At 48.8% G+C, this 144,179-nt stretch overlaps 2 protein-coding genes across 3 annotated transcripts in view; one reads left to right on the forward strand and one right to left on the reverse strand.

Moving 5' to 3' along the window:
- The first annotated feature begins 31,744 nt into the window (after positions 1-31,744).
- Positions 31,745-102,772, forward strand: CPLX2 (complexin 2). 2 transcript variants are annotated; one of them, XM_081092658.1, is made up of 4 exons: positions 31,745-31,988; positions 97,341-97,459; positions 97,586-97,761; positions 98,519-102,772. In XM_081092658.1, the coding sequence occupies exons 2-4, from the start codon at positions 97,429-97,431 to the stop codon at positions 98,714-98,716; spliced, it is 405 nt and encodes a 134-aa protein (XP_080948784.1). In that variant the 5' UTR covers positions 31,745-31,988; positions 97,341-97,428; the 3' UTR covers positions 98,717-102,772. The 2 variants fall into 2 exon arrangements, with proteins under 2 accessions (XP_080948784.1, XP_080948785.1); XM_081092659.1 differs by lacking the exon at positions 31,745-31,988 and adding an exon at positions 89,679-89,950.
- A 38,238-nt stretch (positions 102,773-141,010) lies between these two features.
- THOC3 (THO complex subunit 3) overlaps positions 141,011-144,179 on the reverse strand; it is an 11,952-nt gene continuing 8,783 nt past the window's right edge. The window contains exon 6 of the mRNA XM_081092947.1: positions 141,011-141,299. Coding sequence (XP_080949073.1) covers positions 141,136-141,299 — 164 coding nt within the window. The 3' untranslated portion in view covers positions 141,011-141,135. The remainder of the gene's footprint in view (positions 141,300-144,179) is intronic.

The following is a 144,179-nucleotide window of genomic DNA, read 5'->3' on the forward strand; positions in this document are numbered from 1 at the left end:
TAACTCTTAGAAGAACCCTGTGAGGCAAGAATTGTTGTCACCTGCCCCCCAACCCAGCCATAACTCAAGGAACTGGACCCATGCCTGGGCCCATGAGACTGTGTAGCTCACACGCTGGTCTCCACACAGGCGCAGCCATGTTCTGGGCCTCCACTGCGGGTCCAGCCCTGAGGCTCAGCCAGGACAGATGGCCCACTTAGCCTGCCTCGGGATAATCTCCCGTGCTCGCCTGCCAGCCCTTCAAGCCTCCCAGCCTGGCCAACAAGGTCAGAAAGCTCTTCAGGGGGCAGGGGCCGGGGAGGGGACGCCATGAGGCAGCCCCTGGGCCACCTCCTCCATTCTAGTTTTCACTGACGTGGAGGAGCAGGGTGCCATGCCCGGGAGAGCGGAGGGACACTGGCCCTAGTGGCCCCCAGGGCAGAACTAGGAGCCCACATGGAGGCGAGCTGGAACTCTGCAGAAGACCGACTCCTAGCAGAGCTGTCCCCAAGCTTCCTGTCACTAGAGCTGTGCAAGCAGCGGCCAACTGCCGCCTTCCAGGAATGCAGGGTGAGGCATCATCCCAGGCTTGGGTGACCTGGGCACTCAATGGCTCCGAAACAACCCTTGTTCCAGGAGAACTTCTCACGACCGGCAGCCCATCAGCATGTCCGAGACCTGCTCTGTCAGCCCTGCTCCAGGGGCCCGCCCAGGCCCAACAGCTCTGCGGGTGGCATCATTAGCCCGGTTTCCAGGTGTCCCAAGAAGATAAGTGGCTTGGCCACGGTCATGGAGCTAGACCCACGCCCAGCTCTCCCACACCTGTGCTTTTGCCACTCTGCATCCTTCGTGAGGTAAATCCCATTTGTGGAAAGCAATCTTTGCAGAACAAAGAGGGAATCTCATCTTCATCAGATCAAAAATCACTATTTGTTGAAAGTTTGCTGCACACCAGGCACTTCCCCAAGCACTTTGCATATATCACCTAAGTTAATCCATCGGATTCATCTTTTCCCCTTTGATGTCTGAAGGAACTGACCTCCACAGCTGTCACCTGGCCAAGGCCACAGCGAGTCAGTGGCAGAGAGCCTGGCTGTCATCCCTACTGTTCAGGCAGGAGACAAACCCAGCCTCGAGGTCTGTGGGACCAGAGGAGGACAGTGAGGAAGAGGGGAGTGCGGGATGGTCGGGGGCAGCCGTGTGAACGAGAGAGACCTCACAGAGCTAACGGGAGGCTGAGGAGGACCCTTGTAAAAGGGTCTGGTTGCCTCATGCTCAGGTGGTTTGTATGGCTGGCTGTGTAGTCAAGTCACTGCCCCTCTCTGAGCTTGAGATAAGCCTAGCCAGGAAGACAGGACAATTGGGGAAACTGAGGCAAGCAGGCAGAGCTAGTCCAGATGTTCCCAGGCCCACTTACCAGATTCCCAGTGGAGAGTGCTAATTACCCTCCCTGCCATGGGCAGACAGAGGTGGGGGTACTGGAGAACGGCGGTCCCACCACCTGCAAAGCATTAGATCTCAACTCTTCACAGAAGGAGCTGGGTGATCCTTGAAAGCTGCAGTCTCTGCCCGCATCTCAGACCCCATCTGCACACATTGCCATCTCCCAATCAGGACCTGCAAGGAGCCCCGTTTCCAAGCAGCTTTCAGGTAGGCGAGACTCTGTGTCCCTCTCAGCCATTTGTTTTTTCATTCAACAAATGTTTATTGGCATCAGCAACATGCCCCTCCTGGAGCCAAGCACTCTTAGATCCACACTCCTGCTACTCTGGGGTGGGGATTGGGCTAACCATATTCTTTCTCTCTCTCTCTCTCTCTCTCTCTCTCTCTCTCTCTCTCTCTCTCACACACACACACACACACACACACACACACACACACACATACCTCTCCACGGACTGGAAGAGAAGCAATTGAGCCAAGGGCACATGGCTGAGAAGGGGCAGGGTCTGTTCTCAAGCCAGTGTTGGAGGTAAATCCACTACCAGAGCCTGCTGCCTGAGCCATGTGCGTACATGTCTGAAGGCCCTGGATTTCCCACCGTCCTGGCACCTGTCACAGTTTAACGTGTTACCATGGTATCGCTCCCCAGCACCCCGGGCAGCGGGGACCACCATCTGTTTACACGGCTGTCAGAGGAATTGATGTCATGCGAAACTGTCGGCTCAGCGGGATGGGGGGAGGAAGAGTGGGCGGCCCTGAAAGCTTCCAAGCCATCAAAACTCATTTTGATCAAAGCCCTGAGCAAGTCGCTGCTGCTCTCCTGGGAAGAACCGGGGGGGGGGGGGACACATGGAGAGGGGCGGGGTGGCTGAGAGAAAAACACATCCTGAGAGGAAGAAACAGGTAGCAATAGTAATCGTTGGTATTATTCTTTCCGTTTATACCATCACTTCCAGGTCACAAGCTCACTTCAGCCTCTCGCAGACCTGGGAGGTGAGCAGCACCACTAGCTCCATTTTACAGACGTTCCAAAATATAAACCTGATGCTTGAAAACGTGAAGGGCCTGCTCAGGGTCATAGACAGACTGGGTGGCGGGTCCGATAGGAAAAGGATCCTCAGACTGAGAGAGACTTTGAGCCAAGATGAGAGGTCCAGGTGGCCCTGCCCAAGGGCACAGAGCAGTCGCCTGCTGTCCACACCTGCAGAGAGCTGAAGGAAAGGGACCTGGGGGCACTGGGCTGAGAGCCAGGAGTCCCGGTTCTAATGACAGCTCTGACACAAGCAAGCTGCCATGAGGGACAGAGCAGCTGGTGGCTGCCCAGGGCATAATCAAGAGACCTGCAATATCCCTGGAAATATAATCAGAGTGGAAATCTGGGACTTGCCTACTCAGCATCCATTCCCTCTTCTTCAGGAACAGCCTACGGATTCTCCTCAGGGAACCCAGCCTCCTCTAGTCTCACTCAATTGGGGTTGGGCAGAGGCTGACCCACCTCCAGATGACCTGGATATAAGCCAACAAGCACATCTCAACTCAGGCCATGGTGACTGGCTCAGGCACAGGCACATGACCCAAAATGAGCCAATGGCAGTCAGGAAAGAGTCTCCCCCTTCTGCTGGACTGATAAAGAGACAAAGTGGACCAGACTAGGCCACCATCTTGTACCACGAGGGCAGAACCTACCTGAAAAGAAAGCCAACATTGAGGACAACGAGGCCAGCAAGGGGAGAACAACAGATTGCCCCTGAATCCAACCAATCCTGAAGAAAAATCTATTGGACTTACATCAACCAATACACTTCCCTTTTGCTGAGGTCAGAGTTAGGTTTTTCTGACTCTTATACCTGAAATAGTCCTGGTTGGTTCACCCCCAAATCACCTCAGAGAGACAGCTCTGAAGAATTAGGAGGAATCACTGAAGACGCTGCTTGGGATAAGAGTGAGACACAGTGCAAACTGAGGAACAAGTGGTTGCCAAACCACCGTCCGAGGAAGGTGGGCAGGTTAACAGCAGGGCACTGGGACCATCAGCCCCTTCTCCAGCCTTCCCTGAGCAGCACCCAGCCTCATCGCTAAATGTCGCCAAGTATTTAGAAAATACTGATTTGAAGGCAACCAAAATATTAGTCTGCTTAAGTGGCTCACTTGCCTCCAGCTAGCCACACTGTGGACAAATCCTGTCCCCGCTCTGGGCCTGTTTCCTCTGCTGTAAAGTGGGGACTCTGTCTTGTGTTGGTGAGGAAAGGGCAGCAGTGAGGGGGACTTGACTGACCTGCACTGAGCAGAGCTGGACTCTCTCTTCCCTCATGGGGGGTCACAGTCTTCCATTTTCAAATAAGTAAAGGTTTTAGCTGAGAAATTGAGAAATTTTTCTTCCTTTAAAAATATATCTGTCACCCTAGCTGGTCTGGCTCAGTGGATAAAGCGTTTGCCTGAAGGGTCCCAGGTTCAATTCCAGACAAGGGCACATGCCTGGGTTGCAGGCTCAATCCTCAATAGGGGACGTGCAGGAGGCAGCAGATCAATGATTCTCTCATCACTGATGTTTCTATCTCTCTCTCCCTCTTCCCTTCCTCTCTAAAATCAATAAAAAAATATTTAAAAAAATATATGTATATCTGTCAATTAAATGTGTGTATATCTATCTATATCTATATCTATATATCTACCTATCTATATATATCTAATAGATAGATATATAAATATAGATAGATATAGATAGATAGATAGATAGATATCTGTCCTTACTTCCTAAAGACACAAGCTGAAATAGTGTTTATGGATGAAATGATACAATTTCTGGGGTTTGCCTTGAGATCACATGGAGGAGAGAGCAGGTTGAGATTTGAATTAACCAAGATTGGCCAGGAGCTCTTGAAACTTCAGTGATAGATCCATGAGGGTTTACTGTACTGTTTCTCTACTTCTGTGTAGAGGAGAGGTTTGCAATGTCCATAATACGATGTTAAGAAAAATCAGCCGCCTGGCCTGCTCCCAGTTGGGCTGCTCTGACAGGTGCCAGCACGCTCCACCCGGAGCCCAGGACAGGCCTGGGGGAGGCGGAAGGGAGTGTTCCCGGGTAGTCAATGGAGCGGAGGCGATCCTTGGAGCTTTGTGCTTCTGTGTTTTTTTCTCCTCCTGCATCTCAAACAGGTTGGCGGACTTTGTGCTCCCTGACTCGCAGGGAGGCTGGGGCAGGGCAGGAAGGCAGAAATACTGTGTCTTCAGTTGGGGAGAGAGACATCAGAGCGGCTTCCCCACGCCTGGGCGGGCCCCCCCTTGGCAAAGCCCCTTGAGTCCCAAGAGCAGCACGGAAACCACAGAACCACCAGTGCTGCTGGAGTTAGGACTGGGAACGTCTCCGTCGTGAGCAATGGGCACTGCCAAGGCCCAGGGACACGGGGACCTCCTGGAGGCTCTGGTAAAGCCTTAGCGGCCGTGGACTTTGCCTTGAACCCGGGGGAAGGCTGCTCACCTAATGGCCGACACTGACCGCTGGTCTGTCGGGTGGGATGGGGTTTGGATTTCAGCCGATTTAAAGAAAATGAGGACATGCATCATGGTGGGCGCAGGACAGGGAAGGCAAAACAAAGCAGGAAGCTCGGGAGTCCAAATAGCAGGATTTACTGATCCTGGTTCTGCTGCTCCAAGATGTGGGACCCCCACCAGTCACTTCAGATCCCGAGGTCCTTCTTCCAGTGCAAGATGAGGTGACAGAACCCACATGAGGGCTGGGAGGATGGAGAAGAAGGGCGGGAGCACCCTGCACACTGCCAGCTTCCTACCTCCTCCCTCTCCCCACCTCACCCCCCTCCCCTTCCATTTAGGAAGAAGCCAGTTAAATGGAACTGCAATTGATATGCAGTGAGCAGAGGCTAATTAAGAATTTATTTTTGCTGCTTGATTAAATGACAGTTTAAAGTTTGGTTTCTCATTTCCTTGGTTGGCTACACATTGTCCCCTGGAGTCTTGCACACATGGCGAGGCAGCCCCCGTTAAATCTACAAACAAGAATCAGTCATCTCTGGAGCTGACAGCCCAGTTCAGGCTCTTCTTGCCCTCCGGCCCCACCTTGCAGAAAGGATGAAACTCACACTGACAAGTCTCCATTTCCTCCAAACTCACCCTCTCCTGGGCTGCTCCTCCTCAGGAAACAGAACCCCATGCCCCTGGAATCATCCTGAACTGTCTCCATTCCTCACACCTCACACCCCGCCCATCACCTGGGCTGCAGGCTCCATCCTGCCCCCGCCTTCTGCCCACTTATCTCCCTGGCTACCTCCCAACTCAGGAGGCCGTCCTCCTGGGTAGACCTGCTTCCCTTTGCCCTCGCCTCCTCCCTTCACACGAAAGCCTGAGCTTTTCTAAATATAAACCAGAATGTTTAAAATATTCATCGGAAGCCTCGGATGGCTTTGTGCTGAGCTTAGAATAGAAGTCCACGCCCCTTCCTGGCACACCAGCCTCAAAGCCCCTCCCCCCTCATCTCATTGATCACAGTCCCACCTTCCCTCACTTAGCTCCCACCCCCCACCCCCACCCCCCATCCCCCCCGGCCTCTTTCTGTCTCTTGAACACACAGGCTGAGTTTTTTCCTGCTTCCAAGGCCTTTGTATCTGCCCACAGCTGCCTCCTCCTCACTCTTCAGGTGTTGGCTCAAATGTCACCTCTCCTGACCACCTCACCTAAAGCAGCCCTCACACCCCCATAACGGTTGTTATGTAAATGAGCCAAAGCCAGCTCCCTGCACACTGGCCCGGGGTTCTTTCTCCACAGCAGGCTGTGAAGGACCTGTTAGCACAAAGCCAGCCAGTACCAAACTCAAATGGCACACATCCACTCCCTTTAAAAACAGTCCAAGCAAGAAGGCTTTCACTTGCTCAGGGCATGCTGCTTTGCATACTCCACAAAACTACACCCAACATCTGCTGGCCATGGACAAGAGAGCGCCTGTGGTTGTAAGACCCAAGCTTCTGACCCAGAGGCTCCCGCTGTGCTGCTGGGTCACGCCCTGACCCTGGACATCTGGCCCCTCTTCCCACGCCCCTTCTGGATGTAGCCACCTCACCAAAAGCCTAAGGACAGACTCCTGCTCTGCGGGACTTCTCTCATGCAACCCTCTAAAGCTTGCTGTGTGTCATCTCTCCCCTTGATAGGCCCTAACGCCCTTGAGCCCCTGATTCTCTTACCCACCACCCTGTTTTACCTTCCTCACAATGCTGATCACTCTCTGAAATGCCTGGCTGCTCTGTTTGCTCGCTCTTGGACTCTCCACCTCATTAGAATATAAAATCCATGAATTCAGTCAATAAGTCTATGAAAAGAATGTTTGCCCTCACTAGTAATTAAAGAAATTGCAGAGTGAAACAAGGAGGTGTGATTTTTTTTTCACCCAAGTTGGTAAGATTCTAAAAGTTTGACAGTGGTATATATTGCAAGAGTTTGGGGGAAAAGGGGTATACTCATGCCCTACTAGTGGGAGTGTACACTCTCACAGCATCTTGGAAGGCAAGCCCAACGTAAAACACATATAGCCTATGACCAAGCAATTCTACTCAGATCTATCCTAAAAAAACGTCCTCATGTCTGTACAAGGAGGAATGTTAAAAAAAATCAACCAATCAAAGAGGACTTGAATTTCCAGGAAGATGGAGTCTGCTAAGTGCAACTAAACCCCCTAGATATTACATATAAAAGAAACATTAAAAGGCTCTGAAAAGTGAGAGAAGGCAGGCTGGAGAGGAAACTCAGAACCCAAGAAACAGCGTTGCCTGGGTGAGTTCCTGGGTTTCCTTTTTGCCTCCTTTATCCCAGACTTGGAGCTGAAGAAGCCAGCAACAAAGAAATGCCAAAAAGCATAGATTTAGAAAAAAGAAAAAAAAGCCCAACCAAAGCCTGCGTTCTCAGCCAAAGGTCCGGGAAATGGGTCTCTTAGAAAGACAGGAAACTTTTATTTTTTTTAAAATATATTTTTTATTGATTTCAGAGAAGAAGGAAGAGGGAGAGAGAGATAGAAACATCCATGATGAGAGAGAATCATAGATTGGCTGCCTCCTGCACATCCCCCACTGGGGATCGAGCCCACAACCTGGGCATGTGCCCTTGACCGGAATCGAACCTGAGACCTTTCAGTTTGCAGGCCGATGCTCTATCCACTGAGCCAAACCAGTTAGGGCTAGACAGGAAACTTTTAGATAATCACTACCCCCACCCTCAAAGGCCATGGAGAATCTAGGCTTCCATCCTCACCAGACTACAAGAAGGTACCCACGTCTCCACCCCATTTCCCAGTGGATGTTAAACCCCAAGCAGGGGGCAGGAATGAGCCCCACCTGTACCCATGGTGTTGGTGGACACCACATGAAGAGTCGGAACTCCCACACCCACACAGCAGTCACAAGGAGTTCCCCCAGTTCAGGTGTCAAAGGAGGCTGGATGAGGAGTCTGGACTTCACCTCCATCTGACAGTAAAAGGTGGCACCCACTTGCCTTGCCAGAGAAGCTTCAGAGAAAGCCATTTAAAATAGAAGGTCAAAATAAGATGCAGAGTCTCATGACATAATACCCAACATGTCCATGTTTTAATCACATTATTTGCCATACCAAGAACCACGAAGATCTCAGGAGAAAAGGCATCAACAGATGCCAACATTAACATGACATAGATGTTAGTACTACGTGACAAGGATTTTAAAGCAGCCATCCTAACAATGCTTTAACAAGCAATCATGAACATGCTGGAAGCAAATGCAGAAATAGAAAGCTAAGCTCAGAAACAGAAAGTCTCAGTAAAGAGACAGAAAAGTACACACACACACACACACACACACACACACACACACCAGAATCAAACGGAAAACTTAGAACTAAAAAATGCAACAACTGAAATTAAAAAATAAAACTTAATAAATGGCTCAACAGTAGAATGTAGAGGACAGAGGAAAGAATCAGAGAACTTGAAAATAGAATAGAAATATAGAAATTACCGTATCTGCACAGCAGCAAGAAAACAGAAAAAATAATTAATGGAACCTCAGGGACATATGGGATTGTAACAAAGATCCAACATTCATGTCATTGATGTCCCAGAGGAGAATAAAAAGAGGGCAGGATTGTAAAGGAACTGGAAGAAATAATGGCGAAAAGCTGCCCAAACTCGGCAAGAGACATAAACATACAGAAGCTGACCAAACCCTGCACAAGACACAAGAATGACATAAGGAAAATCACTTTACCTCTAGAGAAAAAAACTATTTCATTTTACTTTTTCATATGCTTTTTACTTTTCAATTACAGTTGACATTCAATATTATACTAGTTCCAGGTGTACAGCATAATAGTTAGACATAGCACTTAGTTATAGCACTTACTAGAGGCCCGGTGTATGAAATTAGACATAGCACTTGTTATAGCACTTACTAGAGGCCCAGTATATGAAATTAGACGTAGCACTTAGTTATAGCACTTACTAGAGGCCCGGTATATGAAGTTCATGCATGGGGGAGCGGGGGGGGGGGGGGAGCGGGGAAGGTCCCCTCAGCCCAGCCTGCACCCTCTCCAATCTGGGACCCCTCGGGGGATGTCCGACTGCTGGTTTAGGCCCAATCCCGGGGATCGGGCCTAAACTGGCAGTTGGACATCCCTCTCACAATCCAGGACTGCTGGCTCATAACGGCTCACCTGCCTGCCTGCCTGATCGCCCCTAACTGCCCCCCTGCCAGCCTGATCACCCCTAACCACCTCTGCCTGCTGGCCTGATTGCCCCCAACTGCTCCCCCCACCAGCCTGGTTGCCCCTAATTGCGCCCCCCCCCCCCCCGGCCGACCTGGTCACCCCACGCAGCCTGCTGTTCTGTCATTTGGTCATCCCTCACTAACCCCCCTGCTAGCTTTGTCACCCCATGCAGCCTGCTGTTTGGTCATTACTGTTACTGTGATGGTGTCCCGGACAATTTGCATATTTCTCTATTATTAGTATAGATGAAGTGATCCCCATGATAGGTCTAGTAACCCACCTGGCACCATATATTGTTATTACAATATGATTGGCTATATTCCCTATGCCGTACTTTACATTCCCGTGGTTGTTTTGTAACTACCAATGTGTACTTTTTAATCCCTTCCCTTTTTTCACCTGGCCACACAACCCCCCTCCTATCTGGCAACCATCAGTTTGACTAATTTAACGATGTGAGATTTGTGGTCAGAAACCATGAATGCCAGAAAGAGGTGACACAACAGTTTTCAAGTGCTGAAAGGAAAGAACTGTATACACTGAAAATATTCTTCTGGCATGAAAGGGAAATCGACATTCTCATAGAAAGGAAAACTAAGAGAAATTGCCACCAGCAAAAGCACTGGAAGAATGGCTAAAGATGGTTCTCTAAACAGATAAGAAATGATAAAAGGAATCTTGCAATGTCAGAAAGGGAGAACAAGGAAAGCAATATGGGGAAATACAATATAGTTTCCTTATCCTCTCGAGCTTTCTAAATTAAGCAAGAGTGGTGATAGCAATATCAGATAAAGTGGCTTCAGAACAATGAAAATTACCAGAGACAGAGAAAACATTATATCATGATAAGAGTCCACCAAGAAGAGAGCAGTTTTACTAGTAAATGTGTATGCACCAAAAAATATAAAGCAAACCCTGATGGAACTGAAGGGAGAAAAATACAAATCCACAATTACATTTAGAGACCTTAACACACCCTCTCAATAACTGATAAAACACTGGACAGAAAATCAGTAAGGATATTAAATCACACCAACAACAAACAAGATCTAATCAACATTTATAAAACAGTCTACCAATGTATTCAGCAGAATACACACTCAAGTGCCCACAGAACACATACTAAGGCAGACCACATCCTGGGCCATTAAAAAAATTTTAAAAAAAGACTCAATAGTTTTTAAACAATTGAACGCATACAGAGTATGCTCTCTAAACACAACAGAGTAAAACTAGAAATCAGTAACTGAAAAATCTCCAAACACTTGGAAGTCTCAAGAGATACCGAAAAATACATTGAGCCCATCAAAAATGAAAATAGAATATGTCAAAATTTGAGGCACAACTAAAGCAATGCTGAGAGAGAAATGTATAGTACTAAATACATACATTAGGAGAAAAGAAGACTCTCAGGTTAATAATTGAAGCTCCCACCTGGAGAACTTAGAAAATGAGAGCAAAATAAACCCAAAGCAAGGAAAGAGAAAAAAAATCAACACAAGAGCAGAAGTTAATAAAACTGAAAACAGTAAATCAAATAAAAACTACTGAAACAAAGAACAGGTTCCTTGAAAAGATAAATAACACTGACAAACCCCTGGTAAGACTAACCAAAAGAGAGAGAGAGAGAGAGAGAGAGAGAGAGAGAGAGAGAGAGAGAGAGAGAGAGAGAGAGAAAGACACAAATTATTAATACCAGGAATGAGAGTAGAGAAACACTACAGACCCTTACAGACAACAAAAGGATAACGAGAGAATACTACAATAACTGCACACATAAATTTGACAACTTAGATGCAACGAATCAAGTCTTGAAAAACACAAACTACCCTGAACTCACTGAATTGTGAAATAGATCATCTGAGTAGCCCTAAAACTATTAAGGACATTTAACCCATAATTTTGAAACTTCCAACAAATAAATCTCTAGGCACAAATGGCTCCACTAGAGAATTCTACCAAATGTTTAAAGAATTAATATCACCCCGCCCATGTGACTCTGTGGTTGAGCGTCGAACTATGAACCAGGAGGTCACAGTTCGATTCCCAGTCAGGGCACATGCCTGGGTTGCAGGCTTGATCTCCAGTAGGGGGCGTGCAGGAGGCAGGATTCTCTGTCATCATTGATCTTTCTATCTCTCCCTCTCCCTTCCTCTCTGAAATCAATAATATATATATGCACACACACATATATATACATATGTGTGTGTGTGTATATATATACATATATATATATTTAAGAATTAATACCAACCCTACACAATCTCTTCCAGAAAATAGAAAAGTAAAGGCTTCTCAATTCATTTTCTGAAGCTAGTATTACGGCAACACCAAAAAAAAACCAAAAAAAAAACAACTATAGACTAATATCCCTCATGAATATAGGTATAAAATCATTAACAAAATATCAGCAAGTAGAATTTGCAATATGTGAAAATTATTATTATATTATCCACCATGACAAATATCGGTTCAATATTTGAAAAGTCAATTAATGTAACCCACCATATTAATCAACTAAAGAAGAAAAATCACATAATATATCAATTGATACAAAAAGATATTTGACAAAATTCAACACCCATTCATGATCATAACTCCCAGAAAAATAAAAATGGGGAACTTCCTCAACTTCATAAAAGCATCTACACAAAACCTACAGCTAACAATATCCTTAATGGTGAAAGGCCACTGCATGTTCCCCCCCAAGATCCGGAGCAAGACAAGGATGTGTGACCCCACCCCTCTTATTCAATGCAGTGCTGGAAGTGCAGTCAGGCAAGAAAAAGAAATAACAGGTATATAGGTCAGAAAGAAAATAATATGGACAGTATTTACATATGACATGATTGGGTATGTAGAAAATGCCAAGAAATCTACAAAAAATATAAATAAACCTAATAAGTGAGTTCAACATGAGGGACTATGGTGATAGAATGTTCTGTATCTCCACTATATCACCCTGGTTTTGATATTGTACTATAATTTGGCAAAATTTTATTATTGGGTTAACTGAATAAAGGTTACATGAGATCTCTCTGTATTGTTTCTTATAAATGGATGTGAACCTATGATTGTGTCAAAATAAATAATTTTATTAAAAAAATAATATAACTTTTTGCAGCATTGCTTATATCCAGAGGGGAAAAAATCAGAACAGCTAAATGTTAAATAGGGAAATTGTTGATTATAATGTCAGCCCCATAAAATAGAATACTGTGCAGAACCAAAAGAAAAAAGAAGTATCTCTGGCCTGAAAAGCTGCATTGCAGAACTGTTTATACAGCATGACGCCTTTTTTCTTTTTATTAAAATGCACACATATTGTGTGGTTCCTGTATAAATGCCTTCACCCTGCCTCTCTAGGGTGGTGATATTGCCACAAACAGGTTGACAATAGATTCCTGGGGGCGGGGGGGGGGGCGGGGGAGTGGCTAAGAAATCTCACCCTTTTTGTATATAAAGCACAGATATAGAGTGCACAAACAGATAAATGATACCTCGAGAGTATTAAAATACTTCACTTGGGAGGGGGCTGTTTAGGGGGAAAATGTCTCAAAAGACTCTAGGAGAGTGATAGTGAAAAAAACTGTTAAGAACTCGTAGCTTAGACCAGAAGTTCTCAACCTCTGTGCTGCTGACATTTTGTTCTAGAGAATTCTTCATTGTGGGGGGCTGTCCTGTACCTTGTAAGATTTTTAGCGGCAACCCTGGCCTGAGACCCATTAGATGCCAGCAGCACCAATGCCCAGTGTGACAACCAAAAATGTCTCCAGAAATTGCAAGTGTCCCTGCAAGGCACAATCACTCCCAGCTGAGAACCACTAGACAAAGGATTGGAAGTCACACCCCAAACGCCAGGTGTGGGGCAGGCTGTGCAGCAGGAGTGATGGATCCAGAGTGCTTTCCTTTTGACAAGTAGGATATATTCAGGGCTTATTTGTGTCATTAAAAATTAATTTTTCAAAAATTTCTCTAGCTGGGAATGCAGTCCTGAAGGTGGGAAGGGACCGTGCAGGCCCCTGAGACTTGGATCTGACCCCAGCCCTTCCCCTGCTTGCTCTAGGACAGTGATGGCGAACCTTTTGAGCTTGGCGTGTCAGCATTTCGAAAAACCCTAACTTAACTCTGGTGCCGTGTCACATATAGAAATTTTTTGATATTTGCAACCATAGTAAAACAAAGATTCATATTTTTGATATTTATTTTATATACTTAAATGCCATTTAACAAAGAAAAATCAACCAAAAAAATGAGTTCACGTGTCACCTCTGACGCGTGTCATAGGTTCACCATCACTGCTCTAGGACCACCAGACAGCCCTCTCCCCGCAGCTCAGTGACCCCTATTTTTCCCATTCTCTTGTGCACACACCACAATGCTGACACTCTCCACCATCCCTCCATTCTCCATGTTTCACCCCAAATACTGTGCTCATGCAGCTCTCCTCTGCCTGGAAAAGTCTTCCTCATCTCTGGACTCGGATCCCCGTCCTCCAGGAAACCCTCGTTACCTCCCACCAGCATTTAAAGGCACCTCCGCTGTGATTCCACAGAAGCTGGGATGTCCCTCCACGGAACAGTGCACACCACACCTGTCTATTTACAGAGCATGGTGCGTGTTCCACAGGCCCCTCCCCATCCCTGCCTCTCCACCTAGCTCTCGGCTGGGCCCCTTGGCCCTCTGAATCAGGTTGGCTGAGCAATGTCAGACACCAGCAAGGATGGAGTGGGAAAGAGAGCAAGGTCAGTGTTGAGCCCCCACTGGCTTCCTCCTGGCAGGGCCCTCTTGGCAGACCTGACTTCCTCTTCCTAAGGCCATGGCTTCTGTGTGGCGGTGGCCTCTCTCCTCAGCCACCACTCTGGCAGGGCTCTGTAACTCCTCCTCCTCTTGTCCTTTGGCCCCCGAGGGTGGTAGACCATCTCCTATTAGCGCCTTCACGTGGTCCCCACCTTGGAAATGCCCCCTTCACTGAGCTCTCTCCACTTGCCCTTCTTGGATGGTCCTGACACAACCCTGATCTGAAACATACATCAATCCCCAACTCACATCTGCGCTCCTTGAGCATAAGAGCAGCGTGTCTTCATTTGGTTTGGTTTGGTTTTTAATCTCAGAACCCCAGTGGTCGGCACAGGGAAGACCTAGACATGGTCAGGGCTCCGTGACAGCTCACCAATAAAGGAATGAATGAATGAAGAATAGAAGAACAAATGGACTAACAGATGGACAGGTGGGCAGATGGACAAACGTGTGGATGGTAGATGGCTGGGTAGACATACAGATGCTGCTTCTGCAAACATTAATAACAGCTAAAATTCCTTGAGTGCTCACACCTGCCAGGTCTTCCTATTATTCACCCAACCGCTGAACACTGTCTGTAAGGCATCATGAAGAAAGGGAAGCTTGGAAGGGTTAGGTCACTTGCTTAAGATCACAGCTAGGAAGTGACAAGGCCGTACCCAATCCCAGGGCCTCCAGAGCCCGCACTCCTGATGACGTGGGGGTGGGGCTGGATGGCTCCAGGACCTCAAGGTCCAACGTGGCCCCATGGGGATGCTCTCCTGTCCCACACCCAGTCCTTGCTCTTTTCACAGTGGGCCCAGCTCCAGCACACTTCCCTCCAAGACCATCCCTCACCCCACTCACCCCAAGCATCTCTGAGGATGTCTGATCTGCAAGTATGGGGCCCAGGGAGGCACCAAGCCCTTCCTAGTCCACGTCAGCAAACCCTTGTGTATATCTTGGCAGGAGCTGGGCAGGTCTGCAGGTTTCTGCTCAAGGGAAAACCTCTTTCCTGGGAGAATGTCTGGGCTTGTGAAGAACAGCCTGGGGCACCTGCTCACCATAGGTTCCCCAGGTGGTGAAGAGCACAGCTCTGGGGACACGAGGTGCGGCCCTCGATCCCAGGCCGGGAGGCTGCATGGGACACTGCCCCTCAGAGCCTGCGAAACCAGGACTCCGGTGCTTCCTCGCTGGATGACGGCAAAGAGCAGATGGAATGCGAGAAACTAAGCTGCAGGGCAGTGAGCAGTGGTCGCCACCGTCCCTCCCTCGGCCCGCCATGTTCACCAGCTCACATTTTCCCAAACATTTCTGCACAACTATTTGATTTGACCATCTCTGGGAGGATTGCCAAAAAGCTTTTCTCCCCATTTGGCCAATTAGGAAATTGAAGCACAGAGAGCTTAAGAGGCCTGTCGGAGGCCATGCAGCAGGACAGAGGCAGAGCTGGGCTCAAGCCCCCAGCCCCCACCGCACAGCCCCGCTTGGCTTTGTTGTGGCAGCAGCAGGCATTGTTTATTTCCCTCGGTATTTATGCACAGCACGTTTTGAGCAGGGCCCTTGGTGATTAAAGCGCCTCGGGACAGAAAGCCCAGCTGAAACATTCATGGAAAAACAAAAAGGAAAACAAAACAACAGCATAGACAGGGACATCCCCAGGCGGGGGCATGGGAGTGCCGCTGAGGACATGACCTCATCCCAGGAGCTCAGGAGGTGACCTTGGGCCGGCCTTCTGGATTGCAGTCACCCCAGGCCCAGGCCCACGGTCACCATCATTGTCAACTGCAGTAGCATCATCCCTTTGTTTTGGGGTTAGGCACCCCAGGTTTATATCCCAGCTCTGCCAGTTCTAGCTGTGTGACCCTAGATAGCTAAACTAACCTCTCTGAGCCCAGAAAGGTTAAATGTTCCAACCAAGATCACACAAGTAGAAAAATAGCTTAAAATCAGATCAGTGACACCCAGCCAGCATGGCTCGGTGGTTGACTGAGCATCAATCTATGAACCAGGAGATCACAGTCAATTGTGGGCTCGATCCTCAGTGGGGGGTGTGCAGGAGGCAGCCAATTGATGATTCTCGCTCATCACTGATGTTTCTCTCTCTCTCTCTCCCTCTCCCTTCAAATAAAAATAAAAAAGCAGATCAGTAATGATGACTGCTGGCCTGGCTCCCAGGGCAGCTGGGGAGTATGTGGAATGATGCAGATGAAGCCACCACTGGGGGCAGGCACACCTGGCACTTTATAGCCCTAATAAGCCATAGAGTCTGTTCTAAAAAGCCTTTGTGTACATCTGAGAGTCAGGTGAGTATTCAGGCTCTGGAGCAGGCAGGCTGAGATGTATCTTGGCTCCAACTCTGACTGACGGGAGAAAGTTATATAACATTTCCATGTCTTTTATTTTCCTTTTTAATTTATCTTTATTGTTGACAGTATTACAGATGTCCCCCTTATTTCCCCATTGACTCCCTCCACCCCGCTCACACCCCCACCCAGGCCTTCACCATACTATTATTTGTGCCATGGGTCATGCATAGATGCATATGAGTTTCCATGTCTTTTAGTTGGGGTCAATAGTAAGCCCTACCCTAGGCTTGTGTAAAGTTTAAATAGGATAATATGTGCAGGGCATATCACAATATTAGACACAAGACAAGTGCTCCATAACTGTTAGTAATGTTTTCCATCTTCCCAAATGCCTACTTGGTAGTCAAGGATGCGTACCACTGCCCCATCTTACAGATGATGGAAGCGAGGCTAAGGGAGGGGAAATGGCTAGCTAGACGAAGGTCACAAGGCTGGGCCCTCTGTACTGGGCTCCTAACTCTAGGTCAGTGCCCTTTCCACCACCAGCATCCTGCAGAAGTTCACTCAACAGGACCCGATGCCTTGGTCAGGTCTGCCCGAAGAGAATGGACTAGAAGATACTTGTGAAAAGAGCCTAGTCCACAGTCTCAGGTTGATCTGGTTTCAAACCGCCTTCCTAGCTGTGCGATCTTGGTTGGGACATGTCACCACTCTGGGCCTCCGTTTCCCACATAGAACTTGGCAGTACAGTTACGGCCTCAGGACTCAGGACTCAGGGTTGATGGGAGCAGGAAATGAGCATGGTGTAAAAGTTCCCGGCACCATGCCAAACACACAGTGAGTCCTCAGAAAATGCCATCATTCCCTCCCCTGCCCCCCTCAGTGCATCTGTCATTGCCTCCCCTGGGGCTCCTGGCACCAGCTTCATTCCTGGCCAGAGGGACCCAAGTGACTGACGGGACCTGACATTCTGGCTGACAGAGCAGCTTCGTCTCCATCAGCCTGCCCAGCCTGCCCAGGCCCTGGCCACAGCAACTTCCTTCCGCCTGGATACCGAGAATTAATGAGGCCATGAGGGCTGGGACAGGTCCAGCCCAGATCCTCCAGGTCTGATATCTCTCTCTCTCTCTCTCTCTCTCTCTCTCCACCCCCCTACCCCCCACTGCCCTTCTCCAACTCAGATTCCTTCTCCCACTTCCCTCATACTCCCTCCCCTCGAAACTTTCACAGAAGCAGTGCCGAGGCCTCTGATGATGATCCAAAAACTACTAACACCAAAAAATACAAGATGATGTAATTCTACAAACCCTCAGTGCATTCTTACCCTGATCTAGGGGCATTGAGATACGAAGTGGAATATGACACAGTCCTGCCCTTGGAGATCTCCAGAGAAAAATGATACAGCATCAGAAATGTACAAAACAATAGAGTATCCCACAATAAATAAAAATTATAACAGCGGCCACTTCTTTATTTGGAGCCTTATATGTGCTCCTGTTGAAGCTCACACAACTGGCTCCAAACCCACGTCTACCTGATTTCATAACTCAGGCTCCTTTCACTTCACCAAGTTTATCTCTACTGGGAATGTCCCAAATGTAAAAGGCATAGTTATCATGCAGTGTGAAGAGCGAAATAAAAGGGCACAGGTGACAGAGTGAATGACTTACCTGGGGAAGGGGCAAGAAAAACTTCACAGAGAATTTTCATGAGTCAACTGTGGCAGGATGGCAACTACGTGTATAACTATAGCTATATTTCTACTTCTCTATCTCTGTAATATGGTCTCCCGTGGCCTAGACTCCCTGAACAAACCAGTCACCCCATTCTGCACTGCAATGGTGATCATAATTGAATTTACACAGTTGGGGCTGGGAGTTGACTAGTTAATCAAGAAAGTCAATTAAAGTGGGAAATAATTTGAATAATGAACTATATGCTGTCTTATTCTGTCTTATTCTGTTCTGGCTGCTATAACAAAATACCACAAACTGGGTGACCTATAAAATACGTAAATTTATTTCCCACAGCTCTGGAGGCTGGGAAGTCCAAGGTCAGGGTGCCAGCATGGTTGCATTCTGGTGAGATCTCTCTTCCTGGATCACAGCCAGCGCCTTCTTGCTATACCCTCCCATAGTGGGAGGGATAAGGGAGCTAGCTCTATGTGGTGTGTCTCCTCTCTCTCCCTCCCTCTCTCTCTCTCTCTCTCTCTCTCTCTCTCTCTCTCTTCCTCCCTCCCTCCCTCCCTCCCTCCCTCCCTCCCTCCCTCCCTTGCCCAAGGATATGCTTTTATTGTCTCTTAGAGAGACAGGAAAGAAACATCAATGTGAAAGAGAAACATCGATTGGTTGCCTCCCATACGTGCCCCAACCTGGAGTCGAACATTTGAGGTGTCCTCAACATGGAACAAGAAAAAGCAACCCAAATGCAGAATCTTTCCCGATTTTTATGCTTATTTTCCAAATGTGATGTGAACTGATGAAATATGAGCACACACAAAGCAGGTCATTGTTCTGATGAAAGCTAAGTTGAACGCTTTGGAAACACTCCATAAAAATGAGTTATTGTAAGGTAACAAATAGAACTGATTCATGCTAAACTGCGGCTCGGCTGGCAGGGCATTCAGACTGTGTCAACTTGGCTGGAGAGTGACCTCCTGGCCTTGGTTTCCAGCCTGCCACCGGCCTCCGGGAATAGGGAAAGAGGTGTTTATCAGTGCAGACAGCTACGCGGAGGCCAGAGACGACATTTTCTATTTCGGAGCCCCATCCCCAACAGCATCTACTTGGGGTGGGGACCTGACCGTGCTCCGGGTGCTCCTCCTCTCCCTTCGTGTTTTCCCAAGAGGAAGGCATGAACTAACTAGCAAGATCCTAGTACATGGAACAGACCATCTTTACTAGTGGGCAGGGTCACTGTGCGAGAAGGGGCAGCTTGTTGCCCCAGCCATGTCTCACACTTTCAGAGCTCTCAGCTCGTGGTTCCTGTCTCATACTGGTGACAGGAAGTTATAAAGGGCACATGTTGTGAGGGGATGGCAAGACAGGAGGACCTGGTAGAAGATGAGGCTGGGCGTGGGCAGGCATAGGTTTGCAAAGATCTTGGATAGCAGGCTGAGGCATCTGGACTTGATCCTATAGGCAATGAGGAATGACTGAGGTTGAATCTGTGCTAACAACAGGTCACCCAGGGAGTTGACATGCAGAATTAGTTGGAAGAGAATGGAATAGAGAAGGCATTGAGAAGGCTGCTGCAGTCACCTGGGCAAGAGATGATGAGGCTTAAGCTAAGACAGGGAGTAAGGTGGGGATGGGGAGATGATCCCAGGTTCAACAATGGATTAGACATGAGGAATGAAAAGGCAAGTCTCTGATGATGCCCAGAGACTTCTTGACCAACTGGTCCCATCCACCAAGGGAGATGGCGAAGATGAGAGTGAAAGCTTCTTTGGGGTCAAGAAGATGAAGGCTTCTGTGTTGGCCATTTAATAAGCTTGAGAGGCAGACACAAGGATAATTCCAGAAACATTCAGGCCTACTGAGGAGATGGCATTTTAGAAAAGGAGCTGTTCTAGCTGCTTGAATCAGGTGAAAACCACCCCCTGAGTTGACAGTATCTAATGGCCTGGCTCCATTCAATACCTCCCAGCAGGAGCTAGCGTGGAAAAAGCCACAGCTTTGAGATCATCCCGATCTGGGTAGAAATTCCTAGCTCTGCTGATGTGGCTTTGGACATATGATTCCATTCCTCTGAGCCTCTGCTTCTTTATCTGTGACATGGAAAGAAGTAAAAATACATTCATGGACTATACTGAGAATCAAATGAGAAAATAGATATAAAGCACCCAGCTTATGCCTGGAACATAGTAGATGTTCAATAAATGATGCTAACTAGTAACCAGCAATAGTATTTTATTTGTAATCTATAAAATGTCACCTATTATTTTAACCCTACAGCAGTCAAAGAGTTGTAATTCTGGGGGGGGGGGGGGGGCGTTGAGTGATTCCAAGGGATATGAGAAACAGATATTTATTCATCTCAGTTCAACAAGACTTTCCTGGCTCCCCTGGGGGCTCAGGCCTGTGATAGGTGCTAGGAATTTAGGAGGACCTTCCCGAGTTTGCCATGCTTCTCTCTCTCTCTCTCTCTCTCTCTCTCTCTCTCTCTCTCACACACACACACACACACACACACACACACAAGCGGACAGTCAAGATCACCAAGGGGGGCTCTTCCCAATTGCGTAGGAGCTCTCAAGAGCTGAGTTAACAGACATTCCATGCTGGGCTCTGGGCACATGGAGAAGTCATGCAGAACCTGTGCCCAGGGGGCTTAGAGCCCAGGGCTGAGCATCAGTGAGTCTTGAATGAGCTTTTTCTCCAGGAACCAGTGTCCACCCCCACCTCAGGCTCCCTGCCCGTGCACAAGGCTGCCAGCCCATCTGTGTCCTTGAGAGCATGCTGGGCTCCTGACCCAGGCAGCAGCTGGTCCCCTACCTGCTGCCCCCGACCCGGCACCCGTCCAACTCTGAGGACAGAGAGATAGAACCCAAGAGCTGGGAAGGAACGTGGACCTCATCCAGGGCGAGGAATGTGCAACTCAGTAAACCTGGAGCCCGAAAAAGGCTTGATTTTTACCGAGCTTTGGCCCTTTACCAGCTGTGTGGGCTGCAGCAGTCACTTTTCACTCCAGGCTTCGGTGTCCTTATCCATAAGAGAGGGACAGTAAATCTACCTCATAGGATTATTGTAAGTATTGTGTAGGAGAAGCTCTGTTAGGGCTCTCTGATTGGAAATGACAGACATTCGTTGAATGCCAACTTAAGAAAAACATGTATCAGCTCAAAGCGTAACGGAAAAGTTTAATAGTAGATCTGACTTCAGAAAGCAGATGCTCAAATAACATCATCAGAAATCACCTCCCTCAGTTCTTGTGTCCTTCAGAATTGCTTTATTTTTACATAGATCTTCCCTTGAAGGAGCCCCAGATTTACTAGTACATTCTACTGACGGAGAGAGGGAGTGCTTCTATCCCAACAGTCTTAAACTGGCTCTAGTTGGCTTTTGTAACTTATACAGATGAGTGTGGCTCTTCAAGTCACTGAGTTTTGGAGCGGTTTACTGTGCAGCAAGAGTAACTGGAACGCTATGAAATAGAGGAAAAGGCACTTTCAAGGATTTTGATATGAAAGTATTAAGAGACACCCTCGGGGAAATGTTTTTAGTTCATGATATTTGTGCAGAAATGAGCCTCTTGAGAAGTGTATTGCCAAAGTCAAACGAAAAATAAAGAATTCTGTAATGAGCTGTCAAGTTTTACTGAAAAAAAATATACATACCCTCAAAAAATCCAATACTTAAATTGATTCTTGTTTGTCCTTAAAATCAGCACATGCTTTCAATTATGACTGATGTGCTGTTAAACTTAAGGTATCATTAATTCTATTTCCTATTTTAACTCTTGACCAAACCAAATCAAGTCTATCAACCTGGCCTCTGTCATTGGCTGACACCCATGAAATCTTACTAAACTGCACACCTTTTCACTTTTTCCTTTCCATCCATTATCTCCTTGAAGCCTGACATTTTCTCAGACAGAAAAACACTGGTAACCCTGACGTCCAGATGAGCAAAAACTGAGATCCAGGCCAAGAGCCCATAACTGGCCAGTGGCCAAGATGGGACTAAACTCCTCAAGTCCATATTTGTTCATAACGAAGTCACTTGCTTCTTAGGAGATGAGTTGCTAGAAAAACAAATTCAAAGCTGCCCCAAATGGCAAAACATGGTCTGAGCACAAGGTCTTGGTCCCCCACTCGGCACAGAAATATGCCCAACAGCCTGTTTTATGACCTCCATGGTTCTAGACACGCTGAACTCCACCCCCTGTGAGTCCAAGAGATGACATGCCCACCCTCGGGCTCCTTGACATCTTACTGTTATCTCCCATTGGTCAGATCCCTGGTTGTCTCCAAACCAGCTCCACTCTGTTCTTGTCTTCTTCATCTCATGTTTATCAAATATTTACTAAAACTCAATGCCTCACCAGAGCAATCAAGCCCTCCCACCTCTACTCCTCTGACCGCCCCTGCAACAACTTCCCCTCGCTCACGCCACACCAGCCAGCTGGCTTCGCCTCAGATATGCTGGGCACAATCCCACCTCAGGGCTCTGCAGAACCTGTTCTCTACCCACATGGCTCATCCCCTCACTTCCTTCAAGTTTCTTCTTAAACATCACCTTGTCAGTGAGGTCTTCTTGACCGATCGGAACCAATGTACACATCCCCAGCCTCATTCCTGTTATAGTTTTTTTCCATGACAATTATCACGACAAATGTCTGCACACCTTTATGTGTTTATTGTGTGTCTCCCTGCCTATGAGAAGGTAGCACCTGAAGGCAGGGCCTTTGTCTGCCTTATTCATTGATTAATTCTAAGTACCTGTAACTGTTCCTAGCACACAGTAGGTGTTCAATAAATATTTGTGGAATTAGTGAATGCTATCAATACATACATACTCTCTTGCTTTTAGGGTTTCCTAGACATGGGTGACACCAGCCTAAGTGCCCCCCATGTCAGGAGACCCTCATTAGAGCCCCTTTCTCTCTTGAGGTACTCCTCCCATCCCCATGACAGTGGGGGGGGGGGGTCAAATGGTACCCAGAATGCCACTGACTCCAAAGAAACCCTCTCTCCATCTCTCTTTAACTTCACCCTTTTATGCCCGCAAGGCTGCACAAACTTGCTTGAAATTCAACTAGTGTATCCTTCCTGGGGGGACTGGCACCTCTCTTTGCCTGAGGGTGCTTAGCACCTATATTTTATGAGGGGCCCGGTGCACAAATTCGTGCACCTTGAAAGGAACTGTGGGCCTCAAGGCGCAGTGGGCACAGGGCCAGGTCTCGGCCCATCCTCCGCACCCCCGCCCAGCCCCTCCTGCTGCAGCCCCTGGTCCCTTGTCTGCTGGCAGCCCCGCCCCCGCTGCTGCCACTCCCACACGCTGACACACTGGCCCCACTTGCAGCAGCTGACAGCAAGGAGCGATCAGGGCTGGTGCCAGCAGCGGGTGCGAGCTGCTGCCTGATCGCCCTTCAGCAGCACGGGGAGGTGGAGAAGCCCTGAGGGGCGATCGATCGGGGCTGGAAGCTGCCGCTCGCACCCACTGAGGCGCCAAGCCATCGGGGCCGGCGCTGGGCGCTGGTAGCAGGTGTGAGCAGTGGCTCCAGCGCTGGCAGCGGATGTGAGCAGGGCTGGCGCCAGCAGCAGGTGCAGGCACCGGCAGCAGGTGTGAGTGCCTAGTGGGACCATGGCGCGTGGGAGCAAAGAACTCTCAGTAACCACCAGAGATTCGCCCTGATGACAGTGACTGGCGCCCTGTCTTGGTCTAGCTCCCCCGCTCACCTGCTCCAACATCCCATTGTAGCCAACGCCCACCATGTTCTGCACCCACTGATGGTCAGTGCACATCATAGCGACCAGTTGTTTGGTTGTTCCTCTGTTCGGTCTATTGGCATTTTAGGGTTTTATATAGAGAGATTTCTGCCTCTGTAGCCTCAGCTGACACTGAGATAGAAGCAGTCTATTTTAACACCGTTACATACATCATATCACTGAATGTTCAGAAGGACCCTCTGCAACACAGATGTCTGTGTCTCCATTTTGCAGGTAGGGAAACTGAGGCTCAGAAAGTCCTTCCCCGCTAGTCTCTGAGACTGGACAAATTACCTGTCTCTCAGCTGTCCCAGAGAACTGTGGGTATTGCTATCCTCGGCCCAGGAAGCCTCCCCTAGACAGTGATTTGGGGTCTGGTTACCTGCTGTTTTCTCTGTAGGATTCTGCCTCCTACCCATTCATGAGAACATTCTTGACCCTCAGCCAGGCAGCACCCAGAGAAGCTGCTGGCCCTGATCACTGCTGCCAGCAGCTTGGTGGAGACGTAATTGCCTGCGATTATTAGCCTTCAAGGAGGCTTCAGGATTATCTGTGGATTTTCTCTAGCCTTGTGCCAGACACAATGGAGAAGGCACGGGCTATGGTTTTAGATCCTAGGAGAGAGGGGACCAGCACCTTCTCGACGTAAATTCTACCAAAGCTTGAAAGTCAAATGGGCTTGGGTTTGAATCCAAGCTCTGTGACTTTGGAAAAGTCACTGCACCTCTCTGAGCCTGTCACCTTTCTCTGCACAAGGAAGTGGAGACATGCTAAGATATGTTCTTTGACATCAGAAGAGGAACACTCACAAATTCTGGTTTGAAGATTTTACATACAACTGTAAAGCTCCGAATTAACTGCCTCTACGCTTCTTGCCTCCTATTGCAACTCCTCAGCAACATCTTGGAGGAGCACTACATAAAACAACAATAATAATATCACCCAACATTTACCGAGCTCTCTTTATATGCAAGCATTTTACAGGCACATTAACATTTAATCCTCTCAATAACCACCCCCCCCCCAAAAATTGATTGTTTTATTCTCATTTTACATATGAGAATATTTGGCTTCATGTGGTTTGTACAATGTCACAAAATCAGTGAGGGGTAAGAACTGTCCAAGAACCCAAGTTCTATTCTCCAAAGCCCATGTGACCCTCTGCTAAATGCCTCCATTGCATGTGCCGTGATTTCTGTGAAATATTCTGATACGGTTTGAACTGGCTTCACTAGAGTAATTTTTAGGCAATCTGATTGAACAACTTCTGCAAGCACTTCCTAGACTTGCCTCTCTGAGTCCTGTTTATCCATCTGAAAACTGGGGGTGAGCACATGTCCCTTCAGGACTGAATGAGATATAATAACTACTTAAGAAATATCATTTTCCTTCTTTTCTCCTTAAGAATTAATACAAATTGATTTACTGAAACAATGACAACTGGGATTTAGGAACACCAATAAAATATAGGAGAATAAGTCAAGTGTGAAATTGATAATGTTGGGAATTGTCTACCAACCTATTCAATGTGTCACACGATGCTATGACTTTTGAGATGTGAGGCGCGGCACTAACACTAGACCAGATGACATGGAAACCAGTGGGAAAGGTGTCCTTCTCACTGATTCAACAAACAGTCATTGAGTCACTTTTCCCAGCACTGTGGGTTCAGAGATAAACACAACTGACATGGTCCTTGTTCTCATGGAGATTACATTCTGGTGAGAAAAACAGAAAGTAACAAACAAATGTTTTAGAGAGCAGCAAGTGCTACCAAAAATGAAACAGGGAACCACAGACAGGGTAACTTGGGAGAAGAGACTATTTTGGAGAGTGTAGGCAGGTAACCTTCTTAGAGAGGACATTTGTACAAAGGCTTGAATATTGAGGAATAAACAGCCATGGAAAGAGCTGAGGCCCCGAGCTGCTAGGAGTGAGAGGTGTACTACTACACCCAAGAAAGGAAAAAGAACTCTGGCTGGTGTGGAGTGGATAATAATAAGGTTGGAAGGATAGGTGGAATCAGACCATGTGAAACCTCATAGGTCATGATAAGAAGTTGGGATTTTATTCTGAGTTCAACAGAAATAATGCCTTTACAATTTTAGGAGGCTAATAACTTTCATACTTTTAAAAGCCACATTGGATCCAAACAAATATGGACACTTGATCCATGACAAAAATAACATACAGAGCAGAGCAGAGAAAATGATTTCTTTCAATAAATGATGTGATGTCAATAGGGAAGCCATATGGTCAAAAAAAGAAATCTTAATCCCTATTGTATCCTATACATGAAAATCAATTCTATGTGGGTTGTAAATATAAATAAAGAAAGTAAGACAATACAGATTCTAAAAGATAACAAGAAGAATGTGTTCATGATGTTGGATAGAAAAAAATTTCTTAAACAGAGTACAAACAGCACTAGCCATGAAGAAAAATTTGATAAACTTAACTATTATAGAATAGCAACTTTGTTTATCAAAAGACATCATCAACAGAGGAAAATAACAAGCCACAAGCTGGGAGAATTTTATATATATCATATATATATGATATCTATACCTATACCTATCGCATCAGAGGATTCCTAGCCAGAATACATATAGAATTCCCACAAATCAAGAAGAAAACAACAGATGTAACAATAGAAAAACTGACCCCCAAAAATGAACAAAGAATTCACAAGAGAAGTTTTCCAAATAGTCATTAAACATGTGGAAAAGTACTTCATTAGTCGTCAGTTAAATTCAAATTAAAACCACTACATATTCATTACATACAGAGAATGGCTAAAAGTAAGAACATATTGAAATAGCAAGTGTTGGTGAAGATATGGAGCAACTACTATACTAGTACACAGCTTACGGGAGTATAAATTGGTATCTATACTTTTTAAAGTATCCACTGAAGCTAATGTATGCACACCATACCCATTTATTTCACTCATGGAAATATAACCAACAGAAATCTTACATATATTTATCAAAAGATCTATACAAATTTTGGAAACAACCCAAAAATGCATCAACAAATTAAGAAATAGTCACATCATGGAATACTACACAACAAGGAAAAGTAAAACATTGCAGACACGGGACACACATAAATGAATCTCACAAACATGACATTGAGCAAAAGAAGCCAAACACAAAATAATACATACTGTATGATTTCAGAAATCAGCAACATTAACCTATAGTGTCAGAAGGCAGATTGTGGTTACCTCTGAGGAGTAATGGGGCAAAAATAACTGGGTGCCATGATGGAGACTCGTCATCTTCCTTTTCACTACCTGGGTGCTGGTTGCACAGCTGTGCTCACTTTGTGATAATTAAACTGTACACGTAATTGGTGCTCTTTTTTGTATGGGATATATATTTTAAAAATCACTCTGGGAAGCAAAAGTGGAACCAGAGAGACCAGTCAGGAAGCTATCGTAGTAACCCAGGCAGGAGATTGTGATGGTGTAGACGAGAGGGATATGGTGGAGAGAGACAGAAGACTAATTTAGGATATATTTTGGTGGAAGAGCTTAATTGACTTGCTGATAGATTGGGTACTGAGGAAACGGAAGAATTCAACAGTGGCCCATGGGTTTATGACCCTCACAGCTGGGTAGATGCCGAACCAATGGTCCAGAGGCGGAAGGCAGGAAAGGAATCAGCACTATTCAGATGCCTTCATATGTTACCTCATTTATTTCCCCCAGCAGCCTTCCTTGTTAGCTATTTTTTTATCCCCACTTTACAGAGAGGAAACTGAGACTCTCAGAGATGACATTATTTGTCCAGTTTTATAAGGCCTCGGAGGAAACAGAATGGAAAGGTTTTCTCTGGGAGGCAGTCGGGTACACAGCCTGGGTTTGAAGCCTGCCTCTGTAAGGGTACAACCTTGGGCAAGTCTCTTGACTTCCTTTTTCTTCATCTGTAAAGTGTGGATAAGAATCATATCTACCTCCGTAGGGTTAATGTACACGGTGGGTTTTAAAGGGGTCTGATACAAGATACAAGTCATCTGTCTGTAAGTTAGCCATTATAAGGGCCCATGTGGACTTTCACACAGGCATGGAGAAACAGAAGGTAGATTTTAATTCTTGAGCCAAGACTGAGTTTCATAAGCATAGTGATTGCCCTTTAAAACACTGAAACCAAGGGTGGCATATGTTACTGCCACATAATAGAGACCATCAGGACCGAAATCCAGGAGCCAAAAGACATAAAGTGCGTACAACAGAGGTAATCCTGGTTTGGCGGGGTGTTGGCCACCTGGTGACAACATGTTCTTCTGTATGTCGGAAAGGAAAATTATGGTAATTATTCAGCAACCATTTGGACAGCTAAATCCCAGTCTCCCCCAAGTGCTCAGAGGGAGGGGCCAGAGGTTTTTACTTTCTGGAGTAATTCAAAGAACTCTGATTAAGTGATGCTTCTCTTCACTTCCCTCTTACTTGAGTTGTTACAGCAGCCTCTACACTGGACTCCTCCAATTTCTTCCCCTCCGACAAATGCTGAGTGCTTACACTGTTCCCGGTTCTCTGCTAGAACAACCCCCAGGCGTGATGCCCTCGTGGAGCCTCAGGTCCACACCACTCGGGGTGATATTCTGCTAGTAGAAAGCACTCTTTAAACTGTAAAGGACTGACTCCATGTTGCTACTGTGGGTAATCAAGGTGACAGTGGCAGTTTTAATGCACAGCTGCTGTTGCCTTTCAGTGGCTCTCCACTGCCTGCAGGATAAAAGCACACAGCCAAGTTTAAACTGAATTCCAGCCTCACTCCCCATCCCCTAGCCCTTACATCAGCCTTCCACACAAAACCACTAACAGTCCTGCCGGGAGCTGGTCCATGCTTGCTGTTTCAAGGGACCTGGCATATATGGCATACTGTTCTTAATATGTTTGCTCACCTTATTGGCACTATGTGTTTTAACCAAGGTCTCTGAGAAAGGTTGTTTCCCCAGGTGGGGATTTTCCCCTGAAGTTAGGGAGGGAATAAAACCTCTTAACTAAGTGCCAGGTGGGTAATTAATCACTTTAACTATGAACAATCATGCTTAAGCTACATAATCTTTACTCCCTGGAATGGAGATAAGAAACGCCCTAACCTTTGAAATGGAGATTGATAGGATTGGAATCAACTGGTATAAATACAGTTGTAACAAGACAGCAAGACACAGAGAGAGACAGAACCTAGGCACAGAACCTACACAGAACGTTCTCTAGAGACAGAAGAACTTTGCTGGAGAGAACATGGCAAAAGATCCTGGACAGAAACTGGCCTCAGAACCTAGAGACAGAACCTAGCGAGAGAACATGGCAAAAGATCCTGGACTGAACCTGACTAGAACCTGGTGACTGAACCTGGCTGGAGAACCTGGAGAACCTGGCTGGAGAACCTAGCAAGAGACCATGGACACAGAACATGGCTGGAGATCCTAGCAAGAGACCATGGACACAGAACCTGGCTGGAGATCCTAAGCAGAACCTCTCTGGAGATCGAGACCAGAACTTGGCTGGAGATCCTGGCTAGGCTGCTGATCAACTGAATGCTGTCTCCGTGTCATTCCTTCTTCGCCGACTCCGTCCACACCTTTGGGGACCCCTGGACCTGCTGGGGTTGGACCCCGGCACAGTCCCTTCATTTCTATACCCCAAGGTCCCTGATTATTCTGTTTTCTGTCTGAAATTCTCTCTCTACCTGTCTGCCTGGAAACTCCCACTTCATTCTTTGAGATCTAATTTCAACCTCTGTAACTCCTCCCCACAGGTAGGTTCATCCTTCCACTCTATTCACAGCACTCTTGACATGAGTTTTTTTCAGTAGGGGTTAAAATATAACAGAATGACCTAAAAATCATCTTCAAATCCCAGTCCCCTCCCTGCTTACCAGATACTCAGATTCAGTAGGTCTGGCGTACATAATGGTTAATATCCCAGGCTGTGAGTCAAAAAAAGTCAGGTTAAGTCTCAGCTATTTACCAGCTTCATGACCTTGACCAAGTTACTTAACCTCCCTAAGGTACTGTTAACTCTGTAAAATGGGGATAGAAATAGGCAGGAACGATTAGCTGAGACACAGTGTGTAAAACACTCAGTATAGTATCTGGCATCTGGGAAGCGATGAACGAATGGCCATTATTATTGAAAAGAAGTGTGGTTTATTCTAAACCTGGCAGTTTGTCCATTTCTTGCTCACCCCAGCCATTCCCAGGTTGAGAATCACTGCTGAGTATTCATCAAATTGTATTATGACCCATCAAATTGTATTAGATCCCCAGCCTGCAGCCCAGCACCAGGAAGAGTGTCATCTCTCACAAGCTGTGTGGTCTTGGTCAGGTCAGTCTGCCTCTCTCAGCCTCAGATGTTTTCAGTGTTGGAGAGAATAATACCGACCAGATAAGTTTGTCACGAATATCAAATGAGATTGTGAAGTGAGCTGTTGCCATGGTTTTGCCATCTACGGTGAAAGGGGGCTGTGATTCAGGCCTGGCATCTTACAGCCTCAGACCTGTGGCCCTCTGCCCTCCTCTTCTCTCCTATCCCATGGAATACTGATGTGATCCTCTTTTTTAAAACATTCTTGGTTGATTTATACCTAACAGAAGGTTCCACAGTGACGTGCACAATAGCTCACGCCTTTACAGGGAGAAAGGGACTCTGAATGCATTGGTGTGAGGCAAGTTCCTCTCAGAACGCTATCCAATGAGAACTCTGCAGTGAGCAAGACAGACATGATCCTGCCCCTGGACAGTTTCAATCTGGTTGAGGGAAATCCAACGATAAACAAGTAAACATGTCAGTAAAATAATTTCAAAGAATAATAATTACTAAGAAAAAATGATACAGGCAATGTTATAGACTAATTAGGGGAACAAATATTAGAGTGGCCACAGAAGGCCTCTTTAGGAGGTGGTGTTTGAGCTAAAATTCAAAGGAAAAGAAGGATTCAGCTATGTAAAGATCAAGGTTATAAGGATCCCCAAAATAACAAACAGCAAAAAAAAAAAATTTTGTTTTTAAAAAGCAGCTTGTTACAAAATGGAAGCCACTGGAGGTAGAATTACTGAGTCAAGAGAGAGTTGGTGGTGATAAGGCAGAAAGGTTAGGCCAGGATGCTGCCATGTGGGGCTTTGCAGCTGTGGAGATCATATGCACTAGAGGCCCAATGCACGAAATTTGTGCAAGAGTAGGCCTTCCTTCCCCCGGCTGCCGGCACCGGCTTCCCTCTAGTACCTGGGACCCGGGCTTCCCTCGGAGCCTCGGCTTCTTCCAGAAGGACATCCGGTCTAATTAGCATATTACACTTATATATATATATATATATATATATATATATATATATATATATACATATATATATATACATATATATATATATCTCAAATGAACAATCACATGAAGGAAAAGAAGTTACTTTGTCCTCTGCTTTGCACATGTACATTCATTCCGCAGATGTAATTCAACATCTGTTGTGTGTCAGTCACCACGCTAGTCGATGGAGATACAGAGAAAAATAAAATATTTGAATGAGCATGCTTTAACCTGAAGATAAAGCATAGTAGTATGGTTGGAAGAACATTCCAGCCAAAAGGAGAGCGGGTACCTGTTCAGAATGAGTGGTCAGATCATTTGTCCTGATAAGAACACAGTTGGAGAGGAGGTCCTGGGTCCTGCTGGTGAGGGAATGAAGACTGCAGCTTATTATAGATGCACTATACTAATACATGGAACGGTTAGAAAGCTCTAAGGCATGGTAGGTGATTGACAGGAATGATGTATGAGAGGCAGTTAGACCAGTGAGTCAAATTTGCAGCAGAGCAGGTACAAGACCTGCCTTTGGTTACTGGACACAGAAATGGAGAGGGGGGAGTGATATTTTCAAGGCAGGATGTTCTCTGTCCCCTAAGTAACAGGACCCTAAGTCCTCAAACTTCAGGGCAGAACTGACTGTGGGGAACTCCTCCATGTTTCCCTGTCGCTTTCACAGACAACTCTGCTGGCGCCCTCTCTCCTCCCCGTCACCAGCCCCCGCCTCCTTTCTCAGGAAGCTTGGGTCTCCCCGGGAGCAGGTCTGCCCTAGGGGGAAGCCTCTGCTCTGTGCCTTGCTGCTGAGCGGCTGACATTCAGGCGGACGGAAGAGGGGTTCGGCGCCCCCCCACCCACCCACCCCACATGCACACGTGCTAGCCCAGGCAGGTGGGAGCGCCTCCGCGGAAGAGTCCAAAAAGAGGGAGGAGAGGCGTGCCAGCATCGCGGTCCGGTCCGGGCTCCAGGTCGGCCACAGAGGAGCTGCAGCCTCCAACAGGTTCGTAGAACGCGCGCTCGCTCTCTGTTGCTGAGCCGCCACCTCCTCCGCCCGAGAGACCCTAGTCACAGGCCCGCGCCGCAGAGCTCCCTGCCGGCAGCGGCTTCCTCTCCTCGGCTCTCCTTCCCTCTCCCGTAGCTCTCACCGCCGCCGGCTCTTCCGGGCAAGGCGGGGAGCGCCGGGGCTCAGCACCACCTCGGGGGCAGTTCCGTGCACTGTGGGGGTCCTCGCCCGGCACTGCTCCGGCAGACAGCAGCCGCCCCGCCCGCGGGCTCCTCTCCCGTTCGGTCCCGGTTCAGCACCAGGGCCCCGGAGGATAGTCAGTCCCTCGGCCCCTCAGGCTCCGCTCCTCGTCAGCTCGGCGCATCAGCACCGCGGCAGTGGACAGCTCCCGCCAGCCCCAAACAAAGCCGAGGGGCGGGGGGCCTCCGCGCTCCATGAGGGTGGGTGTTTGCATCGCTAGGGGATTTCCGCCCCCCCCCCCGCCCCCACAGCAGTGTCAGGGGCGAGCTGAGGAGTGGGGGGGCCTAGTCGCGATCGCTCTTCGGTCTACAGTTCGCCAAGGCCTGGCAGTACAATGGCGGGTTCCAGCTGGAAGTCAGGAAAAGGGTGGGAGGAGAGGTAGGTACAGACGGTCCTGAGCTCCAGCTGGGTGAGCTGGGGAAGGAGGATGCACCCCCTCTTCTACCCCAAGCTCCTACCTCCACTCTAGCTCAAGACCACGGACTTCCTTCCAGGAGCCTAACACCGATGCCCCAGGCTGGCAGCTGCAATCACTGATTCGGGCTGCCCCCAGAACATCCCTAGAAAGTATGAGGCTGAGTTTCCGTGGGGGAGGGGGACCAAGAAACCACGGAGAAGCCTCACAAATGGGGCAGCTACATACTCTTCTTCCCTCCTGCCAGGCTTCCTCTCCATACCTCCCGAGTGAAGCCACAGGGAAGGGAGGTGAGGGGAGCAGGCAGCAGGTTGTGAATAGGTTTGGCTCTGGGAGGTTGCAATTAGCAAAAGAGGTTGAAGAAGTATGAGAAGCTGAGAGGTTCCCAAATAGAAAAGCCAGTTCAGCGGCAGAAAACCAAATGTGAAAGTGGAAACCTTTTCCCTGTGAGCTGAGGCTGGGAGGTCCCTTGGATCATGTGATCCTTTCGCTCACTGCTGGTCTCACTGGGAGACCCCGCCTAGGGGGCAGAAGGGATTTGCCCAAGGTCAGGCAGCAATTTAGTAGCAGAACTGGGCCTAAAGCCCAGGCTCCCCAAATCCTGGGTCTGTTGTATAACATTCATACAGAAGCCTTTTAAAATCCGAGATGCAGGGAGAAGAGCTGAGTGGTTGTTTTTTTGTTTTGTTTTGTTTTTCTTTAAAATCCACCTTAATTCCATCTGCAAATATAGTTCCTTTTAATCGTCTTGAGCAAGCAACATTACAAATATTCCTCATTTGTGCTGCCTAGCTGCGCCAGTCTATGGAAGGCTGAGACCAAAGTGGTGTGGGGCAGCTACAGACTGATGTCCATCTCTCCTTTTCACTGAGCTGCCAGGCAGAGGACAGCCCTGAGCTCAAGAGTTCCCATTCTTGAATTCAAAAAGCCCATCACCATTGCCATCTTTATGAGCAAGTTTTAAGACCACAGCCTTAATATTTTATTGGTTTCTCTGGATCTCAGATTTTTAAACTTTTAAGGACAGGTCTGCTCGTGGGTCCTTAAGCAAAGCCACCTTAGTGACAAGAGGGTAAGAAGTAAGTAGAAGACGTGAGAATCAAATACAGGTCTGTCTCCAGGCAGAAATGACGGCCACACATACAATTTAACATTTCCTAGTAGCCACACTTTAAAAAATGTAAAAAGAAACTGGTGAAATTGATTTTCATAACGCTTTCTTTAATGCCACTCATCCAAAAATTATGAAATGTCGTCAATGAGGTAGCTCACATTATTTTGTTCTTACCAAGATCTCAGAAATCCGTGCGTACTTCGCAGTTACAGCACTTCTTCCAAAGACTAGCCTTCCTCCCAGCGCGCAAAAGCCCCAGGTGGTAGGTAAATGGCTTTCATATTGGATGACGCGGTTTGGACTCTGTGTTTTTCCCACTGAGCTATCAGTCCTGGAACGCTAGCCCCACTGGATGTTCTGGGGGTGGGGGAACATCCTTTGTTGAATTTCTCTGTATATTTAAAGACTTTAAAACTTGAACTTCACCATACGTATTTGATTCCTTCCGGCCCCAGAGCTGAGTGGTTTTTATTCTGAGTCCAAATCTCAGCTGTCACTGGCACATGACCTTTGGCAAGTACCCTTCTGAGAAGACAAGTTAATGGTCCCACTTATGAGGGTTTCATGAAAAGCCTGCATGAGATTAGGGTGGAGCCTGGCACATAGTAAATGCTCAAAAAACATGGTAGCTACCATTCCTGTTATTATTCCCTTTGTAAACATGCCCTGTGTTGGGGCACTGGCTGTGCAGTAGGGAGACAGGGAAGTGTCCCGAGGAGGACACAGACCAGCTGAGGAAGCCAAAAAGAAAACAGCTGCTCTATGATAAGTGCTTTAATCGAGTGTACCAGGCTGTGGGCTCTCCCGTGCAGGAGTAATGAACTGTGGGGGAAAAGAAAAGTACCTCAGACAGATGGAACTGTGTGGAGAGGCCTAAAGGCATGAAATCACAGCCACCAGGGTGATGTCACTGTGCCAGAGGGGCCTCGAGATGGGAACTGTGAAATGGGAATGGACAGAAAGGCTGGAGCCAGTCTCCAAAGGGCCTTTGTGATGAAATATTTCAAACATATTTTTTTAAATAGAAAGAATAGTATAAGAAAGCCCCACTTACCTATCATCCAGCTTCAACAATTGGCTAATTTTGTTTCATCCATACCCACACCCAGTTTCATCATACACACAGAGAGACTTATTTTAAAGCAAACACAAGACATCACATCATTCAGTGCAGAAGGATTTTTAACATCAACAACAACCTTTGCCATTCAAATGTTGTTGTTCCACTAACTCGAATCATGACTTTTCCTCCTTGATCTGTTCTGAACATTCCTGTTAAAACTTATAGCAGAAAGTTTTGAGAGAGGCCACACCATGGAGACGAACCACGTGCATTAGAGAAACTATTTCAGGAAAAAAAAGGGGGGGGTGTACATCAACCCTCAACAGGTGTGACCAAGCCAAACATGTTTATCTTCCCTATCTACACCATGGCAGAGGACAGTAACTATTTGCAAGCTGACCAAAAGACAAATTGAGCCCCATAAAACAAAAGTGAGAGCTTCCCTTTCAAAGTAATCTGAGCCATAAGCTCCTAAGAATAGAAGGCCTGAAGGGGAGTGTGTGGGCCAGGAGTCAGGCTGTCCGGGTTCAAACCCAGCCATACCACTTAGCAGCTGTGTGAACATAGGCAAGTTCCTGACCTCTCTGTTTCAATGTCCTCATCTTTAAAGTGGAGATTATGAGAATCACAATACTACTTATTTCAAGAGGTTCCTGTGACAATTAAACAAGTTAAAATTCTATGTATAGTGCCAGGTGGGTACTTGAAATATTGGGAGGATCACTTTGTAAAGTATATGATTGTCTAACCACTATGCTGTATACCTGAAACTAATACAAATTTATATTTAATGTTTTAAAAAAGTTAAAATTTGTGAATCACTTGGTGCCTAGCATTTAGAACGTGACATATTGGTTAAATAAAAATGACTGAAAGGGGGTGGGGAAGCAGAGAACGTGTGCTGTAAAAAGTCAACTAGTTGACTAGAGCTGGACTCTGAGGGGTGAAGATCAAGCCCAAATGCCCATCTTGTTCTTTAAGCAATGAGGGGCCATCAAAGGCTTTTAAGCAGGGGGATTTGGGAGGAGAGGAAGTTAAAACCCAAAGACCCAGAGAGAAAAGGGGCCTATCCACAGTCACACAGACAGTCACGGTCAGGGCACTGACATCTGTGCCCCTACTGACCCAATATTACAGGGGGCAAGGGCAGAATATAGTTTGTCCCCTCACTGCATCCTCAGGGTTAAAAGAATACCTAGGATATTCTCAGTAAATATTTGTGGAATACATTGCTGAATTGATGACCAGAGAGAGCAGGAAAAGTCAAAAACCTTGAATCCTCAAGAAAATCCGGGCATTTTGGACAGTGGTGAAATCTCTCTCAGGAAAATAAATCAAACCCCTAGAGATGGTGCCTTGGGGGGCTCAAGCCCTTCTGAACCTCAGCTTCTGTGACAAATGCCACTGCCACTCACACTCCCCCTGACACCCCCTCAAGTTGCAACAAGCATTGCTGCACAGGGTTCAGAAGTTAATCTTGGTAAAATGCCTGAAAGACGAAAACTATTCCCCAGACATTCAGCGTAGTAATTGCCAACGCAGAGAAAATCTATCTCCACATTTGCAAGAGGCAGGCCTTTGTGTTGCACAAAAACCAGCCATTAGAATTCCTGTCTTTGACTCGTCAGGAAGCTGGGACAGCCACGTGGGCAAGTAGGGTCTTGCAGTTCAACCAGCAGATGGAAGGAGACTCGGAGAAAGTCAGAGCCAGCTCCCAGGATGCTGAATGCCCACTTGGAGCAGGGCATGGAGCCAAGTGCTCGTCCAAACTGCAGAGAATGCCAGCCCTGGCACTCCTGGCTGGGTGGTCTTGGGGAAGTCCCACCACCTCTCTGAACTTTAAGTTCATCATCTATCAAATGGGGATAGCACTGCCATCGCCCCTGGGCCATTTTGCTGTTGACTCTGGCAGCGTGGGGTTAGGGTTGTCATCCCATTTCACAAATGTGGAAACTGAAGCCCCAAGAATGGCTCATTCATTTCTCAACACTCACTAAGCACCTCTGCTGGGCCAGTGACTATTTTAGGAGCTGGAGAGAAAATGAATAATAAGAAAGGGTCTGTGTTCTTACTGAGCTCACATTCTAATGGGGAGAGAGAAAATAGTGAGTGAACAAATAATTTCACCAAGTTATATAAGTGCTAGGAAGGAACTAAAAGAGGGTAAGCTAAGGCAAGTGATGGCTGTTCACATAAGGCAGGAAGGGGAAACTTGAAGAAAGAGGCATTGAAGCTGACATCTGGATGGGAAGCAGCTAGCTATGGGACAAGTGTCCGAGCAGAAAATACAAAGGTCCTGGGGTAGAAGGAAGCCTGACAGGGTGCAAGATAGAAACTAAGTGAGAGAGAGAGAGAGAGAGAGAGAGAGAGAGAGAGAGAGAGAGAGAGAGAGATGGGGGTTGGAGGTTAACAGGGGCCAGAGCAGGAAAGCCTTGAGGACTGGGGGAAGCAGAGGCTGGCATAATCTAAATGGCGGTTGAGTCATTCCCTTGTCACCCCACTGGTAAGGGGCTTGAGAGGCAAAGCCCAGGTCAGAGTGAATGCCTGGACCCCCCCCCCTCCCCCTTCAGGCCCACAGCCCCTGCTGCCATCTCTAGAGTAGGTCAGCCAAAGGGCAAACAAAGTAATGGGTTCCCCTGCTGGGAAGTAAATCCATGGGCTGGCTGGCTGTCAGGTGGGCACCACAGTGCAGGCAGCATCCTGATGCCATGAGGCAGGAGGGGGAGGGAGAAGACACAGGGCCGGCCGGCTGTGGCTGGGGTGAGGGAGGGAAGAAGCACCTGCCTCAGGTACAAAATGCTAAAATCTCAGTCATCAAGGTAAACATCTGGTGCAATTAAAACAAGATTAATGTAAAATATCCATGATGGATAAAATATCAAAATTTTCAAATAAAGCCAGGATTCTAAAAATCTAGGTTGAGGGTGAGGCAAATGGAATGAGTCATACATACACAGGATCTAATCCTGGGAGCCAGGATTGGAGCTGGTCTGCTCAGGATGAACTGAAAGTAAGATAGGATTCCTAGTAGGGCCTCAGAGATCACTGCTCGCCTCAGCCATGGAGGCAAGACCTGAGCAGGGACCACACAGCCAGGAGCTGATGCTTGGCCTGCTGCCCCAGACACTGTTAATGTCGAGTTAGAAGAATAATTAAGTGAGCGAGAGAGAGGGTGGTAGAGATGAGGGCAGAGAGGTTGACAGGGGCTTACGTTTGAACCGACGCCTTATACTAGCAATGCTGTGGGACCCTGAGTAAGGTGTATTGCCTTTCCAGACTTGGTTTCCCATCTGTGACCCTGGGGCTAATAAAACCAAGACTCCAGGATTCAATAAGATGCTACTTTAAATCCTCTAGCACCTAGCTATTCAATGTGTGGTCCACAGGCCAGCACTATCAGCATCTCCTGAGAGCTTATTAGAAATGCAGAACCTCAGCTGCACCCCAGACCCTCAATCAAAATCTTCATTGTAAGGACACTCTCGGCGTGCATGTGAAAGTCTAAGGCGCTGACCAATCCATGCACATAGAGGAAGGATGCTCGACAAATGGCAGTGCCTCTGCCTACCTAATGCTGAGTTAGATCCTGACTTCAGGCAAGAGGAAAACCCAAGATGGAAAGCAGATCCTGAGATGGCCACCTCACAACATTTTAAATGGTTATGTTTTGCAGCCAGAGAGCCTGGCTGAGCTCCTTCTATCCATAACCATATAGGCCCTCTATCTGTTCATCTGGAAAATGGGAATAATAACAGCAAGTGCCTTATATGGTTGTTGTGAAGATAAAATGAAGTAATGTGAGTAAGACCCTCAGCACAATGCTTGGCATACACTATGTGTTCAATAATGCACGCTGCTGTTGCTGGGGTGAGGGTGGAAGGGAGGTCAATAAATCATTACTGAGCACAGCTAACAACAGTATAGCTCTTTGTCACTTATAAAGCACTTTTGTTTATACCACTTCAACTGATTCTCATGACACTTTGGGTGAGACAGCATGAGATACATTCATTTCACAGAGGGGAAAATTCAGGCTCAGAGAGGTGAAGTGACTTGTCCAAGTAAACCAGGATTTAAAAACCTGGAGTCTGACACTAAAATTTGTGCCCACAATAGAGCACCCAAGCAATAAGCATGGAAAAGATAAAAAAAGGGAGAATATCTGACTCCAGAGGTGGTGTTACCCAGCCTCCTCATTTTACCAAAGGGAAAATGGAGGTCCAGGGAGGGGAAGAGCCTAGTCCAAGGTCACTCAGACAGACCGCCCCCTGAGGCCAGAACTCAGCTTTAAAGGCTCCCAGTCCAGAGTCTTGTCCAGTGGCCAGACCCACCTCCCTCATCTGTTTGGCCAGCCTCTGCCTGCTGAGCCCAGGGGTACAGCCTACAGCCAGCCAGGGCTGGTTCCCTGGGCACGCCTGGTGGACACAAGGCATTCCAGCTCCACCTTCCCTCGCAGCCCAATCAGATCATGAGTGTGCAGAAGCCCGCGTTGCCAAGGTGAGGGCTGCAAGGTTGCTAGGACACAGTTTGGGAGCAATCAGGTGGCAAAAGAGGCCATGGCTAGAGCTAGAGCTGGGGCTGGGGCAGATCACAGCTGGGGCTGTGACCTTCTCAGGAGCTGGAGGAGGACCTCCAACTCCACATGGTGGGTCAACCAATGGGAGGGTTGGTGCTCACAGACCCAGCATCTCCACACTCCACGCACCACCCCAGCCTGGAAGCTGAGTCCATTCTCTCGCTACCCCACCGCTCAGCAAGCACAAGTCCTGCTACTGCTCCTCCCATGCCCCCACCCCCACTCCTGCCCCCAGAAGGAGCGCTCCAGAGCACTAAGCAAGAGTCCTGTTAAAAGCCCATGCCCCACCAAGGCTCCTCATAACTGGCCCCAACAACCTCCGAGCCTCCTCTTTCTCCCCAAGGCCAAACCAAATTCCTCTGACTGCCTGGGAAGACCGGGCTTCCTCCATGTCTCTGTAGATGCTGTTCCTTCTGTTTGGAATGCCCTTCCAGCTCCACTGTCCTCTAAGCGTCCGCTTGCCAGGGAAGCCCTGCCCCGGCCTCCTTGCAGTGAGGCACTGCTGACAAGCCTGCATTTGCGTGGATGCTACACTGTGTTTTAACTGTCCATTTTCCTGTGGTGTCCCCATTAGGCTGTGAGCTCTTTATGCCTCACTCCTAGAGTAAGACCAGGCTCCAGGTGTGCAAGATCAAGACTGCTCTGAGCCTCCATGCTCTCCTCTGTGAGATGGGGATTATGGCCTTGGCCTTGCAGGCTAATGTGAGTATTAGAGGCTGTGGATGTAAAGGGCTTGGCACATGGCCGATACGTGACAAGTGCTGCCGCTGCCCTGTGGTTTATGTTGACACTACTGGCGCCCCACACGAGTGCTCAGTAATAAACGAGCACTGACTGTGCTCCTCACCTGTGAGAATAACAGCTGTTGTCTGAAAGGGGTCTGTGGACAGTAAAACCCTATTCAAGTATAAGTCATAACAATTCTGATCGTTAATACTTGATTCTCACAAGCCTCCAGACCTGAAGCATCCTGACATGCTTTCTGCCCACCCTGCATTCGTTGAACAATATGTATTTAATACCAACTGTGTGCCAGGCAATGTGCAGGCTGTTTGGGACTCAGCAGGAGGTAGACATTAAACACATAATGTCTTTCCACCTTTCTTTCCTCGCCTTCTTAAAGGTCAGCCGCAGGACCCAGCACGCAGGTGGCCCTGCCTGTGGCCGGGAGGCTCCTCTGTTCCCCAGTGCCCACTCTCTGGGCAGTCAGCAGGCTCTGCCCACATACACTCTTTCCCCACTTCCCCACCTTGCTGGCCAGAACACAGTAACATCTGCCCTGTTTGCAATCCAGTAGCTAGTTTTAAATTCAAATATTGTCAGCTCCCTGACGGCAGGGAACAGGCCTGCCCTTTTCACTGTGGAGTCACCAGCATTTAGAACGTGGCTGGGCCCAGTCGTTCAGCCACTCATTACTTATTCATTCATGCTCTCTGCAGATAATTATCAAGTCCTGCTAAGTGCCAGGCTCTGGGGAACCAGTGGGGCCCTGCCTCACCACGCTCCTCTCCTAGCAGTGGGATGGGGCTAGAGGAGATTGGGTTAGGAAGTAATAGTACTGTGGAATAGCTGAGACCCAGGGGTCATGGTTTCGTTTTTTTCCTTTTCTTTCTTTTTTTGTTTTTTGGTGTGTTGTTTTTGTTTTTTTGTGTTGTTGTTTTTTTTGAGACACAGGGGTTAGATGTGGGATGACCCAGGGTGCTCCTGGAAGGCTGCCGACAACATAAATGGCCCTGGGTCGGCTGATCTGCTAGAACCCCTGCTTCCTGGACCACCTCTGTGGTCTGGGCCAAGTCCTCTGTCCCAACCTCTGTCGACCAGACAAGAATCTCCACTTCCTTGAGGCACAATGAGCAGGGCTGTATGGAAGGAAAGGGAAACCATCGAGGAGGCAGCGACAGGCTATACTCGGGCCCCCAAGCACACATCTCAGGCCCCTGCACTGGCCAGAGCCTTGGTGTCCACCCAAGAAACGCTCTGACTGCAGAGGGTGGAAAGATCGGGGAGTGAGGGCCCTGCTCAGCTCCCCGCTCACCCTGTGGGAAACTGAGCAGACATTTCCCCTCTCCGACCTGCGTCCTCATCTGAGGACAGAGTGGGACAGGGACCTCACCAGCCCTAATGATGCTGCAAAGGCACACTCGTCAGGCACTGTGCAATCAGCAGGTCGCACTGGGTGCCCGCTCTGTGTCAGGCCTTGTGCAACGCTGTGGAAACAGTCATGTAAGTCCCAATCAGTGCCTTTTGGGGAATGCTAGGTGCCTCCTAGAAAAATGCAGAGGACGGTAACTAAAATGTGAGGGCTACAACTTGGTAGACATCCTCACAAACATTATCTGTTCACCAACAACAATAACGTGCACTTACATGGCACCTAATGTATGAAACTGGTGCTATCAGTAGCCCCATTTTACACACAAGGAAACTGAGGATCCCAGAGATGTAATAGACTTCCATCAAGCCAAAATTCCAACCCAGATATAGCTGACAATAATTCCATCCATTGTCGCCAGTCAGAGATCACATGTAAGCCAGAAAGCAATGCCGTCAGTGGTATAATATAAGCACTGCTGAACCACTGACCAACATGGACAACTGCTGTCAGGAAGCAGGTGGGTGAGGCCAGGGGAATGCCCGGCAGGTCTGCATCCTGCCCAGCCCTTTGCTGGAACCGACAGCATCAGTGGTGGCCTCAGGAGAGGCAAGGGCATAACTTTGGTGGGTCTGGGGTTCAGTGCCATTCAGAAAGCCAGCTTCCCAGAAGCTCTCTCCATCACCCGCAACACCCTCTCTCCTCCCCCAGGAAGTGGTGTGTCCCTGGCATGCTATCTGTTCTGCTCACTGACTGAAGGTCCCTGCATCCCAGCTCGGCCAAGAAGCAAAGGAAAGGGAGCTTGCAGGGCCACCCCATGGGTGGTGCCCAGTGCCCCCCACTCCTGGTACAGGGGTCATGATGATGTTTCCTCTCCACAATCACCAAGAATACTCCTAAGTAGGAATGAGATGGATCAACGGGACAGTGTGGTGGGATAGCATTAGTGTGCATTTTTTAGAGCTATTTGCAACCAAGAAGCACTTCCTTGTGTGTTGCCTTATTCAGTGATGCTCCGCCCAAAAACCCTAGGTGGCTTTATTATTCCCCGGTTCAGAGATGGGAAACAGATGCTCAGAGAAGGGAAAGGACTTGCCCAAAGACATCTAGCTGGTAGTTCACTAAGCCTGAATTTAGACTTACTTTTGCTTGTCTGTATCCGCAAGCGGCCTCTGTACCTTGCAGGTGCTTGGTCCATGCTCGATGAGTGAATGAGTAAATTCATGAACTGCCCCAGATCAACAGCAGCACACAACAGTGCTGGAACCTGGCTCTCCTGTCACTCCCAGTTCCTATGCAATTTCTGCTCAACTATGGCTCAACACTCCCCCCCCCCCCCCCCCGCACACACACACACACACACACACACTCCAGGATCTCAAGCATCTGTGTGTGGTGTCCATCACCCCCTCCAGCTGCGGACAGAGGATGAAGGTGGAGCAGGCAGCCTCAGCCCCACTTCCAGGGCCCCCAAGCTCAGATCACATCCAGCGTCCCTTCATCCACATCGCCTCTTCTCCACCACCCACAACCAGTAATTCAACGTGCAGAGTTGTAAACTTGTTTCTTTAAATAAACAGTCTTGAGTTTCATACCAGATAGTCTTTTAAGAGGAGGAACGTCTCCAGGGCACCTCATATTTAGCATACAGAGAGCCGCATATTTGCACAGAGAGTGTGTGTGTGGATACAGAGATCGCTCGATCGCTGTAGCTATCGTTGCTCACCCAGATGGGAGCTATTTATGACGCTGAGTCACTCGTAGCTAATGCCACTGAGGGATTCCAGGCTGGGCTCCAAGCCCCAGCATCACAGACCCCATGGCTCCCTGCCCCCTCCTCACTGCTCATGAATGAGGAAGAGTGGTCCCCATCATGGTGCAGGGACAGAAGGGGACATTTTGGCCACAAGAAATGGAGACTCTCATCACCAGTCCTTTTTCAAGTCACTGTTCTCCATCCAAAGCACCACATCCTCACAGATCTAGGCAAATCCCTTCATTGTACAGGAGAGAAAAATGAGACCCAGAGAGGGGAAGAACGTGCCTAGTGTCACACAGCAAGTCAGTGACGCTGCTGGTCCCAGAGCTCACATCTTCTGATTGCTGCCTGGAGCTCCTTCCCTTTCCCTGGCCACCTTCTTTAGTTTTATCTCCCATGTCCTGCCATGTCACTCCACCGAGGTGCTTCCCGTCCTCTGAAAACTTGGAGATATCACTGAGTACTTCCTTCCTTGGGCTCCTCCAGGAGGGGAGATGAGGGTGGCTTATTTGGGTATCCCCCCGCATGACCTGCACACACTGAGTGCTCAATGCGTGCACATTGGGTATTATATAAGACCCAACAGTACCAATTCCTGGGGAACACTCGTTCTCCATTTGAACAAGCACCCATTTATTTCCACCCTCTCTTTCTTGTCTCTAAGCCAGTTCTCTAACCATGCAAAAATAGACTCCCTCCCACTCACCACCCACCTCTGCCCAATTCTACAATGAATCAATTTTATTAATAGGCTTTGGGGTAGAAACTTGACAAAGGTTTTTTTTGTAAAAGTCACCCTTTATCTCCCGATATAGTTCACTTCTCAAAGAATTCTAATAAACTGGTCAGGTGGGATTTTACCTTATATAAAATATTCATTACTGCCCTCTTTCCCTCCATATAGAATGTGCTTATTTAAGCATTCAATGATGTCCACCCCGTATTATAAAATCTATTTAATTATTCTAAGAGACAGTGGGATGAGGTGGAAAGAGCACAGGCTTTGAAACTAGGGCTGAGTTAAATTTTAGCCAGCTGCATACTGGTTCTGTGTCCACATTGATTGCTGAGAATTAAATGATGTAATGTCTGTAAGGTATCTGACACATTAGTAAGTGCTCAATGCAGGTTTGTGAATGAATGGATAGATGGAATAAATGAATGAATGACTCAGGACCCATATGGGTGAGGCACCAACTGACTCCGCAGTCTGAAGTCTTTAAGTCACACAACCCCAGGAGGGTAGTTTGAGAAGTCTTGGGGAATGGACCCCAGGAATTAGGCTGTTGGTGGGGCTATCTCCAGGCTAGAGAAGATATTTCTTTCTCCAGCCCCTTGTGCAAGGAGTTCCTCAGCTCAAGGAAAAGTTTGAGTCTGGAATCTATGTTCAAAAAGGACAACTCTTTGAGAGTACAGATTGTGTCTTGTTAACTGTACAATTCTTCCTTCCCCAAACTAGAGCCTGGCTGAGTATGGAATAGGCAAAGAGAGATACACAGAAGTATGCATTAAGTGGAGTTGACTTGACTTTAGTTGAGTTGACTTGAGTGGGTTGACTTGGCTTGAACTGACTTGAGTTGTGTTGAGTTTGTTAATGGATCCAACTCTAGGGCCTACCAAAGAGAAGCTTCCTGGAATTCAAGCTTAGCTTAAACCTGATCCCACAACACAGGGGAGACCCAAAGGGTGATGTTCTGAGGACTTGTGGGGTCTTCCAAAGATGGAGGCATCTCAGAGAGGACTGAAGAAAAGAGCCATCTTGGCATGGCCAGGGGTCACCACAAGGCTGAATGTCCTTTAGGAATCTTGAAAACTTACTGGAATTCTGCCAGGTTCTTTCCATAGTTTTAGAGTGACAGAGTCTTCTCCTCACAACAGAGAAGGATCCTTTGAGAATACCCCCATCAGTGGGAGATGGTCTCTAGGTTGGAGGGTGGGTGGTGTCCACAGACTCCGCCATGAGAGGAGAAGGCAGACTGAGGCCAGGAGCCAGGCAGTTTCATATTGTAGATGTTGGCACAGTTATAAATCGGTCGTCCTGTTGGAGTGAGAGTTTGGGAGTCTCTGAGTAAGGTATGATTCTAACTCCAGTTTTACATCAGGCATTCGTTGTGGGGAACCAGAGTGGGGAATTAGACAAGACTTCTGGCATCTCAATATGGAGGGCTGCCATCACGGTGGTCCCTCGGCTGGTTCCATCTCAGGAACTGCCCATCACAGGATGCAACCTGTGAGAGAGGCAGGGACTGAGGAAACAGTGACATTCAGTGAGCAGCAGCTACTCAAACCCTTACTGTCTTTGGCTGTGTCTGTGTGTGTCTGTCTTACATGCTGGATTGGGAACCCATCAGAGGCACTACATCTCCCCCCTCTCCTGTCCCCTGAAAACCTGGGTATAGGTTAGATATCAGTGTTCGATGAATGAATAATTAGGTCTGAATATGGCTTATAGTGCCAATGGAAGACTTCAAGATGGCAAGAAGGAAATTTTCAAGATTTCAACATAGCAAAGGTCCAAAGTAGAGGTGCCCAGCCAGGAAAGACAGCATACACCCAGCAGTTGTCCCTCAGGAATTTGGCTAACAGGGAAAATCTGACTAAACGGAGTCAAGAGACAGGGTGGTGCGCTGTGGGTTTTAAATGATGTTCCTCAGAGTCCCAGGCTTGTGAGACAGGCTCTCAAGGGCCATTCTAGGTTTGGGCAAGGGAAGTTCCCAAAAAAAGAAGCTCTAGAACCAACAAATCCATTTAAATTTTAAAAGCTCCAATTTGATCTGTTGTATATACTGGATTTCCACACACATTTTCATTTTTAAAGAATTCTTTGAATTAAAAAAAAAAGATATTTGGAAAGCACTTTTGTTGAAAGAGCCTCAGCATTTTAGTAGGACTGTCTGGATTCAAATCTCAGCCCAAACCTTTCAACCTGTGGGACTTCAGGCAGGTAACCCTTTGGGCCTCCGTATTTTTGTCTATAAACATCTTTCTAGGGATGCGTGAGAATTACCTGAGATGCTACACTATTCCCCAAAGTCTGGCACATGTGTGATTGATGGTGTACACAATGATTTTAGGTGGTATGTGGATGAACAGTTATTATTTTACTAGCTCACAATTGGTGCATGTTAGAAAAACATAAGCAGCACACCAAATTCTGTGATTTATGGAAATAATATAGCATTTTCTTTTAAATAAAATTATGTCCTTCTTAAAGGGAAAGTCAATTTAAATAAAAATACTAAGTAAATAAATAGTGCGGATATGGCAGAAATCATGTCTGAAATGGGGGAGGGGTGATGAGCTAATCTGTATAAAACACTTATCACAGCATCTGTCACTTAGGAAGAGCTCAAAAAGGTTAGTGCTTGCACCCTTCTCTTGATTTTAACTCCGAGATGGCTGGAGCTAGAACCAAGCTCATTCACTGGGACAAAGCAGCTACCCAGGCCTGGTCTTATGGAACACAGTGAGAATGGGCAACAGATTCAAATCCAAGATGATAGCAGTGGTCAGGTCCAGGCGGGTAATGGTGGTCAAGTCTGGGCAGGCAGCTGGTCACATGATCTCAGAGCAGGGAGAGGCTGCTGAGGCAGCGTTTTCCAACGAGTGGGACCAACCGTCAGTGGTCCACCAGGCCACTTTAGGAGTTATTCAGGCTCAAGTTAAATAGCACTGGGTGAGAGTTACTTCCTTTCCGTTGATTGCATTAAGGAGACAGCCTCCGTTGGAAGTGAGCATCTCCTTAATTAAGCCTCTCTAGCACATGTTGGTCTTCTTTTTCAACAGAGGCTCAGCCCTCAGTGGCAGCAGTATCTAGCTGCAATTAAATAATAACATTGTATTTTCCAGGTATTTATTTTTACTCTTACCTTCTATTTATAGACCATGATACAGGCTTCCTGTGTATGAGAATAACCTTGTTCCCTTTCAAATATATATATTAAAGGTTAAAAAGAGGGTTTGCTCCATATAAAGTGAATCAGAGTACAAGCAGGATGTACACACAGAGACAAGATAAAGCAGGATGTGCACATGGACAAAGACCAGGGAAACCCCAGTGCCAGAGGTGTCCGTGGCTCCAGAGCCCTTGCTGGGCCCATAAGCAGGATGCCCCTAGGCTCAGCCACAGGCTTCAAGACAAGCCTTGTCCTGGGGAGCACAAAGGAGACCCCAGATTGCTGGGCAGGTGACCCAGAGCCTCCAGACCGAGCCGGGCGTCCAGGGACCAGGGCAGTGGCCCAGCAGCAGTCAGTAAGGTCAGGGCTGCCCAGAGGAAGAGATCCCAGGTCTCTGGTTTCTGGCTGGGCCTGCACAGGATGACCCAGCACAGGTGCAGAAGGAGCAGAAGGTAAGAACAGGCAAGGCCTGACTCTGCAGCCTGTGCCAGCTTGGTGTTCAGAGGAATCCGGTGTGAACCCAAACCACTCACGCCAGCCTTTGAGAGGGGCTGTGTATGAGATGAGATGTGTCGGTAGCAAGCAACAGAAATCAAATCTGCCCCACTCAAACAAAAGTGGGGGTGATGGGGAGGTTATCAGAAAGCACCCAGAATCAAAGGGCATGCAGGCGCTCAGGCTCAGGAAAGGACAGGAACCAGAGCCAACCAGGGCGCTGGGAGCAGGGATGGAGGCCAGTCTTTTCGAGGTTCCCCTCTGAGATGTATCAGCCACAACTGTTCTTCCCTCCTTGCACCACTCTGCTCAGGATTCACAGCCTCAGGATGGATACCAGCTAGTCTGGCTTGGATCCCATGTCCTCCTCTTGGCTGGCAGAGGGCACAGAGGCCTGATTATACTCCCTCCAAGGCTGCGCACTGAGGAAGGAGTGGTTCTCGAGAAGAAAATCAAGGGGTTGATACTAAAAGAGGGAGGAATGGACTCTGGGCAGCCAAAACCATCAAATTTCCACTCTGAGGAGCCAAGGGAGGACAAGGCAATGGGGTCCCCTTGGCCTGATTCTTTGGGATTGTCCCTGAGGCTTCCTTTCTACCACCCTGGCTGGACCAGGGCCATTGTCCCTGTCTTGGGCCAGTAGTCAGCAATATCCGAGGCAGGCTTCCAGTGAGGGGACCCCTGGAGCCTCTGATGGGCTGGGGGAGGGAAATGGCTAAACATTTCCTTGGCCCCATGATTGAAAAGAATCTGCTGGGATGAGAAAGTCTAATGAGAACTCACTCAAAGGTTGCAAACCCAAAAGTCTGCAGGGCTCACGGGGAGCAAATGCACAAAGGGAGCAGTGGTGACCTGGAAAACACATGCCTGTCTAAAGGGGAGCTGCAGCCAATTGTTGCCCTACAGGCATGTAGACCCGGTGTTGATCAATATCCTAATTTTATTTTAAGTGAAGTCCCAAATCCAGATTTTTATGTGAACCTTCTGATTTTTAAATATTGTCAACAACCAGAAAAAAATTTAAATACTGGGCTGACCAAACAATACATACTACCAGTTTATAGCCAGCAGACTTGTATTCATCTACTACAACCCAACTGAGAAGTCTCTTCCTCCAGGAAGCCTTGGTACATTAGGAAAGAGCCCCTCCCTCTATCTTGCCATCCTTCCTTTGGACTCTCACAGAATCTGTATTTCCTCCTATCACAGCACTGATACTCTACATTATAAAAGCTCATTGGTTTTCATCTGCTGCTCCTTAACTGTACCTCCTAATAGGCGCCCACCACGTCTTCTTATGTCCATGCTCAGAATGGTACCTGACACCAGGCACTGTGGCATGATGAAAGAGAGGCTGAAGGGACAGCATTTGTCAAGATGACGAGGCTATACAATGGTAACAAATCAATCCTGGAATCTCTGTGGCTTAATACAATGAAGGTTTGTTTCTTGCTTGTATGAAGTCTGCTGTGGGGCTGGAAACTCTCCAGGCAGCTTCCTTCCAAAATATGACTCAGGGGTGCAGGCTGGCTCCAACGTTAGGAAGCAAGGGGGAAAGACACTTAAAGAACTCACACCCACTCCTAAATACTACAGCATACAAGTAGTATGTGTTGGCTCTCTGTACAGCCCACTGGCCAGCAGTAGTCCTATAACCTGTCTCAATAGGAAGGGCTAGGAATATGAGTGGGGTGCATGGGGACAGACCCTGGCCTGCAGCTGCAGGCGCTGGGGAGCTCAGGGGTCCGACAGGTAGACTCAGGATGCGGGTAGGGCAGAGGCAGCCAGGGCCAGCCTTCAAGGATAATAATGGGACTCTTCATGGTCAGTGCATGGAAGCACCTCTTAATGTGCAGGTTTTACTCAAGACATCCAGAGAAGTGGGAAAGGAATGGGGAGAGAATTTCATTAGCCTGAGCTTTCTACCTTTCCTCATTTTTCCAATCAGTAAAAACTAGGAAATGAAAATCAAGTTGATAGAACACAGAGTTCAAATGCCAATGAGCAAACCATTTAGAATGAAATTGTCATCTAGCCACCTGGCATCTCATTTGAGGTCCATGATGACCTGGGAGTGACTGCAGCTGCTCAAAGGGTCTCTCTTCTGTGATCAAATGCCAATGCATTCAGGGATCCTGACCCTTCTTGTCAGCCTTGGCCATAAACTTGGCTGACAGCATCAGCCACTCCCCCCACTACACACACCACATACACACACACCACCGCAGGAGGTTCTGAGGCACTGGCCACACCTTTGTCAGGCTGGGCACAACCCAACAGCAGATGTTTCCTTAGAATGAAAACATCTTAGACATGTTCTAGAAAGAGGGCAAGCTTGGGAGCTAGAAAGACCTGGGTTCAAATGCTAGCTCTTTCCTAATATGTCAAATTTATAGCAAGACCTGCATATGTCTGAGCTTCAGTTTCATCATTTCAAAAACAGAACTGTGGGGCTCCCTGTCTTGCTCAGAGCCCAGACCTTTGCTCCCTCCTCCCAAAGCAGTGAGGCAGCATCCTTTTGGCTCATGCAGCTACAGCAGGCCCCTAGCGAGGTTTCCTCACTGCAAGAGCAGGTGTGCCGGGGGCAAGAAGAGCATCCCTCCCCCAGGCACTCCCTCTCGCTGCTGCGGCTGCTGCACTCAGGCTGACAGCCACACAATCAGCCCCAGAAGACCTTTCTCTTCTCAAGGGCTCTCATCTTAGAGCCCAGATGCCTTTATTTTGGGAGCCTTGCTTGGTCAAGTGCTTTGTCAATGCCATCTCCAAGCAATGCCCCCGCCCCCACCACACACACACACACCACGCACTGCCATCCTGCCTGTCTTTCCATTCATTAATCCAATCAGTATTTGATGAGCATTGCAGGCATCGTGCTAGGTGCTGTGCTAGGCACTGGGACACCCAGAAGGTCCCTGTCCTCATGGTGTTTTCCCTGCCATGTCTTCCACTGGGGAAGAGATAAATAATAAACAAGCAGATGGATACAATAAATAGGATCCATTTGGGTGGTGCTCGGGTCCATAGAGATAGTGCAGGGCAAAGCTATAATGGAGAGGGGCAGCTGGTCAACCACCCAGCCCCAGAGCAGAGTGCAACAACTCACAGGCTCACTGCCTTCAAGGGTGTGTCCTTCTCTGGCCTGGGCTCCAAATTCAGGTCCTGGGGGAAGGGTTGTACTGCATCCACCACCGGAGGTCCCAGGATGTGGTCCCGGGAGGTCCGGCTACTGCTGGCCCCAGTTCTTTTGTCCCCTCCCCTTTCTTCATTGCCAAATCTACCAACTCCTCAGGTCTACCAGTTCTCCAGCAGCTTCTCCCCACCCATGTCATAGGTTTGTCCCTCCAACTCTACTGGGTTTGAAGCAAACCAAGTCTTTTCCAGATGGCTCCCACATAAAACACCAACTCAGGTCAACTGAACCCGTCAAGACTGGCAGGCCCTCCCAGATATCCCCATCCAGGACTCTTTCTCTTTCTCCTTCCCAGGCATCACCCTTCCTCTGGCTTTCACCCTCTCACTGACTCATTCTCTTTCTCTGTCTCTCATCTCAATTTTCCCCCTCTATCTCCCGCCAGTCTAATTCACATCCGAAATGTACTTTTTATCTGGACATTAATTTACTTCAAATCCTTTTTTTAAAAAAGAGCATTGAGCTCCTACTGGGTGCCAGGCAGGGGGCAAGGAGCGTGGGTCTAATCGATGATGAGTACAGCATGGACTTCCCTGGAAGGGAATGAATCATGCACTTAAGTGACGTGGGGAGGCCCAAAGTGACCAATGTTACAAAGTACATACTGATGGGGACTGAAAAGCAAGAAAAGAGGGGGGTTCTTGGGGGTTTCTTGGAGGAGGTGACCTTTTAGCCAGACCTTGAAACATGGTCATGCAATAGAATATGGGTTGACTGTGGGGAGGAAGGTCCTCTCCCATGAGTGAGTTACTCAGTGCCCTCCCCTCGCAAATCTAAATCCTACTCTCCAGCATCCTTCTTATTTCATCCCCAGAGTCTTCTGAATAAAGCATGGACTTTGGTGTTGAGTCCCACTGACTCAGCTCTCTGAGCTTTCATGCTTTCACTTCACCATCTGTAAACAGCCTCCTAGGGCGGTTGTGAAAATCAAACAAGACAAAGGATAGGAAAATGCTTTCCTACTGTTAATGAGACTCTTTACTGTTAATGAGGGCAATTTGACTGCAAGTGACAGAAACCCAACTTAAATGGCTTAAAGGAAAAAAGAAAAGTCTGACATGGCTGGTGTCAGGCACATGTGGATTCAGGAGTCCACATAATGGCGGACTCCCCTTCCGCATAGCTCGATTCTGCTGTCCTCTAGTCGGCATCACTGTCGGGTGGGCTCTCCCGCTTGGGAATGGCAACAGAGCAGCCACCTGTCCCCCAGCTAAGCATCTCCAATGGAAATAGGACACCCCATTCCCAATGGTTCCGGAAAGGTTCTGGCATTGGATCTCAGTGGACTGATCCCTACCCAAACCCTATAGCCACACACTCACCCCTGGAGCTGGTGATGATGTCATCTTTCCCCTAATCCATAAGGACCATGAGTGGGAAAGGAGTAGGTCCTCTTGAAGATGTGCTGCTACACTGTTACCAAAAGAAGTGGTAATGGGAGCTGGGTGTCAATCCCCTTGGGTAATGGAGACAAGAAACACGAGGGAAAAGAAGGTTCACTCCTTATCCCTTCGATCTCAGCCGAGCTGTCATCTCCTCCAAACAAGTCTTCTCTGATCCCCCAAGGCTGTGTTGAGTATCCCCCCTATGCTCATGCAGCACCTTACACTTCCCTTATCATCATACTCACAACATTTATTATAATTTCTATTGACCTGTCTCCTTCACAGCACAATGCTGTACTGGGAGGGCAAACACAGTGCCTGTCTCATGTGCTGCTGTACCTCCAATGCAGACAAATGCTGACCACTTTGTAAATGCTTAGATGGGTAAATAATGGGTATATGGTTGGGTGTTTAAATGGATGGGTGTTTGGATGGATGTATAGATGGGTGCTAAATAAATGAAAGAACAAACCGACAGAGAGAAAACTGGTAAGATCAGTTTGGGATGTGCTAAGCCTAGGCTACCTATGAACAGAGCTGACCCTCAAGCCTCTGACAGATGGACCTGGAGCTCAGCAGAGAGGTCTGGGCTGGAAACAGAGTTTGGGGAACTATTAACATGGAGATGATAATGGATGCCCCAAAACCAATAATCAAGATCACCAGGGAAAGGCCAAAGTGGAGCACCCAAGTCACACATCACATACTGACACTTGAACCCAGGGCTGTGTGATGTCAAAGCCTGCCCTCATTCCCTCATCCCAAGGCAACCTGGCCACCACTTCAGGTGGCAGCACAGAGTTAATGCCTGTCCCTTCTCCCCTCCCTCCCACTCCTCAAACCACTCAGCCAGAAGGGAGCATCTGCCTGGGAGGACAGAGAGACAGATTATGTAAACTGTGATTGCCACCCACAGGAGGAGGAGGAAAGTGAATAGGTATTGAAATGTGCTTTCAATAATGTATGTCCTCCTCCGCAGAGGCCTGGGGCTTGGTGAGGGGGAGAGGAGCCTTAAAGGGACCAGGCCTCCCAAACCTAGCAGCAACACCCAGAGGCCCCCAGCCACACAGGTCCTCTGTCCACAACTGGAGGGCTCCTGGACATACACCCCAGGGGTCCCCAAACTTTCACTATCAAGGACACCTTTTTTCCTCCCTTGTCCCCAGTGGATTTGAGTTTTTGCAAATTCTGTTTCCCAAACACACTGCATTTAAATGATGATTAATTTATTTTCCCCATTTTTATTAATCAAAGACACTTAACTGCCAGTCAGAGCTTTCATTGGCAAGAGATAAAACATGAGGTGATACCACACCTGTCCAAAGGGAAGAAATATGACAACACTGTCAGCCAGGCCCACCTTGCTGCCTCTCCCTGTCCCGCCCGTCCGTGACTATCTTTAGAAAACCCCACAGGTACAAGAACCCCAGGTTGGGGAACAGGGACCCTGCCCAGCACTCTCATCTCACAGGAGAAAACGGAGACCCAGAAGGGTGAATGGACTTGCCCGAGGTCACAGGGTCAGTGGGATCCTCTCTAGTTTCAACTGACTTAGAATTTGGCAATGAAATAGGTAATCTGAGAGACATAAAGTCAAGAGCAAGGCAGGAGCTTGGCTAGCGTGGCTCAGTGGTTGAGTGTCACCTATGAACCAGGAGGTCACGGTTCAGTTCCCGGTCAGAGCACATGCCCACGTTACAGGCTCAATCCCCAGTGTGGGGTGTGCAGGAGGCAACCAATCAATGATTCTCTCTCATCATTGATGTTTCTATCTCTCTCTCTTCCTTTCCCTTCCTCTCTGAAATCAATATATCAAGGCAGGAAAAAAAAGTCATTGTAGCCAGGAATTTCTTTGAGCTCCCACCATGCGCCAGACCCAGTAGATGCTTTCTCCCGTTTCATTCTCACACAACAGCCCTCAGAGGTGGGACTTTCATTCCCCTTATGCACATGAGCAAAATGAGTATCAAAGAGGCTCCATGGGTTCCATAATCCACTTGGCAGAAAAGTGAATGATCTGGATTCCAGAAGGTTTGGCGACTGACCATAAAACTCATGCTTTTTCTACCTCACTGGTCTGGCTGGGATGAGGGCGAGGAGGTCATTTAAATCAGATTTAAAGTTCCACTCGCCACTTACCAACTGTGTGAATCTGGCTATTGATTTTACCCATCTGAGCTTCCCTCCCCTCACCCAGGATAGCATCTTGTTCCTTGAGTGTTCGAGAAGGGCAAGAAGAGATGATGAGATTCAAGCCCCAACACAGAGCTTGGGGCTCAGTGCTGGAGATGGGGCCTCTTCCTCCCTTCTTCCCGTCCCTTGTTAAAAATCCTCCATCTAAGCTGGCAGAAGCCAGGGTGAGAGATCCGACTGCTGATGTCTTTGGGGAGCTCCTGAGCTGTGGATTAGGAAAGCACTTCCCTGTTCCCCTCTGTTATCAATTAAATGGACTATCCTCCCCCGGTCCAATAATTCTAAGGGCTCTCTTGTGGGTTGAGGCTCTCTCCCTCTAGCATGAATGCTCTCTTGGTCATCATCATCTGCTTCCACATCTGCTTTTGTTGGCATTGGGTCAAAAAAAAGCTTGAAAATTCCCACCACCCTCCTAGAAACCCCATTTATTTCCCAAGGCAACACAAGGAAGGTGGGGTGGGAACCTCAGCACCCAGAAGGTAAAGAGGGTGGCCTCATGGACTTGCCAGACTTGCTCCCCTAACAAGGTGGAGGACTGAATAATTGATTCTCTTCCACCACCACCCTCCCCTGGCAGAGGTTTTAAATAAGTGTAACAAACTTGGGACGTGGGCAGGAGCACTAAGCAGGTCCTTAAGCACAACGCAACGTATCAGAGGTCTGTGAGGCAAACCTCAGTGCCAGGCTGGGCTGGGTGTTAAGGACTCAGGGATGGGGCCAGGGCCTGCCCTGCCCTCAAGGAGCTCCCAGTCTGGGATGGTTTGGGGACTGTGATAGAGGGATGTGCAGGGTGCTGTGAGAGGGGAGGGCTGACTGAGTGGAGAAGGAAGCATGGGGAGGCTTCACAGAAGATGAACCTTTATGCTAAGCCTGGGGAGAAAAGGCAATTTCAGACAGAGGTCCAGATGGAAAGACAGGACTGTGAGAAAGCATTTTAAGGAAGATTCTAGATTTGTCCTAATGCAAGGGATAGATAGATTGGGTCAGATGGTGAAAGGTCTTGAATGTCATTGCCAGGGGGGATGGAGTTCAGGCTTTGGCCATAGTGTCACAAGTGTCTGTGGTCAGACTAGGGTTCAGGAAAGATTTCCCTGTTTGTAGAAAAAGATTCACAAGGACAAAACTGGAGGCAGATGTCTAAAAGCAGGAGTAATAGTCCATGCGAAAATCAGAGGGGCCAGAAACTAGGCGGGAGAGGTTTATGGAGGGTGAGTGGATCAAAGTTGGTAGTTGACTGGATGTGCGGATGAGAGAGGTAGGTTTTTCTGAGGATGGTACCCTGGTTTGGGGACCCTACCTGTCCCTCTACTCTGCTTGGAGTGGGGAGAGGGGACCCACTGATGTCCAGTCTTACCCAGGTCCCCAGGAAAGCTGTCTCCGTCAATACTGGAGAAGAAGTTTACCTCCTGTACTCCCATACTGGTCAACACACTTTCAGTTGCAAGTGAAAGAAACTCAGCACAAAGTAACTTTAGCAAAAGGGGGAATTTATTAACATATGTGATGAGACACTCAATGGGTAACTGGTTTCTACCACAGATGGATCAGGGAAGCTCAAATGATGAAAGAAGACCTCAGTTTCCCAAGTCTTGGCTCTGCTATCCTGTTAGTTTCATGTTCAGGCAGGTTCTATTCTCATGGGGGCTCCTGCAGCTCCAGAGTTAGATCCCACTAACATAGCAACCCACCACAAAAGCAGGCTGCTCAACAGCACCAGCAAACGTTCCAGAACGGAGTCCCATTGGCTTGAGTCACATGTCCATCTCTGAACCAATCATTGTAGCCAGAGGAATGAACAGCACTAATTGGCCAACCCCTGGTCACATGCCCTCTACTGGAGCCCCAAGTTGAGGGCTCAGCCCCATCTAAACCACATGGAAGGAGATAGTGGGAAGAGCGAGTGCCTCAAAAGAAATTGGGGTGCTATTAAAAGAAAGGTAATGGATGGTTGGAATGCAAAGCCACTAGCTATCCTCTTAATCACCTTTGCCCTGCAGCCTGGGGCTATCCAGAGTGGCCATCATTCCTTCTAGCATCTAGTATCCATATCATGGTCTTATACCTAGGTCTGCTCACCACACCTCCAGGTCCAAGAGATGAATAAGTGGGGAGATGCACTTGACCTTTTGCACATTCAAAATAACCACCAACTGAAACTATTAATTCATACAATCATCGGCCTCCTGTGTGCTCTGGCCAGCTCTGCCTGCCATTAGTGACAAAAATACGCCAAGGATTTCAGTCAGTTGAGTCTATTTTAAGTATAAATTATCTGTTAACTTAGTAGAGTCAGACTTACCCTCCAAAAAATGCATTTCATTACATTTTTCCCCTGGAACTTCGATGTTTTTATTGGCTTTCAGATTAGCTGACTCACATGAAAAGTACTAACAGAAAAGGTCTTTGAAATTCCCTTTACTTCTGAGTTCATTCTGTCTTCACTAAAAAATACATGATTATTGCATTTATTGAACATTCACATTGAGGCAGCCTCTGGAGTTTTCATGATTTGTTCTTGGGAAATCTGGCTCTAAGTCCTGAGCAGGTGTGATGGTCCCTTCACCAACTAAGAGGGTGAGAGTCTGAGATCTGTCCTATTAGGACAAGAACTGCAAAATTGGAGTCTGGAGAATAAAAGACTCCAGGCATGTGATCTTTATGGTCAAGGATCTACCTGTGGAAGCAATACATGTTGATCCTGAGAGCAGAGACTGAAGTAATTGGAAATAGATTTTTAGCTCAATGTGAAAGAGAAATACCTAAGGACCAGAGTTATTACAAAATGAATATGCTCCCATAGTAGGCAGTGAGCTCTTTGTCCCTGGAGGTGTGTAAGAAGGGACTCTCGGATGGAAGTTGGACCAAATGACCTCAGCTCCTCCTTACCAGTAGATTCCTGAGCCAGGCTGCAGTTCTAGCTCAGTCTCACTGTGTGGCATTGGGTAAGGCCCTGCCCCTCTCTGAGCCTTGGTGACCTAGATAACCCTGTAGCTTCCTCCTCTTCTAACTGCCTCCCCTCACACATTCGCACCAACCTCTGCACGCTCAGGCGATTTCTGTTGCATGCACATCCTGAGGTTCCCAATGCCAGCGCCAAGCAGCCCAGAAAACCCACAGGTGCGAAGCACTTTCTGTTCCTGGAGACACTATGATGCATAGCCTTGGGGAGGCCTCCCCCATCTGACAGGTGGAAACAGTGAGGTCTGGGGGAGGAAACCAGCTGCTGGGACAAGATGTACCCACACACACCTGATTGGCGTTTCACACCACATCATTTCCCTGCCCCGTGATTGGCCCACAATCCACAGACCATCTGGGAACAGGGCTCACCACATCAGGTCTGGCACAGGGCACCGTGGAGGTAGAAAGTTCACTTCCCACAGGTCTGCACATGGAGCAGCCTTGTTGGCTGCACTGCTCTCGTTCTGAGTTCTGGACTCCTAACTGAATGGGGGGTGGGAGGAGAGGCAAGAATGAAGCCCAGAATTGGGGTTCAGCCAAGGTGGGTTATAAACTAATTTTGTCCAAGTACTTTTCCACAGATGAAATGACAGAGACCTGGGGCAGGAAACAGGAAGGAAGTGGTAGTGATCATTCCCATTGGTACCGCCCTTTACGGTTTACAAAGCCATCATTTCAGAGCAGGTGCCAGTGTCAGACAGAGAAGGAACATGAAGTCCAGGCTGCAGGAGAGCACACAGTGGTGGGGCCAGAACTTGTGTTCAGACCTGCAAGATTTCACATCCCAGGGTATTTTCAATTCTCAGAAAGCCTCTCTAGAAGAAGCCAGACCTGAGCTTGGGTTTCCTAAATGACTGAGAGAATAAAGTCGGGTTCACTGAGCACCTGCCATGGCCTGGGCACCAGAGCCAGGGGTTGCTCATGTTGGGTCTCATTCACTGCCCACTCCAACCCTGAAAGGCTGATCTCATGGATCTGAGGCTTTGAGAGGAGCCAAGACCTGGTCAAGGTCACCCAGCTGGGAAAGGGAATTCAGACCCTAAGCCATGCTCTCCCACGACCTTCACTCAGCTTGTATGAGAGACACTTCCCTGCTACGCTGGGCCCCACATCAGGCCGCGCCTAATTGGAAGCCTGGAGCTTGAAAACTTCCTGCCTGGCACTGAGCGGCTGCTCCACCCCCGCCCCCTCTCCACCTGGAGCCAGGGCCATCTGTTCCCTTTTGTCAGGATACCAGGCAAGATGAAACTGAATTTAAATACTAATAATACTTAACAATTGCCTGGAAAATGTTTTGCACACTAATTGCTGATTAATCCTCCCCAGGCCCCGGAGAGATCCTGTCTTTGTGTCCCATTCTACAGACAGACTGTTGGGACCTGGGCTAGGAGGCTAGAGGGTGGAATCGGGACTTAATGGGCAAGAACCTGGTCGCTCTCCATCTCTTAGTAGCAGGATGGGGGTGGAGTGAGTAAATTCATCCAATTCAATAGTGCTCCGCAGCTAACAATAAAGCCGGAAGCTAGATCGAAATTGTGACTTGACTGTCTATCAGCTGCCTGAGCGTGGCAGCCCCTTAACCTCTCTGAGCCTTGGTTTCCGTGGAAATAATGCTCCCTATTGGTTTGATTGGTCATTGGCCAATGTTGACTGAGTGCACACCATGTGCCAGCCACTGGCCAGGCCCGAGTGTCACACTGAACATGACAGACAAGGCTCCTGCTCCCTAATGCCTCAGAGGCTACACTGGAGAGACAGATATACTCAGAAAATAAACAAATAAGCAAGAGAATTACAGCTGGTAATCAGAGAGGTTGTTGGGAAACAATTTGTAATCGTATTTTTTAAAGCACGATACACTTCAAAAATGCTCCAGGTTGGTAAAGTGACTCCTGTTTCTTGCAGTGTTCATCCAGAAAGCAGAGCTATGTCCCAAAGTGGAAGAAATGGCCTCAGTGGACAGAATCTTGGGTCCAGGAATTTTGTTGGGGTGAGGGCATCCAAACCTACCCTGGCAAACCCAAGACACCAGTAGCTTCCCCCCCTTCCATTCCCTGGTAGGAGTCCGTTGTTTCTAGCACATTCACCTCTCCCCTCTTTTGTCAGTTACCTTTACACAGCTGTCCCGAATCAGAGCTGCAAAGCTGGGCCTTTCTTATGGAGTTGGAGGCTGGGACCGCATGCTTTTCCAGCGCTGTTCTTTGAAGACCCAGGGATTCCACAGCAGGGCTTGGGGCCACCTCAGGGAAGAGCGGGGCCCCACTCCAGGGTCTCCAGGCCCGCCACCACCACTTCAGGCAGTGCTGCCTCGTTCTAACCTTCTTATCCGTTTGGCTTCCACAACAAACTCATCTGAAAATAGGGTTCTGTTTATTTAAAAGAGGTTGCAAAATAACTGTCTTTGTGGAGACGACTGGAGTAGGAGACCAAGACCTAAATCCTGGCTCTATCGTTCAATAGCAAGTGACCCTGAATGGGACGGGCACTTCACCTATAAAATGGGGCTCCATCTGACCAGAGAACAGGAGGCCACCTGGGGACAAATACAATGCACTTCTTGGCACAGTGGAGGCACTTCCTGAGCATTTGCTTTCATCCGAATCTTCCCCCGGGTATTTAACAAGGCAGAGGAGAGCTGGGTTGCGATATCCAACTTCAGCTCCAGGTGGACCACGCCTGAGGTCATAAGACCTGCCAAACAAAGTCACACCACAGTTTATCAAGCCTGTAGCTGCAAAAATTCCATGTGACTCATTCACTTTAAAATGGAATACACCTCCCTTTTTAGTCTCAGAACCAATGTCTAGCCATCCATGCAGGATGGAAAATCAGCACAGTTCAACACAGGGCAGAGTTGAGAAAGCCCATGCAAGCCACGTTATCCCAGGGCCAAGGAGGGTGCTTGTTCTGAGTCATGCAGCGGGTCTAGGGGGGTCTCTCCTCTTCTGTGTTAGGTGGTGCCAGAGAAAAGGACAAGCTTGGCCAGGAAGCAAAGAGACTTACAATGGTGTCCAGGGAATACCCCCGTTACATGCGTGTAAGAGGGATCACACCTGGTTTGACAAGACTTCTTTCTGTTCTTTTTTTAATATGTTTTTATTGATTTCAGAGAGGGAGAAAGACAGAGACAACAATGATGAGAGATAATAATTGATCAGCTGCCGCCTGCATGCCCCCTACTGGGGATTGAGACCACAACCCGGGCATGTGTCCTGATCAGGAATAGAACCCAGGACCCTTCAGTCCATAGGCTGATGCCCTATCCACTCAGCCAAACCGGCCAGGGCAAGACTTCTTCCTATATATAGCACATTCAGCTCAAAGAATCCCCTCTGCACTGGGCACACAGGGGGCATCTCCAGTCGACACAACACTCTGACAGAGGAAACCAGGGCCGGGGAAAGTGGGTACTTCAGCAGCCTCCCTCAGCAAATGGCAGAGCTGGGATTTGAACTGAAAACTCTCTAACCAGAAAGGCCGTGCCAGATATGTTTTAAGGTAGAACCAAGGAAAAGGCCCCCCAGCCTCCTCCGCCCTGCAGGCTCCAGCAGGGGTCCTCAAACAATGGCCCGCAGGCCACATGTGGCCCACCGAAAACATTTATCCGGCCCGCCGGGTGTTTTTGCTGCCTCTGTGTGCATAGGAATTTGTTCATAGTTTTTTTTTAAACTATAGTCCGGCCCTCCAACGGTCTGAGGGACAGTGAACTGGCCCCCTGTTTAAAAAGTTTGAGGACCCCTGCTCCAGAGGATCAAGGCCTCAGCTGCAGAGGCGTCTTCTGAATGGCTTTCAGACACGTGGGCAGGGGTCTCCCTTCTTTGCCCCAAACCAGAATGGCACAGTGATTGGAAGAACAGAATGGGTGGGAATCCAGCTCCTCCTGCCCAGCTGTGAGTGACTTTGAACTAGTATCTTGTCAGCCTCAATTTCCTCATCAGCAAAAGGGGGATGATACCTATCTTACAAGGTTTCAGTAAGAAATAATATAAAGTGTGTAGAACATCTAGTACTAGTACAGACTGAATAAATGTTGACCATCTTCCCCTGACCATATACCCCCCAGTGCTCAGGGCTCAGTGCAGCAGACAGGCTAACACCATTCAATCAGCTACAAACATTCCTCCCAGAGCCCCTCCCCTCCAGGACTGGGAGAAAACAGAGATACAAATGTCGAGGTAACCATCCAACAGAAAGTGCAGCAGAGGAGGGGCACGCGCCCACAGGAGGAAGTGGCAGAGCAGGCTGCCCGGAGGGGGTGATGCCGGAGCTGCCTTGCAGGAGGGGCCACAGGGCCACATATCAATGAAGACAGCAAGCCTCCTAGAGCCCCAGGCAATCTTATTTTTCTATCACTACCAATGTTGCTATTTATTGAGCACCTACTATGTGCTAGACATCTTCCAATCCATGTTCCCACTCAGTGAGTCAATGCTCCCAACAATACATCCAAGGAGGTATTATTATCCCATCTTACAGGAAAGGAAACCAAAAGGGGGAACATGACCTCCCCAAGGTCACAGAGATCTGAGTCAAGCCTGACTCCAAACTCCACGCTCTTTCCCTATGTCCCCCTCTAGCTGCTGTAACAAACAGCCCCCATGTCCTGACTGCCTTCCTTCCGAGTTCACGGAGGCCACACTGTATCCTCCTGACCTGACATCTCTTCAAACACTCAGCACCTGTGGGAGGATGGCCCTGTGGTCAGTGCTCCCCATGCCCCAACTCTCCCCCTCTGACCTGCTTGCCCGCTTCACAGGCCCTGCCTTCCCACCGGCAGTTGCACAATGGCTCTGCAATGGCCCCAGAGCAGGCCTGTACCTCTGGGTGTGGGTGCAGCTGCCTGCTCTGCCTTCTAAGATGCTCTCACTACACCTGACTTGTGACACCATTTCACGGAGGAGGAAACGGAGTAAGTGAAGACCAGAGGCCCCAGAAGTGAGAGCCGGAGGCCCTAGGGAAGCAATGAGTGTGAGGTCCAAAGACCCTTTTTGCTGTCACATCCAGGGAATCAGGAGTCAGGGCTGAGCTAGGACTGAGCTCTAAGGCAGGCTTCCCAGAGAACAGGCTAGGGAACAAGATGAGTCACTCAGCCTCACAGGGTCAGCCAGCCAGCGTCCGGGAGGGTCAGCTGGCCAGGCAGACAGCATCAGCGACCCAGTGTCAGACTGGCAGTCTCTGAGTCAGCTGGATCGGGTCAGCTGGTCATATTACAGCAAGCTGGCCCTGGCTCACAGCCTCCTCCAAGCCTCCCTCTCCATCTCTGCCTTCCCGCGAGGAAGAAGAGGGAAACACGCCAAGCTCAGATGCATCACTGTGATTGCCAGCCCTTCCTCAAAGCATTGGCCAGAATGCCCCGAGCTGTACACAGTGGCCCCAAGAGCACACTGTGTGCTTGAGCCCTCTGTCTCCCTCTCCTCCCCCTCTTCTCTCTCACACACACACGCATGCATGCACACATGTAAATGTATATTGTGTAATATTGCACAAACACATTCTCATAGTCACGTACGCCCATATTTGCACATCGAAGCGCATGCGCGCACGTGCACACGCTACACACACATACTGCAGCTACTCACTGCGCCCTGGTGCTCAGGCGTTTATTGTGAAAGCACTCAGATTTCCCCCTGCAGAGGGGCTCCTGAGCAAGGGAACCCCAATCCTCACCTAACTCCATCACTTAAAGGACTAAGGAAGTCTTCAGGGGAGAGTTGGCCACTCCTCACCAGCAAAGAGTTAAAGAGGGAGCAGGCAACAGGTGGCTGGCTCTGTAGGACCCAGGGTCAGTTCTGTGTGAGCTAAGCAGTGACCCTTCAAAAGTATGCAGATCGCCCTTCTTGCGCCAAGCCTTGGGGCTGGGCAACCAGTGATAAAGATGGTTGCCTGAGTGCAGAGCTCTGAGGAGGCCCCAGCTACCCTCCACCCCTGAGACCTCCCCTCCCCTCTGTTTCCCTGCATCTTTTGAGGTCTTGCCTGGTGTGGGGAAGATGTGGGGACAGAGGATCTGTGTACCCACTCCAGAAAGGACCCTCCTGACCTCGGGCACACCCAGCATCTCTACTGACCTCGGCTTTCTTATCTGTGGGACAAAGTGAATGAGCCTGTTAAAACGGAGGTGTGGGTTATACGAAATGCTATCTGAGGAGCATTTGGCAGACGGAAAGCTCTGTCCAATGGTAGTTACCGATAGCAGCCAGAGGTCAGAGAGGCAAGGAGGACTAGCCAATGGTTGTGTCACAGTTTTGAATCAGGAGGGGACACTGATAGAAATGGGGGGTGGAGGGGCAGAGAGGCAAGAAGCTTCTGTGTCTTCATCAGGAAAATGACTGTCTATCTCACAGAATTGGTCATTCATTCGTTCAATAAACCTTCACTGAGCTGCTGCTCTGTCCTAGGCACTGGGGTTATAGAGGCCAACTCTCACAGGGCTTCTGTCTAGTGGAGGAATCAGTCAACAAGGAGACAGATGAGGCCCCATGACAGTAAGTGCCATGGAAAAAATAAAGTAGAGAAATGTTCAGCTGCGACGAGGCGGGCAGCTTGTTGGGTAGGAACAGAGCTAGGCCCTCAGAGGGGAGGCCTGCATTTGTCTTGCCATCTGAATGAGCAGCCCAGGCAGAGAGAACAGCAAATGCAGAGGCCCTGGGGCCGGAAAGAACTTGGTCACACCTGGAGGAACAGAACAAAACCACTGTGCGGCTGAAATCCAGTGAATGACTTAAAAGGGGTGAGGGAGTAGAAAAGGGCGGTTGCAGAGGGAGGGAGGGGCCAGCTGATGTGGGACACTGAGGAGGACCAAATGGGGTGTCTGTCAACGGCAGGGGCTGGGAATTGAGACTCTGGGCTGCACTGTGTTTAGGAGACCCCTTTAGGAGACCCCTTTAGAAGGCCCCTTTAGGAGACCATAGAGCTCAAGCTCCGAGGTGTTAGGAGACAGGACACTTCTCTATATCTCCACTGCCTAGTCCACACCATCATCGTCTCTCACAGGGAGCAGGAAGAGCCTTCTAGCCATCTCCCCACTTTCAGCCCCCTCCCCTAATCTGTCCTCCACACAGCAGCCAGAGGAGTCTTCTTGAAAGGCAATCAAACATGTCCACCGGTCCCTCTGCTGTTTACAACCCTATAGGACCCACTAGTCTCAGACTAAAACTCACAGTCCCCATTGGGACCCCCAAGGCCCTGTGTGATCTGGCCACTGCTGGCCTCTCCTGGCTCATTCCCCCAACCCTCCTCCTGCTCCCTAACCCCAGCCATATTAGCCTTCTGTGTAATGCTCTGAAGCACCAAGCTCCTTCTTGCCCCAGGGCCTTTGCACCTCCTTGTCCCCTCCTTGACAAAATTCCCCCATCGTGCAATGTTGCCTCCTCATGAGGGCTACTCCCTCTAGAGCAGTGGTTCTCAACCTTCCTAATGCTGCGACCCTTTAAAACAGTTCCTCATGTTGTGGTGACTCCCAATTTCATTGTTACAAATTGAACATAATTAAAACGTAGTTATTAATCACAAAAACAATATGTAATTATATATGTGTTTTTCGGTGGTCTTAGGCCACCCCTGTAAGAGGGTCATTCGACCCCCAAAGGGGTCGCGACCCACAGGTTGAGAACCGCTGCTCTAGAGTAAACCCTCCCCATGTCCCATCCCCCAAAACCTCACCTGTGTTATTTACTTACCATCAAAAATTATCTTTTCTTTTGTTTGCTTAGGTTATTATTTGTTGCCCCTAATCGACTGTGAGTCTCCTAAGGGCAGGGGGATCTCACTGGTAGTGGTCCATAGGGCCTGCCCTGGGGATATTTGTGGGATTGATGGGTGGACAATGTGCCCGAGGTAACCTGGCTATCAGATAAAAGAGGCATGACTTGCACCCAGGCCTTTGGTTTTCTAAGGCTAGAAATCTCAGGGCTCCAGGACTGTGAGGGAACCAGGGAGGGGTGGTCCTGGTCCCAGGAGAGGGGAGTCATTTGTGACTTCATCCTCAGCAGTCTGAGTAACACAGGTGACCAGCCTCCTCACCCCGCTTCCCCTCCTGGAATCTCTGGGGTGAGGCTTTAGTCAGGGGATGAGCTCCCATGTGGCTCCCTAGGCTCTTTCCTTCCTTCACTTTGGAGCCTGGCTTGCAGTCAGCCATACACTGTGGGCCATGCACACGCACACTTCGGCCAGGTGCCTGGACAGGCCTCCCCAGGGTGGGCACAGAGCCCCACACTGGCAATTCTGTGCCCTAGAATCACAGTTCTCACTCCATAGGACAAGCACAGCACCTCAATTCTCCATCCCTGTGGGTTCCCAGGGGCGACAGAACACACGTGCCCAGCCTTGTGGTGGTGGAAAGAGGCCAGAGGGCTGGGTGAGGAGCAGCGGAAGGACCCAGGACCCAGCCCTCTCCACTTCCCTCTAGCTGTGTGATGTTAGGCAAGGCACTTTCCTCCTCTGAGGCTCAGTTCCCTCATCTGCAAAGGAAATCTTCCAGCTCCAAAGAGAAATGAAGGGATTTTTTAGATGCTGATATTTATTGAAACCTGCTGTATTCTCGCAGCAAACCCATCAAGACACTCAGGGACTCAGAGGGATAGAGACCTGCCTCACAGCTGGGACTTACACCGGGTCTGCCACGCTCCCCTTTACCAGCTGCTCTAAAAGCCTCTGCTGCCTGAGCCTTTCTTGATCCCACGACCCCATGCCTTCTCTGTCTGAAAAGGTTGCTTTTGCACCGATTCCCTCCAGGGCAGCTGGGAAGATTTGTCGCCTGGCAGTGGAAGGCCTCAGGGCAGCAGGGCTAGCCCCACTGCAGACCTAGCTGAGCTCAGGCCTGGGAGGTCTCCAGGAGAAGCTAGGTCCCAGCTGGGACACCTTGAACAAATCGGTCAACCTCTCTGAGCCCCAAATACAACGGAGGGAGAGTACCTCTTCTCTTAGAGGACATCAAATGAATCAATGAGACGATGGCACCAAGGACACATGGAGGGCGTCAGGGCCAGTGAAGGGGCTGGGCGAATCCCAGGCAACATGAGGCCACTGCAGGAAGTTTCTGAGCAGGGGAGTGATATGATGAGAGGAGTATTTTGGGAAGATTCTTCTGGCAACACAGTCCAGGTTGGGTGGGAGATGCTGTGTGGAGGAGTGTGAGCAGCACGTATGGCTGGAAAACGCTTACAAAGGAGGCCCCCTCTCCCAGCCCTCCTCTGAGGCAATCTGAGAAGCAGGGACTGGGTCCCAGGCCTCCTCTTCTCCTACCCAGAAGGGTCCATGGCCCCAGGGCCAATAGCATGGTCCAGGGAGCTGAGTCAGCCCCTTGGCAATTATCACACACTTTCCGGTACATCCCTTTGGCCACATCTGTCCAGCTCAGAGCGGCAGCTAAGCTGGGGAGCTGGGATGTGGACTCACACCAGGGCTACAGGACATTGAGGCCAGGCCCCTCTGTGCAGAGTCACAATTGCTCCAGGGGAAATGGGACAGTCCCCAGCACTCTGTCCCTCAGGGGGACATCCTCTGCTTCACTTGGTCCAGGTCAGGGTTAGAGAGAGTGGGGGGGCCTGGCTCAGCCGAGCCCCTCTAGCCTGGGAGGGGCAGGAGCACAAGTTGTCCAGATCACAGATACCATCACTTGGTACCAACGGCAATGGTTGACCCCATCTTCCCAGGCCTGCTAGTGACGAGGGTGAAGAGAAGGCCACAGACAATCATTTTGGAGAAGGGGTGCTGCCGGCTCTGCCTGGGCCCCCAATCCCTGTGGTTGGCAGTGCCCTGGGAAGTTCAGGCCTTCTTGCTGTTACGAGCTTTCTGGCCCCCAGTGCTCCATACCCCTCCTGGGACCTGCCTCACCGGGGTGATAATCCTGCTTATTCACATAACAGTCTCCGGTGCTTGCTTTGTGCCAGGCCCTGCAGCCCACAGGCTGGTGGTGACAGCGGGAAGCTGCAGGTTCAGGAAGTGCTGTGATGGAGGCAAATACTTGAGGAACTCAGGAAGGCTTCCCAGAGCCCGCTGTACCTGCTCGGACCCAGGGTGGGGAGTACAGGATGGCCAGCTACTGGGGTGAGCAGGAAAGAAGGAGGCGTGTCCCAGGCTGAGGTACAACGAGGGGCCAAGAACAGGAGGGACTGATACACCCACTGGGGACAGTAAGCAGCCCAGACCACATGATGCTGAGCTGAGTCTTGCCAGAGACAAGAGGAGCAAAGGTGCTCCAGGCAAAGGGAGTGGGAGGTACCCAGCACAAAGACAGGAGCAAACGGGGTGCTTTCGGGAAACTGCAGGCAGTTCAGCGTGACTAATGGAGGGGCAGGGAGGCACGGGGGGAGTAAGACCTTGGAGAGCTGCAGGAGATGGGATTTTATCAGTGTTCTTTCAATGGGGTGACTACTCAGATCTGGGGGTGGGGGTGCCACAGGTGAGACCAAGGTGCAGCAGAAAATCCAGCTGGCTGCAGAGGGTCTGGTCACATGGGGGTGGCCTAGTGACAAGCTGGATGGTGGGTGAGAGAGGTGGTGACTCTAAGTGGGGGGGCCACAGGGTAAGGACACTGGCTTCAAACTCCTCACACTGACAGCTTCTACCCACCTGCCGCCCGCTCCCCCTCCCCCCTGCTGAATCCTTAGCTATGGGGGCCCATGACCCTACCCCAGGGCCACAGTGAGCACTTTGTGTGCCCTTGTGCAGGTTACTTAACCTCCTCCTGCCTCAGTTTCCGCAACTATAAATTGGGGACGTCATCTGCCAGTAGGTGGTAGGGCTGAGATTTGAACCCGGACCTTGGTCCCTGAATTCTAACCCACTTTGCTGTCTTTCTGCTCAGGAAGCAGTTATCTTGGTTGTCCTCTTTGCACCTCAGTGGGTATTACAGGGGGTGGAGGTGGAGGAACACAGCAGTGAACAGGAAGTATGAGGTTCCTAGAGATTTTATTCTAGATGCAGAGACAAGCAATAAACACACAAACAAATATAAACAAATAAGATAAAATCATTTCAGACAAAGGTAAGTGCTGTGAAGACCATTATACAGAGTAACGAGATAAGGAATTGGCATACTCACTTAAACAGATTAAAAGAGGGATGGTTTCTTTGAAGAGAAGACAGCCAAGCCCAAAAGTGAATGCAACGTGGAGCCAGCCAAGTAAGGATGTGGGGAAAGCGTTCTAGGCAGAGGGAACAGCAGGTACAAAGAGGCGGCACTTGGGATCCCAGGAAATGACTTTGGATTTCATTCTAAGTGCAGTGGTTTTTTCTAAGCTAACAGAGGGTTTTAAACAGAGGTGTGCCATGATCTAATCTGTGTTTCTGCAGAATTCCTGCCACGGGGATTCTGAGTTGGTGTGTGGTTTAATGCCAGCTAGTGCTACTGTGGGTGCTGTAGCACCATGCACGTTTCAGAGGGTGTCAGCAGAGAACAACAGTTTGCGTGGGTGGGTAGTGCCAACCTGTCCGTTGTCACCAGCCACCTCCCATGGAGGGTCTGCAGCTAAAAGTGATGTCCTTGGTCGTCTGGCAGGCCAGCCGCTCTTGACGAGAAGAGAGGAACAGAGCTGCTGATTCACAGGGGTGCAGGACAGTGGTTTCAAAGCCCTGGACCTCAGTCCCTATCTCCCTAGGACTCTTCCCGCCAAGGCTCAGCATTTCCTCAGGCCTAGGAACGAACACTTATCCCTCACCTCATGCACACAGCCTCACGCATGCAGCCAACCCAGGCTAGATGTCGGAGGTGCATGAGGGGCTCCCAGCCTGGAGGGGGAGATAACACAAGCTGAGGTTCCCCAGAGCATGGGAGTGCCTCCCGGGCAGGGGCATAGCCCCTGCACAGGAGGCCCTTTGTAAGTGTTGGGTGAGGCCCCAGCAGAAGTCCTCTGACATGAGTCCTGATTGGGGTCCTAACAGGAGACACCAGGTTTGACCCTGGACTCAGCTGAGTCCTGGCGTTATCACTTCCCAGCTTTGGTGAGCTCAAGCAGGTCCCTCAGCCCTCCCAGGCTCAGTTCCTTGGAGCTGCGGCCATCAGGTTACAGGACGTGTCTAAAGCACCAAATACTGGGCCCTGCACTTACTGGTGGACTCTCAGTAAACACTGGTCCCCTCCTGAATATTAATGGACTATCCCTTTTGTGGGGAGCACACATGTGACTCTGCACATGTCTGTCTATTCGGGCTCTGGGTGCTGTCTGTGGTAGCTGACTTGGGAACTCCTCGGGAAACAGTCTCTGCCAGTGATGGCGAACCTATGACACGCGTGTCAGAGGTGACACGCAAACTCATTTTTTTGGTTGATTTTTCTTTGTTAAATGGCATTTAAATATATAAAATAAATATCAAAAATATAAATCTTTGTTTTACTATGGTTGTAAATATCAAAAAATTTCTATATGTGACACGGCACCATAGTTAAGTTAGGGTTTTTCAAAACGCTGACACGCCGAGCTCAAAGGGTTCGCCATCACTGGTCTACGCAGTGGGCCAGGGCCACAAACACTGAGTCAAGATACGTCAGCGATGCACCATGAGGGAGAGGCTGCACTGATGCCGATTGAAATACTCAAGTTTGCAAATGATTATTTTTTAGCAAAATAGAGTGGATCCAAAAATTTCCCTATAATGACGTCACACTCAGAATGACCTAAAGTCTGCCAGGTTTATGGCTATGGGGCAGGAGGGGGCCGAGAGATCCCCCATGCCATCCTCACTCAGAAAGGCTTGGGGAGGGGTGACATTTGGGCTGGGCCTTGAGGAAGGCGGCCTTGGATGCACAAAGAGAGCGAGTCTGGCAGGAGGGTGAGTGGGCGGCAGGCAGAGGCAGAGAGCCGCAGCAGGCACAGGGAGCAGCTGGAGTTTCTTTTTGGCTGGAACTTTCTAGACGTTAGTGGAATGGCCAGAACAGCAGCTGGAAAGGTCGGCTTGGGCCACCCTGTGCAGGACCTTGGCCTCCAAGATAGGGAGGTTAGGCTCTGGCCAGCACACCGGCATTTCCCATGGTGTGTTCCTCAGAACACCCCTTCCCTTGGTGTTCCGCATGGAAAGGTTCCATGATCAAGTAAGTTCTGGAAATGCTGCATGCTCTGTCACCTCTCTGAGACTCACAACCCACGAGAGCACATTAAAGGTTCTAAAAATTCCTGCAGGGAAAAATCTGTTTGACTGCATTTATCCCAGCAATCCCCACTCATTGACCAAGGGCCCCTTATTCACAGAACCCCTGCACCATCCACTTTGAAAGATGCCAGCAGAGAAAGGAGGGGACTGTTTTGAGCAGGGTCAGAGTTGCATCAGCCGATCTGAGCTCACAGAGGATCTGAGAGGATGTGAATGAAGACAGGGCCAAGGGAACAGGTGGATGTGGGGAAGTGGGAGGAGGAGGCTGCTGCAGGGAGGAGCTGGTATAGCCCAAGAATTAGGGGTAGAGACAGGAAAGGAGGAAGGGAGGGAGGGAGGGAGGGATGGAATGGGGTGACATCCACACTGACCAGGGCTTTAAGTTTGAGGAACCAGGGAGATGGCAGAGCCACCACCTATGGCAGTTCTAGTGGAGATGAAAGAAGCCAGTTCAGAATGCCATGGGCTGGGCAGGCAGGAGTACCACTCTGGAGCGGAGAGCCTATTCCCTGTCTTCCTGAGGATGCTCTCTGTTTAGGAGCCTGGGAGAGGTCCTATACCCTCTCTTCCCTGACTGAGCACTCGGCTGACCTTGTGGTTTGAGCTGGGGAGCCCCTCAACGAAACACTCCAAGGCCATCAGTAACATCTGCCAGGTCCCCCCTGGGTAGCGCCTCAGGGATAAGCGCCTTCTTGGAGACAAGCAGCTATGCCCGTCACCCAGCAGGGAAATAAGGGCGATCAAGAAGCCTGCACCAAGTCCCAGGGAGGCAGGGACCGACTCCAGCCAGGGGAAGTGACGTGTGTCCTAGGTCGTGATCAGTTGTGAGAGGAGGAAGGACATCCAGACAGAGGCCACAGCCACGCAAAGTGCAGAGGAGGGCTCAGCGAAGGGTAAGACCTCATCACAGAAGTCCCCTCGTGGCCTGGACCTCCATTTTCCCCACTGTAAAATGGGTGTAACAACCCCCACTGCTGCCGCCTCTGCAGGGTCCACAGAGAAATGGCTGTGGACACTCCCTCATCCCTGCCAGACCCTGCCAGGCCCTGTGCAGCCATAGGGACCACAGAGACAAATAAGCCTCGACACCAAGGCGGGCTCCTTGATGCCACCAGAATAGGGTACCTAGTCTTTGCTCTCTGATGCTTGGGCGGTGGTTACTACTGGCATCAAAGCTGGGACTGTACTCAGCTCCCAGGGGCTGGTTCCAGATGTGCACATCTGGCAGCCGAGCTTAGGTCCTGGCATGAGTCTGAGGCTCTGTGGGCCGCCTGAGAAGAGGCAGATGTATTTTGACAAGCCTGCCACAGCTTCTGCAACATCCTGAGTCAAAATAAGCCCTCTCTTGGGCAGCCCCTGGGACGGGTTATTTCTGCACAGCATTTCTTTTTCCCACATGGGGGGCTGAGCGACAAAGGCTCCGGCTATACACAGAAGCTGCCTCAGCTGGAGCCCACAGCACTCCCCTCAACAACACAGACAACAGCACGCAGCCTGTCGTGAACTCAGGAAGTCTTCCATGTGGCCTCAAACTGAGATAATTTCCCCCGGGAGTAGGCAGTCCGAGCCCAGGAGGCTCCAATAACCCTTCCATCCTGGAGGGCTACAAATCATAAAAAAATATCTGTACATGTGTACAAAACTTTACCAGTGACAAAGCACTTTCTCACCTACACAGTAATGTGGTGAGATGGTTGCTATTGCTCCCATTTTCAAGATGAGCAAACTGAGGCTCAGACAGGTTAGTTGATCCTGGAGGGGATGAAAGAGTCCAAGTCAGACTCTCTAGGTGAAGAGAAAGAGCCTGAGAGAGGAAATGGAGTTGCAGCAAAGGTGGTGGCACACAGTTTCTAACTTTGATCAGGTCAGGATCAAAGGGCAGGAAGGCATGTGCCCAAGTCCCTACTCACTGTGCCAGGCAGGCACCATGCAAAGTCACTGACAGAGCATCTCATTTTAATCTTTCAAACAGCCCTGGCAAGAGGAAATGTTATTCCCATTTCCTAGATGGGGAAACTGAGGATCAGAAGGACAAGGTGCCTTCCCTTTGGCTACCAGGTAAACCATTTCAGCCTGGGGTTTTGCACTCGGCAGCTCCACTACAAGGCCCTGGCTTCCTTGATGCTGGAGGAGCTGAGGCCAAGGAGAGCCAGGCGGAGGGAGAGTGAGACGGGCCCCAGAGGAAGCAGGGTGGGCGGGCCAGGAGGCTGCTGGCTTCTCCAGAGTGCGAGCCTCAGTACTCAGTGACTGTAGGTGGTCCGGCAACAGCAAGTCGAACATGGAGGAATTTACTCCTTGTTTTAGGTTCTCTTCCAATGCTCCAGTGGTGCCCATGAGAGAGTCTCCAGCTGGTGCCAGTGGGTCCCTCACAGGACGAGAGGGCTGGGCTCAGACTGGGCCGGAGCTGGCCTGGACAGGGCTGGACTCAGCTAGCACTCCCTTGTCATTGTGTCTCTAGGTGTTGTGACCCTCTCAGAAAGTGACGCTGGTTCGCGGTGTAAAGTGGCACGATGAGGTTTCCTTTTTAAATGAACACAGTGGTTTTATTCTTGCAAGTGAGTGAAATGAGAGGACAGTGTTAAGTAAATAGCAGAGGTGGTATTAAATGCGGCAAAACCACAGAGGTTCTGCTCCGGAGAGTGAGGGCGGTACGTGCTGGCTCCTGCCTCTGGGCCAGGCCTGACACCACCCACACGGCAGCACCAGGAGTCACTGACGGGACCTGAGAAACCCAGCTCCAACGCCCCCTCCTGCTGAATGGCTGGGCCCCAGGGTTCTGTTCATCTCTGGGCTCCCGGCCGGCACAGGCCACCACAGGTTTACTGACCAGAATCCTGAGATGTGCTGGGGAAACGGGGGGGCTGTCTCTCAAGGGTAAGCCATGAAAACAGAAATTTGGAATCCATAAGAGACGATAGTACAAAATAAGCAAATGTCCACAATGGCCCCTTCTCTCGCTGGTAATGATAGCAAAGTTCAAATCTTTTGAAAAGGTCAGGTTGGTAGTGCGGAGGTTCTGGAGCCACGCAGCCAGGGCTCAGATCCCAGGTGCCTCATAAATGACCTTGAGCAAGTGGCTGTACTGCCCCACCCAATCTCCTTCTCTGCAGAGCAGGGTCATCATGGGGTCCCATTCCAAGGGTTATTGGGAGGATCACCTGGGTTCATGCAAGTGAAGAACTTACAGCAGCCCTGGCTGCTGGCCTGTGCCCCATGCATGGTGCCGCCACGCTGTGTCAGACACTGGTAAGCAATTTTTAGGTGTGTCAAGGCTGACATCATCAGCCCTGCAAAGTGGGCTCAGACAGGTGCGTGCCTTACCCCAGCTCACATAGCCAGGAAGAGCTGAGGCCAGGGTAGGGAACCAGGCTCTCCGGTTTCATGCCTGGTGCCTTTTCTCCATCACCCGAGGTCTCCCCCAATCTCACTCCCTTGCTCTAAGCTCCCTCCTTTCTCCTCACTGCTCATCCCTCCTTTCATCATCAGATTGAAGTCTCTTTTCCTTTCAACAGAGCACAACCAGGCCTCCATCTTCTGGGTCAACCTGTTAGCTCCCCATCGGCCATCCTGCTTCGTTTACGGCCTTCCAACCCAGCCTGACAGTGCCCCATTAAAGTCACTGGGGAAAAGCGGTTCTGCTCTGATTGCATGAGATAGAACCCCCAGTCAAACTGGAGAAACAAGACAGCCCCATACTCTCTTTGAGCCTCAGTTTGTCCTTAAGTGTAATGGGGCCATCATAGTACTTGCACTGACAGTTGATAGTTGATGTAAGGCTCCAATGAGGCAATGCCTGCAACGCTTTAGAGTCGGGCCTGGCAGATAGGAAGTACTCATTATTAGTATTATTCCTTGTATTGTTGTTGCTATTGCTATGACTCAAAGGGTGATGCTGGGAGACACTGCCCCTGTCTTCAAAGACCTCACCGTCTAGTAAGGAAAACCATCTATATGTACACAAAGACAAGTAAGCGTGCAAGGCCAAAGCCTACCAACAGCAGAGTAGGAGCAAGCTGTGCATGTCAGAATGCACAGCACTTCAGTCAAGCAGGTGTACACGGATTCAGGCCACAGGGGCAGTGAAAGAACGGCACGATTCATTTATTCAGCAAACATTTACCAGGTGCCCACCACAGGCCAGGCACTGTGCCAGACACTGGCGCTGCAACAGTGGCCAAACAGATGTCATCTCTGCCCCCACGGGACTCCCACCAGAGGAGGAGATAAACCTGGAAGAAATTATTGTGGAAGTTCAAGCGAGCTAAGAAGAAAAAGTACATTGTGCCCTGACTGGTTTGGTTCAGTGGATAGAGAGTTGGCCTCCGGACTGAAGAGTCCCAGGTTCAATTGCGGTCAAGGGCATGTACCTTGGTTGCGGGCACATCCCCAGTAGGGGGTGTTCAGGAGGCAGCTGATCGATGTTTCTCTCTCATCGATGTTTCTAACTCTCTATCCCTTTCCCTTCCTATCTGTAAAAAAAGCAATAAAATATAAAAAAAGTACATTGTGCCATAAAAATGCCTACCAGGAAACAGACTTAGTCTAAAGGTATAGCCGGGAAAGGCTTCTCCCCCAAGGAAGTGGGATTAAAGGGGTGAGAGTAGAAGCAAGGAGAGCAGTTGGGTGAGACCTGGAGAGGAAACGTTACAAGAGATATTGGGGCAGGGGTGTGAAATCAGTCTTCTACCGTAAGGCAAGGCTCATCTCAGCCTGCCACATACTAGCTGTGACACCTCAGCCAGCATAATATATCTCTCTGAGCCACAGTCCCCTCATTTGCATAATGGGCACCATGTCAACTACCTCACTGGACCAAATGTAATAACATACATGGAGTGGTTAACACAGAGCCAGTCAATCCTATTTTAGATGCAAGTGATAGAACAATCAATCAAAACGGTTTAAGGGCAAAAGAAGGGTTGTATCCGTTTGGATAACTGAGAAAAGCAAGGGCAGATACTGCACTTGAGGAAGGACATGCTCCAGGAGCTATGCAATGTCATCAGGGCCAGTCTCCTCAGTGTTGATCAGTTCTGCTTTTCTCTGGCCGGGCTTCCACCTTAGGCAGGCTCTTTCCACACTTTGACCCAGACGTGCGCTCAGTTCAGTAACTCTAACAGAAGGGAAATATTTCTAATATTTCCAGAATAAGCTCCAAGACTGATTCTCACTGGACCATCTTGAGTCACGTGTCCATCCTTAGATCCTAGGCCAGGATTGTGTGCCAATCCCTACAGTTTGAGGAAGAGGATTGAGAGCTCCATCCAAACTACATGGTCAGAGAACAAGGGAAGGGTGGATCCCCAAAGGAATATTAAGGTACCATGCAGAAGAAAGGCTACAGGACAACCTATGTCTACCATAGCCATGACACAGAGACACAAGTCACCGTGCTGCCGGAGCTGGCGACACACTGAGGGTGCCGAGTCACCAATGTGTCTCCTCACTCTGCATCCAGCCATGGACTGAGCCCCATCTCTCACTCAGACATCCTGGTCCCAGAAGAGCAGAGAGGTGAGTGCAGGCCCCAGGGCCAGACAGCCTGGATGCAAATCCTTAATGGCACATTCTAGCTGTGTGACCTTGACAAGTTCCTGTCCTCTCTCTGCCTCTTTGTCATCTGTGAAACAGGCATAAAACGAATACTCCTGTCATAAGGTTGCTGTGCAGCTTAAACCATATACATAAGGCATGGAGACGAGCGGCCAGCACAGAGCAGCTCTGTCAGTTAGCTCCTATTATCATCATCACTCCACAGGCTCTGCATGTCGAGGGCCATGTTGACTCACCCCTCCTCGAAGGTAAAGCCCCTTCCCACTTCTTCCACAACATCCAGTCAGAGCCAGTGAAAGGGCACATTTGACCTCTCCCTTCCACTTGATGAAACCAAATGTAAATATGAAACTTTGGGGCAGCAGGAACTCTGAGTGGATCCTGCAATCCGGGGGTGTCAGCCTGAGTTTAAAGTGCCCTTAGGAAGGGGCATTAGAGATCCATGAATAATCCAGACCACAACCTCCCAGTGGCCAGCCTCCCCCAGTCACAGGCTCAGTGCTAGGAAGCTGGCTTCTTCCCATGCCATTTCCAAGGAGTCAATCAGTGTCCCTGTCTGTCACCTGCAGGCTTCCGGGAGTATACTAATAGACCCTGCCCACCCCCAGAAATATCTAGGAGGCAGAACTGATTGGAGAAGGAAAAGAGAATGAGAGAAGGATGAAAAGAGGAAAGTCATTAATCACTGCGTATATCCCACACTCATCCAGGCACTTATGTACAAGTTCTCATTTAATCTCCATCACGGATGTTAGTTACTATCCCCTTCCCTTCAGGTGAGGAACCTGAGCCTCAAAAAGGTGAAGTGACCTGTCTAAGGTCATCCAGTTAGTGAACCACGGAGCTGGGGCCACTTGGCAGCTCCCGCCACGATCCTCGCGGAGCCAAGCCGGGAACTTAACAACCCGAAGCGAATCCAAAGAGAAAGCAGGTTTCCAAGGAGAAGGAGGAGAGGTGTTGGGAACATGCAGTTATTTACAGGATGCCGTGTGGGTTGTCGCATGACAGCGGGAAATGTCCTGAGGTGAAAAGGGAGTGGGAGATGCTGGGACCTCCGTTTCCTCATCTACAGATGGAGATGAGGATGCCAGCCTCCCGGGAGATGGAGCCCAAGCTCGGAAACAGTGGAAACAGCTCATGCACATGGTCACACCACACCTGCAGCACAGCAGGTTCTGGGGTGGGAGGCAGGGTGGCTGTGGTCTCCCTCAGAGGGAGATGGGTGGGACAGACCTCACAAACTGTGGGCCTTTGTTTCCCCAGAAGTGAGGGAGGAACATGCTTGGATCCTTAATGAAGGCTCTCAGTTCTCCAAACATGGCAATTTGTTAAAGAAATTTGCAAATGAGGTCAGAGAGCTTGGGACTAGAGAGAGGAGAATTCAACCAGGGACTCTTTGCAGGTCCAGCTTGCTACTAAAGCCTCCCAATGAATGGCCCCCATCCCAGTTCAGTAACATCCAGATCTCTCACCATTCTAACAAGGACTCACAGGCCTGGATCCCCCACCTCTCTGATCGTGGAGGGTCAGCATCGGTGGGGAACCGTTACTACCTCTAAACCTAACAACACAGTAAAAGGAGGAAGTGGCTGCCCAGTCTGCGGAGGACAGATGTTCGGGAAGGACCACACGATAGGAGTGGTGGTCTTCGGCTGAGGGGCACTCTGATCTTGTTCTCTTCCTGCCTCCAATCCCTGCTAGCACCTCCCCTTGACAGAACACAACCAGAAGCCTGAGGACAAAGGGTGCCTGTTGACTGGACATCTGGGCCAGCCTCCTGGGCACAAAGGAGGATGGGGAGCGGAGTGTGGATCTGGAGGAGCAAAATGAAGCTATCCAAGAAGATCACCTCCCAGCCATGGGGACCTCTGTGACACTCCAGCCCTCTCTTCCTACACCGTGACCTGGAAGTCATGCTGAGATGGTGCCCTCACAAGATAACACAGAACCTCCTCCTTCTTCCAACCACAGCCAAGTTCTGAACATTACCATGAGAAACAAGACAACATAACCAAAGAAATGTCTGAGAAGCTATTGTAAGGGAAAAGGCATCTTTTGGAAAATCTTTTAAAACTGATGAGTTAGAATCTGGAAGCCCATTTGAAGCAGTGAGGCCTAAAATGATACAGTCTAGAGACACCCTGAAAGTCACCTTGAGAAGGACTGTGGGTCCAAAAATCAGAGGTCTTTCAAATCCATCAAATTGAAAGAGGTGAGATAAAGGACCGGCGAGATGCTTGATGATCACAGCTCTGGGGGAGAGCGGAGATCAGAGTGAGAGATCCGGAACATCTGAGGAAGCCTCAGCCTCAGCTTTAATGGAGGAGTTCCTCAGGGAAATTCCTGCTACCAGATTGTCCTTTGGAAGTAGGGGCGCCAAAGGCACTGCTCCGGCAGACAAATGTTCCAACTCCAGTTGACAAACGAGATGCAGACAAATCGCCAGGCACAGATGGCACCAGCCCAAGAATGCAGATGCCACTCAAGGGTGAAATTGCAGAGCTATTGGCCAAAAACTATGTGCAGTTTTGAGGGGCTGTGGATACATGAACTGGGATCTGTGGGTATGAAGTTTGAGCTTTGGCAAAGCTTCGAGCAAGGATCCACAGTGTGAGCTCCTTCTCTCAAGTCGCCATGACCATAGGGCCACGAAGTACAGGAGGCAGCCTAGAGACAGAGAACAGTGATCAGCAACTTCCTGGAATGAGAGACGATTAAACAGTGGGTCCTTCCAGGGTCAGGGCCTGCTTGATTAGACATTTTCTGAAGGAGGGGGACACACAGCTCCAAAGGTACAGATTCAAGGTAGCAGACACAGAAACTTAATTCAAAACAACTTAAGGGGAAAGGTGGCACTTACTGGTCACATAACAGAAAGGTACATGGGCAGATGAGCCTTAAAGGCACATTAAGATTGAGGCACTTGAACGCTGCCATCATGAATGTCTCCCTTTTTTCTCTTGACTCTGTTCTTCTTTGTGATGGCATCATCCTGGGGCAGGCTCTCCCCAGGTAGTGGCAAAACAGTCCAGCTGCTCAGGCCCACATTCTGCCAGTCCTACAAATCCCATAGAAATGGAAAGCCTTTTCCCATTGGATCCAGCTAAGTCCCAGGGCTGACTCTCATTGGCTTAGCTTGTGTTATTTTTTTTCCTCCCTGTGCCAATCACAGGGGCCAGTGCTAATAGTGCTCTAATTGTCTGGCTATGGGTCCAATGCCCACCACAGAAATAGAGCATGAAGTCAGCCCTACCCAGACCATAAAGCCTGGGAGTGGGGGAGTACAGGGACTCCAGAGATAACAAACATACCAAAAAAGCATGTCACCACAGCAAATGACACCAAAAACATCCCAATGACAAAATGCCACAGTGGTGCGACTAAAACATGAAAGGAAATCATGGGGTTATATGGATGGACCAAAAATACAAAAAAAGATTTGTTAAGATTTAAACAAAGATGGCAGCGCTATTATGTGATTTTTGGCCCAGCAAGAGCCTAGGTCTGCAAGTCTCACCCTGAGATGGGCACCTCAAGGCCCATGGGCCAGGACAAGCCGTTTCAACCCAAGTAAGTAGGGCAATGCCATGCACGGATTTCACCTCTGGAAATATTCATTGAGCATTCACAGTGAGAAAGGCCCTCGGTTTGATGTTAGGGATTTAAGGTTGAGCAAGATACCGTCCTTGCCTTCTAGCAGCTTATGATCCAGTGGGAGGAAGCAAAAAGGTGCAAGTTAATAAAGGAATAAAATGAACAGCAAAGGTGCTGAGTGCTCCATAGCAGGCAGTGCTCTGTAAGAGAAGCGTTGGTCCTGTTGAGCAGGCTGGCACAGGAGGCAGAAGTTGGATCTAGGGAGGCCCTTGGGCCTGGACTTGATGCCATAGGCAATGGTGAGTCATCGAAGGCTTTGGAGCAGAGGAGTGACACAAGCAGGAAGAAGCTTCATCGTCTTAATGGAGCCAGACAAAGCCCAGAGGAGAGTCACAGAGATGATCAAAGGGCTGACAACAAGCCTGTGGTGGGAGACAGAGAGTGAGGAGTGGAAAGATGACGGCCAGGGGAGCCTTGATCAAAGTCAGGCGAAAGAGCACACCGATTCCTGATGCTGGACTGAGATGGAGACAGAGCTGCCCCATGAAGTCAAAGAATGCTGCTTTGTTCAGTTCCAATCAGGAAAGGTGAGTCTCGCACACACACAAATGGCGTTTATATAACTATGACTCCCCCAAGATGGGTGTAGGCTGGAAGTGGGGCATAAGTCGCTAACAAAGAGGTTCTGGTAGAGTCCAGAGTGACAGTCATAAAGGAAGGCTGAGGGCAGAAGGGTGTCCAGGGATGTTCCTGCTCTTTCATTCAAAGGCCACTTCCTGAGGGCCTGCCTGGAGCCTGGCCTTCCTCTAGGCTCGGAGCCCAGAGACATGAAGCAGGCATCCCCTTGTCTTACGTTACAGCCATCTTCTGAAAGGGCCCGGCCCCATGTGTGTTTACTAGAGCAGCATCTGCTTCCCCTACCAGACCAGACAGGAATTAGTCTATTTCTTCACTGTGGTAACCCCAGCACCTAGAGGAGTCCCCGGCATGTAGCAGATGCTCAGTTCGTATTTGAGTAAAGGTCATCTCTCAGCCTCAGTGAGTCCCCATCCTCGAAGAGCTCAAAATCTGGAGAGCAAGTCAGACAAGGGTCAAGTTTAGTCTCCTTGGTGCTTTGATGACGAGGTACAGGTGGAAGCACAGAGGACACTCCTGGCTCAGCCTATTTCCCAGAAGAGGTTTCTTTATGCTTTAGCTGAACTCTGGTGGACAAAGTAAAAGCTTGACAAGTGAGCAGAGCAGACAAAGCCATTCCTCCAGGAGCAAGCAGCATGGGCAAAGGCTCAGAAATGCCAGTTGACACTGTGCCTGGAGCGACATAGAGCACAGATGGCTAGTGAAGCAATTGGAGAGAGTGGCCAGGGTCTGATGGTGCAGGGTCCTAAAGGCCAATTCAAAGGGTTCGAACTTTCTCCTGAAGGCAATGGGAAGACAATCAAAGGATTTAAAGGCAAATAAAGGGTTTTTGTGTCAGTTAAGATTCTTTGGTTGCAAGTAAAAGAAAAAAATGTAAAGTGGCTTTAACAAGAACAAAAGGGAAGGACTGGCTATTGGCTCATAAGAACAACAAGGCCTGGCAAAGCTGTGGGCACAGCTTGATCCAAGGTATAAACAATGTCATCAGGCTGGGGGCTCTCGCTCTCCTCTCTTTGGCTCTGCAGGCTCGAGCTGGTTTCCATTCTGAGGCTCCATGTGGCAGCTCCTGGGAACCCCACTTCACGTCACAGTGGAGCTAAAAGGAGAGTCCATTTCTTTTAGCTGAAGCAGAAGTTCCAGAATTGAGTCTCTCTGGCCCTGACTGGTCTGATTTGAGTCCTGTGCCTCTCCCTGAACTAATCCAGGGGCCAGGGGACCTCATGCTGATTGGCTTAGCCCAGGTCATATGATCCATCCATGGGTTCAAGTGAAATACAAAGGTTGGTTCCTCTAAAGCTGATGCCACACAAGGGAGAGGTGAGTGCTAGCTGGCAAAATAAGCTGTGTCCACCACGTGGTTTAAGAAGGGGAATAATACAATCAGACCGTGTTTTAGAAGCTATGATTCTCCTACAGCTCTGGAAGCCAATCTGAAGGCAGGAGCAGAAGCAGGAGCAATGGTGAGATGGTTGGTGTTAAGAGCCAGGCTGAGCCAAACAGAGCAGAAGTGAGCACAGGGCTGCTACAGAGGGGACTTTCTATTTAAATCCTTAGGACACAGTCCTGACCTACTGCCCCATCACTTTTTTTAAATCCTCACCCAAGTATTTTTTTTCCATTGATTTTCAGACAAAGTGGAAGGGAGGGAGGAGGAAGGGAGAGAGAGAGAGAAACATCAATGTGAGAGAGACAAATCGATTGGTTGCCTCCCACACATGCTCTGACCTGGACTGGAGAATTAACCTGCAATCGAGGTATTTGCCCTTGAACAGGAATCAAACCCACGATCCTTTGGTCCATAGGCCAAAGCTCTAACCACTGAGCAACTGGCCAGGGCCTGCCCCTATCACTTTTGATCACCTTCAGACCTAGACTACCCAACCCTGTTAAGCACCAGCTTGTGGCAAGGTTCTCATATAGGTGCCCCTAGCAGAGTCACCCAAACTCTGGGGCCCGTTGCCCGAAGCTGCAGACCCAGGATCAGCTTCCAGAAACCCACCAAATCCCCCTCTGGAAATGTGGCCACCTGTAGACACCACCATGTTCAAACACTGATAACACTATTTCTCAACTGTTACCCTGAACAAGGTGTTTAATTAACCTCTCTGAGTCTGAATATCCCTGTCTGAATATAAAGCTGAAGTGATGACATTTAAGGTAATGGAGCCCCTGGTGTGGGGATTCAATCAAATAAAGACTGTGAATCCCCTACAGCAGTGAGAGGCTCATTAAATGAAAAGTCCTTCCTCTTCGGCCCTTTAAGCCTTTCCCTGGCTTCATCTTCCCTAGCCCTCTCCAACCCCTTGTTTGTTTGCCAGATAAAAGGTGGGGTTTTTTTTACTTTGTTTTTCTGCCAGGAGGAAACAACTGTAGGTCGAGTGGCACAGAGCAGCTGTTTTTAGACCTTGGCTGGGAAATCCCTCCTGTTCTTCAGCCTGAAGTCCCAGCCCCCTCTTGACTTCCTTCAGGCAGTTTCCATCTGGGAACACAATATCCCAGTACCTTCATCTCCCCATTTTCCTCTAAGCTTCAAATTCTTGTCTTTCTAATTCCAACTTAAACTCAGGAAAATCATGAGGCAGAGTTCTTGGACCAAGAAGATCGTAGAAAGAGGCTTTGTCTAATAGTCACACTGCCCCAAACTCCAGAGAAATTCTTGCCTTGCTCGGGTGTGGGAGGGAAAGAGAACTAACATTCGCTGAGACTGTGCTGCTGCTTCCTTAGCATTGTTTTATTTGAGCCTCACAATCGCCTGGGAGGTCAGGGCCATCCCCCACATTTTGCTGAGGAGGAAACTGGGTCTCAGAGTAAAGTGATGCCATCTGGGAGGGCAGAGGGCGGCTGAGATGTAACCCATGTTTCTCTGGGGCCTCCTCCACGGCACCTGAGATGACTTGGGCAGCCCCAGAGCCAGCCACCCTGTCCCTTCCCTGCTTTGGGCTTCCAGTCCCATCTGTCTCGCAAGCTGTGTGTATTTGCCTCCCCTCCTCGGAGCTGCCTCTTCACTAGGACAGCGCTTAGCGTGTTGTATTATCGTCCACTGTTTGTGGGCATCTCTCCCCCGCTCCCTTCTGAGTGCTTCAATCAGAGTTTCTGAAAGGGGAAGGATCTTCCTGAGTGTCTGAACTGGCCCATGTGCTGCCTCTCTATAGAGTATTTGCATCTCTTGCTGCAGAATCAAGAGGGGAACGAGTAACTTCAAAACTTCTTACACATCTCTGTCTTCCTGGGAGAGTGTCTGGCGTGTCATAGGCCCACCACACACGTCTGATAAATCAATAATTGAGTGGAAAACCCCTACCACCCCAGGCTGCCATGCAGCTGAAAGGGCTGACACCTGTAGCAATGCTTGGGCTGCTGGAAGTGTTTTAAGAAGTGTGGCGCTGTACATTGGGTTATCATTGGGAAGGGATATTTTCCCAGGAGTCGGGAGTTTCATTAACTTGTTGTATCATGTTGAGAAAGTCCCATCCCCTTTCTGTGCCTCTGTTTTCCTATCTGGATTAGATGACTAAAAAGGTACCTTTTCATTTGCTGACTTTTTGTGCATCTCTCCTCTCCTCCCTTCACTCCACTCCTCGCCCCCCACCAACACACACACACACACACACACGCCCACCCATCAATCTTCAAGATCGAGTTCTGCTGTCCCTAGGCACACGCTCTCTCTCTCTTTCATTTCCTTGAGCAGAAGCTCCAGAGCTTATTAGCCTCTGTTGTCCGTGTTCCTCAGATACGCCTGCTTTAGTGGAACAGCAATAATGCCCCTCATATTCATTTTATCAAAGAGGGAGATCGGTCTTGTGAGCCAGGGTGTGCTGGCCCTAACTGCAAACGAGAAGTCATTTCCAGCTCACTTGCTCCATGAATATAGGAGTTCTGCCAGCTGCCTTTGCACCAAGATGGAAAGAACATTTATCTTCACAAATGTAGGTGATACCTTGGAGGCAGCCCTGCAAGGGACGAGGAAAAGTGTCTTCCATTCCCACAGGAGCAGCAAGGCTAAAAAGGGAAATTCCTCCCAGACCAGGAACAAAATCACCCTCCAGGGTCACTTCCAGCTCCACAATTCTGGACGATAAGATTCACAGAATTTAAGAATCTAAAGTTGTGAGTGAATGTGTGTCATTGAATGTAAGCTTCTATTAATCCTAATATAGTTTATGATTCAATGATTTGCTATTTTTTTTCTGTAAGACTTGGGCCCAGAACCATATGGTTCTCAGATTCTGTTGACCCAAGAGTTTTCAACTAGTGGGTGCATCAGAAATACCTGGGGGCCTGGTGCAAATTCCTGGGCTCCATCTCAGAGATTTTGGTTCAGTCTATGTGGAATGAGGCCCAAGAATCTGCCATTTCTCTAACTAGTCACCACCCCCGTGGTTCTGAACAGGAGTAGGCCGCTCTTGGACAAACAGTGGTTAGAAAGCCTGCTGTAAATTCTGTGATTCTAGATGTGATTATAAAATGGCCTTTTGCTTAAGATCCTAGTGTTCTGGAACGCTGTTATTCTGTTTCCATGTGCCTAAGGAGAGGATGCTAAGGGGTACAGACTCTTTCTGCGCATGGGTTTCACAAGGAGAGAGGAAAAGGGAACAAGTGCCACCAGGGTCAAGGGACATTCTGGAAGGGGACCCTCCTGAGGGCACAGAGAAAATTCTGATGCTGCCTCCATTGTGCCTGAGCACATCCAGCACTAGGACTCAAATGAGAAGGCTTGGCGGGGTGCACTGGCTGGCTCTGGGGTAACGTGAGCATCTGGAGTCATCAAGAAGAATTCCTGATGGACAGGGAGGTCCAACCACATCCCAGAGAGTTGGAAGGGCTGAGGTTAGAGGAAGGGAGACAGCAGAGAGCTCTTGAAAAGAACCAGAGGCAAAGGGGAAAGAATTTATTACCACAATAGCCTTGTAGAGCTGGGTGGCAGGGGAACTGCAGGCTGGGGGGTGTAGGGGGCAGAGATAAAATGCACGGTTCAGAAAGCTTAAGAGAAGAGGGAGCCGAATGTGTGGGGACATCCTGGGGTAACTGTGAGTGGGCTGGCAGAGGACTGCTTTGACATGCTAATGAGGGCCTGGAGCTGGCATGTGGCGACAGGATGAAGGGTGGCAGAGGACCTCTGAGGAACTGGTGGGCGGGTGCGGGCTAGGGAGGGGTTCTGGGTAGGGTAGGGTTCTGTGATTGAGAGGAGCTCCTCGGGAAGTTCCCACACACACCTTCCATGCGTCCCCTATGAGTCAGGGTTTGGATGGGAACTTGGGACCCTTTTCTGAGAAACAAAAGTAGAGAATAGAGAATCCAAGATTTCGGTAGCTTGCCAGGTAGGCCAGGAGCTAGCAGGTTGGGTTGCCATAGGCCTGTCTGGCGCGGGGAGAATGGAAGAGGAGGGTTAGTCACTCTCACTGACACACTTAGCCTCCATGCCTTACACACAGGTGAGGACACACTCCTGGCTGCACACATACACCCCTGCTGCCCCACATAATGACAATGACATATGTGCCAGCCCATTGTGACACACATCTGCGCACTTACCACCAATGGGGGCACCATTTCATACTAACGGTAACATCCTATATCACCCGCGCCATCTCTTGTTGTCAGCAACAGTTAGATGTACACCATTACACAGAAATGGTGTCATGTCCCCAGAGCCTTTGCGTCTGGCACAGTCAATGTAAATGCCACCTTCTGTGGTTGTACACTGCACAGCATGCACACTGTATGTGGTACCCTTGCCTTACACCCAAACCATCGCACAATGCCACTGACATATTCCACTGTAACAATAACCCACTTAGCTGCACACTACCACAAACAATACACTTCCAGCAGAGTCACTTCCCATCAGGAGGGACACGCCACCACCACACACTGAGTCACATGGCGCAGACCCACACCTGCCCTGCTAGCACCTAGTGCCCTCTCCCATGGTTCCATCACTCCCTGCATGGTCCCACACACATGCACCACTGCCTCCATGCTGTGAGAATGACTGGGATCCTAACCGCACACCCTGACAGTGATGGCACCCTGGCCATTATCGGTGACAAGAGGGGGGGCCACTCACCAGATGAGCCAGGTGGCCGAGGGCCCTTCCCTGTGCACCGTCCCACAGCTCTGTTTCTGTCTGGGGCACATGGCCACCCCATCAAACCAAGGGTAACTCTGCCCTTTCAGGCTCACGCCAGAATAGCAGGATGTGGAGTTGGCACTGGGAGCTTTCAGATGTCTCCCTGCACCCACCAGCTGAGGTGGGGCCCAGCCAGCAGGCTCCAGATCAGGGCTGGCAGCCAGCGCTTCCTAGATGCCTCCTGGCCTCCTGAGTGGCATCCAGAGTGCCCTTTGGACTGAAGCAGTTGCAGGAAGAAACTGGCCGACCTTTGGACGAGTGCCCTTCTCACTGATCACCAAATTTACGGTCTGTGACAGTTGTCATTCGTCACACGCTGTTCCTCGATCCCCACACAAAGTACTGACATTAGCTTTCTTGATTGGCTGCCTAGTGAACATTCAAGGCATGTACATATCATTTTAAAAATCTGTTCAAATCTTATCAGAGAACTCATAAATAAAAGAAGAAATTCAGCAGCAGCAGCCAGGGTAAGCCACCTTAAGCAGAGCCATATCCATATTTTACCAGGTGACTCTTAGCTGTCCAGAGAGCAGGCTCTGCAAGGACCGGAGGCCAGGGTGGGGGAGGTGACTGGCAGCTGACTGGATTAAAGATGCAGGAGATTGAAGAAAATGCTGACAACCCACATGACATGAGGACCCTGATCTGGGTGTGAATTCATTTTTTTTTTTTTATTTTTTAGTGAGAAACTGGAGATAGGAAAGACTGTAAATGTCAATGTAAAAAAATATCTGCAGAGCAAAAGTTACATTTCCATAGGCTGTGGGATGTGTCAGAAGAGGAGCAGACTTGTGTGGTGGAAGGACCCCAGCATGCGGTGACAGGCAGGCCCGGGCTGGCATCCTGGCTCTGCCCAAGACTCACTGTATTACCCTGGACCTTGTCTTCCCCATCTTGAAAATAGGGGTTTGTGTGAACTAAAGGAAAGATGTAATTTATGCAAAGCACCAAAACGAGCTCCTGAGATATACTGGGGGCCCAGCTGGTTGCTTTGATTAGTAGTATTATAATCACTAGGAAATGCTTATAATATTTAGCAACTTTTCTGCAGCGATAACAGAGCATTTGGGGACCATGTCCAAACTGGTAACACTGAACAAGGAGCAAGTACTCATCTCTCCACCACCTTTTCTTGACAGGAAGCACCAATAGCTAATGTGTCATGATTTACCCTAATCATTCAATAGGGATGAAGCCACCAAAACTTGACTGTCCTTTCATTCATCAGTAAGATTTTCTGCAGCTAGATATGATTCATGTCAGCTCATGCAGTTTTAATAGACTCATAGAAACTTGGGTTCAAAGGGGGTTTTAGCTGTCACCTGTCACCCAACTGCCATCATCCAGTGCCTCACCACCTCGCATGAGGCACTTCATACTATGGCTGGACAGCTGCAATTGGTAGACGGTCTTTAGAGCATCTGTCTGCTCCCTTTACCTTTCCCCCATTGCCCTAATTCTGTCTTCAGCACCAGCAAAAACAATAGTACTCTTCTTACTTTTCAATGGTCATTCATTCTTCCAACAAGCATATCCTTAGCACCTACTTCGCCAGGCACCATAAGTGCTAGTATTACAAATTGAGCAAGACCTGCCAGCCCAAAGAGGGCTAATCCCCCTTCAGTACTCCCTCCTTCAGGAGAGACATCCTCGGATCTTTCAACCTTCCCTCATTTGACCTGTCCAGAGCCCACACCAAACTACCCCCTTCTCTTCTAACAGCCTTGATCTTATCAAATTCTATCTTAAATTGTGGTGCCCGGAACTGAGCTCCATATTTTTCTGAAAGTTAAGTTGGGTTTTTAGCCCAGCTTGGTCGACATCCATGTCAAAGGCAATGTCTGTTGTGGAAAAACCCCAATTGTAACTACAGGCTCCCGGCCAGATCCCATTCTAGAAGAACAGAGAGAAAGAAGGAAGGAGGGAGGACTGTGGCTCCTGAAATGGCAGGATGTCAGATCTCCCTGCCCAGAACTCCCCTCAGGCATTAGTGCCAAATCTGTCATTCTAACCAAACACTCTCCCCTCTGCCCCCCTCCATTAGTGTCTGCCACAGGAAAGGGAAGAAAAATCAAGAATGAGTATGCCAATGGCCCAACATGGTGCCAAGCAGGGCACTCAGACATAAAGGAAGGACCTTCCCTATACCAGCCCAAAGCCTGTAAGGGGAGAACAGAGATGAGCTTCAGAAGAGACTCTGCAGGTGAGGAAGGGGGTCTACCAATGGCCTCTGACTTGTGGGGAGGGGGTTTCCTACTTTGAGGCCTCTGCTGTGAACATGGACAAAGGAACAGTCCCTGCTCACTGGAACAAAAGCCTGCTTCCTTCCTCTCCCAGGTCCGGTCCTCTGCAGCTCTTGCCGCTCCCTCCTTGGAAAAAAGCCATCCCCTTACAACGCAGAAATCATCTCCACTCTGGCATGACCCTGACTGATGCGCAATCTCTTGCAAATCTTTTAAAGTCCTGGGCCAAGGCCCTCCTCTCCAAAGCCATTTTCCTACACATCCGACTGGATTAAAAGACTCATTTTAGAGCCAAAAGATGGCCGGTGGGATGGAAAGGCTCATTATGAGACAGTAGTAAATCAAACAAACAAACAAAAAGAGTGGGAGAGGAGGAGGAAAGGCCAAGGGTGGGGGAAGATGTTGCCCTGCCACCTGGAGTCCCCTTTTCTTCCCTGGGCCTAGGAGAGAAGGAAATGGGCTTCCAGAATAAAGTTTCCCAAAGGGTTCCTTATTCTTCACAGGATAGCAGATCTAGAAGGGCGGGGCTTGCTCACGGTCCACTGCAATGCTGCAGTTGTCTTCAACCTCGGGGTCCATGTGGAGGGCTCCTCACCCCTATGGGGGGCCTGACCAGTATTCAGCAATGTTCACTGAGTGCCCATGTAGTGGGACACTGTACTGAGAGGCTGCAGAGATGATCTGGTGGCAATCCTGTCCTGTAGGAAAGAGGCGTGCAAACAGAGGAACCGGGGCTCCTGGAACCAGAGTGTGTCTCAGGGGGGTGGGAACTGTGAGGAAAGTGCGCCCAATTCCACCTGGCGGAGTCAAGGAGGGCTTTCCTGCACAGATGGCCTTTGAGTTCTGCTTTAAAGAACCCTTCCTCCATTCCCTTGCTCCCACTGCCCCTCAGGGCATTAAAGCAGCTAGTTTGTGGTCCTAAGACATGTGGCCAGGACAGGTGGCCGCAGGGGGGATTGGCAAGGAGAGGAGGGCAGGCAAAGGTAGAGGACAAAGGGAAGTGGAGGGAGAAGAGAGAGGGGGAAAGCAGGGGAAATGGGAAAGGGAGGGGGAGGAAGGAGGGGGGAGAGGGGGGAGAGAAGAGAAAGAGAGGATGAGAGGAGAGAGAGGGAGAGAAATTTGAATTTCCCATCTGAAAGGGGAGCGGTAGCACGTCAGGGCCTGGCTGAGGGGCCTGATTGGAGGGCGTCTCCGGCAGCAGCAGCGGCCCCAGCTCGCCAGGCGGAGTTGCACGAGGCTGCGAAGCGGCGGGAGCTGGAATAGCAGAAGCACCCGCCTCGCTGAGTCCAGCCGGAGCCCTGCAGTGGCTCAGACGGTCGCAGGGACCGCCAGGTCGGTGCTGGCCATGGGCCGGGAGGGCGGAGCCGGGCTGTGGGCAACAGGGTCCCGGCTCTCATCTCGAGGCCGCAGGGCATCCCGGGAGGCTGGGGATTATTGCTTTGGGGGTACAAAACCCCAAGACTGCTCGGGCGCAGGTTGGGAGGCTGCATGGCAGTAGCAAGCACCTTCCCGGGGCGCGCTGGCCGCTGGCCGTGGTGCTGAAAGGACAGCTCCCTGCGAGGGGGGAGCGAGCAGGCTGAAAGGGAGTGAAGCCGCATAAACTGGGAAAAGGTATGGGCCCCCTTCCCGCCCCGAGGAGCGCCCCCGCCATGGGCAGAAGCTCCAAACAGCCCAGATCCTGGGGAGTCAGGACCGCCCCGAGGGCAATGGGAGACTCAAGTCTGAACCCAGAGAACAACTTCGAGCTGGGGTGGGGGTGGGGATCTCGATCCAAGCTACTTAGCGAGAGCCTGACAGGGCCCTCTTCGCCCCAGAGGAGGAAGCCGCCCCCGTGGGGTACAGTTCGGGCTCCCGGAGTGAGTCAGAGGTCGGCGGGAGAGGAGCAGAGAGACCAAAGAGGAGGGGAGAGCCTAACCACCGTTTGGGGGTGGGGGACCAAAGGGACTATTTGTTCTCAGAGGAGGCACGCAGGTTTGGGCAGCACAGCAAGCCGCCTAGGGTCATTAGGGAGAATCTCTTTTATGCCGTCGCCTGCCCCACTCTGCCCCCTCCCCTGGCAAAGTTTGAGACCTGGCTGGGTCTTGAGGTTGGAGCTATGTGTTGGGGGAGGGGCACTCTCGGTGGCCTATGGAGAGCTGGGCAGAGGTGCTGGCTATTTGGTCTGTGAGAGGGGCGCCAGGGTTCCTGTTCCCTATTCTGGCGGGGGGCGGGGGGGCCTCAAAGCGCCAGCCACTTCTGCTCTTCTCCCGGAGCAGGTGCCCTACCCCCTTCCATTCTCCACTGCCCCTTCCCCTCCCCCAGTGCTTCCTTCCAGGGGCTTGGGGTGGGGTGGGGATAGACGGACAATCCCTGTTAGCTGAGGGTGGCAAAAAAGCAAATGAGTGTTGAATTGAGTTTCAGTGAATATACTAGTAGCCTGGACTTGAGCCATTAAAACACAAACAATCAAACAAACAAACAGAAAAACAACTACAAGGACACACACTGCAGGTGCCTCACGTCTACTTGTCAGGTGGCAGGAGCCCAGTTCCTAAACAGGGCTGGGGCTCAGGAGGCAGGTGCCTCCTCAGCCTTCAGGCTGGGACGGGCTGGGACCCGCTGGGAGGGAGTCAGGGAGAAGCTGCAGATGCGATCTGGGTCCAGGGCATGCTGAAGGCAAGGAAACCGGGTGCTGCAGCTGCCCTTCCCCACCCCCTGCTCTGCCTCCCCTCCCCCGGCCCAGCATCCCCACCACCACCCTTCCAGCAGCGGGATAAACCAAAGCTTCCCGCAGAACCGCTGAGGAGCGCCTCCTGGCGGTCTAGACGAAAACCTCAACTGCACACAACCTGCTGGACCTCCGCACTCCTACAGGCATATGGCAAATCCCTACACACACGCCCGCACACGCCCACGCGCGCACACACGCTGCCTAAGTTCAGAGTCAGAATGCAGATCATACCTCGAACGCGTACATCATCACATACTTGCTGACAAAGAACATTAAATTCAATCCAGCTGGCTCCACCACGAACCAGGAGATGCTGCAGACACTGGGATTGGAAAAATGCACAAGATACAGGGAGGAGCCCAGAGGGACCGGGAAGAGAAAGACACATAACTGGGCAGAGGGCACGAGCTGGAGGTAGTCAAGGCTGCCCTAGCAAGTACAGGGGAAGACATCATCATATCTCATTGAGGAGACCCAGGAAATTTCATGGAAGGAGTGACAATTAGAGGCATCTTTGAAGATGAGTACTGCTGCTGCTGCTGATGACAATGATGATAACGATGGTGATGACAGCCAATATGTACTGAGCACTTACTATGTGCCAAACACTGCATTATTTCCTTTCATGTTCACAACATGCCTTGGGCATAGGTGTTATTGTCTCCATTTACAAAGGAGAAAAGATTAAATCACTTGCTTCAGGTCACTTATAAGCAGTGGAGCCAGGATTTGAACCGGCAGAGATGAGGCTAAGAGGTTTCAAGGCTGTGGAAACAGCATGAACAAATGCCCCAGGGTTTAGAAAGCATACTCTGTGTTGGGGCACAGCTGAGGCAGAGCCACATGCAAGGTGTGGGAAACGAATGGCAAAGCAGGCAGGTGCTAGACTGTGCTGTACTTGAAGGTCAGCACAAGGACTCTGATTGGTTTAACAGGTCGTGTGGAGCCATGGCAGGGTGTGTTTGCATGAACAGACCTGCCCTTTAGAAAGATTAATCGGACGGTCGTGTGGAGGATGGATGAGAGCTGGAGGAGAGACAGTTTAAATGTATGCACAAATCCAGAGCCTTGAGGCCCCAACCAAGGCATTATAGCAGCCACAGGAGAGAGGAGGGTGTGAACACAGATTGTGAAGCTGCAGTCTCCGGACTTCTCCCTCAGCACCCACCCCATTTTAACTCACCAATTCCTTGTGTGGTCTTTGTCCAGTGTCTGCCTCCCCAGCCGGCTGAATGCTGTGACAGCAAAGGCTGGGACTCCCTTGTGCCCTGCCACAGCCTCAGCACCCAGAACAATGCCTGGCAGAGAGCAGGTGCTCAAAGAATATTTATAGTGTGAGTGAGTGTGTGAGTGAATAAATGAAGAGGTCACTGAGTCTAGAGTTTTCAGCTGAGGCAAGTGTAACCAAGCATGCTGGAGGAGAAGATAGTTGGGTGGGGGAGGCAAGGATGAGACTGCTCCCTGGACAGGATAAATTGAGATTATCCATGTGACAATACCCAGCCGAGAGTTAAATGTGCAGGTTTAAGGAGAGTGGGTAAAGGAAGGAGGATGAGATGGGGGTGAGGAATCAATCTGTGGTTATAAAAGGACATAAACCAATAAGAGTAGGTCAGATTCCCAAAGGAAATAGTGGGGGAGGGAGGGGCAGTAGGAGGGGAAAAGAAGAGAGATTCCCTAATGAACAGCTACATTTTAAAGCAGCGATTTTCAACTAGCATGCCACTGCACACTGGTGAGCTGCAAGAATGTTTAAAATATGCAATACCTGCCTATTTAGTCAGGGGCACGGACCTCTTTTCCCTTAGATTGTGAAACAAAAAATGACAACAGCCAACACAACAATAGCCATCTGGTGTGAATGAATCAAAATTACACCTATTTTTTTTTTTGTCAGATTGGCAAAAAAAATATTTTTTCTGAAGTGCCCAGAATTTTAGTAATTAGTTTATGTAGCCAGGAGATGAAAGAGGTTGAAAATTGCTGTCTGAAAGGACAGGAGTCAGGAAAGGAGAGAGAGAGAACCTGTCTGATAAGAAGACCACAGAGTGCTGTGTCATGGAATTCGGGAAGTTCAAGAAGGCAGAAAAAACCTGGGGGGCAGGGGCAGGTAGGGGTCATCTCCAGCATCTGATGCTACATGGGATGGAGGAGGACCAGGGCTGTGAAAACACTCCTGGGTCTGGCGGTTAGGCAGCCTCTGGCAAATCTGACTAGGGTAGTTTGGGTGGCACTGCAGAAGCAGCAAATCCCGGATCTCACAGAGCTGTAGGGCTTAAATGGGAGGTGAAGAAGCAGACGCACTAGGTAAAAACTCTCGCCATGAAGTAAGAGGGCAGCGATTAAGAAAAGGATGGGGTCAGGGCAAGAGTTGGAGAAGGAGGGAATAAAAGACCTAAGGAGAGCGGTTAGAGATGTGAGAGACAGGGGGTGATGAATGGATCGAGGAGGAGGTGCGAAGAGAGAAAATCTGGAGTGAAGGCCAATGGGTTGGCTCCCAGGGAAGGAGGGGTCCTCTTCCTCAGGAGCTAGGAGGAGGGGAAGTCACAGGCGCTCACACTAGCTGGCATTAATCATTTTGATAATGATAACAGCCACCATTTACTGAGCCTCCATCATGTGCCAACACATTCCTTAGGTTTGTTCTAACCTTTCAAAGTGGCATTATAATCCTCACTTTATAACAAAGACTGAGACTCAGAGATGTTAAGTCAATTTCTCATTATCACTCAGCTAAAAAGTAGCAGATTGAGGATCCCTGTCAGGAATGCCTGACCCCAAAGCTCACAGAGCCTTCCCCTGCATCACATGAAGTGTGGAGGAAGGTCACCTGCTGAGCGGGATGGTATAAGAGGACATTGGGCCTTGAGATATTGGTTAGGAAAGTCTTGACAGGGTGAACAAGACACTGCTTAAGAGCTGAGAGGACCATACTGGGAGTGGGCAACAAGCTCTGGGGAGGACCCCAGGAGCCTGGTTAAGTAATCCCAGCAGTCCCGGAGTAGGACGCACCTAGAGCAATATGGACATAAGCATGGAGAAGACTCAGCCCTTGAGTGGATACACTGCATACTGGGGGTGAGGGGTAGTAATCAGTGTTTGCTGAATGAATGAATGAATGAATGGAAACAGGGGAGTCTGGAGAGGGAGACGGTTTGGTATAGAAAGATAGCATGTTGAGTCTGAGCAGTGCCCAGAAAAAAACATCTAGGTATCATCAGTATCAGAGATTATTAAAGCCCCTGGAAAGGATCATTTTTCCCTAGGGGAAGGTGAGAGAGGAGAAAGGCTAAGTCCAGAGTCCTGAGAACATCTTCATTGAAGACACAAGAGGAAGAAGAGGAGACAGCAAAGGACAGAGAGAAGAGGGGACAGAAGTGAAAGGAAAATAGAGAAGTAGAGGAGAGAGAGCAGTAGGAGATGGGGGGGAGGGGGGGAGAAAGAATAACAGAACCAAGAGAGCAGAGGGGTTTAAGGATACGGTGGAGTGGCCAGCAGTGCAAATACTTTAGAACAGAAGTGCCCGGGAAAGGGCTCAGAAGGAGCACCTGGTCATGAGAGACGTGCCAAAGCAGCAACTTAGGGAGGAGGCTGGAACTAAAGTCCAGGTGCCCTGCCAACCGATTTGAAACATCTCGAATTAGAGTCCTGTGTCTTCCACCACCACCTGCAATTCCTTGAGCAGTGTGTAAACACAGGAGGAGGAACCCAATGGTTCCTGGAACCATTCAATGTTTAAGTGGTGTGTTTTTTCCCTGTTCTTAGAAATGCAGTCTCTTTACAATGTTTGGAACCAAACGAAACCACCTTGATAGACTGAGCTGAGCAATCTTCAAACTCAGAATGTTGGGTCAGGGTGGGTTCTCTTGCATTTCCTACAAGTGCTGGTCCATTTGGGTGTGTCCTCGTCAACATGCAGTCAGCAGTGGCTAATATTAATGAGTTCCCACACACCAGGCACTGGGCCAGGTTCTTGTCTTCTCCTTCAAACACCAGTAGAAGGGCAGCCTCAGCATACCCCACTTTGTAGGGAACACAATGAAGCTTTCCCAGGGACCCAGTCAGTACTGGAGCCGGTGTGTCTGATGCCAAAGCCCGTGGGGACTTTTTCTGCTCCATCATGATTTTCCCTCCTCAAAACAACCAACTTCTCAGGTGGTCTGACCATGTAGACATCTCAAATAGACTCTCAGGCCCCATTTTATGGAAAGATCTCACTCTGACAATATGTTTTCTCGTTTTGAAAGAAATCAGGGAAATCCATCAGCAACTGAAAACCAAGTGACCTTGAACTCCACCTGGTTTCAATATCTGGTCTGGCTTCTCTGCCACCATTTCCCAGGACCCTTTTTCCTTCTAGCAAAACACAAAGACCCCAAGGCTGTGTGGGATGAAAGGCCTTGGGAAGTCATTCTGCCCTCAATTGACCATCAAGCCACATCACACTTTGGGCAGCTCACAGATGTCCCATTCACACCCAAAAGGAGATTTATGGCGGCTTTGCCTATGAAAGAACCAGTGATACTAAATGGTTAAAATAAAAGGGAAACCTCTAGGAGTTAGAGCACTGGTGTTCAAATTCTTAGGGATGTGGAGGAAACAGGGTACATAGGAGGCCAAGGGTGGAGGGGGTGCTCCAGGCTCTCTACCCCTGCCCCCACCATTGGAATAGTTCCACTTTTACATATTTTGCATATTGAGATTCTCATTAAGCTTTTATTTGAAGAAAATCTTCTGAGGCAAAATAATAACAATTAAAAAATAAAATAAAACTGAAAGTCAGTGATTGAGGGAGAGGGAAGGAGGACTAACATAAGCTGAGTGCTTATAAGGCCCCATGCTTGGTACTTTAAAGGTTCTAAGCCCCAAAAAGAGTATCATGTCTCTAACCCCCTATGTGTAATTCAAAATAAATATTAAGCTATAAACAACAAACTTGCATGTATACTACAATAAAAATAATGTATTTCTCCATTTGCCTATTTTCAGAAGTCTGGATATATTCATCCAAGCCAGCTGTTTTCACTTCCTCACCTGCCCTGATTTGTGGGGCCCTGAGCACACTCTCATTCCATCTAGAGATCAATCCAGTGGCCCAGGCTGGAATTCTCTGGTCTCCACAGTAGCTCCAGGAAAGGAGGCACTGCCATTTCTACCTTATAGAGGAGGAAAGTGGGGCCCAAAAAGGTTCAGTAATTTGCCTGAAAGACACATAGCAAATAAGAAATGAGGGTGACATTACTAGTAGAACCTTGCTCTGCCTGCATCCAAATGAGAGGCTCTTTCTAAGACTCCTGACTATAATCAAATTCAAGCAATACAGTCAAGATGGTTTTAAAATAGGGATCTAGCCCTAACCAGTTTGGTTCGGTGGAAAGAGTATCAGCCTGCAGACTGAAGGGTCCCAGGTTCGATTCCAGTCAAGGGCACATGCCCAGGTTGCGGGCTCAATCCCTAGTACAGGGAGTGCAGGAGGCAGATGATCAATGATTCTCTTTCATCATTGATGTTTCTATCTCTCTCTCTCTCTCCCTTTCCCTTCCTCTCTGAAATCAATAAAAATATATTTAAAAACCGCCCTCGCCGGTTTGGCTCAGTGGATAGGGCGTTGGCCTGTGGACTGAAGGGTCCTGGGTTCGATTCCGATCAAGGGCACATGCCTGGGTTGTAGGCTAGATCCCCAGTGGGGGAGTGCAAGAGGCAACCAATCAATGATTCTCTTATCATTGATGTTTCGATCTCTCTCCCTCTCCCTTACTCTCTGAAATTAATTTAAATATATATAAAATAAAACAGGGATCTGAGCCATTTGGCAGCATATGTGTGCCTGGTACATAGCAAGTGATCAAGAAATAGCACCTTTCCCTACGGTTCAAGGGCATTGCGTCTTGGCCTCAGACTGATGGTGCCCCATGGTGCCTGTGAGCTTGCATGAGGCCACCCTCTGTCTAACTCCAGCAACCTGCCTGTGCAGAGATCTCTCCCATCTAACTCCCAACTCCTCTTTTGCAGGTTGCCAAATCTCCCCAGCCAGGCCTGCCAGGAGCCCCTGCATGCAAATTCAGCTGTGGGCTAGGGCACGCTAACCGGAGTCGTAGGCATGGACTTCGTCATGAAGCAAGCCCTCGGAGGTGAGGCCCAACCCCTCAACCAGGGTCTGAACCCAGATGGGAGAGGCCCTCGGGGCACCAGGCACCGCTATCCCAACTCTGGGCACCCCTGACCTCATTCTCTCCCTTCCCAACCCTCCCCTGCAGGGGCCACCAAGGACATGGGGAAAATGCTGGGGGGAGAGGAGGAGAAGGACCCAGATGCACAGAAAAAGGAAGAGGAGCGGCAGGAGGCGCTGCGGCAGCAGGAGGAGGAGCGCAAGGCTAAGCATGCGCGCATGGAGGCCGAGCGTGAGAAGGTCCGGCAGCAGATCCGAGACAAGGTCAGCACCACCCGCCTGCCCACCCTGGAGTGTAGGAGGCACAGGGGAACAACGGGTCCCCAAACCCTGGCCTCAAGTTCCCCTGAATCCCAGCTCTGACCTTAGACCTAGTTCTCTCTGAGCTTCAATATTCTCATCAGAAAAATGGGTGTTACAGGAACACTTCCCTCAAGGATCTATGGTGATTACAAATGATGGTGCACACAGGAAGTGCTCCCTAATGTTGCTGCTATGGGTCTGCAATCTCCTATTCAAAACCCTTGCGACCAAATATGTTTAGAATCCAGAATTTTGGGACTTTTGAAAAGTACCATAGGGCCCTGAGTACCTGTTACTGTTAGGTATCACTCCCAGTGGGTCTGCGACTGCCACCCTATGCCAAACAGATTAATACATGTCTGGCCACACCACTACAATAAATCAAGATTATAAGTAGACTTCCATCAGTTGAAGTCAAGTTTTGTCACCAAAATTCGGGTCCAAACATATGGGAGAACTTTCAGATTTCGGCAATTTCAAAAGAGCAGAAAAGTCATTATGAGCAGGTATTGATTTTAAAGGAAACCCCACACACCGCCTCTCTACTTCTGGGGACAGACATAATTCTACAAGAAGGTGTCCTTATCCCCATTTTATAGATGAGAGGACTGAGGCTGGGGGAGTTCTCATGAGTTGCCCCAGCTGAGTCTGCATGACCTTGAGATCAGCTCTCTCCTTGCCCTGTTCATGCTCATGTCTGCCCTCCCGCTCCCCCCAGTATGGGCTGAAGAAGAAGGAAGAGAAGGAAGCTGAGGAGAAGGCAGCCCTGGAGCAGCCCTGCGAGGGGAGCCTGACACGGCCCAAGAAGGCCATCCCTGCGGGCTGTGGGGACGAGGAGGAAGAGGAGGAGGAGAGCATCCTGGACACGGTGCTCAAATACCTGCCCGGGCCGCTGCAGGACATGTTCAAGAAGTAACCAGCCCTCCTGCCCATCCCCACTCCACTTGTTACTATTTTTTTTTTCGGTTCTTTCTTTTCTTTTGATTCAGTTAAGTCTCAGTTCTGACAGGGAAAACCTCAGTTGGCCTCTGCCCACCTGTCCCTGGCTAGGGGCTCATCTCCTTAGCACTCCCTCATACACCCTTCATCCCAGAGTATCCAACCCCCACCTCACACCCAAGTTTCTTGAAAAAGGGAAGACAGCTATTCCCCAGCAGGGGCATTATCCAGTGTGGGAGGCACTGGGGCCCCCTTCTAGAAGCCTAAGGTCCATGCTAGTGTGGTAACCCCCATACATTCCTTCATGCACCCCACTGCCAGGAGGACCACTGTCCCCAGCCAGCCAAAGTAATGACACATTCCAGCCCTGCCCAGCATGCTGACCTTTGGCCTCTGACCCCCAGTGGGTTCCAGGTCAGGGCAGGGGTTCTGGGTTGTCTCACTCTGAGGAAGGGAGTCAGGGTAAGCCTGCCCTGTGAAGGCCCAGCCTGAGAGGCCCCCTGTATTCTGGGAAGGAGGCTGAGGCTCTCCTTCTTCACTCCCCCTGGTGACACCCAGGAGTACCCCTGCCCCGACCACCACCTGAAAAGGTATAGCCCCTACAAAGCCAGTCCCTCCAAATGGATCCTCTTTGGACTTTAACTCATCTGTGGAGGGGCCCAGGGTAGGGTAGCTCCTTGTTCCCCCCACCCTCCACTTAGATCTGGGGGGCCCACTGCCAGTCTGGGCCCAGATTGCCCAGACAAGGGGCTGCCCAGGCCCCCCCAGAAAACACTTGGAGCCATTGGGCAGCGATGGCCCATGCCATGGGACACCCCCCCATTGGTGCAGCCAAGCTGCCCCCATTCCTATCCACCCCTCATTCCCACCACCCTGCCCTGTCTATGTGCTTCCAGGACCCCATGGTCCCCTGGAGGACCCTTCCTGGCTAAAGCCCCAAGCCTTTGGGGAAAAGCCAGTCCCCACTTGACAGAAGGCATCTGTCCATTCATCTCATCGGCCAAGAACAAACTCTCCTCTGGGATGTGGGAGACTGGTGTTTGTTCCTCCCACCACAAATTGTTAAGGCCTCTTGCTCAGTCACTTTTGTGAGAACTGAGGACCATGAAGCAACAAGAGAGGAAATTGTGTGTCCATGCATGCATGCATATGCATGGCAGAGACTGCATCAGCAATTATGTGTCCAGAGATTGTGCATATGGTTAGAAAGAGAGAGAAAGAGAGAGAGAGAGAGTCAGTCTTGAGACTGTGAGTGTGTGTTAGTCCCTGTGTTAGAGATTGTGTGTGTTAGGCAGCCTGTGTATATGTGCTTGTTTGAGGTGGTATATATGAGTTGATATTGTGCCCTATGTGTGTGCTAGCCATCTCACATGTGTAGGAGAGCTTGCATGTGTGAGCTTGTATTTGCATGTGTTTTCAAAGCATCATGTGTGTTAGGAGTGATGGGTATGTGTTAGATGTTGTAGAAATGTGTGTGAGACTTGTTAGATGTGCTAAGACTGTTGTGTGCATGTATGTGGCTCTAAAAAGGCAGGTGTATGCAGAACAAGCCCTTGGAGAGAAAAAATATGGGTAAGATGCCTCCTCTTGGCCCCAAAACCATTTGTCACAAATAGCCACATTCAACAGGAGACCTTGTCCTTGGCCTAGAGTCCTTCCACCCTTGGGGGGTTCCTGCCTGAGGTCTTCACAAGTCCACTGGGACAGATCCAGGCAGTGCCCCAAGAAGCCATGCTGGGCCCCAGCCAGGGCCTACCCCCAAAGCTGGGGCTAGGGAGGGGCGACTTGCCTGCCCCTGTGCCCCTGCCCCATTGGCCCCAGTTTGCATTCTGCAGGTTTTCCATTTTAGTGGATTTATGCTTTTATTTCAGAGAGAGACATGTGTCTTCTCTGTCCATTTCCAATAGTTAAAGCCATATCAGTTAGACTGCAATACTTTAAAGACGAGACAAAACAATCCATATGTTTAGGGAACCAGAAAAGTACCTGGTCTGTCCCTTCTCTGGGGAGCCGAGCCTCAGCAGCTCCAGCTCCCTGGATTTGCCCTCTCCCTCGCCCCCGCCCCTTCCCTGTGCCCATGTCCTGCCCCACATGGGGCCTGTCTCTGTCTCTGTGCCTGTGTCTGTGATGGGGAGCCACCTTGCACCCCTACTGTCTGCTTGTCTGAGTATGTCTATTATCCTGGGCAGGATGGTCATTCTCTAGAGCCCTGGGGTCCTGGAGCAGAGATAGGCAGGGCCCAGTCCAGGAGCCCTAGGCCTCCACACACCCTGTGTGTGAGACCCACTGGACACAGGAGTGGATCCCAAGTGTTCAAAAAGGTCTCCCCCTTGACAGGGACCCACTGATCATGAAGGTGGGCCCAGGGCACAGATCATGCTAAATGGACAGTGGAGACCGAGGCCTGGGAGCTTCAGACGAGTAGTGGAACCCAGCCATACAAGATATTTCAGGTGAGCCTGAGGGACCCCAGAGCCTCAGAGGGCATCCTGGTGGTCTCTGAAGCCCTCTGCACCCCCAGAGTGGGCTCGGGGCTTTTCCCACAGGAGAGTGCCCTCCGGACTGGCTGGCTGGCTTAGTCTGGGACACCTCCCAAACTCTCCAGACTCCTCTAGCCTGGTCCCAGCAGTAGGACTGGAGGTCTTTGGGAGGTGGGAGCAAGGAGAGAATTTCAGCCTGGGGCATACTTGGCTCTAATCACTGCCAGGTGATCACTCTCAGGTCCAGGAGAACATGATGACTATCATTCCTGACACAGACTTGACTCTGGAGAGCAGCCAATGTGCAGCACAGTCGTGAGGAGACAAAATATGTGTGGAGGGCTCTAGCAGGGCAGGGAGAATCACATGATGTGCCTGGGGTAGGAGATGTGTATGTCCCACTGGGTGGGAGGGGATGAGAGTGTCGCCCCAAATGGGGCAACGTGCATGTGACATACTTGGGAGGCCGGGTGGCGAGCCCCAGAATTCAGCACACACACAATATACATAGCAGACATCCACTAGCTAGAGATATAGGAAGAGCAATCATTGTAAATGGTGAGAACAGAACAAGATGCAGGGGAGTGCGCACTGCCCGAGGTGGGTATGTGTACTTTCCAGGAAGGCCACTGACATGCTGTGGGCCTGGAAGGTCACCGCCAGAGAGAAGGGACCAGGCCTCTCTGGATTTGCCATGTTAGGCACCTGAGACAGGCAAGGATGTGGGCATCCTCCACTCCAGTTCCAGAAGGTCCTAGAGGGTGTTCTTACCAGCAAAGCCATATGGGGTCTCCTCCACACACAAGCAGGAAGTCAAGAGACCCTCCCGTGTGTGTGTATGATTGATAGATAGATAGATGATAGATAGATAGATAGATAGATAGATAGATAGATAGATAGATGCACAGATGGGTGGATAGATAGACAGGCAGGCAGACAGATACATGAAAGGGGAAAGAAAGGGCAAGAGAGACAGAGAACAGAAGTACATCAGTCCAGGGCCCTCATGTGGGCAAAGAAACCACCCAAAAGTTGGTGGTTAGAGTGTAATGAGACACACCCCAAGCCCCAAGAGCCCCCGGCACCCAGCTGGCAGGGTTGCTGACCCCCACCACTCAGTTGCTCCATCCTTCTAGGATCTCACAGGCCCTTGACTGCACAAGGGGGCTGGGGTCCAATTGGCTCAGATGAGGGGACATCTCCCAGGCCTGATGATTTGCCCCTCACCACGTGTCCGCTGCTCCCCTCTCTCCTCTTCAAGGTGAAGAGATGGGAGGTGCTCGTGCTGTCCTGGGGTGCAGGTGGGGGTCCTAGTGAGGCCCTGATGAGGATGACCATCCTGCTAATGCGGGGGTATCCTTTTCCCATATCTGTGCTGTGTCTTTGTTGCTCTGCTTCCTTTAAATGTGTCAGTGCCTGGGGGAGGGGAGGGGCACCCCTTATGCCCCCCTGAACCTGACCAAAAGCCATGGCTGTTGCTCCCCCTTTGTATGACGCAGACGCTAACATGTACCAACCCAAACATGACAACAAAGAAAAGACCTTGTACAGCAGCTCTAGGTCTGTCTGGTCTCTTCTGTCCATCGGCACCAACAAGGCTACAGGGGGTCCCAGCTGGCATGAGGGGGGCTGACCCATAGACCCTCAAGAGGCCACAAAAAAAATCAGTTTTACCCTCACTTCTGGCTGAGACACTGTGGAAATGACCTCAGAAATCAATCAAGACCACAGGGAGGGATGGCCTCGGAGATTTAGAGCCACTCACCTCCTGCCCTTCAAAGCCACTGTACAACCTCAGGAGCCGGTGGCGCAGCCTGGTCACAACACCCACACCCCATCTCTGGCCACCCCAAGCTCCTCGGGTGTGACATCCGGCACAGAGCCAAGTCACATGGGTGAACAAGGTCTGTCATTGGTCATCCCACCAACATTGATGGACTTCCCACTCTGCCAGCAGCAGGAGGCTGGGGACACAGAAAGGACATCACTCAGCATTGCTCCTGGACACAGACACTTCCCAGGCCTTGCTGAGGAATCAGGACCAGACCAGAACCCCCTCTACCCTCGCTGCCCTCCACCATCACCCTGCCTTACACAGGCCTCATCTTTTCACTTCCTGGCTGGGCACCTCCCATCCCCACTCCCATCCCCAGTCACTGCCTCTTGCCTCCCACTCATCCTATCCCCAACACCCACCCGGCCTAGAAAACTGACCAAAAACAACACAAACTTAACCGCATCACTCCTCTTCCCAACACCCATCATGGCCTATAGGATAACATCAAGGTTGTCAAAATGGCCCGATGTGCTACGACGCCAACCTGCTAGGTCAGACCCACACACAACTCTGCTCCAAGCATGCCCGCACATACCATGCTGTTTCATGTTTACATACTCCGTCCCTTCTGCCTGGAATGAATTCTCCCTTTCCCCTTCCCAACTGGTGCACTCCTCTAGTCTCAAGATCCAGCTCAGATGTCACCTCTTGAGTGAGGCCCACCCTGACACAGCCCCGGCCAGCTGCCCACCGCGGAGTCAATTGCTGTGCTTACACAGTGCAGAGCACCGTGGCTGGGTGCTTAGACAGTGCTGGCTTTGCTGGTGGGTTCTCCCACCTGGCAGAGTGGTCTTGAACAAGCCACTGAACCCCTCTGAGTGTTTGTTCATGAGTAAAAGGGGATAACAGTAACTGTTCTGATTTCCACAGTTGTGAGAAGTAAATGGGGTCCCGCACCCACACTCTTAGCACAGCGTGCCAAGCATTTAAGGAGTGGCACTTTGCAAATTCTATTGTAACTTATGCCGCTGCACATGTCTCTCTCGCTAACTTGGGAGTCCTATCAGGGGAGGACTGGCTAGCGCCCCAGTGCCTCCCAGCACCCACCAGAGTCTAGCCTATAGTGTCCTCCATCCTCTAGGACCCTGGTTGACATCCCGGAACCCCAATGCTGACTAGGGGCCCAAGCAATCAATCTCCATGTCATTTACTTGGTGGCCAGTCACTTTGCCTTTAGCTCTCTGCACCGATTGGACAGTGGGGTGTGGAGGTAGAACCTGACCCTCCCTCCTCTATGCCCGAACATCACCACTCCTGCCTGTTCCCAGATCTGCCCATACCCCTGGGAGAGTGGTCTCAGTAGCAGGTCCCCTGGACTCTGAGTCGGGAGAGGTGAGTGTGAAGTGAGAAGATTCAACCTGAGGAGAAGGAGGGCATCCCAGGCAGAGAGGAGCTGGCATGAACAAAGGCCCGGAGGAGACAAAGGTGGTCCAATGTGAATGGAGAAGCAGGGGCTGACTGCAGGGACTCAGTGAGTTCTTGGTGAAAAGCTGAGAGCCTGGGATGCCAACCAGGGGGCCAGCGCATGGAGCGTGCACTTTACCTGCAGGCAATGGGGAGCCAGTGAAGGATCTTGAGCAGAGGTATGACATGATCAGATGTGCAGATTGAGGAAGATGAATTGGGAGTCAGCTGAGGAAGCCAGGAGCCCAGGGACGAGCTGGTGCAAAGTCAAGGTTGGAGATGTTGAGGCCTGACCTCAGGCAGTAGCAATGGAACAGGGAGAAGTAAGCAGATTAGAGGGACACAGGAGGGCAAATTGGCAGGACTTGAGGATTGGATGTGCGGGACATCATAGGTCTAGGCCAGTATCGGTAAACTGCGGCTCGCGAGCCATATGCGGCTCTTTGGCCCCTGGAATGTGGCTCTTCCACAAAATACCACGTGTGGGCGCACACGTACAGTGCGATTGAAACCTCGTGGCCCATGCGCAGAAGTCAGTATTTTGTGGAAAAGCCACACTCAAGGGGCCAGAGAGCCACATGTGGCTCGCGAGCCGCAGTTTGCCGAGCCGCAGTTTGCCAACCACTGTTCTAGGCCAATGCCTGTGTGTCCATCTTGGTGGCTCCATTCTCCATTATCTGGAGTACTAGTGGGAGACAGGTCTGGAGGAAAATAATGAGCTGGGTTTGGGGGCTTCTGAGGAGAGTGCAGTGGGCAGTGGGCATCTGCTGTCCACACTGGAGGAGAGGAGAAGCACAAAGCGTACTTTGTGTGTTTCCCCCACTCCATCCCCTGCCCCCGCCCCCCACCCCCCCAGCAGCCCTGACCATTTCCAAGCACAGGAAATCAAGAAGCCTGGGATGGGAAGGAGTTCCCAAGTCACATTCACCCTCCCATGTCCCCGGAGTCCCTCCAGGGCATCTTGGTAGACAGCACTCCCTGCCTGCATCCCCCACAGCGTGGGAGCTGCTTACAGTTAGATGGTCCCACACCACAAGCTGCCAGGAGGCAGGGGGTTAACGAAGCCTCCTCCAGCACACCTTTAATTGACTGCAAAATCCTGCTTCCAACCACTCACTTAGCACTTGTAATTAATTGGGGCTTCTTGCCTGATCTGAGACATGATTCGATACCCCCCAAGGACAAGGTTTTCTCAGCTGGGATCCTCCAGCTGGAGCCATCTCTACACACAGGCTTCTCCAGGACTGAAGACAGGCTCCAGCCTTTTCTCCCTGCGTGAACTCCCCCAGGGCACTTCCCCTCCAAGCACAGAGGTGGCACATTCTACAGTTCAGTGGGCGGGGCCAGAGCTGGTGTTACCTCTGCTTGAACTCCAGGTCCAGTGGTCTCCAGCTCTCAGCCACATCCACTCCCCAGTGTTCCCATAGGGAGAAGCACTTGGCATGACCCTGTCTACACGAGGGTCAAACAACCCATTTTAAAGTTCATGGAGGGTGGGGGGTTAAGAGGGCAAGGAGGGAAGGCAAGGGAGCCTCCATTTACTAAGCCCCTGGCACATGCCATCCACAGGGCTGGTTGCTTTAAAGGTACTGCCTCTGCTCATCTGTGAGGTCAGGATTATGCCCATTTTACACATGAGAGCACCAAGGCTCAGAAGTAGAGGTGTACAATAGGAAGGAGAATATGCTTCAGTTTTTTAACAAACCTAACTTTGAATCCAGATTCTCCTTGTCTTATCTTGGGCAGATGACACAACTGCTCAGAACCTTGGTTTCCTTATCTTTAATAATAAGTAATAAATAAATAAATAATAAATAAATAAATAAAAATAACAGTGAGTATAACCATACCTAACTCCACCACCACCACCAGAGGCAGTGAGGGAATTAACTAAAATCACACCTGTAGATCCCCTACAGTGCCCGGCATGCAGCAGGTACTTAAAAAATGACAGCCACCACTATGAGGTGCTACAATTACTATGGCAAGACCAATGAAGACAAATAAGATGAGTAGAGGAAAGGAGGGAGAAGATGTGAAAAGGATAAGAAGAAGAATTCATTTCAATCAAAATCCTCAAGTCATCCAAACAGTGAATTGGAAAGCCTGGATTTAAAACCAGATCTATCTCATCTTCTTACTGTAAAATGCGGCAAGGGTCACAAGTGAGGAGGAGAGACGGGACTGTCTCTTCCAGGAAGCTCTCTTCAGCTCAAAAGAGACTCAGAAATGTGTATTGGTTATCTGTCACTGCATAACAAATCCTAAAACTCAGTGGCTTAATCTAATAAGTCTTTATTTCCCACAGTTTCTGAGGGTCAGGAACTCTGGAGTAGTTCTGGATTGGGGCTCTCGTGAAGTTGCAATCAAGAGTCAGCTGGGGCCACAGTCTCACCAGAAGGCTTGTCTGGGGCTGGAGGATCCACTTCGACAATGATTTGGTCACATTGCTGTCAAGAGAGCGAGGTGGAAGCTGCAAAGACTTTCAGGACCTAGCCTCAGAAGTCACACACCGTCACTTCTACCGTAGTCTGTTGTCCACACAGACCGGCTCTGATGCACTGTGGGAGGATACAGTGGGCATGAACACCAGCATGGGAGATCACTGCGGGGTGGGGACCATCTACGAGGCCACCTACCTCAAAATGCATAGCTCAGCCCACCTACAGATCTTTGTTCAGCCCCTACTACACTCCTTCATTCATCCATTCCTTTGTGTCTTCAGCAAGCTCTTCTCCAGGGGCCTCCCCATGGCCAAACACTGGCTAGGCACTGCCTTTTAGACCTGAATGTGGCATGGTCACAGGAGCTCAGATCCAGATATGCACACCAACACACCACCGAGCATCATAAGCAAACATCTGGATTTTTTCCAAACAGACCTGGTCCCAAGTCTGGCTCGTTATGTTGAAGCCACTTCACCTTGAGCACATTAGTTTACCTCTCAGGGCCCCCAGACAGAGATAATAATACCTGTTCTGCCTAGTTAGTGCAACAAACATATTAAAGTGCCCAGTACACAGCAAATTCTCAATAAATGATGAATAACACTATTAATATTACTACTCTAAATAAACAGAGACTGTACTCACACACCTGGGCAGCAGCCTCACTTTCGTCTCCTCTGTCCCCCAAGGGAAGGCTGGGCTCTTGGAGCCCAAGGCTGCCACTTCCTCCCACAGGCCCAGTAGAGCCACACCATGGCCCTGACAGCCAGAGGCTCCCTGGACGCCAGACCTAATCAGCAGCTCCAGCAGAGACCTCAAATTGATTTGCCATTGGTTAGCTAGGAAGCAAGAGCTCTTCTTGACTCATGGCCAAAATCCATTCTGTGAGAGCAAAGTAATCACCTCTTTGGCGGGTGTCCGGAGAGTGTGATAGAGACTTAGGACAAAAAGTCTCCATCCCACCACCCAGAGCAGGCCTCGCTGCAGCCGGCTCCCTCCTCCTGTACGTGTGGGCTGCTGTGCATGTCCTCACCCAGCAGCATGTGCCCCGTGCTCCGAGTGGTCTGATGCAGTGAGTGGCTCTCAAACTTTGCAGCAAGTCAATAACCTGGGGATCTTTAAAAAATACGGATGCCTGCTTTGGGCCCCCAGACATTCTGATTCAATTGGTTAGGGGTGCACTCTGGGCGACAGTATTCTTACAAGCTCTCTGGGTGGTTCAAATGAGCAGCAAAGTTGGGGAAGTGCTAGTCCCATCTGGATGCACGTACCTCCACAGTACTCATTGAGTCACTTGACCATTGTTCATTGAGCACCTACATATGCCCCGCAGTGTTCTAAAAGTAGGAGACATCACAGAGAACAAAAGCACTGCCCTCGTGGAGCTGACATTCTAGTCAGAGGAAGCAGACAAGAAACAAAAGAATAAGTAAACCATATATATATATATATATATATATATATATATATATATATATATATGTGTGTGTGTGTGTGTGTGTGTGTGTGTGTGTGTGTGTGTGTATGCGACCATCTGACCGGTAGCTATGACACATACTGACCACCAGGGGGCAGATGCTCAATGCAGGAGCTGCCAAGCTGCGGTGACTTGGCAGCTGCGGTTCTCAGGTGACGCACGCAGAACCAGAGAGGAGGGAGCCCGATTCCAGCTTGCATCACCCGAGAACGGTCCTCTTGCAATCTGGGACCCCTTGGGGGACGCTGGAGAGCTGATTTTGGCCCAATCCCCTCAGGCCATGCCGAAGGACCCCACCGGTGCACAAATCTGACCGGGCCTCTAATATAATATGTTAGATGAGAATAAGTGCTTCAGAAGTCACATGTGGCCAGAGTAACTTTTATTTTATTTTTTAGATTTTTTGACTTCAGAGAGAAAGGGAGGGGAGGAGGGAGAGAGGGAGAGGGAGAGAGAGAGAAACATCAATGATAAGAGAATCATTGATCAGCTGCCTCCTGCACACCCCACATGGGGATCAAGCCCACAACTCAGGCATATGCCCTGATCGGGAATCAAACCATGACCTCCTGGTTCATAGGTCAATGCTCAACCACTGAGCCACACCAGCCAGGTCAGAGTTCCTTTTCGATGACACCCAAGTCACCCATATACCAGTTGATAGCATCTGCCCCATCTACTGCTGACCAGCTTCTGATCCCCACCCCAGACCCAACTGAGTGTTCACCTCAGCCATACAGCAACACCAGCTCACACAATGACTCCCTCCTGGTCACACGCTAAGCACGAGTCCCAAACACACAGGCAGGTTCAACCCCATGGCAGACAAGCCCTTAGTCTTGATAGTCCCTGGCCATTTGCTCCAGCCCCAAATTCCCCCATGAACCCAGCACTCTGTGTAGAAGATGAAGCCTCTCTTGTCCCACAGCAGATCCCAAACTCAGTTCTACTCCCCACAACTTCCCCTGCAGAAAACCCACTTACTTTAGTATCTAGAGTCACAAGAAAACAGATGAATGAAACAGATGGGAAAGGCCTCCGAGTGGTAAGGTTGTTGGTGCTGGAAGGTCCCTTAGAGCGCATCCCACCTCATCCCCTCACCCCCTCATTTTCCAACTAGTCCAGAGAAGTTAATAAGTCACTTGCTCACCCTGGCCAGTGTTGTTAAGTGGTTAGAGCGTCAGCCCACACAGTGTGGGAGGCAACCAATCAATGCTTCTCCCTCTCTCTCTCTCTCTCTCTCTCTCTCTCTCTCCCAGTCTGTCTGGTTCTTATCTTCTCTCCCTCCCTCTCTTTCACTCTCTCTTCCACAAATTAATAGAAAAAATATCCTTGGGTGAGGCTTTAAAAAAATAAAAATCACTTGCTCAAGGTCATATGGCAAGTCAGCAGAGGAAACAGAATCCTCTCAATCCAGTGCTCCCTCTCTCTGCTACCCCGTCCTGCCTCCCTAGGTTAACATAAGGGAGCTTCATCCACCTGGTAAAACAGGCCACAGAAATCCCCTTTGGGAATCCACTCTTCCCAGTTCTCGACCACGATTTAGGTACAACCCAATCCACTCAGCACCAAGTATTCCCAGTCCTGTGATCAGTTGGGGGCTAGACTCAGGACCCAGGTGAGGCAAGGCTGGGCAGGGAGATTTGCTGAGACTCGGCAGCTGCTCCAGTGCACTTAAACCTGGGGCCATGGAGCAGGAGCGGCTGCTACCATGTCGCCATTAGGTCGTCTCAAGAGGAACACACAAGGCCAAAGGGTAAAGAATTATAAATGACGTGGGGATAAGGACACATATGTAATATCTTAATCAATAAAAAATATATTTTAAAAAAAGAATTATAAATGTGCTGTTACATCTGCTGGCAGAAGGGGTGAGACCAAATGGCATCAGCGGGGCAGAGTAGGGGAGTGTAAGGGTCAGTCAGAGTAATCGTTCGGACCCAGTGCAGGTGGGGGCCAGATGTAGGTGATCCCTGGAAACTGGATGAGGTGGTTTACTGGAAGCCGAAGGCAGTTCATCATGAGACCTATAATGAGAATAGTGAGGCGAGAGCCCCACGCAGGGCACAATGGAGCGCAAGAACGTGCCTAACAGTTGCCATCTCATGTGGGTTGGTAAAGCCAGCACGGGACAGAGAGGAGATCTGAGAGACAAAGAGAAATGGAGGGGGGGACATCCTCCGACCTCCACCAAGCCGCACCTGAGGAAATTCCTGCCGGTGTTTCCTTTTAGCTTCATGAACCAATCAATTTCTCTTGAGCTAAAAGTTTAGTTGGGTCACTGTCACCTGCAGGCCTGACATGACAGAGGGAATCCCTTTCTGGCTCTCCCCAAAACTCTCTGACCTGCATCAACACATCCTGCTCTCTGACCCAACTCCCATCCTTTTGCCCTCGATCACTCCAACTCTTAGGGTTTCACAGAGCATGGTCCCTCTGCCCCCTGGTACTGAGTCACCACCTTCTTCCACACTGTGATGAGCAGGAGGACAATGGTCCCCCCAAAATGTCCATTTCCTAATCCCTGGAACCTGTGACTATGTTGTTACTTTACTTGCAAAGAGGAATTAAGGCTGCAGAGGAAATTAATGTTGCTAATGATCTGACCTTAAACCTGGGAGATTATCCAGTTGGGCTCAATGTAATCACCAGAGTTCTCTCTTACAAATGGAAGAGAGAACCAGAGAGATGGAAGCATAGAAGGACTCAGCCCCACACAGCTGGCTTCAAGATGGAAAAAGTACCCACAAGCCAAGGAAAGTGGGAAAAGCCCAGGCAGCAGGTAAAGGCAAGAAAATAGACTCCCCACTAGAGCTTCCAGAAGGAACCCGTCCCTGTCCACACTGATGTCAGCCCATGAGACTGAGCCCAGCCAGATACCTGATGTCAAGAATTGTGGGAGAGTAAATTTGTGTTGTTGAAGCCACTAAGCTTGTGGCCATTTGTTACAGCAGCAATAGGAAACTAATGCACACCTCAAAGACCCTGATGTTGGCAATTGAGAGATTGGTCAACATTTCATTTCTTCCTGTAGCTCTGATTGAGCATTTACCATATGCCTGACTCTGGGCTGGATGCTAGAAACAGCAGGACCAGCAAGATACCGGATCCTGGCCCTCCAGGCTCCTACAGCCAAGTTGGGGGCAGGGGACAGATCTGCTGTCAACACTGATGGAGACTGATAAGTGCCATGATCAGAAGGGTGTGGGGTGCTACAGAGCCCACAGGAGAGACACCTAATCCTGCGGAAGACGGGGAGAGAGGACATGTTCAGAAAGCATTTCATGAATAAAAAAATAAAAATAAAAATAAAAATAAAGAAAAAGAAAAGAAAGCATTTCATGGAGGAGTCAAAGCTGAGCTTACTCTCAGGTTGGCTGAGATTTACAACCAAAGGTGGGGAAAGGCTTTCCAGGGAGAGGGAACAGCATGAACAAAGGCTCGGAGTATGAGCAAACATGGCACATTGTGGGAATTGGAGCATGACAAGGGTTGGAGGAGATGTGGAAGCAGAGGCTGCAGTAGGAGGCAGGCCATGTGGGGCCTGGAGTGCCCGGCCACAGAGGCCAAACTTCATCCACAGGTGCTGGGGAGCCACTGAAGATTTTAAGAAGAGATGAACAGGCAGCGTGGAGGGTCAATTGGCGGCTCAGAGACCAACGTGGAGACTCCAGCAGAGAATGAAAGCTGTGTGTACGAGGGCACAGCAGTGGGGAAGGGAGAGGAAGGAGACAGTGGAGAGCTAACGGATAAGAGGAACAGGCTGGTGTGGCTGGCCAGGGTGAGTCAGGGAAGGAACGAAGCTGGGAATGACTGTGTTTTCTGGTCTGGGCTAGTGGGCAGACAGTGGAACCCTTCTCTGAGATGGGACAACTCAGAGGTGAGCTGGTTGAGTGGGGGCGAGGGGTGGTGATGAAGAGGAGTCTGTGGGGCCTGGGAGCATCCCCCGGAGAGTACAGGAGGCAGTTGCCCAGCAGAGAGTCTGAACTGGAAGATGTGAGTTATCACTGATGAGATTCAAGGTCCTACGAGTCGGCGGCCCAAAGGGCTGGTGGGAAGGGAGAAGAGGCCTGGGGAACTTGAGTCACTTCACAGGTTTCTCTCTATACCAGAAAAGGGAAAATGATATAGTCTACACAATATGGGAGCAGGAAGATACCTCAAAGTCTACAAATAGAACTGTCAGGATTCTCACACAGAGACAGGACAGGGAGTGAGGGTTCAGTGGATACCACAACCCCCAGCCCAGCCACCATGGACCCAAGGAGCTGCAGGGTAGGGTGCATCCTCCAGAGACCCTGGGGACCAGGCTGGGAGTTGATCCAGCTCCCTGCCAGCATCCAAAGGTGCCCATGGCACCATCCCTACTGCCAAGGAGAGGTTTGCACCACGGTGACAGGTTTAGGCCCTGAAAATCCCCCCACCTCAGTGCTCCCTTCACATGAGAAGAAGGGGCTTCCTGGTCCCGACAGAGCCAACCCCATCCCCCTCCACAACTCCTACAGTTGTTTTCTTCCCTTGCCCCCCAGGCTCACCATCCCTGGGAGCATTTAATAACTGGCTGCCAAGTCCCCTGGGGACAGACTAATGAAACTGCTTCCTCTGGACCTTGAGCTCTGGTTGCCCTGGAAACTCTGGTTTCTCTGTACAAAGGGTCAGTGGATGCCATGGGGACAGGAATCCCCTCTCTGGCTTCCCTTAGGCTGGCCTCCTCCAGGGTGGGTACTAATTGGTAAAACCCTTTTGCTCTTCTGCATAACCCACTGCATATCCCAGAAGGCCTCATTGGACAGGCTGATGGTTGGGCCCATGATTCTCAGCTCCTTCCATCATACCTCCTTACTCCACACTGCAATCAGGACAATGTGGGGAGGAGTCAGGAGGCTGCCCGCCCCATCCACAGGGCTGACCATGACCGTGCCAGTGTACAGCTCCTCCACTGTCAGGGGCTAATGGTACCACACATGCTGTTGCTCAGTCTGATGCTTTCCCTAAAGGGCTCCCCAATGTCTTCCCTGACTACTTGGCTACATCTGGGTCATAGAGATCAACAGGCAGGTCTGTCTTCACAGACCAGGCTGTGATCTCTGGTGTCCTAAGAAACATCTGCTGAGTTTGCCTGCCAGCCATCTCCCCTTCTTCTGGGTGCAGGACCCCAATATTATTTGTGGGGGGACTACCCCTCATTCACTCTCAGCCCTATAGTTCTGGATCCGCTGTCTCTGGTGTGGCCATGTGACCTTGGTCTGACCTATGAGAGGACCACATCTTCTTATCCGCTTGATTGGCTCAGGGATGGTCATGTGACCCAAGTGTGACCAGTGAGAACCCTACTTGGGACTTTAACTGGAACCACTGGGGGAAAAGCTCCCTCTCTCCTCTGCAGTGGCTGAACTGGCCCAGTGAAGGCCCGGAGCTGCCAGCAGACATCTTGCTACCTTATGGGGAAACCCACCTGGGAGGGGAGCTCATACAGAGTAGGGCAGAGCTGAGAGATGGTGAGAGTTACTGGTTTGAGCTCTTGAGCACCAGATGATCAGACCTGCAGATTTCAGAGCATTGTCCATAATACAACCCTGGGCACATAGAAGTGTTGTTTGATTCAGGCACGCTCATTCAGAGGGCAAGGCTGCCCCACATTCTATGGCAACCAAACTTATAAACCCAGGCCCTGGTTTGCTGACACTTACAATTACTCAGAAGAAACCAGAATACAGATTTATGCTGGCAGCTCCAGGCCCTCACTGGGCCAGTTCAGCCACTGCAGAGGAGAAAGGGAGCCTTTTCCCCACTGGTTCCATCATGAATGAGTCTTGCAAGCAACAACACTCACATTTTGAGTTAAGCATTGTCCACTGGGCTCTGAGTCAGACAGAACACGGAGTGAGTGTCCAGTAGACACCACAACCCCTACCCCAGCCATCATGGACCTAAAGAGCCACAGAGTAGGGTGTGGGCCACAGCCCTGCAGGTCACATCTTCTGTATGAGATTTAGTTACATCCTCTTTGAAATGGAGTTAATAGCTGAAGGTTAATCAGGAGACTCATTCTATTTCTTATGTTAGAATGTGCTACTACCACTTCTTCATCCTATGAACTCCCACTTAGCCTTCAAAACACCTCTCAGTGTCACTTCCACACAGTCTCATTCCTACCTCCGTGCCCCACAAAGATAATATACAGGATGGGGCAAAAGTAGGTTTACAGCTGTTTGTATGCAAAATCATTAATAAATATTAACACAAGAATAAACTCTGTATTTCATATACTCACAGCTATAAACCTACTTTTGCTCCACCCTGTATATGAGTGCTTATTATATGCGAGGCGTTATGCTGTTGCATCTAAACCTGCATAATAACCCTAAAATGTGGGGACTAAAATATCCCTATTTTGCAAATGAGACATCAGAAACTTAAAGTTGAATTAACTTACCCAAGATAACACTGTTAAGGTCACCAAAGAAGGAATGCACAAGACCAAAAGTGGTAAAGAATTATAAATTTCTTAGATCATCTGGATACCAGATGGGCTGAGCCACAAAATGGCACCAGCAACCAGGGATGGGGAGTCAGAAATTTTAAAGGACTCTAGGCAGGCTTTTTCTAGGCAGAGAATTCTCTGGGTGGGTCCCTGAGAAGGTCCAGAGGGGAAGGATAATGGTCTTGGCAAGTGGAATGCGGTCTAAGTGAAAGGGAATGTCTGTTGTGAAGTGGTCTAAAGGTCAGTTCTCAGGGGAGGGGGTATCGATTTAATTATTTGGTCAGACTTAACATTCCAGCCTTTGTGTTTTATGGAATAGGGATGGAGGTCATATCTTCCATAGTTACTTCCTGCTGAGGGAGGACGTTGAGATCATAGGGGGATGGACTTGATTGTAGTCAGCTGGAATGCTATATGGATTCCTCCTGGTTGGAGTGAGGGGTTGCAGGAGGATGATTTCCCTGAGGGACTGGTTGGCGAAGACTCACAAGCAGTCCTGAAGGAAACATGGCGCAAAATATATGGGCCAAAAACGAGGATGAGGAATAAGAATGTTAATGGTCTTATGAACTAGGTATACCAATTTATATTCTTTAGCCAGTAGTCCCATGAATTTCATTGACATTCTTTAATCTTTGTGGCTCTTTCTGTTAATTTTTGGGTGGCATCCCTGACTAGGCCAGACTGATTGACATAAAAACAACATTTTTCTTCCAGAAAGAGGCATAGACCCACCTTTCTCCACAGTTAGGTCTAGTTCTCTCTGATTTTGGAGGGTGACAGCTGCTAGTGAGTCTATCTGATCCTGAATTTGAACTAAACTTTTGGTAGTGTCATCTAGGCTTTCTTGTAGGTCCTGAGACAGGATTTCAAAATACGATAGAGCAGTGGTTAAGCCCCCTATGCCAGTCCTGACACCTGCTGTGATGCCGAGGGTTATGAGGAGAGAACTCATCTGGACTGCCCTTTGTGTCAGATATGATGGGTTACGGGGATAGGTAAAGACTGATCACTGGGGGCTACATCTACATTGGGTGAGAGATAGATGAGAGTACAAGTTCCTGTCCAGTGAGAGACTTCATGCCAGACTAAAGCATCCATGCATGTGCTGTGATCACCAAGAGGATCTTACAAATACTTCCTCCTACTCATCTTGCTCCCCATTGCCCCCAACTTTCTTGTCCCCACCCGTGGGCCCTGGCATTCACTGAGTGTCCCCAGGATATACCAGGAAGACTGAACTATAATGTCCCAAAAGGCCCACTGACAAGCAAAGAAGAAAGCTGGTGGAAAGGAGTCTTCCATTAACGGAGAACCTGGCCCCTTCAGAGGGCCAGCATCTCTCTAGGTTTGGAAATATCTGCTAGACACATCATTAAGTCATCAAAGCAAAGGCGGGACCTATTATAAATAAAAGAGAGTTGAAAGAATACCTAGTCATATTTGTTTGCATCTGCATAAAAAAAAACTAGAAGCATACACAATTATCTAATACAAGGGTTTATTTGTGATGAAGGGTTCAGAACAGAGCAGATGGTGAGAGGTGTGGGCGTTAGATCTTTTCATTCTATGCTGTTTTATACTGTTTTGATTTTTGAACCCTAAGAATGTATTACCTATTTAAAACAAACAAACAAAAAGTGTTAAATAACAAAAGAGGAAAGACCCACTCATCTCCAGCTGACTGTTGTCATGCAAAGATCCAGGCCCTGGGTTGCTGACACTTACAATTTGGGCTCCAAAGGAGGAATGTCAGTCAATTTCCTGAGCTGCTCCACGGTGACTCATGACATGGCTGAGTCCCCACTCATGGGATGGGGGAGGGAAGATGTTCAGCCTCGGTTTCCCCAACTCCAAAATGAGACCATTAAAGATGCACCTGCGAATCTCATGCGGCTTCAGGGTTTGCATGTTTGCAGGCTCCTGGCACACAGACTTGGCTCCATGAGTGTGTTCATTATTCAGGAGCCGTGCATTCAATTAGCCTGGCTGCTGATGCAACAGGAATTCGCAGCAGCAACTGGCCTGTGAGGGGAGGAGGAGGCTGAAACTTCTCGTTTTGACAAATGGCTTTTGTTTATTCACGACGGGCAAACAAACGCTCCACCAACATGCAGCTAATCACCAAAAATAACAGCACATATGTTCCTCTGAGGACCGTTCCTTGCTAACAAGCACATCAATTGTGGGGTGCTGGAGGTGGGTGGGGAGGTTCTGTGCTCTTTTCCTGCACCCCACAGCCCTGTGAGAGCCACCAAAAGGCTCTGGATGCCCTTAACCATCTGAGCTACCTGGCCAGGGCTGTTCTCCTGAAGGCAGCATTTTGTTCACAGCTATAGCCTTACAATTGGAACAGTGCCTGGCACATAGTAAGTACTCAATAAATATTTTTTAATAAATGAGTCCCCACTGTCCAGCCTCCAGGCCACCTGGCAACTCATCAAACTGCAGGGAAAGCTCCATGCCCTGTCCTCTATGAGGCTCCCCTGATCACAAACGTCCTCCAGGCAGAGGATATCACCCCTTGCCTGAGCTGCCAGGGGTTGGGGTGCCCACTGCCCCATATACCCCAGCCTATCCTAGGGGCCACCACTCCACAGCACCAAAGGCCTGCAGGTGTGTTGGCCACATTTTCTTTTTTTGTTGTTGTTGTTGTGGTTAACCCTCACCCGAGGATATTTTTTCCATTGATTTTTCAGAGAGAGTGGAAGGGAGATGAGGAGGGGGTGAGGAGAGGGAGAGAGGGAGAGAGAGAGAGACAGAGAGAGAGACAGAGAGAGAGAGACAGAGAGAGAAGAGAGAAAAGAGAGAAACATCAATGTGAGAGACACATTGATTGGTTGCCTCCTGCACGTGCCCCAACCAGGGCTGGGGATCAAAACTTATACGTGCCCTTGATGGGAATCGAACCCTTGACCCTTTGGTGTGAGGGCCAACACTCTAACCACTTAGCAACACTGGCCAGGGCATATTTTCTAAGTTAAAAAATTAAAGTGATGGAGATAAGCCATGTGTCAATGAGGACAGCGAGACAGTGGATTTGAAATCAGAGTATCTGGGGAAGCCCAGGCTGCAGAGTCCCTGGAATAGACGGCCCTCCTTACCCCTGTATGACAGCGAGTCTCTCCCCTTCCTGGTCTCCCCCTGAACTGAGCTCCTCCACGGTGGGAATCATGTCCCTTTCACCTTTGTATCCCCGGCGCCTCGCCCATGAGGCACGTGGGAGGTGCTCACTAAAGTGTGAGTGAGTGAGTGAGACATGAACAGTATGGGGAACAAGCAGGATTATTTCTGAGGCTCCTGCAGGGACTGGTTTGGCTCCTGTTGTCCCTACAAGTAAAGAATACTCCTGGGAGGAGAACAATGACGGAAACCAGGAAGAACACTGCACTATCCCCTTCCTCTGGGTCACATTTCACTAAGCACGAATCCACATCAGCGATCTTAACAACGCGCCCCGCCCCCCGCTCCACCCCAAGAGGCAGCGGTTGTTGCCCCCCAGCCCGGATGAAGAGACTGGGACCCAGAGACGAGCAGTTTGCTGAAAGCCATTCCAACTGCAGTGACGGAGCTGGAGCTGGGACTCGGCAACCACCCAGCACTGCCTCTGCAATGGGCCCAAGGTCACAGTGACCCATGGCAGGAAGGGTGTAATAGTCCCTGGGTTCTTCTTTTACTCAGTCCACAGAGCTCTCTGAGGAGGGAGGAGAGAGAGCAGAGGGCACAGGACGACAGACCCTGCCCACATCAGCGCTGCTTTGCTGCTCTCTTCCACGGGGCACCCTGAGGAGCGGCCAGGCTCTCCTCCCACACCTGCTCTGTTCCCTCTCTTCCTTGTACCATAGTTCCTTTGTCCACAGCAGCTTCAGAGCCATCCCTTCATCAGTTCCTTCCCCGAATCATTGCATTTGTCTCAACATTTTTGCGATATTAATGTCATTCCGCACTAATGAGTTGGGCCCACCTGGTCCCAACTGGAGCCTTGGATGCCTGCTGATTAATTGGGACAAAGCTCTTGGAGAGAGGGGAGGAGGGAGGAGAGGGGGAGGGAGAGAAGACATAGGATTCCTCTGCTCACTAGTGATTTCTACCCCCGTCTTTAAGCCTTCAGCTGGTTACAGGGCAGATAGGTACTAGAAGGCCAGTCCACCTTCGGCTGCTTACTGTCCCCAGTTCAGAAGAATGAGACATGCGGACAGGGTGCATGGGGGCGGGCTAGAGGAGAGCACAGGGTAGGAATTGAAAGACCTGGCTTTGCCTCATCCCAGCCCTGCCCCGTGGTGCTGGGTCAAGTCGTTGGCCTCTCTGAGCCTCATTTTTCTGGTCTATAAAATGGAACAAAAATCCCACTAGAGCACAGGGAGTATAAAGCTCTCAGATCTGACAATGTGGCTTCCAATTCTGAATTCTCTGGATTGTGTGGCCTTGGGTCAGCCCCTAAACCTCATCTGCAAAATAAGACAGTTAGCAGCCCCTGCCTGGGTTGCAGTTGGAATTGGATGAGCAATTGAAGTCCAGTGCCGGCCTGACACCCAGCAGAGCCCAGCGCTCAGTGACTGGTAGCTACTGTCACCAACCCAGCTATCGCATCTACCACGTCAACTGGTTAAGCAAAGCCTATGGCTCCACTCAGTAGAATACGACACAGCTACCAAAAAGGATGCACGGGAGACAGGATGGCCCAGGAAATGCCTGTGTTAAGACAGCTCTGCAGTACACCTGTTCCAGGGAATCATATGTCCACTTTACAGAAGGAGAGGCCAAACCTCAGAGAAGGGGCTCAGAGTGTCCCACGTCACAGAGTAGGTAAACAGCTGAGCTGAGAACTGAATGAAGGAAGACCTGCCTCGGAACGCAGACTCTGTCCTCTTTGACACAATTCCTGCACATCAAATTTTAAAACCAAATTTGTTGCCCTAACCTGTTTAGCTCAGCAGATAGAGCGTCGGCCTGTGGACCGAAGGGTCCCAGGTTCGATTCAGGTCAAGGGCATGTACCTTGGTTGCGGGCACATCCCCAGTGGGAGGTGTGCAGGAGGCGGCTGATTGATGTTTCTCTCCCATCGATGTTTCTAACTCTCTATCCCTCTCCCTTCCTCTCTGTAAAAAATCAATAAAATATATTTTAAAAAATAAAATAAAATAAAATAAAACCCAATTTGTTGAAGTGACGAGCCTCAGGCATTTCATTGCCCTCTCTGTCCATGTGATATGATGGGTTTTTGCCCGACATAATCATTTTCCTAAGGCAGAAATAATCCCTGTCCTGTGCGCCCCACCTGGCTGCTGTACAGGTCAAAGAAGCTAATGGCTGTAAGAGGGCTTTAGAAACAGGAAAGGGCTGGTCCCATGGGAGCAACCGTCAGCATCGTTGCAGGACCTGAGAGGCTTGGCTTAATATTACTCATTCATTTATTCAGCAAGCATTCATAGAACCTAAATGTGCCTGTTCTAGGCTTGGAAGACATGGCAGTGAACGAAATGACATCCCTGTAGAGGAGACAGACGATAAACAGATGCAAATAGTGCAGAGGGAAAGAAAGGAGGATAAGGGCACTGGGGAATGGGGCTCTTTTGTCCACAGGGCCATGGAAGGTCTCTCTCTGGTATGAGACATGAAGGGCTGAGATTTAAACAAAGTCAGAAGGTACATCATGACAACCAGGGAAAAGCATTCTGGCCTGAGGAAACAGCAAGTGCAAAGGCCCTGGGGCTGAAGTATATTTTTGGTGTTCAAGAAAGTGAAGGGAGTGTGATAGGAAAGGGGATGCCATGGAAACAGCAGATGACATAGGGCCTTGTAGGCCATTGTTGAGAACTTCAGAATTTATACTGTTCAACTCAAAGGATCAAGTTTATCATTTTCTCATTTGTAGTATTGCTTGCATTTCCTTTACCTTCCAACAATTTTCCATTTCTGACCAGATAAAACCAAACTCGTTGGCACGGCATTCAAGGCCTTTCAGAGTCTGACCACCCACATGACTTTCCAGCCATTCCCCGCCCCTCCCTCTCAATCCCTCCACCCCACCTCTGTGCCTTTGCCCATGCAGTTCCCTCTGCTTGGCTTCACTAAGGATAACACTTGACAAATATATGGCAATCACCTGCTAGATGCCAGGCCCTAGGGGAGGTGCTGGGGAAACGGGGGAACAAAACCGCCTCCGGCCCTGCTCTTCAGCATTTAGCAGTGAAGACAAATAGTAACCAGGAAAGTGAGAGGAAATAGCACGGGACTCCCATGAGCTGTGGAGTTGTGGCAACAGCTAACAGGGTACCTACCCACTCTGGGTGGAAGGTGGTCAGGGGGACCCAAGAATGAGCAGGAGTGAGCACTGGGCAGAAGGACCTCCTACCCCACCGCCCTCTGCAGACAGTGCAGAGAAAGGTTACAAGAAGAGACAGGACGAGGCTGGTCTCATAGGACCCTGAGGACAAGAGTTGGGACTTTATACTGAGGCCCATGCAGGGTTTTGCTGCCAGGGAGGCACCCTCAACTCCCCACCGGGCATATCTTCAGCTTCCTCTCCAGCACCTGAGCCAGGCCAGGAATGGAGCTCAGCAAACAGGCAGCATCGCCTGGCTCAGCTCTGGGTAAACAGGACTCTGCCCAGCACCTGCAGCCGCAATGGATAAATATTTGCCTACAGACCCATCTTGTCTAATGAGTGTTTGAGCATCTGCCAGGCAGGCCTCGTCCAAGGGGAGCTGGAAGGTAGGGGGCCAATCCTTGGGGAAACCAGTGCCTCATTCCTTGGGGTCCTTGAGTGCAGGACAATGACTTGGAAGAACTAGGGCAGGGCATCCCTGAAGGTCTTCACCAGCTTCAGGGGGGTCTCAGGAGGCCCGACGCCCAGAGCCAGCGCCACAGAGTGACCCAGAAGGGCAGCCCCCCCTACACCTGGCTGGCCAGAGTAACAGCCAATGCCCTCCCGCCTTCTCACTCATTTCTCCTCCCTGTCCTCCTCCTAAACACAATACCAACTGGCTAGGAGTATATTCATGCCCTCTCAGGGAGCTGGAGAAGGAAAATGAGAAATGATACACCTCCTCTCGGCACCTTTTGAACATTTTCACCTTGTGCATCATTATTAGGTATTCAACTGTGTAAACAAAATTGTAAGGTAGTACGTGTTCATAGTTTTAAAAATCAAATTGTAAATAAGAAGAAGTTGAAAATCAAAGCCCCCTACCCTCTAATCCTGCTTTTCAGCTGAACTTCAGCTTAACGCTGGTAAGAGTTCATTTTTGTTTCAACACAAATAGCATCGTGCCACACATCCTGTTCTCCCCTGTCGATATGGTACACCCTGGGCACCTGTCCACACCCACACAGCCAGGGCCGCCTCATTCTTCTCAGCAGCTGAAATTTACTCCGCAGTGTGGCGGTACAGTGACTCATTTAGACAGTCCCTTTTGGAGGGGCACTTGCTTCCAGCTTTTGCTATTGCAAAAAATTCTGTATCGCATGGTCTTTTGCCTTTGCATATTTGTTGGGATCTCATCAGTAGAATAAATTTCAAGCAGGAAGCCAATGTAATTTTCACATTTAACAGACGTTGCCAAATTGCCCTGCAAAAAGACTGTGTGGTCTTACCCTCCTACCACCAGCTCACGGAAGTGCCTATTTCCTCATCCCCAGGTATTAGGCAACCTTTAGCCCTTTGACAAACTCATGGGTTAAAAATAATATCTCATTTTTATTTGTATTTCTTAATTTTTAGTGAGATTAGACATCTTTCAGGGATGTGTTTCCCTTCTGTATCTCTTTTTCTGTGAACTGTCTTCATATGCTTCATACACTTTTTTATAGGGATGTTCTTTGTTTCATTTCAACAGTATTTTAGCACCTACTCTGTGATAGATATTGTGTTCCCCTCTTGAAACAGGATAAAGTACGTCCATACCGCAGGCGGGCACTGGAGGCATCGAACAGTCCCTATGTGAGGCATTCCCAAAACAAGAGAGTCACCAAGCCTTGAATCTTGTGAGACTTGAAGCACCTGATTACAAATGGTCTGGGCCCCCATCTCCTATTTCACTGAAAAATCGAAAAATACAGTAATTCCTGTCCATTGGTGTTTTTTTAAAATTCACAAAACCATTTAAGTCAGAGTCATTTCAGGTGAAAGTGACAAAAAAATCAATCAAAACTGGCATTAAAAAAAAAAAGAAGGAAATGTTATTGGCTCATGTGACTAAAAGCTGAGGCTTCAGCAAGGCTGGATGCAGGTGCTCAAACATCACCGAGCCTCATCTGTCTCCATCCTTCAGCTCTGCTTGCTCCAGTCTCAGATGACCCTCTGCAGCTCAGACTTATATCCTATTGGTTCAGCAACCCATGAAGAGTGACTATTTTCCAGGAACTCCAGTAAAAATCCAGGGATTAGTTTAGGTTGGTCAGGCCAGGTCCTATTTCCATCCTCAAGCCAATCACTGAGGTCTGAATGATAGATTAGCCAGGCCCAGAGGTAAAATAAGAGGATGAGTATGGCCTGGGTATGAGAATGGGAAAATTCAAGTACCATTACTAAAAATATGGGCAGACTGAAATTACAGCTGCCCCTGCACTGGATTCTAGCTCTGCCTTGTCTGTGTGACCCTGGACAAGTCACTGCTCCTCTCTGGCCCTTGAGTTCCTCACCTGTAAGATTCAGACATTAAATTCAATTCCTGATTTTGATACCTTTTATAGCAGCCGAACTTCTTACTTTTCAACAAATAACACATGGAATCCAGCATAGAAGAGATAAGAGCTTGTTTTATTCAAAGTGTCAGCCCCCTTCCCTATCTGAGCCACTGTGAGGGCAGGTTGGAAACAGATTCCTGAGACCTGGGTCCCAGGCCAGCTTCTGTGACTCTCAGACCCTTATCACCCCACCAGGAAAATGGGATTATTGATCATTGAACAGAATGCATCAAATGAGATAATAAAAGCCCTCAGGAAACGCTAAAGCCCGGGAAACATTTCCCAAAACATCCCCAACTAGTGCCACAAATTGCTTTACTGTTTCAATTTCAGCTACAAAAAGCCTTCTGCAGACCCCAGCCTAACAAGTTCAAGGATAATGAGGGTCAAATCACATTATGCCAAATCCTATTACAGCGCCACTTTACCACGTAGAAGACTCCTCTCGCCATTGGATTACGACCTCCCAGGGGAGCCCAGTCTGACTGGCCTTTGTCCCCTGCCGACCTAGCACAGAGCCTGGCACAAGATTTACACCCTGAGGTCAAGTTCCCACATGTGGAGCAAGTCTGCTGGGAATGCATTGCAGGTGCCCCTTGTCCCTTTCAATGGTACCTTTCTTGTGTCCTCCACCCTGCAGGCCCCAGAGTTCCTATTCTTACACTGTATTTATGCCCATGTCCAGCGGGAATCAACAGGCAGCTAAGCCAGGTCCCATATTTTACATTCTTAGAGCATGTAGAAAGCCCGTCCACAGGTACCATCTTGGTTAGCCCATAGAAACCTCTGTGAGTTAGGAATTATCATCCCCATATCACCATATCATAGATGATAGAAGTGAGGCTCTCAGAGGAAAATTAATGCATCTAAGACCACAAACCCAATAAGACACAGAATTGAGACTCAACCATAAATTCCTGTTAACTGGAGGTAGATTAAAACTTCTGTCAATGGCGTCCACTTATTTAAAGCGAGATTCACTATGATGACATTCTGGCACAAAGACACTGAGCCAAACACACCTGGTTTCAAATGTGGACTCTGCCATGTGCAACTATATGACTTCATCTCATCTATTTCTGCAGCTCTATCATGGAGCATGAAATACCTTCCTCACAGGATTATTTGCTAAGCCCTCATAGATCTTAGTCGATGAATCTAGAAAATGCCACCTGACCCAAGAATAACACAAGTCAAATGAAAGTGGTTTTGGTTGGCTTTGGTTCTGAACAGAGTCTCTGAGAAGCTATAGAATCAAAAGCAGCTTTCTTAAAAACATTTGAGCCATCCTATATAATGAAGAGCTAATATGCAAATGGCTCTCACACTGTCATGCCGGGCCCAGGGGACCTGAGGCTGCACCCCCATCCACAGGGGCTTGACGGGGGACCTGAGGCTGCGCCCCCCACATCAGGCCAGCATGACAAAGTGCCATAGACTGTGGCATAAACACAGAAATCTATGTACTCACCGTTCTGGAGGCTAAAAATCCAAGATCAAGGTATCGACAGTGGTTTCTTCTGAGCCTCTCTCCTTGGCTTGTCAATGAACACTTTACTGTGTCTTTGGTGAGGTCTTCCCTCGATGTGCACATGTGCCTGGTATCTATCACAGTCTGTGTTCTCATTTCCTCTTCTTAAAAGGACATACGGGTTGGGACCAACTCACATGACCTCATTATACCTCATTTACCTCTTTGGAGCTGTATCTCCAAATACAGTCCCATTCTAAGGTACAGCAGTCCCCTCTTATCTGTGGGGGTACATTCTAAACCAAGGAGAATACCAACCCTATATATACTATGATTTTCCCACAAATACATGCATACATACATACTTATGATAAAGTTTAATGGCTTTCCATCTTCACTAAGCACTGTGGTTTGAGGTGCAACAGCAACACTAGCACAAATTTCTTTTTCCTTCTTCACCATTTCATGGGTAGAAGATTCGTTCTTACCATAGATCTTAGCACTCTCAGCATATGATTTTTTTCTTACCTTATTGAGTCAAGAACTTTCACCTTTTCATTTAAAGGAAACACTTTACATATCCAAATTGTCAGCATCACTACTTTTGCATTTTGGAGTCATTATTAAGTAAAATAAGAGTTAGTTGAACACAAACACTACAATATCACAACTGATATGATAACTGAGTCAGTTACTAAGTGACTAATAGGCAGGTGGTATATACAGCATGCACACACTGAACAAAGGGATGATTCATGGATGAGCAAGACGGAGCAAGACGGCATGAGCTTTCATTATGCTCCTCAGAACAGTGCACAATCTAAAACTTATTGTTTATTTCCAGAATTTTCCATTTACTATTTTCAGACCATGGTTGACCGCAAGTGACTGAAACCATGAAAAGTGAAACCACAGAAAGTGTGTGTGGGGGGCGGGGGGGGGGGTGTTGGGAATACGGTACTGGCAGGGGTAGAGCTTCAACATGTGAAATTTAGGAGACCACCTGATTTCAGGAATTATATGGAATTATATGAAGCTACATTTATCAAGACAGTGTGGTATTATCATCAAAGTAACCACATAAAAAAATAGAACTCAACCGAGTTGAGAAATTGACCCACATATATATGGATTTTTTACAAAATTGCAAACAACATGCAATGGAGAAAATATAGCCTTCTCAACAAATGGTCCTGGAACAACTGGATATCACAGACAAAAATACAAACTGGGAGCCACACTTGTCACCATCTATAAAAATCAATTCAAAAATGAATCATAAATCTAAACATAAACCTAAAGCTACAAAACACTAGAAGAAAGCTTCGGAAAAGACCTTGTGGCTTTGAGTTAAACAAAGACTTCCTAGATCTGACAACAAAAGCATGATCCATAAGAGGACAAATCAATAAACTGAACTTCATCAAAAGTAAACACTTTTGCTCTTTGAAACACACTTATAAGAAAATAAAGCAATGACCAACATACAGTGAGGAAGCATTTGTGAAGCATATAGTATCTGATAAAGGACTTACATCCAGAATAAACACAGAACTCTCAAAACATAACAATAAAAAAAAACCCAATTTTTAAAAACCAGCAAAACATTTGAACAGACTCTTAACCAAAGAAGATATACAGATGGCAAATAAGCACATAAATAGATGTTCTACATTATTAGTCATTAGTTAGCAGAGAAATGCGCATTAAAACCACAATGAAATTATGCATCCATCAGAATGAAGTGAATTAAAAAGACTGACCTTACAAGTGTTGGTGGAGGAACTCCCACGCTGGTGAAGTTAAACACACACTTACCTTGCTAGATCCCAATTACCACCATCACTACTCTCAATCGAGCCGTTCCACCATGGGCGTTTACCTAAGAGAAAAGAAAAAATATATATATTATTTTTTAAAAAGAAAATATATACATTATACAAAGACTTATACACAAATGTTTATAGCAGCTTTGCTTATAGCTCAAAACTGGAAACAATGAAAATGACCATCAACAAACAGTGATATACCCATTTAATGGCATACTACTGAGCAATAAGAAATTAGCTATTGCCGAACCGGTTTGGCTCAGTGGATAGAGCATCGGCCTGCAGACTGAAGGGTCCCGGGTTCGATTCCGGTCAAGGGCATGTGCCTTGGTTGCGGGCACATCCCCACTGGGGGGCGTGCAGGAGGCAGCTGATCGATCTCTCTCATCGATGTTTCTAACTCTCTATCCCTCTCCCTTCTTCTCTGTAAAAAATCAATAAAAAATATATTTTTAAAAAAAAAAAGGTTCTTTGAAAAAAAAGAAAGAAATTAGCTATTTATATAAGCAACAACATGTATGAATCTCAAAATAATTATGCTTAGTGAAAGAAGCCAAACAAAAGATACATGCTATATGATTCTATCTAATACGACAGTGGTCAGCAAACTGCGGCTCGGCAAACTGCGGCTCGCGAGCCACATGCAGCTCTTTGGCCCCTTGAGTGTGGCTCTTCCACAAAATACCGACTTCTGCGCATGGGCCACGAAGTTTCAATCGCACTGTATCTGCGCACCCGCACGTGGTATTTTGTGGAAGAGCCACACTCAAGGGACCAAAGAGCCGCATGTGGCTCACGAGCCGTGGTTTGCCAACCACGGCTCTAGGATATGTAAGCTAAATTATAGTAACACACACAAAAAAAATTATAGTAACACAAATCCAAATGGTGTTTGCTTGAGGGAGGGTGACATCCATGAGGGAGTGACTACAAAAAGTCAAGATCACACATAATGGGGACAATGGATATGTTCACTACCTTGATTGTCATAATGGTTTCATAGGAGCATAAATATGTCAAAGCTTATAAAAGTGTATACTTTAAATTGTGCAGTTTACCCTATATATCAATCACATCTCGTGCTGATTAACAAATGAAAGCACAGAGCAATGTGTTAAATGACACCACAAGGATGAAATGCACAAAGTCCAGACTGTCAAAAACTCTACATGCAAATAATCTAGTTCCTTCAACTAATAAATTGCAAGAAAAAAAGAATGGGAACCTTCTTTGGTTCTTCTTTGGTTAAATAGACCAAAGAGATCTATCAAGTAATGGCAATTATCCTGGTTTGGATCTGATGCAGACAACCAATTAGAAATTTGAATGCTGACTTGATATTTCATGATATTAAGTATTTTTAATTTTTAGGTGTAATAATAATGTGGTTACTACAAGTTTTAGAGTCTCACTTAGAGATTCATAGCAAAATATTTGTGGACAAATTATATGATGTCTGAGATTTGCTTCAAAATAATATGGGAGGGGATATAACTGAAACAATAGCAGCCATGAGCTGGCAACTATCTAAGCTGAATAATGGACGCACAGGGTTCATTATATCTGTGTTTCTCAATCTAGTTTTTCACTATCAGCCCCCAAGAGCCTTTTTAGACATTACTTTGAAATCACTCCTGGACCCCTGAAATTTCAATATCAAGGACAAACCGTGTATCTGCTTATGTACTGTGATCCTTTGGAAGATCACAACCATTCTAACAGTTAAGATGTATTCATCACTCCCCCCCAAATAAAAAAAAACAATTTTTGCCACCTTTTGACTCCCTTCTCCAACCTGGTTGAGAATGCATGCATTATACTATTATGTCTACTTTTGTATATGTTTTTAAGTTTCTATTAAAATTTTTTTAAATAATTCCATTTTAAAAAGAATCAAGATAAGCCCGGCCAGCATGGCTTGGTTGTTGAGCATCACCCTATGAACCAGGAGGTCACGGTTCAATTCCTGGTCAGGGCACATACCCGGATTGTGGGCTCAATCCCCATTGTGGGATGTGCAGGAGGCAGCCAATCAATGATTCTCTCTCATCATTGATGTTTCTATCTCTCTTTCCCTCTCACTTCCTTCCTGAAATCAATAAAAATATTTTAAAATATATTTTTTAAAAAGAATCAAGATAAGAAGTATAATTGTTTTTGTAACAAGACGTTGGGCAGGGAAGAATCCATGGAACCAGTCTGAGCTGCCTGGAACCAGGACTCAGCACCAAGAGTAATGAAGCTTGTGATGACACCTGAAACCACAGAGATCTATGGCTCCCAGATCTGAAAGGCCCATAGGTAGGGCAGGCAGCAGGGAAGAACTCACCCACTACCAGACCCAGTGTCTTGCTCGTCTCTCCTCTGTAAGTGTTGACCTCATCCCAATACTGGCTAAGCCCAAAACGGAGCCCATGTGGTAGCTACATGCTTCTGAGCTCTCACTGGACAGGAAAGAGAAACTGTGCCTCAGCATTTAGTAAAAGTCCTTAATTCATCCTGACTGGACCAGCTTTGGTACTGCCCATCTCTGGCCGTGGGGAATGGAATATGCTGAGTGGCCCAGCCCAGGCCAAGTGATTCCCTGTGGAGTTGGGGAGTTGGGGAGCTGGGGTTGGGAGGAGGGGGGGTGTCACTGTTTCCAGAATGCCACAGCTTTCTAAACAGAAATCAGAGGTTTGAAGGGGGGAAGGGAAATGTCCTCTTCTCCTTTGCTTCTACCTGCATGTCTGTTTAATTCTTTCAAGTCAATGTCTCCACAAGGTGAGGAATGTCAGATGATCACTGTTATGTTAAGGGACAAACAGAGCTGTCAGCTCATTTTTTTAAATACCAGGAAAGGATGTGACTGACCTGTTTTGGGTCACATGCTCAATGCCTGACCCAGTGACTGTGGGCAGGGCAATGGAATACATGCCTGGCACAGCTAGGGTCAAACACCCACCCCGCACCAAGGAGGGTGCTGGGTGTGCAGCGCCTGTTAGGCAGACAGGATCATAGGAATCCTCTCAATGATATTTACAAGGCAGGGTTGTTGTGAGGTATGAGTCTTCAATATCTTTTTTTCTTTCCCAACTCCCTACCCCCACCATGCCCTCCAGATCCAAATTTGCCAAACTGAAGAGCATATCCTGGGGGGGGTGGGGGGGGGAGACAACACACACCTTTAGGTGATTTCTATCTAAGCAAGCTCTTGCTCCCCATACAAATCTCTCTCATCCTATATAATAAAAGGCTAATATGCAAATTGTCCCCTCAACCGGGAGTTCAACTGGGAGTTCGACCAGGGTGTGGGGCCAGCTGGCCAACCACCTGAGCCCCCCCTTGCCAGCCCCGCCCCCAATTGGTCCCCCACCCTGATCAGGGTGGACCGGCCGGACCCCACCCGTGCATGAATTCATGCACCGGGCCTCTAGTTTAAAATAAATATCAAAGCAAAAGATGCTTGAGCAAGTCACCACATCCCTGAGACTCAGATTCCTCAGCTATCTTCAGAGTTAGTAACAGTCCCTGCTTCAGAAAGTAGTGGTGATATGGAAGTAATGGCATACAGTAGACACTTAATAAATGGTAACTATTATGCTCAATTCCATTCCATACTTTTAAAAAAGTCTAAAAAGAATCTTACTTCAAATAAATTATCCAAGAGCATTTTAAAGCCACTCATGAAAGGACCATATCACCTTCGTCACAGAGAGCATCTGTCCCCAAGGTGTCACCCACCTGTGCCCGCACCTGCAACTCCGCACACCCAGGCTGAGCCCCCTTCACCTGGTTTCTCAGAGCTCGGGTCTGCGAATTAGCCTGCTACCACCTCCCTCTCCACCCTCCAGTCACCTGTACTGCCCACCCTGGCAAGCTGCAGCCCTAACACTTCACCTGCTCACAGCTTCATTATTTTATTCCCCCCGTCTTTCTCACTCAGAGGAGGAAGAGGAGCAGGGGCAATCACACAAGGCGGGATAGTGGTGGAGAGGATGAGAGACTGTTACACCAACAACCCCACCTGAGAACAGCTTCCAACATCCTGTACTTCCGTCTCTCCAGCCTGACCCAACTGCCTGGGCTGATCCTTCTAAAATGCCCACTGACCTAAATTGCTTCCTGCTGCAAATTCTACAATGGTTCCCATCCTGGCTCTGGGTATGGTAGTCAAGATCCTTTTAAAAGAGCCTTTGACACCCTCTCCTATTAGGCAGCCTTGAAGGAGTCATTAAATTGAACAGAATATCTCCTCCTCCCAAATCTATCAGGCATTCTCATGCCTTGGCCATGGCTGTTCCCTCGGCCTAGAAGGTTCTTTCCCATCCTCCCCATGTAAACTCCTACCCAAGGGACAGCTCTATTTTCACCCTCAGAATGAGCCTTCTCGGAATTAATAGGCAGAAGTGCAAGTCCCCTTTTGCGTCCCACCTCAACCCTTCATAGGTAACTTTGAGGCAGTTTTCTGTCTTCCCCTCCCCCCCAGTAGAATTGACAGCCTAAAGAGTAAAGATTTTTTTTTTACTTATCTCAATCTCTGGCACTAGCCCAGGACTTGGGGCCTTATAGATGCATTGATGACTAGATGAATGGATAAAAACATAAGCAGATGTATTCATGGTTGGGTGGAGAGAAGCAGATTGATGGAAAGATGATAAATAAATAAATAGGTGGATGGGTGGATGAATTGTGGATGGATGGATGGACGGATCATAAACACTTCAAAGAAAGATTGTTTCTTATGCAATTCTGTTTTCTCAGTGCCTAGAATAGACTCCAGAATACAGTAATAGATGGTCAATATATGTTGCTGAAGGAGTGAATGATTGAAGGACCACATTATTGTATAAAAGTTCTGGACTGGGTCAGAAGACCTGAACTCTATCTCTATCTGTATCCTCAAGATATCTATATGAACATGAGAAACTTAAGCAAATATCTTCAATTCACTCTTCTGTAAAATGGGTAGATGAAATTAAATGATTTCTTATCTTTTCCAAACAGTCTTGTGTTACCTAATTTGAAGCTGCCCAAATATTAAGATAAGGATATAGGCTGGGGGAGGCGCACATTTGAGCAAATGTGTGTTTACTTACAACTTGTCATAATGCAAAGCTGATCCCAGATGGGAGAGAAGAGTTAACACACTCCAGATGAGTTTCTGTTCAAACTGTCTGGCTGAAAGCCTTGTGGTGAAAATGAAAGACAGACTGATAATAGAGCCTGAGGGGTAATTAGCGTGAAACACGAACCTCTGTGAGGCTGTACCCACCCCAAGCTGACAAAAAGAAGGGAAGGGCCAGGCCACACAAAACCTTCCAGGGCCCTTGGCTGCTGGCCAAAGGCACCCTTTCTCCAGAACGGTTGCTTGTTCCCCAAGCACATGGTCTGTCCTGTCAGAGCCACACCTGGGTCCTGGCGTGCTCTAGAATAATGACTGTACTGAGAATACATCTCCCATTCGTCACAGACCAGTATGTGCCAGGCACTGTCTATATATCACTTCATCACATCTCCCTGCAACCCTGGGAGGCAAGAATAATGATCTGCCCTTCATGCAGGAGGAGAATGCAGCCAGTAAGTGGCAGATTGAGGGTTTGAACCCAGGGGACATTGGCTGCCTGTCTGCGGGCAGCTGCCCTGAACTGGTCAGGTAATAATCCAGACTCTAGACTTCATGCCACACCAAACTGCAGTGACTCCTGCTGGGACTTGCCTGACCCCTTTGCAATATGCTCTCACACTGACTCAAGCCTACAGTGCTGGACCATCACTCCCATTTTAGAGATGCGGCCACTGGGACTCAGACTGACAGGTGAAATGGTCACACAGGGCTGGAGCTGAGATTCCATCCCTGGGAACTGGAGTCACACGCCAGGGCGCTTTACTGTCGAATTATTCTGTCCCCATGTGGCAGCTGTAGTGGACATCTGTGGAGTTTGCCTAACCATCCATTCTTCCTTCCTCAGATGACAGCATCTGAATTTTCTGAAGTGAATCACACTCCCTACACACCCCCACTTGCCTCTTCATGTGATTTAGGCAGAACTAATATGCCCTGTTCTCTCCCTACCTTTTGTAAGTGGGCAGATGGTCCCCCTGGCCACAGTGAAAGCCCGTGACCAAAGATATCTGGTGAAACTCCACCCGTTGACACTAGAGGAAGCCATTGAGAAACAGGTGCCCTCTTTCTCCTGGGATTTCTGAGCTGGTGAGATGGAAGCCAGGGACAGGCTGTCAGAGAGGGAAACCAACACAGAGAAAAGCAGGGGTCGGGATGGAGAGTGACAATTTCCTAAGGACCTATTTTGAGACCCTGGATCCAGCATGCCTGAATATATTCCAGGCACACGAGCCAGTGAATTTCCTTTCTATTTAAACCAGTCCGGGTTGAGTGTCTCACCTACACCTAAGAGGCTCTAGACCAGTGATGGCGAACCTATGGCACCTCTGACACGCGAACTCATTTTTGTGGTTGATTTTTCTTTGTTAAATGGCATTTAAATATATAAAATAAATATCAAAAATATAAGTCTTCGTTTTACTATGGTTGCAAATATAAAAATATTTCTATATGTGACACGGCACCAGAGTTAAGTTAGGGTTTTTCAAAATGCTGACACGCCGAGCTCAGAAGGTTCACCATCACTGCACTAATCTAAGCATTTCACCTGTATTAACGCATTTAACCCTCAGAGCAAACTAGTGAGGTCACTACTGTTCTTATCCCCCATTTTACAAATGAGGAAACTAACGTCCAAGGTCACAGAGATGGTGAGTGGCAGAGGCAGGATTTAAGCCCAGACAATCTGACTCCAAATCCATGCTCTTAACTGGCCCACCGATGGGATCATGAGTACTTACTCGGCAATTCTGTCATAAGCCTGGCCTTCTCCTTCTGACTATCTACCCACTTCTGGAAAGAGCTGGGCTAAAAGGAGAACTGACCATGCCCAACAGCTGGCCGAAAGCTTGGGTTCTGGAGGGAGACACACTAGAATCTCCACCAGCACCCTTCCTTTGGTCCTATGCACCCTACAGTAACCTCTATGAGCTTCACTACTTCGGGATTAATAATACTACCGGGCAGTTATTAGGGTTGAAAGGGCAAATATGTGAAAACCACTTAAGGCCAGGGCCTGGCCCAAACCCATCCGTAAGTGCTGTTGCAGTCACTGGAATCTTTTGCTGTTCATACGGGATAAACCACTTCACCAACATGGAGAGCTTGGCACAAGGTATGCCATCAAACATTATAAATGTGCTTCCAGCTTTTTTCTGCTCTCACCGCATTCTGTGACCTTGAAAGAGCACCCACACTTCTCTGAAATGATTCAACTAACGCTGTGTACCAAGCCCCTAAAAAGCCCTGCTTCCAGCCAGCCTTCAAATGAATTAAGGATTTGGAATTCCCTTTATTTCTCCACCCACAGAATCAAAGGGGGCCGGCGAGGGCTGAGGCGCAGGGGAGGAATGCAAGATGGAACAGGCCCTTCGTTTTGAACTGGCAGAAGCACAACTGTGGTTCAAACTAGGCTCTGCGGTGCTGCAGGGTACAGGCCCTCACCCCCGCGCTCTGCTCTGCCTGTGCCCTTGAGAAGTAAACACAGCTGCCAGAGAGCGGGACACTTCAGCCATGGCTAATCCCGGGCCACAAAACGAGCTGGAACTCAGAGGTGCCTGCAATGTGAAGTGTTTTCCAAAAATGTCAGCAAGTACACAGAGCAAGGAGGGAGGGGACAGTGCAATGCAAATACAATTAGGCCTCGGGACTGGAGTAAAGGCTGAACGCAGACCTGCTCCAACCTTCCCAGCACACAGCCTTCCTGGTGCGGCCTTGGCTCCACTGCCCTCTAGTGGCCAAACAGGGACCAGGAGGCAGGTTTTAACCCAAGGGCAGATGCTAGAGTGATTCCTATGACTCCTCCCTGGCCTCAGTCTATCACGCCAGCCCCACTCCCATCCCTCCTCCCTGGCCCCAGTCTCTCTCTCCAGCCCCACTCCCATCCCTCCTCCCTGGCCCCAGTCTCTCTCTCCAGCCCCACTCTCATCCCTCCTCCCTGGCCCCAGTCTCTCTCTCCAGCCCCACTCCCATCCCTCCTCCCTGGCCCGTCTCTCTCTCCAGCCCCACTCCCATCCCTCCTCCCTGGCCCCAGTCTCTCTCTCCAGACCCACCCCTATCCCTCCTTCCTTAAACCCAGGAAAGCAGGGGGTAGAAGGGGAGTGAACCTAACTCTAATCTAACATCCTCTTGTGAGCTCCCCCTGTACTGAGCATACTCCCTGCCTGTGGGAAAATCAAACTGCCCAGATTGGGGAACCTGAAACTCAGAGGTGAGGCCTGCCTACATTTGTGCAGCCGGTAAGTGGCAAGGCCAAGACCCTGGGACCATCTGACACCGCTGCCCAGGGCTTCCAAGCCAGATGAGGCCAAGCTAGTTAGGAAGCTGGGCCGGATCCCTTTGCTGCGGGCTGATATCTGGACGGGCACAGGCTTCCCATATAGGTCCTGTCTTTATTTAATGGAACCAACAGGCCAAGGTCCAGCTGATTCCACCCAAAAGGCCTTCTTGACCTTCTTCTCTGTGACCCTAGTAAAGGGACAGGAGTTTAGAGAGGCCAAAGCTCGGGCATTCCTGTGCCATTTCTATGATTCCGCCCAACCTTCTACAGACAAAGAAACAGCAGGCCCAGGGCAGTGGTTCTCACCCAATTAGGTGTGAGAACTCCCTGGGAGTGTGGTTGGGGTAGGGTGGTTCCAGGGCTGAGGAAAACTACCTCCTGGGAAGGACCTGGGCTTCGGAGCTGCAGAGGTTTAGATCCTGCTCCTCCCGAGAGCTGCATCACTGGAGCAAGGCATGCGCGCCGAGGCCTGCTTCCGATCCAGGAGTTGAGGGCTACACCGCCTACCTCTGTGGGTCGCCGAGGGTGGAGCGAGGGCTTTACCTTTCTTCTCTGGTTTCTGCCCATCAGCATCTTTGCCAGAAAGCACCAGACAAACCCCAACTTTGATGGTTAACAACCCTCTCAGATTCCGACCCTTTACATCTGATTGCTAAGCCATGTCGAGACTAGGCGGAACCTAAACATTTAGGATTTTGGACTCACATACAGGACATAACACAGTGGAAGAACATGGGTTTCAAAACTGGACCACCTGACCCTGGACAAGTTCCCTAACCTCCCCGAACCTTGGTTTTTATCTGTAAAATGGGTCCAAGTACAGTATAGTCTGATTTCTCCCTCATCTATAGTGCCCAGCATTCAGAGGAAGCTCAGACATCTGATCACTCCAGCAATTCCTTCCTACAAAGAGGCAAGAGGGCCTTCCCTTGCCCTGGCTGGTTTGGCTCAGAGGATAGAGCTTCAGCCTGCGAACTGAAGGGTCCCGGGTTAAAATCCGGTCAAGGGCACTATAAACCTGGGTTGCGGGCTGATCTCCAGTAGGGGACATGCAGGAGGCAGCCGATCAATGATTCTCTCATCATTGATGTTTCTATCTCTCTCTCCCTCTTCTTCCTCTCTGAAGTCAATATAGGTTTTTCTTTTAAAAAAAAAGAGGGCCTCCCCTCCACTCAGTAGTGAGCATAGCTCTTCAGCCGCCACCCGAGATGCAGCCCATCATATACGTCTGATCAATTATCACAGGCCTGGTCACCTTCCAGAACTCCACGATGATGCCCATTTCAGGAGGGACTTTCCTCCACGCTGACTTGAATCCCCACTCTGGGAACCAGCAGGGCCCAGCTCCGTTCTCCTTTGGTCCTCGAGACATCTTGAAATCTTCTCACAGATCCCTGGCTGTATTTGTGCCATTGCCTGACCTACATTCTAGTCTTAAGTAGGAAGTAAAAGGAAACTAGGTGAATTGAGCAACATTTTCTTGGCAAATCCAGGGTGGTCCCAGGGAGCCCGATGACAATCCAGCCAGGGCAAGTAGCACCCAGTGACTTTGTTGCTGACACTGCAGGTTAGGGCCATGTTTTCACACTCTGCCTGCTTCTCCAAAGGGGTGACAGGCTGAAATGCTGGGTGCCTTGAAGTTCAATAGCTGGTGGCTCCATGTCAGCAACAATTTCAAACATATAAACTGCTAGTAAACTGGTGATTACTGGATGACTAGTTCTCAATTTAGTATCCCTAAATGAAAATAAAGAGCCTAAGCTCCAGAAATGGTATTAGACAATGTGTTAAATACTCATTTTCTCCAAATTCCACCCTACCCCCATCCTTTATTGTGCCAAATGAGATAAGCTTAGGGGACAATGGAAGGTAAGAAGGTAAAAAGGTTTATATTGCACTACAGATATGGTATAAACACCTGCACAATAATAATAGCTATTTATTGAACATCCACAATCTACCAGGCATTTAACATATATCAACTCCTTTAACCCTCATAAGTTGTACTATTACTATGAACATCACAGAATTCAGCCAACTGCAGCTTACGGGAGTGAAGTGATTTGGCCAGTCTCCCTATTAGTGGTGGCAGGACAAGGAATTGACCTGAGGTCTCTCCTGCTCTTCCCTGCTTATCAGGCTACTCTACCGACCAGTGCAGAATGAAAGAGCCCCGAGCCTGACACCCTCCCTCCCTTTGTCTCCAACGCCACCAGGGCACTATCAACACCTCGGCTTTGCTCCAAGCTGCAGCACCCCTTCCGTGTCCTCTGCCCTATATTCATATTCTCTACTTGCTCTAAGTCCACCCCCCCCCACCCCTATCCTTTCCCAGCAACCTCAGCAAACAAGTGCTTTACCCTCCCTGACTCCTATTCCCGCCACTAGTGTACAGTTCTGACTGATGCTCCACTATTTGCATGCACCCATCCATCATGGGCCCAGACGGGAGCAGAAAGCAGATCCAATCTCTCTCCTCTGACCTGTACCATGCCCAGGGTGTGATGGACAGCTCTGTTCCCTTCACAGCACCAACTCCTGGAATGATTAACGTGGCTCCCTCAACTCTGGCATTTAGAGCCAGGAAAGCTGATGGACTGATGACTTGTCTCCACTGCCAGCCCGTGTTCTCATTAGAAGCTGCATGCCAGGTGCTGTGGCAGACACTTCACAAATACTTTATCTCGTTTAATTATCCTAACAACCCAAAGACAAGAGGATTCGTCATCTCCTCTATGAATGAGGAAAGTGGGACAGGTCAGTCACTGCCGGAGCTGAGACCCAATTCCGGTTCTGCTCCAGTATGAAGCCAGCCTTAATCCCACTGCACCAGTGTCTGAGGGAGAAAAGAAGGGAAGCCTCACCTATATACAGGTATGTCTGAGTGTGCAATGCACTTCCATTTGTACGAACTCTATTCCCCTTCTGAAACACAGGGCTTACCTTTAATTCCATTTATGGGCTGTTATCCTTCCCAAGAGGGCAGACATTCCATGGTCCCTTTTGTGACTAAAATCCTTAGGGATTAGAATCCATCTTTGCCACAGGAAAGAGATTAACATTGTTTCTACCCCATTCCTGGTCATTTTCAATGGGACCCACCCATAATTACACCGCAACCAACTAAGAACATACACACAGCACACTGCTTTGCTCTGGGACCTTCCAGAATTGGCCTCTTTCCAATTCGCCTTGTGGTAGGTACTGCACACCTCAGCCCCTGACATGGAGCACACAGCCTGCTCCTTGGTCTGATAGCCTCTGACCAGGACACCCTGTTCTAGCCTCCCAACGCCCCTTGCTGCACAGCCTGACCCTAGACAGGTGAGGGTGAAGGAAACCACCCTCAAGGCACACACATACGTCTCACACCAGCTTACCATTTGGCAGGTTGTCTCCTTCCTGGACCTCATGCCCCAGAGAATCCAAGTGCTCAGCAAAAGAGATGAAAGTCTTATCTACCTATGTCTTAGCCTGACTTCCAGTCATCACAGCCATGGGTCACTGGCCCAGCACATGTGACTTTCCCTGCCAAGTGAAGTCTAGATCAGGGCTGACCTCACCACCTGCTTCTGGTGGGCTGGTGTTTGGAGCAGTGACTGACAGCCCTGGACTTACTGAGTAATGAATGGCCACTTGTGCTTGTGAATGGCATCCTTCCTGCTCTGAACGAAACCTCACTCAAACCACAGGGCGTCCCACGAAGGAGCCCCTCCAGGGCTCTGAAGCTAAACAGAAATGTCAGCAAGACCTTGACAGTCAGTGAAGGTAACCACAAGCTGGAGCTCCTTCTCAGGGGTGTTTTCCTGACGCTAAAGTGCCCATCCCCCCTAGCTGAAAGCCACAATCTCTTGTTGAAGTGATGGGCGGCAGGGATCACTACTTTACAAAACCCAGGGGGAAAGTCCACATGGATGGGAGAGGAGGGAACCAATCAAATATCAAGAATCTAAACTTGTAGCACCTGGTTCTGATGCCAAGGGGAGATATACGGAAAAACATGGCAGCAACCAGAGAAATAACAAGCAATTGCAAAATCAAGAAACAACGCACCGAAGTTCAGTGACATGAGCACTGAACCTCTGACGTAAGGAGGTGGCACGCTGTTTGCAATTGAAAAGGCCATTTTCCCGGAAAGGTGGAGGCAGAGGCTGTTTTGGCGGCTGGAGGAAACACTACTGAGCCTGAAGACTGGATGCAACCAATCAGGCACTAACCCAGGCCGAGAGCTGACTGCTCAGAGCCATGGTTTCCTCTTCTGTAAAATGGAAACGCACGTGAAAACAGAAGTCACTGCAACAGAAGGCACCTGGACGTCGTCACTTCACGAGTAACCCTGAGTAAGTTAAACCCCCTAATACCCAGCCTCAGTAGGCTACCGCAAAACTTGAGTAACAGCTGATATAAAGTGCTCATTACAGTGCCAGGCACAGAGGGAATGGCCGGTAACTAAAAATGTCTAACACTCATTGTTTATAATACTGCCCAACACGGTGCTGAGCACCTTGCATAATCATCTTGTCATACTTGACTTGTCTTCAAGATGTTTATAAAGCTACACACGTTTTTATGTGTAAATATGAGCACAGGAAAACTCCTAGCATATACACTAAAATGCTGGGAATATGACTGGTCTTTTTGCTTACCTGCTTTTTCCGAAATTTTCTACAAATATCGCTTACTGAGGTATATCCCTACTTTTTATGCTGAAATACATTAAAATACAATAAAAGTCTAAATATTACTCACCAGTAAGAATCCCTGCGTGAGCCATTTCCTTTGGAGGTCAGACCTAACAACAGCGTGGCTCCCCCGAGGAGCTGGCATGTGCTTTTCTTTTTCAGAAAAATTCGCTGACTTACCCCATTCTTCACTTTGCCACCAGGAAGTGCAGAGTCTAAATTTTAGTTCAACCATTCAATTGACTCCTTTTTTTTGAATGTTTCTATTTTAATTCTTTCTATTCTAATTTCTATTTCTTAACCCGAGTTTTTAATAACCTGATTTTGTAGTTCTTATTTGTATGTTACTACTTTTCCCAGTGTTTATCATAAATTTGAAGAGCGAGGCCAGGTAGACATATACATACAAACCACTGCTGACTCAAAGGACTGCTACTGCCCACACACTTCACACCCTGTCCCTGCATTTCAGAGTTCTTGGGTTAGGACAGTAAATAACAGATTACCACCTTTAAATTCTACTTGAGATTTTTTTTCTAGATGAAAAACTGAAGTATCTTCCTGTAATAACATCATAATACCATAGTTTAAGAAGTCCTAGAAGTCTCATAATAAAAAAGCCAGTTTTATTATTCAATTCTCAAAATTATATGTATTTAATTATTTAAAAAATCTCCATCCCCAATATTCTTCTTTATTTTTTTAATTGATTTTAGAGGGAGGGAGGAGAGAGGGAGGAAGGGAAGAGAGAGAAACATCGATTTGTTGTTCCACTTATTTATGCATTTATTGGTTGCTTCTTGTATGTGCCCTGAACGAAGATCAAACCTGGCGTATTGGGACAGCGCGGCGCTCTAAGCAACTGAGCTATCTGGCTAGGACCCCCACCTCACCCTTTTCCACCCACCCTCCAAACTAGGTCGTGTCCAAGCAGAAGCAAGTCCAATGCAGTCCACCCTGTACCCAAAAGCAGGGCAGGAGATCCCCAGAGGACAAGGTTTGCTGGTGTCATCACCCACACTGCAGAGCCCTCATCAGGAGAGAAAGGAAAGGAACTGCTAACATAACAAACAAGAAGGCAACTGGAATGGGCAGCCTGAAAAAAAGACTTTTATAATTTATAGCAATGTACAAATACTGTAGGTGCACACCAACTCGGAGAGACAGACCAAACTAATTTTAGTTCACTGTCCCCCACGCCAGGTCCTCCTAATCAGGAGTCATTGGGAAGCCCAAACAGCTTCACAGTCCCTGCTTCCCGACTGCTGTCATATTTGCCATCTTTGTCATCACAGGCAAATGCCAGCAGAGGCCTTTTGGGGTGCCAAGCCACAGTGAAGGTCGGGGACTCACACTGCACCTCCCATAGCTTGTCTCCTATAAAAATCAATATAGAGAAACCAATGAATACATTAGTAAGAGAACACACTCATTAAGTACTTAGCTATATCGACTCATTTAATCCACTTGATAGCCCCATGAGACAGACGCAATCATTAGCCCACTTTACAGAGAACAGAGGCGCGGAGAGGTCACAAGCCATTTGGTGGCAGGGCAGGTCCTGAACGCAGACCGGTTAACGTAAGAGCCTACACTCCGTGGGAAAACAGTGAGCAGACACTGACGTTCACTGAGCATCCTATGAATCACATGGACTATCCTTTATTCCCATAAAGTATAATGGCAACCCAGCAAGACAGGTAATGGTTTTAAACACCATTTTATAAAGAAACGAGTGACTTAACAGGTAAATCACATCCCAAGGAAGCAACGAAGTCAACACATGAAGTCAATCTGTTTCCAAGCAGCAGATCCATCTACTAAATCTCAATGCCTTCTAATAAGAGTAATACAAGCTCTTTCTCCCAAAAATATATTCCTCCCACTTGTTGAAATTAAACATGATTTTCTAAAGCTATTATTCCTTTAATCCTGCTTAACTTTTTTTCAACCTTAGGATTAAGATGCATGTAGTAAAACATTTACAGTGTGGTGCCAATTTAAAAATGCAGAATACACTCAACTGTCTACTTCAAACTAGCCAACTATGGTACATGAATTATGTCCATAAAGCTGTTTCATGTATACTTGTGTATGTGGAAAAACAAAGTAAGTGAGGGAGGGAAGGGAGAAGGGAGGGAAGGGAGGAGGGAGGGAGAGAGAGAGAAATTCTATTTCTGGGACAGCTAACCACTTTTCATGATGCTATTATCTGGCAGCCTATATCTATGTCTGAGCAAAGTTCTGAGTTACAGAGACACAAAAATGGTTGCAAAGTGTACTACTCCTCCTCCATTTCTCTTCACGCCTTTAACTCCATGTCATTTGATATGGAATTGATAAAAGAAATTTATATAGTTCAAGAAAATCAGAGTAGACATGAAGAGGCCTAAAATTTCCCAAATAACCATGTGGCTTCATAGACTTTAACACCGTCTCAGTTTTTTGGAAAGTTTAATCTTTGAATGATAAATCAGTGCTGACTGTGAGGCTGACATTACTATTCCAGACCATCAAAGTTTCAGTAGGCAGATGCAATGTGTATGTGTGTGTCTGAAAAGCTGAAAATTAAGTGGACTATATTAACACATTTCGTACCGCTCAGGAGGTTTCTCGTGTTTCGTGCGCCATCTGTTAAGGACCACTCACGAGTGTTCTCGTTTTTCACGCCCATGGAAAAAGGGGCGAATGTAGATACTTATGTAAATTTTGTTTGGTCCCTCTTCATAGGGGAAAATGTTTTATGCAGTACCATACGTTAAAAAAGTACTAGGAACTTTAATTGTTTAATTGTTTTTGTAAATAAAAATGTTATAATTATTGAAAAACAACACCTAAAGTGCATTATGATGATTTAAATAACGTGCAGTTTGCCCAAAAACGTGCGGTCCGCAATGTGTTAAAATGAGGTTTTATTATATATGTTATTATATATAATATATGGTTGAGTATGGACCTATGAACTAGGAGGGCACATGCCAGGTTGCAGGCTCGATCCCCAATGTGGGGCATGCAGGAGGCAGCTGATCAATGATTCTCTCTCATCATTGATGTTTCTATCTCTCTCTCCCTCTCCCTTCCTCTCTGAAATCAATAAAAAAAGATACATTATATTTACATATTTATATATATTTACATTTTAAAATGTATATACATATATATATATGTGAAATACAAAATTACATCTAACATGATTCCAACAACAGAAAAAAATACATATGCATGTAGGAGGAAAAGAAAGACCAGAAGGATAGATGCTAAGATGTTAGCAATGATTATCTCTAAATTATGGACCTATATGTGCCTGTTAATTGCTCCTTTGAATTTGTTAGCATTTTCCAAATATTCTATAATGAACATGTATTACTCTTATTTTACAAACTACTATATGAAGACTTAAAATTCAAACAGGTCAAGGGTACAGAGCAGTACCATACAACAAACATGTCTATGATAGACACATTCTCTATCTGCACTGAACAATACAGCTCCCACTGGCCACATGGGCTACTGAGTCCCTGCAATGTGCCTAGGGTGACTGAGGAACTCAATTTTTAATTTTGTTTAACTGGTTTTAGTAATAATCGGAAATTTAAATTTATTATTTTTCCCTATTTAAGTCTTCCCTTAATCTTATAAGTCTGAGATAAATTCTTCTAAATGTTTTCCTACCAACTTCAGTTTATTTTCTTTACCTAAATGGGAACATATCCTATACATGGCTGACTACTTGCTTTGCTCATTCATCATTCAGTACTATGCCTCACGCATCTTCCATTTCTCTTGGCACACTGTAATATGGATGTATCACAACTTATTTCATAATGAAATTAGACTGTTTCCCATTTGTATATAAAAATGCTGTAAAATAATACAATTTTGCTTTGTTTTAATATCTTGCTTTTAATTTTTAATTGATATTATCGAGAAAATTTCTGTCTAAAATCCAACATGTTTAAAAGGATTTGTCTAAATAGTACTGTATGTCAACTATAACTAAAAAATTATAATCTAAAAAAATATATTTGTTAAAGCATTTAGAAAAAGTTAATAGAGCTACATTCAATATATTCCTGAAAGAGTACTGTGAATTAAATTGTATTTTACATATATTAGGTAAGGTAGAAAATTAAAAGAAACTTGCACAAAGACGGCATGAGAAAAACAAGTACATGCACACACTGAAGCTAAGAGCGAAGCTGCAGTAATGTTTTTGTACGGTGGTTTGGTCCTTCACAAAATGTGAACAACTAGGAC

Source organism: Myotis nattereri, assembly GCF_964212035.1.
Source record: "Myotis nattereri genome assembly, chromosome: 5".
Taxonomy (NCBI): Eukaryota; Metazoa; Chordata; class Mammalia; order Chiroptera; family Vespertilionidae; genus Myotis; species Myotis nattereri.

Excerpts from the sequence above, each read along its gene's own strand:
- CPLX2 (XM_081092658.1), top strand. The coding sequence starts at position 97,429 with ATGGACTTCGTCATGAAGCAAGCCCTCGGAG. Across the intron at positions 97,460-97,585 it reads CATGAAGCAAGCCCTCGGAG|GGGCCACCAAGGACATGGGG; the intron begins GTGAGGCCCAAC and ends CCTCCCCTGCAG. Across the intron at positions 97,762-98,518 it reads GGCAGCAGATCCGAGACAAG|TATGGGCTGAAGAAGAAGGA; the intron begins GTCAGCACCACC and ends CGCTCCCCCCAG.